Here is a 121,535-nt window from a genome sequence, read left to right as displayed (position 1 = left end):
ATGTTGGAGTCCAAACCCCCAGTACCTATAAATGTGGCTTATTTGAAATTAGGCTCTTAAGGAAGACAATCAATTAAAAATGAGGTCACTGGTGTGCCTTAATCCAATACATTGGTGTCCTTATAAAAAGGGGAAACTCGGGCTCAGAGACAGACACACAGAAGGAAGGGAGCACGAAGTTGCAGAAAGAAATTATCATAAAGAATTTCACACTCACAGGAAAGCAGAAAGAATCTGCTTCCATCATGTGAGGATGCAGGCAAAGATGGAGGCCAAGGGGTACCAAAGAATGCCAGCCCCCCCAAGGCCCAGAACAGTCTCCCTCACAGCCGCCAGGGGAGCCAGACGCCAGCCCTGTGAGGTGGGGGTAGAGACAGAGAAACAGGTGTTAGGTGGATTAGAGACAGACAGACAGATAAGCAGACAGAGGATGGACACGTGAAAGATAGTGATCAATAGGTAAGTAAGTAGATAACAGATAAATAGGTGAAGATTATTAGAAGACAGAAAACATAATCATAGACAATTACAGATAAACAGATTATAAATAGGTAGGTGGACGGTAGATTATAGACAGGTAGGTAGACGATGGATAGACATGACAGCTGGGTAGTTGATAGATGATAAGTGAATTATAAATGGATCATAGATGATTGATAAATGACAGATGATAAGTGGATGATAGATGCTAGATGGATGGACGATGGCCATAGAGATCCTGCATACACGGGAGAGGAAGGGGCAGGCGGTGTCCACTGGCCTCGCTGGCCCGTCCTCTCTTCAGCTCTCTGTCCAGGCCTCGGCCTCCCAGGTACCGTCCACACTTCCTGTTCCTCCCTCCCACACAGAGCTCGGCCTCCTTCCTGCCTGCTCCTCAGGTCAGGTGGTCTGTCCTCGCCTGGTGGCCCCTCCTGCAGACGGTCCTCCACCAGTGAGGGGCCTCCCTTTTCTCCTTCTCACGAGACTGATGTTCCACGAGCCTGGGGCATCTGCCCTGCGTCTGGCTGTCATCAACGTCCCCGTTCCCCCAAGCCCACGGGTACATCCGTGTACCAGAAGGGTCCCTTCTTGTTAAATGTTCAGCCCGAATCCCCCCACCCCACCCTCCATAACAGTGGGGTTTCCGCTGAGCATTGGCACAGACGCGGCCTCTCCCCTCCCCATATGCTCGAGTTGTGCTGCCCCCAAAGATGCTGAAGTCCCAGTACCTCAAAATGCCCTTATTTGGAAATGGGGTCATGGCCATGCAGAAGTATGACAAGGCCATGCTGGAGAAGGGCCTTTAACCCGCCCCCCCACGGTGTCCTGCCAAGCTCTGGAGCGTGAGAACCCATTTCTGTGGCTCCAACCCGCCGTCCGTGGTGGCACTTCGTTAAGGCAGCCCCCAAGCCCGTGAATGGCAAGAAGGGAGGGTGGTGGCACTGGGGAGGTGGGGCCCTGCCTTGAACACAGGGGCGGCCCCTCCCGAGTCACCTTGAAGGCCTGGCATCCCCAGCTCCCGGGCAGCTGGAGAGCTGAATCCCAGGGGGAGGTTCTCCCAAGTTGCCAACGTTGGCGGCTGAACCCAGTTTTTGAAAAACACCCTGTGGGCCCGACTGAGGCTGTTGGTCTGCAGCCTTGGCGCCCGGAGGAAGGGATCAAGGAACAGGGAGAGAGGCAGGGCGGGGGCTGTCGTGTGGCAGTATGTCCACCCCGATGTGCTGGCTTCTCAGGGGGCCAAGCAACCGTGGAAGGAAACCAGGGGCCGAAGCAACCCGTGCCTCCCCTTGGGTTGGTCGCCTCGGGTGTTTTGTCACAGGACAGAACACTGCCGGGTTCGGAGCCGGGCAGGGCTGTGACTGTGTCATGAGTGGGGCCCAGGGACGGGCCTCGGTGCTGGAAGGGCTCAAAGGCCAGACAAGGCAGAAGTGAGGGACGCCTTCCTGGTGGGGCCTGTGCTGGGTGGGGACGGGTGCCCTGGTCACATCTCCATGGTGTGACCAGGCAGGTGGCCTAGACAGGGCCGTAACCTGTGTCACTCAGAAGCACCTCATGTGTCCTTTCACTCCGGTCTCCAACAAGCCTGATCAATTGATCTGGGGACAAAACCAAAAGTTTAAAGCGAGTGAATGTGCCACCCTTCCCTCCCTCTGTCTTTCCCTTCTACGTTTGTAATCTGAGGTTTTTCTTTGTGTTTTGCAGCACGGAGGATTCTAGGCGAGTGCTCCTCCACCGCCGCGCCCCAGCCCTGTTGGGGTTTTGTGGGGTGAGGTACTCCTGCCGCCCTGGCCCCCAGGTCTGGCCTCCTCAGCCCCCACCGGCCATCAGCCTCTCAACCTTCTGTATCCACCCCTCCTCACCCCTGATACGGAGAGGCCCGACTTCCCGCTGGGGACAGCACTGTTTTAGACTCGTTTTTGTGACCTTCACTGCAACTTCTGACCCTGTTGGCCACTTCCTCCCTGGGGGGGGGGGTACTGGGGATTGAACTCAGGGCCACTCCACCACTGAGCCACGTCCCAGCCCTATTTCGTATTTTACTTAGGGACAGAGTCTCACTGAGTTGCTTAGGGCCTCACAGTTGCTGGGGCTGGCTTTGAACCCGGGATCCTCCTGCCTTGGCCTCCAAGGTGCACACCGCCACCCGGCTCTCACTCCCTTTGGAAACCTCCTCTTCCTTTGGCTTCAGGGAGGGAAGCGTGGCTGTGAGCGCCGAGTTCCCTCCACCTCGGAGCCACGATGGCAGAGGCCCCTGGTGCCTCCTCTGGGTAATCACCCTTCCATATAGTTCCCTGCCCTGGCCTGCTCTGGACACTTATTGTCCAGTGCTGTGTTTCCACCGCTGCCCAGTTGGCTTCCACTGAACCATCTTCCATGACGGTGTAAAGCTGTGGCCTGGAATCACCAGGAAACCACCACACGAAGGCAGACGCTGGGTGGGGGTGACTGGGAGGAAAGGGAGGGTCTGAGCGTGTCCCCCTCCTTCACATGAGCGTGAAGGCTGCCCCAGTCTTCACCACCTGGACAGCTTCCGCTTCCCTGGCTTGGAAAGCTAGAGAACAGAGACTAGGGTGACCACACTGCCACAGAGTGGCAGCCGGAAAGTGGGGGCACAAGTTCTAGAAGGTGAGAGCTGGAGAGGAAGAGACTCAGAATGGAGAGCCGGGCACAGTGGCCACCCTGTGATCCCGGCAGCTGGGAGGCTGAGACAGGAGGATCGTGAGTTCAGAGACAGCTTCGGCCGTTTAGCGAGGCCCTAGACAACTCAGCAAGACCCACCCCAAAATAAAAAATCAAAAGGGCAGGGGATGTGGCTTGGTGGTAAGTGCCCCTGAGTTCCATCCCCGGCCCGGGGCGGTGTGGGCACAGCAGGCTCCGAGCAGCCCAGTGAAGGGGGAAAATAAAAAAAAAAAACGAAACCAAAATTTGAGTTGCCTCCACCACAAAGGAGTCAAATCTACAGAATTTCCACCAAGTAAATTGTCTGTTCAAACAGATGAATTAATAGTCTCTGGAGGGTCGTAGCGGAATCCAGAGCCCGGATAATGTATCATTCACGATAACCAGGACAAAACCCAGGTCTCTCAGCATTCAGAGAAACAGGGAAAGTGGCCAAGAGAAAAGAAATCGATGGAAACGGACCCAGGCGAACCCCGATGCTGGAAGGAGCCAGGAGCCCGGCAGACGGGGCCTCCTAAGAGCCCCCTCTCGACACTGTTTCTCTCTGATTTCCCTTCTTTCTTTCCTTCCTTTGTGGGTGCTGGGGACTGAACCCAGGGCGCTCTTTCTGTATTTTGAGAGGGGGCTCACGAAGTTGCCGGGGCTAGCCTCGAACTCGCCGGCCTCCTGCCTCGGCCAAGCGATGGCCATTGAGTTTCAGCACGTGTTTGGAGGGGACAGTCACACTCAGCATCCAGCGGGATGGATTTCACCTCCAGCCTCCCAGCACCTCTGCCCCGCCCTTCTCTCGGCAGCACGCACCAGTGTCCTGAGGCCCATCCTGCCCGCTCCTCTCCTCGCCCGCCACCCTCCTGCCAGTCGGCCCTGAGCGGCTCTCATCTGCGCCTCTTCCGCTCCCCTCACCGTGCTCCCCAGGGACAGGTGTCTCTAGGTCTCTCTAGTCTAGACTTGGTCTCACACAAACTACCCGCTCAGACAGTGCTTCCCAGTGAACCTGGAAGCAGAAGGGTTTGGGGACCAAGGAACCAGCTGGAGTAAAGGGCGTGTAAATGGCTTACGGCCCTGTGACTGCAGCCGCGGGTCAGGTGGCAGCCGCGCCGACGGGGGCTAATCTGAGCCCCTGGGCGGCCCCACAAGTGGGACACTCAGGTCCTCGCGGTGGGTGGGAAGGGGCTCCCTCGTGCCCCTCCCCAGGGACCCTCTTCAGACCTGTCCAGGAATGGCCACAGCCCACACTCCCCAGATGGAAGGTCACACGTCCCGAATAACACAGTCTCAAGAGGCCCGTGGGGAGGCCAGGCGCCGCTGTCCAGTCAGGATCTGTTGGTTTCAAAGGCCCAATGTCCCTGAGCACGGGCTGGGGACAGGCTGTGGGGCAACTAGAAAGAGCCTCTTCCTCATCTTCTCCCTTCCACCCCCAGCTGCCTGGGTCCTGCCCCGTCCCAGGGGTGGGCAGGAGGACAGGGCAGCTGTCCTGGCAGGGGGTGCTGGGGCCACTGTGGCTTAGGCCAGTAGCCAGGGGACAGGCTGGCTGCCATGTCAGCCAGCCGGAGTAACAGAGGGTGGTGGTGAACTCCCGTGTCACCAGAGGGGGCGACAGGAGGTCCCAGAGAAGGCAGCGGGGTCCTTGACGTATGTGACGGAAAGATCCACTTTAGGAAAGCAAGGAGGACACCTGGGAGGGAGAGTGGAGGCCACCTGTCCACTGAGAAGCACTTTGGGGCTCTCGGGCCCTTCTCTAAAGGACCTTAGCAGGACGTGAGGGGTATGTGGGCTGGCACCCCCCTGGTCACAGCTGCTCTGGGGACACTGGAATGGTCAGGTCCTCGGGTCCTACTGACTGGTGGCTGATGCTGGCAGAGTGCGCTGGCCCCGGCCTCGGTGCTCGGCCTGTTCTGCAGACGTGTGGACTGGGGCTGGTGAACGGTGCCGGGGCGTGGACTGGGGCTGGTGAACTTGCCCGGGGGCGTGGACTGGGGCTGGTGAACGTGCCCGGGGCGTGGACTGGGGCTGGTGAACGGTGCCCGGGGGCGTGGACTGGGGCTGGTGAACGGTGCCCGGGGCGTGGACTGGGGCTGGTGAACGGTGCCGGGGCGTGGACTGGGGCTGGTGAACGGTGCCGGGGCGTGGACTGGGGCTGGTGAACGTGCCTGGGGGCGTGGACTGGGGCTGGTGAACGGTGCCGGGGCGTGGACTGGGGCTGGTGAACTTGCCCGGGGGCGTGGACTGGGGCTGGTGAACGGTGCCCGGGGGCGTGGACTGGGGCTGGTGAACGGTGCCGGGGCGTGGACTGGGGCTGGTGAACGGTGCCGGGGGCGTGGACTGGGGCTGGTGAACTTGCCCGGGGGCGTGGACTGGGGCTGGTGAACGGTGCCCGGGGGCGTGGACTGGGGCTGGTGAACGGTGCCCGGGGGCGTGGACTGGGGCTGGTGAACGGTGCCGGGGCGTGGACTGGGGCTGGTGAACGGTGCCGGGGCGTGGACTGGGGCTGGTGAACGGTGCCGGGGCGTGGACTGGGGCTGGTGAACGGTGCCCGGGGGCGTGGACTGGGGCTGGTGAACTTGCCCGGGGGCGTGGACTGGGGCTGGTGAACGGTGCCCGGGGGCGTGGACTGGGGCTGGTGAACGGTGCCCGGGGCGTGGACTGGGGCTGGTGAACGGTGCCGGGGGCGTGGACTGGGGCTGGTGAACGGTGCCCGGGGCCGTGGACTGGGGCTGGTGAACTTGCCCGGGGGCGTGGACTGGGGCTGGTGAACGGTGCCGGGGCGTGGACTGGGGCTGGTGAACGGTGCCCGGGGCGTGGACTGGGGCTGGTGAACGGTGCCCGGGGCGTGGACTGGGGCTGGTGAACGGTGCCGGGGCGTGGACTGGGGCTGGTGAACTTGCCCGGGGGCGTGGACTGGGGCTGGTGAACGGTGCCCGGGGGCGTGGACTGGGGCTGGTGAACGGTGCCGGGGCGTGGACTGGGGCTGGTGAACGGTGCCCGGGGGCGTGGACTGGGGCTGGTGAACGGTGCCGGGGCGTGGACTGGGGCTGGTGAACGGTGCCGGGGCGTGGACTGGGGCTGGTGAACGTGCCCCAGGGCGTGGATTGGGGCTGGTGAACGGTGCCCGGGGTGAGCTTTCCAGCGATTTTCAGGCTGTGAGTGAAGATCCCGAGGCTTCCCCGAAACGTGGAAGTGACCGACCCGGGAGGAAAGCTGCCCGGGGAGGAAGGTGTGAGGGGCCCAGTGGAGGCTCTGGGGGAGGCCAGCCTCCTGCCGGACCTTGGCCTCCTTTCTACCTGGGGCTTAGTTACTCCTTTATCCTGACTCATTCCCATCCCTTGTTCCTCAGCGTCCGCCAGGAAGGGTGAAGGTCTGGCTTCCAGAACGGCTCTGAGCTGGACAGAGACAGCGTCCTCCTGCCTGATGTGAAGGAGACACACAGGACCTGGTGGGCGGGGACAGTTGTGGGGTGGACTGGCATCCTTCGCTGGTTGGCTTGTTTCTGTTTAGGCGCAGACAGTGATTCACTGAGGAAGCAGAGACACACTCTGGGAGATTGTGGGTCACCTCAAGACAATGAGAAGCAGCCCGGGGCCCCCATTGCCCGCCTCTCGGTGTGGAAGGCTGCAGTGAAAGACACGCACTTTCACGAGGGGATTAAGAAGGGAGGGCTTGCGGGGCGCCGTGCACCCCTGGAATCCCAGCGACTCAGGAGGCGGAGACAGGAGGATCCAGGCTCAACCCAGCAAGGCCCTGCCTGAAAATAAAAAATGAATAAACAAGGCCTGGGATGTGGCTCAGTGGTTAAGGGCCCCTGGGTTCCGTCCCCAGTTCCCCAAAATAAGGCAAGGACTGAACAATGGGGAACACCACCGAAGTCCTTGGAGTGGGAACAGCCAGCGGGGGTGGGGGGTGGTGGTGGGGGTGGCACGAGGGTCAGCCCCACCGAGGGTGTGCGCCTGGTTCTGTGGGAGCCATCGGTGGCCAAAGGACTTCCCCACAGCCAGAGGAAAACGCCCACAAGAGGGGCTGGGGCTGGGGCCCAGCGGTGGCGCTGGCCTAGCACGTGCGAGGCCCTGGGTTGGATCCTCAGTGCCACATAAAAATAAATAAAGGTATCGTGTCCAGCTACAAGAGCAAAAAGGCCCAAAGCCCTGGTTTATACTACAGAGGGGAACTTAGCTTAAATAGGTTTTTTTGTTTTTATTTTTTGAACAGGACTTGGACATCCTCTAGTGGCTTACACGACGAGAGTAGTTCTTCTTTTCCTTCTCCTTCTCTCTCTCTCTCTCTCTCTCTCTCTCTCTCTCTCTCTGTGTGAGTGGTCCTGGATCTGCAAACCCCAAGTGGGATCTGTGATGTCCGCCCGTGGAGATCCCCACTGCGGGGCTCTTGGGGGACCTGCACAGGCCCTCCTGCCCAGGAGTCTGAGCCCCTGGTTACCCCGCTGCTGGAAGACCAAGCAGGTCGCCCTGAGTTGGCTGAACCCCAGTTTGTTGCTGGGTTGTTAAGGTCAGTCCAGGCTTCTTGGGGTTACCCTTGGGGACTTTGCGAGAAGCCTCTCGGTCCTTTAATCTTTTAAAGCAGTCAGCTGATGCCACTGTGTATTAGTAACCAAGTGAGTGGGCCACCACCTACCTTAGCTCTTGGTGCGGGGAGGTGCAGGAGGAAGGAAGGTGGTGCGCCAGCAGTCAGAGCCACAGCAAGACCATAAACTGGTGAGAAACGATAGGGCTTCAGTTTGTTTTCGTAGTTGAACTGAATGCCTGTCACGCATACCTAAGCGGTATTACAAGCGGGGCAAACTTGACGTCCTGGAACGCCAAATCCAGACCCGACCTGAACGTACAATGTGGGTCCCATCATCTTTGGTCGACATATCCTATTTCTTGTTTTTATTTTCAAGTTTCTGATGTTGAATAGTCAGAAGATCAGTTCCACTGATTCTTTTTTTTCTTTTTCTTTTTTTTTTTTTTGAGGGGGAGGTACTGGGGATTGAACTCAGGGGCACTCGACCACTGAACCACATTCCAGCCCTATTTTGTATTTTACTTAGAGACAGGGTCTCACTGAGTTGTTTAGAGCCTCACTTTGCTGAGGCTGGCTTTGAACTTATGATCCTCCTGCCTTAGCCTCTGAAGATGCTGGGATTACAGGCGTGCACCACTGAGCCTGGCCATTAGTTCTTTTTAATGAATAGGGATCAATATAGCCTATCTGTCCTGTAGATGATGGCTATCATATTAAAATATTGCTTAGGTTGTTTCATCAGAAGTTATAATTCTGTAAAATGTTAACTTTAAGGAAAATAGATAACAAAGTTGTTGTTGTTATTTATTCATCTATTTTTATGGTACTGGGGATTGAAAACAGGGGCCCTCTATCACTGAGCTACTTCCCTAGCCGTTTTGATTTTTTTTTTTTTTTGAGACAGGATCTTGCTAAGTTGATCAGGCTGGCCTTGAACTTGTGGTCCTCCTGACTCAGCCTCTGGAGCAGCTGAGACCACAGTTGTGTGCCACTGAAAATGGTTTCTCAAAATAAGATTAAGAGCAAAGAAAGTCCAGTGTCTATAATAATTGTGAAAATATTAGATATCACAAATAAATTCCAATTAAAATGTTATTTTTATATCTTATTTTCTTGTCCTAAAAATAAATGAAAAAAATTTTTAAAAAGTAGAATGTGGGGCTGGAGTTGTGGTTCAGAGGTAGAGCACTCGCCTATCACGCGTGAGGCACTGGGTCGGATCCTCAGCACCACATAAAAATAAACAAATAAAGGTATCATGTCCATCTACAACTAAAACAAAACAAAACAAAATTAACAAATAAATAAAGGTATCGTGTTCACCTACAACTAAAAAATAAATGTTTTTAAAAAATAGAGTGTACTTATTTGCGGATGTTTTTCCTAGGTGATCAATGCTCAATCGTTTTGGCGGGGGTTCTGGGAATTGAGGCCAGGAGTGCTTTCCCACTGAGCCACACCCCAGTCCTTTTTTATTTTGAGATACAGTCTGACTTAGTTGCCAGGACTGGCCTTAAACTTGCAATCCTCCTGTCCTAGAGTCACTGAGGTTACAGACATGTGACACTGTGCCCATCCAATGCCCGGTCTTTTAACTGCCAGAGTAGCGTGGTTTGGGCACATCAAAATAGTTTGGGGCACATCAAGTGTTTGGGCACATCTAAACAGTTTTGTTGAAAGACGACAGTCGTAATACAATTAGGAGTACAAAGATTAACGCTTGAGAAAAGCTCTCCTTACTAACAATTTTAGTTTGGAAGACATCGTCTTGGTAGAGTGTTAGTTCCTAAGCTCTGCGTTTCAGAATGCTCATATACCTGGCAAACACAAGTGTAAGGGACTGGCGAAACGCCGGAGGAAGAGACCACCAAGAGACTGCCTCATGCAACAGCCAAGGGTTCATTGGGGTCCAGCATGCTGGGGCTCAGAGCTCACTTGAATAGAGCAGAGAGCCCTGAGAACAGCTTAAGCAGAGCTTATATGCTTTCCTTGGAGAGGGCAGGGAGGGAAGTTCATTGACGAGTCAGGGCGAGTGGGCAGTTTTCCTGCAACCCGGTGAGGGAATACATTCTGCAGTTTTGCAATTGGGGACAGCACATTCTGGGAACAAGATTAGCAAACAGTTCTCAGTTGGGAAGGGCACATCCTAGGAACAAGATTAGCAAACAGTTCTTAAGATTTCAACAGTGTTTTGTTAAGCATATAGAAAAACGGAGTGACAAGTACCTATTTTATTAACCTTTCATTGAGATTAACGCTTGAGAAAAGCTCTCCTTACTAACAATTTTAGTTTGGAAGACATCGTCTTGGTAGAGTGTTAGTTCCTAAGTTCTGCGTTTTAGAATGCTCATATACCTGGCAAACACAAGTGCATTCAGCATACAACATCCTCACACTTACCTAGAAATCCTTTATATATATTAACTTAGCTTTTACTTATGGAGGGAAATTCAGACTCCTCGGCTCCATAAGATCACTATAATTGCAGGTCTACCCAGGTTAACAGCATGGACGAAGAACCACTTTAGACCTCTTCTAAGTTCAGGAAACAGTGTTAATGACCATTCATTAACTCAATTAACAAAGACCCTTCCGGGCTGCTATTCCAGAAATCTCTTGTTACATAACCATCCTCCCCAAATGCCAGACACAGGCTCTTCTGTGGCTGTTTTAAAATCACCCTATCTGGGGGCTGGGGATGTGGCTCAAGCGGTAGCGCGCTCGCCTGGCATGCGTGCGGCCCAGGTTCGATCCTCAGCACCACATACAAACAAAGATGTTGTGTCCGCCGAGAACTAAAAAATAAATATTAAAAAAAATTATCTTCTCTCTCTCTCTCTTTCTCTCTAAAAAAAAGAAAAACTTTTAAAAAAAATTCTCTCTCTCTCTAAAAAAATAAAATCACAAGATATGTGATTCATGTCACAGAGAAAGAATGCATCTCTCTATTACTTAAGAGTTCTAAATAACAATGGGCTGGGGTCAGCTCCCAGCTTGCCCGCATGCTTGAGGGCCTGGGCCCCAGCACCACAAAAGAAAAAAAAAAAAAAAGAAAGAAAGACAGAAAGAATTCTAAGAAATAAGGGAAGAAAGTGAAAAACCATGGAGCAGGAACATGTAAAAATACAAATGACCCTTAAATATGTAAAAATATGACTAAGTTAATTTATAAAAAGAAAACTTCTGATTATAAGAACCCTGAGATATGGTATCCTACTAACTGACACAAATTCAAAAATTGGACCCTCTCCTCATCCATCAAGGCCAAGGTGGGTCTGTCCAGCTCAGGTGGGATACAAAGTGGGACAGTCTGGTGCTGGGGAACATGTGGCACAACGACGATGCTCTGTCTGTGAGCCTTTGGGACTGCATCTCGAGGTCACTGCTGAGCATGTCCTTCCTTGCAGCACTGTTTATAGAGCAAACAATGGGAAAGACCCCCCTTTCCCTCAGTAGAGGGACAGGTAAATATAAAGAAGCAGGAAGAAGCTTTGGGGTCCTTCTTGACAATTATGGGGATGGCTAGAGGACCCTTGCTAAGGTGGAGAACAGTGTGTAAGCTAACCTGCTTTGGAGGCCAGATTAACCTGCATATGCATTTTAAAAACTGAAGAATACTGAGAAATCTCAAACCATTTGCAATGGTTTGAAAGTGTCCCCTCAATTCCAGAGGCTGAGGCGGATATAGGGGTGCACACCTGTAATCCCAGCAATTTGGGAAGCTGAGGCAGGAGGATTGCAAATTAGAAGCCAGCCCCAGCAACTTAGCGAGACCTTATCTACAAGAAAATTTTTAAAAAGGGCTGGGGATTATAGCTCTCTGGTACAGCAACTGTGGGTTCTATCTCCAGTACCGCAAAAAAAAAAAAAAAAAAAAATGCTTGTTAATGACTACATTTTGCGGTATGACCTAAGTGCAAGCCCCTCGTGTACATAATTGAATTTGAATCAGTGAAACCAAATGTCCTCATCTGGGTTATTTACAAAAGTAGACTCTTAAGTGATGGTGTAAGTTTAGATTTACAGAAAAACTGCAACCATAGTGCCCAGTTTCCTCCCTGCCCTTCATCCCATTTCAGCCACGGCAGTCTGGCGCTGCGTGGTACAAGGCTAGAATAAACACTGGTCCTTCACGTCAGCTAGCTCCAGGCTGTATTTGGATTCTCCCAGCCTCTCCACCTACTTTCCTATTCTGTTCCAGGATCCAGTCCAGACCCCCGTGCTTCGAGCACTTCAGGGACCTTGTTATTGCACAGGCGTCCTCAGCTGATGCAGGAGGGCACTCCTGGGGACCCATCTGTCACTGGCAGCTGGGAATGTGAGCTCCTGTTCACCCCTCCCATCCCTCGGTGCCTGAGGACTCTCTTACTGAGGGATGTTAACCAGGGGTAAGAACGAAAGATCACAGGAATGGAAGAGGATGAGGCAGGCAGAGCAGAGACAGAGATGGACAGTGGCTGGGATACGAGGATGGGGTGGAGGTGGGGTGACAGAGACCACAAGACAGAGGGACAGAAAGTGGGGAGCTGATGCCAATCTATTGAAGGGGCCTGTTGGACCAAGGGATTTTGAGGTTGAAGGTGCAGGAGATCCCTCCCCAGAGGTCACACTGAGCCTGGTGCTAATGAGGCATCATCCATGAAGAGGAAGTGGCAGAGGGTCCTCTGGGCAGAAGAGGAAGCAGATCACCCTGCTTCACAGGGGTCATGTCTGCAATGCCTGTCACCCACAATCTATGACCCCTGCATAACTCCTTCAGGATCCTTGTCACAGGAGGTCAAAGCTTTTCTGGGCTAATGACATCCCCATGTGTGCACCCCTCATAGAAATGGTCTCACTGCCTGCCCCCAGCGCCTAGTCTCCTGGACCCCAGCATGCACAGTCCCATCACAACCTGCTGCCACCCCACTCTCAGCCCCTGGCCCCCTGGGGCCCACATTTTCTAGCCACTGACAACTTTCCCTGCACTGTGTGGCTGGGAACCCCCTTACCTTCTGCAGACCGTGGTCTTTTCAGTCTTCAGGTCTGGGCTCCCTATCATCCTAGGGACAAGTCACCACACAGGTCTTTCTCCTGCCCTCTGTGGTTCATCAGTTATGGGCCCCGGGGGGACTGTGAGCCTGGAGACCATATCCCGTCCTCTCCAGGGTTCCAACTAGCCAGCGCAGTGAATGAGCGGGAAGTATTTGCCTTAATTTGTCCTAGACTTCCCACTTTAAAGGTTCAAAGGGAGCATTTTTCTTCCATCATCGTAGGCCCTCCTATAATGAAATCTCCTCACCCCAAACAGGGTCTTCCTGACGTGGGGCTCTTGACCTTTTGCACACTAGATGATATTGGTTAGAAACTTTCCCCACCTGGGGGGCGGGGTCCTTCACGTTCCCACTTTACACATTTAGTCCTCTGTCTGTACAACAAATATTAGGCTGGTTTGCGCCAGGCTCTGTTGAGGACCTCAGGACACGGTGGAACACGTGGACGCAAGCCGGCCTTCGAGGTAGGCATTAAACGGTCATCGCACAGACGAGCGTTGGTGGCGTATTCCTGTAAACCCAGCGACGCTGGACGCAGGAAGATGGTAAGTTCGAGATCAGCCTGGACAACTTAGTGTGACCCTGTCTCAATAAATAAATAAATAAAGCGAGCTCCCGCCCCTGCTCGCTGTGGGTGCCCGCTGGGCAGCTCCGGGTACTGCGCTAGGGCCAGGGTCCCGCCACCCGCGCGCCCAGCAGAGCATGATCCGCTCCCTCCGACGCCGCCCGGGTGCAGCGGGGGACTTTGGAGGCTGTGAGCCACCTCCCAGGGCTCGCAGCTCGGCCTCCAGGGCAGACCACACAGGGCTCCCGGGCTCTGCAGATAAGCCTCAGCCAGGCGCAGGGAGAGCGGAGGGGAGGCGGGGCCGGCACCTGGGGCGGGGCCTGCGCCGGGGCGGGGCCTAGGGGCGGGGCTGTGGGCGGGACCTGAGCTCCCGGCGACAGCTCTCCTCCTTGTGGCCGCGACCTCGCCAGGCTAGAGAGACTGCCGCGCGCCGCGGGAGCGGAGCGATGGGTGAAAACGCTGGGCCAGGGCCCCTTAGACTAGACCCGGGCGGGGGAGGCCACGCGCGAGCACCCAGTGCCCACCCATCTTCTCGGGCCCGTGAGCAGGGACAGTGACCGCCCCCGCACTCCTGAGTGTCGAAGCTTCTTCATCTGCTGTCCCGGGAGCTAGCCGAGCCAGACCAGCTGGAGGGTGGGCGCCCACGCCGCCGCGCGTGGCCGCCCAGGGTCTCGGGAGGAGAGAAGCGCGGGTATCTGGGGGCGCAGAGGTCTCCAGCCCGGCAGGGCGAGCCCGCGGGGGAAAATGTCAGCGCCGGGCCAGACCTGAGCAGGGTAGGCCCGAGGCAGCGCCGTGCTGGGCGGTAGCGCCCGGGTCCAGACCCGCTGTGCATCGCGTTCCCCTGAATGACCTTGGGCATGAAGTAGACCTCCTGCTGTGTGAAGCGATGTTGTGGGGAGTGGGGAGTTCGCTGTGTCAGGTGCCCAGCACCCACGTGGCCCTCAGTGAAGGCTGAACCCCGTCTGTCCACAGTTTTCATTTCCAAGCCTCCAGTTATCCGAGGTCCAAAAATATCCAATAGCAACTCCAGTTTGAAATTGCCCACTATTGTGAGTAACGAGATAAAATCTCCAGCTGCCTGAACAGGACTCACCTTCACCTTTTGTCTCTCCTAAGGTATTTTGAGAGAAAGAGAGAAAGAGAGAGAGATCAGCCTCATAACTTTTGTTTGCTGCCCTGGGATTGAAACTCATTGGCTCTTGCTGGTGATGCTTTACCACCCAGCTGCATCCACCAGTGCCCCCCACCTGTTGTACTGGCGTTATTTATTTTATTTTATTTTCACTAAGTTGCCCAGGCTGTCCTCAAACTTAGGATCGTCGTCCTCCGCCTCCTAAGTAGCTTGGGGTTACGTGTGTGATATCTTACCTGCTCCACATAACTTTTAATACAGTATATTGTTATAACTGTTTTATTTTATTATTAATCTTTTTCTCTCTTTTTTGGGGAGTCCTGGGGATTGAACTCAAGAGTACTCTACCATTGAGCTACATATCTAGCTCTTGTTTTTGTTTTTTGTTATTGGGGATTGAATCCCGGGAGCCACATCCCCAGGCTTATAACTAACTATCTTTCTTTCCCTCCCTCCCTCCCTCCCTTCCTTCCTTCCTTCCTTTTCTTTCTTTCTTTTTCTTTTGTGCTGAGGATTGAACCCAGTGCCCCAGGCATGCCAGGAGAACGCACTACCACTTGAGCCACATCCCCAGCCCCGGCTTTATTTATTTTTATGTGGTGCTGAGGATCGAACCCAATGTCTCACATGTGCAAGACAAATGCTCTACCACTGAGCCACAACCCCAGCCCTCATTGAGTTTCTTAGGGCCTCACTAAATTGCTGATCTGGCTTTGAACTTGCAACCCTCCTGCCTCATCCTCCCGAGCCACTGGGATTACAGGTGTGCTCCACCATGCCTGGTATCCCTAGCTCTTTTTATTTTTAAGGCAGCGAATTGTCAAGGCTGGCCTTGAACTTTTGATCCTCCTGCCTCAGCCTCTGGAGTCCTCAGGATTATAGGCATGTGCCACCATGCCCAGACTTTACTCTATTTTTACAGAAAAGGAAATTGGGATGCAGAGACATTTCAGGAACTTGCCCAGGGTCACACAGCTAATTAGTGGTGGGTCCAGGCCACCCAAACCCCAGCCCACTCTCCAGTTCTGCCCCAGTACAAATGGGTGCGTTCTATCAAGCCTGCCAAGGCTTTCTCTCCCTCCTCTGGGTATCTGCACACCCACGTCTGGCAGGGGTCCAGCAGGGGCCAGGGAAGGGGTCAGTGGTGCTCATGTCCTGGGAACACTGGGCCTAGATGAGGAAGGGCTGGCTTCATGAACAAACTAGTGAACAAATGAATGTCTCGGTCCTTCAGGTCTGCTCTCAGAGCTGAAGCTGACAATGCCCTGGGGCCACATTGCTGCCAAAGCCTGGGGCTCCCTGCGGGGCCCCCCAGTTCTGTGCCTGCATGGCTGGCTGGACAATGCCAACTCCTTCGATAGACTCATCCCTCTCCTCCCACAAGGTAGGGTGGGGGTGAAGGGAAGCTGAGGGGCCACCCGCAGTGAGAGGCGGCTGATGGGGACCTTTCTCCTCCCCTTATCTCTGGCCCAGACTTCTATTACGTTGCCATGGATTTTGGAGGTCATGGGCTCTCATCCCATTACGGCCCAGGTGTCCCGTATTACCACCAAAACTTTGTGAATGAGGTCCGGCGAGTCGTGGCAGGTGAGCAGGAGGCCGGGGTGTGGGGGTGCCCTGGGATGCGCCCTCTGTGCTTGCAGCTGGGTGTGGCTCTGGTCTGGCCCCAGTTCCACCAGCAATTCTTGGGTGGAACTGGGGAGAAAGCTCTTCTCCAGGAAGAGCTCACTTCCTCCAGTGCCCCCCTAAACTGGTCTCCTGGGGGAGAGGGATTTTCCCAAGCCTGGGACAGCAGGAAAGAGGCCCGTGGGGGCGCCATCCAGACCTCCTGCTTTATGTATTTTCAGCCTTGAAATGGAGCCGTTTCTCTCTCATGGGCCACAGTTTCGGTGAGTACCCTTTGGCCAGCGACTGACTGGCCTCTTGCAGGGGCTGTGGGAGCCCAGGAGTTGGCACCTGCTTCCTTTCTCTGCACCTCTGAGAACCGCAGAGACACAGACGTCTTGAACATTGACCTTTGGCCTCTGTGCCCTCTGACCTCAGACATGTGGCTCAAAGGTGGCTCTTCTCTGACCTGATGAGGGAGAGGTGGCCCCATGAGTGGACATGTCTGGAAGGGGCCTGATGAGCCAGGGGAGGGGGCCTGAGTTTGAGAAACAAAGCCCTGGCTGGAGCAAGGGTATGTCTGCTGACCGCTCCTTTGTCCTCCTTTTGTCCCCAGGAGGCATTGTAGGCGGCATGGTGAGTAGATGGCTTTGCTCTGGCCACCTGAAGTGGTGGGAGTGGGGGAAGCAGGAGGAGGAAGTTCCCCGGACAGGAAGGGCCTCCTCAGTTCAGTAGGGGCCTCTCGTCAGCCGGCAGCACATCACGGTAGCAGTCGCCCTGGTGAGGAAGCTGGTGTCAGGAAGTGGAGGCTCCTGGTAGAGTTCAGAGCTTCCACATTCCCGCCCATCAAGGGGACCCTGGAGTCCAGCTGTCACCAGGGTCTGGAGCTGGGTGCGGGTGCACACTTGGGGGGTCCAGGGGAGGAGCCTGAAGGGACAGAGGGTTCTCACTCTGACCTCTTGGGGGCCCCTTGCCCAACCAAAGCCTTTTCAGGAAGCGCAGGGGAGAGCTGCGTCCTCGCTGGGCTCACCCTCCCCTTTCTGTTCATCTAGTTTTCCTGCACCTTCCCCGAGATGGTGGATGAACTTATCTTGTTGGACACGTCGCCGTTTGCCATGGACATTAATGTAAGGAGGGGGCTTCCTGCCGGCTGCCATGGGAAGCCCCAGGCCCGGCTGGTGCCCTCAGCCCTGTCTCCTTTGGTAGATCAGGGAGGCTGGAGGAGGTGGCGGGGTGGACCGGGTCGGGGAGCCTTCACAGAGGGGAGCATTCCATGCTTGTACCCAGGAGTGGTCAGGGGAGGGCCCGTGGAACCCTGTGTGTGTCCTGGGAGCCTCAGAAGGCAGGTGGATCGTGGGGGGCAGGGTGGAAGAGGAGAGGAACTGCGGGTTGAGGAAGTGCGGTGAGCCCACGACACTCACGCTCAGCCAGATCACTTTGTGCCATGCACACTTGCACAACCACACAGAGCACGCTCGAGTGTGGACTGACCGGAAAAGTACTGACCCCTCCAGCTACCACCACCAATAGCAGCCAGTGCTGTCCCCTTTATCTGAGACCTGGCTCTGTCGTTTGTGTTCTGGGTAGCCCAAGGCAAGTCACTTGGCCTTTCTGAGCCTCAGTGTCCTCACTTGTAAAATGAGAAGTTGCACTCAGTGCTCTTGGAGATCCCTGCCCGCTCTGGTGGTCTGCTGTTCTCTTTCGGAAGGCTCAGCTCTTGGTGGTGACACATCTATTTCATCAGTTTCAGTTTTCTTATCTGTAAAATGACCACAGTTCTGCAAGGGCAAGAACGTATCTTTTTATCGCCATGTCCCAGGGTCATGCTTAGTAGTAGGTGCTCAGTAAGAGCCCTTTGCATGAACCCGTCCTATAGTGAGGACCCAACTCGCGGATAGCCAGGACTGACCTGCTTTCTTCCTGTATTTCCCCATTGATGGGACAGACAGCACCCAGGGCCCCCTCCTGGGGCTGGGTGAGCGCTTGGGTCTCCCTGTCCCCTATTCTCAGGTGGGAGTGGGAGGGCCTGGCTCCACACCCCCTCACCAGTCCTCCCACCAGCTGGCGTGGTGGCATTAGTTGAACCAAGTGAAGTCGCCCACCCTTGGTGGTCAGGACTGATCCTCTGATACGTCTTTGCAATGCACCTAACAGAGATGTCCTTCCTTCTCCATCATCCAACCTGGTCCCTGCAATGTCCCTGCAGGCAGGGTTGAACTGGCCATGGCTGTCAGAGGACTCACTGGGTATCACTAGCAGGGGCCCAGTGAGCTGGGCCAGGGAGGGGACCCCTAGTCTCTAGCCTGGAGCCCTGCCTACCCAGCCAATGGCAACCCCTAGGAGATGGAGAACTTGCTGACCTACAAGCGGAGAGCCATAGAGCACGTGCTGCAGGTGGAGGCCTCCCAGAAGCCCTCGCGTGTGGTCAGCCCGGAGGAGATGCTGCAGGGGTGGGTGTTGGGAGCAGGTGGGGAGGGAGGCTGGGGCACTGCAGGGCACCCTGGGAGGAACCCTCTGCGACCCAGGGAAGACTCTTCCCACCCATAGTTCCACACCAGACCTCTGTCTTCCTGTGGTTGCCCTGAGCACCAGCCTCCTGGTGGACGCCCCAGAGGGGCTCTATCTGCCTTTGTTCCACCCTAGGCGTTAAGCCATGCCTGCCACTTCTGCCACCCTGCTCCAGTGGCCCTCCCGTCTACACACACACACACTCTCACTCCCTCCCCCTTCCTTGCTCTCCCTCCCTCCCTCCCTCTCTCTCCCTCCCTTCCTCCCTCTCTCTCCCTCCTCCTCCCTTCCTCTCCCTCCCTCCCCTTCCCTCCTTCTCTCTCCCTCCTCCTCCCTTACTCTCCCTCCCTCCCCCTCCCTCCCTCTCTCTCCTTCCTCCTCCCTTCCTCTCCCTCCCTCCCCTTCCCTCCTTCTCTCTCCCTCCTCCTCCCTTACTCTCCCTCCCTCCCCCTCCCTCCCTCTCTCTCCTTCCTCCTCCCTTACTCTCCCTCCCTCCCCCTCCCTCCCTCTCTCCCTCCTCCTCCCTTCCTTCCTCTCCCTCCTCCTCCTTCCCTCTCCCTCCCTCTCTCCCTCCCCCTCCCCCTCCCCCTCCCTCCCCCTCCCTCCCCCTCCCTCCCCCTCTCTCCCCTTCTGTCCCTCTCTCTCCCTCCCCTCTCTCTCTCCTCTTCCCTCCCTCTCCCTCCCCTCCCTCCCTCTCCCTCCCCTCCCTCCCTCTCTCTCCCTCCTCCTCCCTCCCTCTCTCTCCCTCCTCCTCCCTTCCTCTCCCTCCCTCCCCCTCCCTTCCTCTCCCTACCCTGCCATCACCCTTCCTCATATTGTCTTCCCTCCTGGCCTCCAAGACTGCAGCTCCCCCAGCCTGACCTGTGATCCTCCCCTGCACCTCACTGGCCTCCCCACTCCTGCTTCAGCCTCAGTGGGCTGCTTCCCTCTGGAAGCCGGCCATGACTAACCTTCCTTCCCTGGAGGTGACAGCCCTGTCCTGCTGACTCCCTGTCTCCTCATTGGCCAGGAGCCCCACAACCATGGATGGGGACCGTGGCCATTTGGTAACATCTGTCTCTCCTGCTCCTAGCAGTGTGCCCAGGGGTCAGGGCTCACAGTACTTACCATCTAGAGTGGAAACACACACACTCATATTCATAGGACACTTAGCCATATGCTGGCACAACACACTGGCACGGCCTGCGGCACCCAGGCGCATCCTTCCTGGGTGCCTCCCTTTCACCACCCTGCTCCCCTCTCCATCTGGCCCCTGGGCCGGCCCGGCCGTGGCCTTCAGCATCCCTCTGTCCCCCCCCTCCCCCAGGTTCCTGAAGAACAACAGCCATGTGGGTGAGGAGTGCGGGAAACTCCTCCTGCAGAGAGGAACCACCCGGGGGGCCACAGGTAAAGGTTTCTCCCTCTCCAAGCTTTGTGGACTGTCACTGGCATGGCATCGAGGACTTGCATGGAGCAGGCATGATACTTAGTGCTTTGCAAACACATCCGGGCTGCATTCAGGTCGTGAGCACCATCTGTTGGACTTGTGCAGTTTAAACAAAAACATTGGGGGAGGGGATAGGTCACCTGTATTTAAAATAGTAAGATTTTATGTAGAAATAGAAATTCTGCTTTCTTTTGAAAAGTTGGGAGATCTGGCAACACATTCTGTTCCCTACAGGCAAGGAGTAGCCCCACAGAAGCCCCTCTCCCTGTGAACAGGCACTGTGCCCACTCTGCCAGGCTTCTGCTGGCATCTTGTCGGTGACCTCAGGAGGTCCCAGCAGAGGCCTTTGGGTTTTGGGGATTGGCTAACTTCACTTAGCATTATCTTCTCCAACTTCATCCATTTAGCTGCAAATGCCATAATTTTATTCTCCTTTAGTCCTGTGTAATATTCCATTTTGTATATATATCACATTTTCTTTATCCATTCATCTACTGAAGGGCATCTAGATTGGTCCCACAGTTTAGCTGTTGTGAAATGTGTGTAAACATTGATGTGGCAGTGTCCCTGTAGTATGTTGTTTTTAAGTCCTTTGGGTATAAACCGAGGAGTGAGATAGCTGGGTCAAATGGTGGTTCCATTCCCAATTTTCCAAGGAATCTCCATACTGCTTTCCATATTGGCTGCACCAATTTGCAGTTCCACCAGCAATGTATGAGTGTGCCTTTCCCCCACATCCTCGCCAACACTTATTGTTGTTTGTACTCTTAACAGCTGCCATTCTGACTGGAGTGAGGTGAAATCTTAGTGTAGTTTTGATTTGCATTTTTCTAATTGCTAGAGATGATGAACATTTTTTCATATATTTGTTGATTAATTGTGTATTATCTTCTGAGAAGTGTCTGTTCAGTTCCTTGGCCCATTTATTAATTGGCTTATTTGTCTTTTTGGTGTTTAGCTTTTTGAGTTCTTTATATACCCTAGAATGACTGCTCTATTTGATGTGCAACTGGTAAAAATTTGTTCCCAAGCTGTAGGCTCTCTGTTCACTTCACTGATTGTTTCTTTTGCCGAGAAGCTTTTTAGTTTGAATCCATCCCATTTAATTCTTGATTTTTTTAATATTTATTTTTAGGTGTAGATGGACACAACACAATGCATTTTATTTTTAGGTGGTGCTGAGGATCGAACCTGGGTCCCACCCATGCTAGGGGAGCGCTCTGCGCTGAGCTACGATCCCAGCCCTTAATTCTTGACTTTAATTCTGGCACTGTAGGAGTCTTGTTAAGGAAGTAGGGGCCTAATCTGACATGATGGAGATTTGGGCCTACTTTTTCTATTAGATGCGGGTGTGAGACCCAAATCTTGATCTGCAACTATGAAAGGAAGGAGGCAGAAACCAGGGAAGTGGACCAGCCCCAGGAGGGCTGGAATTGACCAGCGTGGGTCCTCAGGAATCAGGGTCCCTTGGTTTACGTGTGTGGACACCAGGGCCAGAGGGGCTCTGCGGCCTTTGAGGGCATCGTCCATTCGCACATTCAGCACATCTGACATACCAGCCTGAGCCCCCACCCTGAGCAGGCCGCGCTGCCTCATGCAGTGGGTGAGAGGGTGGGCAGAAATAGAGAAGCAGCCCAGCTCCCGCCCTCACAGAGCTCCCAGCTGGCGGGCAGCTGACAGGAAGTAACCACCACCCACCCGCACACTGTTGGCCCAAGCAGCTGGGTCCTGCCTGGTGCTGCTCAGTGATGGGCAGAATGGATCCTTGGAAAGGCTGGAGGACGTGGCGCCGGACCTCAGGCCATAGGAGATGGTGCTACCCTCTGAGATAAGCCCCTTTTTGATGTATTTTCCTATCCTTCGAGCTGCTGGAGCCTCGGCAGGAGGAAAATGGACCTTGGTGGGCTCTGGTCCTGCCAGGCAGTGAGGGCATCATGGTGAAAACCCAGAGAGCCACGGGCCGCTGCCTGGGATTCAAGAGGCTGGGGTGATCTGTGGGTGCAGCAACCAGAACCTCCCAGGCACAGGGTCCTTCTAAGCAGGTGGAGACACAAAGCCCTGGTTAGAACCTCTATCAACAATTAAATATTACATTTATCATCTAAGAGTTCCATAATCTCTAATTAGAGTGGAAAACATAATAATTACAGAAAATATCTCTCCTTCATGTCTCTGTGATTGTTTCTTCCTCAGAGAGCCACATCCATGTTCAAATGTTGGCTTTCCAGCAAGGAGGCCTATCCCCGCCCTACTTCTTGAACATCCCTGGGGGTCATGGCTTTTCCAAAGGGGCTGGGCAGAGGTGTCCATCTAGACATGATTTTAGTTTCATTTTTCAATTTAATATTAACTTTTTTTTTTTTTAGCACATACTAAGTCACAGGAATAGAAAATCTCACGGTCTTGTTGTTCCCATCCATCTTTTTCCTCATCTCACCTGCAAGTTAATCCCCCTTCTGAGCTTTTTCACATTCATCTTGGTCTGCTTTCTGTTGCTCTAACAAAATACCTGAGGCCAGGAAATTTATAAATAATAGAAATGTAGGGGCTAGGGATTGCCAGGTATGGTTCAGTCAGAAGGAGATGAGGAGAAAAGAAGGTGCAAACAGACAGACTTCTTCCACTCTCCAGGTTCTGGAGCCGGGAAATCCAAGAGCATAGTGCAGGCATCTGCCCGGCATCTGGCGCAGGCCTTCTTGCTGCAGAGGGCATCATATGCACGAGCGTCGGAGAGCGCTCCGGTTAATCCTTTCATGAGGGCAGGGGCCTCATAACTCAGTCACCTCCCAAAGGTCCCCTCCAGATACCCCTGACAGGTGAGATTGGGGACAAGACTTCCAAGACAGGAGATTTAGGACGTGCTCAAGCCACAGCGACATCCTTCCAGGCTTTCCTGGGTGGAGCACAGGACTCCCCTCCACCTGCGTGGCTGGTCGGCACCGGAGTCTCCTTGGAGGCCTCCCTGGTAGGAAACTGGAGGCTGGTCCCCATGTTCCCTAATGGTGTCAGGCTAACTTAGCAGTCACCTGAGGAGGGACACTGGCTGAAAGTGGTCTGTGCTGTCCCCTGGCCATGTGGATGTCTGCACAGCCAAGGACGAAGGCAGGCACACAGACCAGAACCCAAACTGAGGCACCTCTTCCCTGGCCAAGGTGAGCGCAGGGGCCTCCAAAACTTTGCCAGTCCTCACAGCTGCGCCTTGGTGTCCTCTCAGCCAACTCTGCTGGCTGAGAGGCCTGTGTCCCTGGATGTCACTTGTTTGGAATTTTGTCCATTTCCTGAGAACTGGTATCTTCCCGTAGTTGAAGTTCTGTCCTCCTTTTTGGGTAGGACCTATGTTCCCTGCTTTTGCCCCTTGCCCTGCTCGACACCCGTATCTCAGTTTGAAGACATTTTCATCTGTGGGGAGACTGGATTGCAATACCTTCCCCTGGGTTTTATTTTATCTTTTGTCTTTACTTAAGGTAGTTTCTTTTTTTTTTTCCTTCTTTCAATGAAGAATATTTTTTATTACAATTGAATCTATGACTTTTTTATGGCCTCTGAATTTTGAGTTGTAGTTAAAAGCTCATGTTTGAGTCTAATATTGTTTTGTGTTTAGTATTTACATTTAAATATTTAATACTGTGTACTTATCTAGTGTGGAGAATGAGGTTTGGATCTGACTTTATCTTTTTCCAGATAGCTCCTCGGTTGCCTAATACTTTTATTCCTTTTTTTCTTTCTTTTCTTTTCTTTTTTTTTTTTTTTGTCATATTGGGGCCAAATCCAATGTTTCTCATATGCCCTCAGCCCTTTATAAATTTTGAGACAAGCTCTCATTAAGTTGCTGAGACTGGCCTCGAACTTGTGATCCTCCTGCATCTGCCTCTTGAATAGCTGGATTACAAGTGTGCACCACTGCACCCAAATTCCATTCTATTCTTTCCTGTTATTTTTCCAAGTGAATGTTAGAATTAGGTTAAAAGTTAAGTTTAAAAAAAAAAAACTTTGTTGATATGTTATTTATATATACATTGAAATATTAACAAGTAATAATGTTAATAGTAATAACATCTACTCATCATCCAACAAACAACAATAGAGTAGCATCCATTCCTTTGAGCCCTCCCAGCCTCTCCCGCCTGCGTATTCCTTCCACAAGCGCTCCCGGCCAGCTCCGTGTCGTGTGGGCCAGACTGTGTTCTCATGGAAGCTGTGGTCTAGCAGGGGAAAGAAGTGGCTTCATCAGTGATAGTGCACTTTAGACAGTGCCCCGGTGGCCAAGGGTGGAGCTCAGGGGTGCAGCAATGGAGAAAATCAATCAGAGGGGCCTAGGGAGGCCGGGCGAGGCGTGTGCAACTTTGAACAGGAGGGCTGCTGGTAGGCGGCATTTGACTAAAACTTGTAGAGAGGGAAGGGTGGCCTCATTTCCACACCCATGTGGACGCCCGCAGCTCGAGTACCCCTCTCCCCTGCTAAGAAGGTCCCCTTCTCCCCCCGGCCAGCCCTGGGCAGCTTCCAAGGTGGCGCTTACCCACTGTGCAGCAGGGGATGCTCCGAACCCCCATTGGGGTGGCCAGACTCCCGTGGGCTCCGCGGGTCTGAGGTCCAAGGGCTGTGGTCAGGCTCTGCTCCAACAGAATCCCAAGACTGGAGTCCAGGGCTGGCCCAGGGCCGCAGCGGTGGCCTCACCGGCCCAGGGGCTAGAAATGTCCGAGCTGAGGAGGCCCCAGGGGAGCGGCGGTGAGCCCCTCCGACTCAGACCACTGAGGTCTCTGCCTTGTGCCTCTCCAGGTCTGGTGCTGAACAGAGACCGGAGGATCACTTGGGTGAGTGCTGCCGTCCTCCAGCTCCTTCCTGGCTTGCCTGCTGCCCGGTGTTGGTTTTAAGTTGTTCTTCAGTTATGCACCTAATATAGACATACACAGAATTCGTCGTTTTGACCGCCTGTAAGGAAGCAGCTGAGTGGAAGTGGTAACCTCTAATTTTGTTTCCGTCTCCTGGGTTTGCCTATTAGGCATCTCTAAGGGGGATTGTGCCACGTTTGTCCTGTGTCTGGCTTCTTTTTTAGTTGTAGATAGACACAATATCTTTGTTTATTTATTTATATGTGGTACTGAGGATCAAATCCAGAGCCTCACACCTGCAAGGCAAGCTACAGGCCAAGCCCCCAAATCTCCTTTTTAAGGCTGAATAGTATTCCATTGTGTATTCCACATTTTCTGTATCACTCATCTGTTGACCCACACCTGGGGTTCCACCCTTGGGCTACTGTCCATAATGCTGCTGTGAACATGGGGGTATAAGTGTCCGTTTGGGTCCCCGCTCTCAGTTCTCTTGGCTATACCAGAGTGGGACTGCTGGGGCACACAGTGACTCTCTGTTTAACCTTTTTTAAAACAATATTTTTATTAGTTGTTGATGAACCTTTATTTTATTATACACATGAGGTGCTGAGAATCGAACCCAGTGCTTCTCACCTGCCAGGCAAGCGCTCTGCCACTGAGCCCCAGCCCAGCCCTCTATTTAACCTTTTGAGAAACCACGGAATCGCTGATCCCTGCAGTTGCAGAGGGTCTTCTGCATGCTCCTCCTCCACCGACACTCATCTTCCCTGTGCTTGAGGGCGGTGTCCTAGTAGCTGTGCAAGCGCCTCCTCACTGCGGTTTTGACTTGCGTTTCTCTGCTGACTAGTGCTGTGAACACCTTGCTCTGTGCTACTGGCCACTTGTGTGTCTTCTTTGGTCCATTTTTTAATTGGATTGTGTGGGGTTTTGTTGTTTAGTTCTGGATCTTAATTCCTTATGAGATATATGACTTGCAAACATTTCCTCCTACTCAACAGCCTATTATTTTTTGGGGGGGGGGGCGGTTCCAGGGTTTGAACCCAGAGGTTTTTAACCACTGAGCCTCGTCCCCAACGCTTTTTTTTTTTTTAAAGAGAGAGTGAGAGAGGAGAGAGAGTGAGAGAGAATTTTTAATATTTATTTTTTAGTTCTCGGCGGACACAACATCTTTGTTTGTCTGTGGTGCTGAGGATTGAACCCGGGCCACACGCATGCCAGGCGAGCGCGCTACCGCTTGAGCCACATCCCCAGCCCCCCAACGCTTTTTTATATTCTGTTTAGAGACAGGGTCTCCCTAAGTTGCTAAAGGACCTGGCTAAATCATTGAGACTGGCTTTGAACTCACAATCCTCCTGCCTCAGCCTCCTGAGCCACTGGGATTACAGGCCACTACACCTGGCCTCTTCACTTTTTTTTTTTTTCCTAATATTTTTAATTGTAAGTGGACACAATACCTTTTTACTTATTTTTACATGGTGTTGAGGATGGAGCCCAGTGCCTCACACGTGTGAGGCAAGTGCTCCACCACTGAGCCACTTTCTTGATGCACAAAAGTTCTAATTAGGGCTGGGGCTAGGGCTGAGAGGTAGAGTGCTTGCCTGTGTGAGGCACTGGCTTCAATTCTCAGCACTGCATATCAATCAATAAAAAATAAAGGTCCATTGACAACAACAAAAATTTTTTTAAAAGTTCTAATTATTTTTTTTTGGGGGGGGTCTTTTTTGTTTGTTTTTGGTGACTGAACCTAGGGGCTCTTAACCACATCCCCAGTACTTTTTGTTTGAGGGTCTTGCTAGTTGCTGAGGCTGACCTCGAACTTGCAATCCTCCTGCCTTAGCCTCCCAAGTCAATGGGATTTCAGGTGTGTGCCACCAAGTCCACTTATTTATTTATTTTTGGTACCCAGGATTGAACCCAGGGGTGCTTAACCACATCCCCATCCCTTTTGTGTATTTTATTTTATTTATTTTATTTTTTTAAAGAGAGAGAGAATTTTTTAATATTTATTTTTTAGTTATTGGCGGACACAACACCTTTGTTTGTCTGTGGTGCTGAGGATCGAACCCGGGCCACACGCATGCCAGGCGAGCGCGCTACTACTTGAGCCACATCCCCAGCCCCTGTGTATTTTATTTAGAGACAGGGTCTTACTAAGTTGCTTCAGCCTTGCTAAGTTGCTGAGGCTGGCTTTGATCTTCCTGCCCCAGTCTCTTAAGCTGCTCATATTAGAGGCACACACAACTGTGCATGGCTCTAATTTTTTTTTGGGGGGGGGGAGTGTACTGGCATTGAACCCAGGGCCTCACACATGCTAGGCAAGGGCTCTACCATCAAGCCACATATCCAGCCCCATCTGATTTGATGAAGTCCAATTTATTTTTGTTATCATCTGTGCTTTTGATATCATGTCCATAGCAGCATTGCCAAATACAGTATCATGAAGGATTTTCTTATTTTCTTCTTCTTTTTTGGGGGAGAGTGTGGGTGCTGGAGATCGAACACAGGGCCTTGTGCATGCAAGGCAAGTACTCTACCAACCGAGCTACATCCCCAGTCCTCAATGTTTCCTTCTAAGTAAGTTCTATAGTTTCAGCTCTTAAGTTTAGATCTTTGATGTATCTGAACCACTTTTCTAAATAGTTTTTCCAAATGTTTCAGAAGATTCTGAAGTGTGACATGTCCATAATTATACTTTTCTTAGTAGGTTCCTTCGCCTACCCTGCCCCTAGCTTTTTTTTTTCTTGCAGTGCCGGGCATTGAACCCAGAGCCTTGCTCATGCTAGGCGAGCAGTGTACCACTGAGTTATACCCCAGCCTTTTTATTTTGAGACAGGTTCTCACTAAGTTGCTGAGGCTGGCAATTTATAATCCTCCTCAGTCTCCTGAGTTGCTGGGACTACAGGCACGTGCTATGCTCCTAGACCTCATTTATTTTCTGTCTCAAATGACACATCACCATCTTCTAGGTTCCCAAGCAAAACGATGGCTGCCTGACGTTAGCCCAGTCACGTACAGACTCCATGTCCTGTGTTGTTTCATTCCTGTTTTAGGGCTTTCTGTTATGTTTACATAAATGGTTGCAGAGTGAAAGGAGCCAGCAACAAAAGGTGACTCTACTTGAAAAATCAACCCACAGGGCTGGAGGCCAGAGTAGTGCTCTCCTTGAAGAAAAGCCCTGGAGCAAGTTGGAGGGCAAGGGCCCATTGTCTTGGCCGAGTCAAGGTTACATGTGTATGTACACAGTGAAAGGCCATCAGGAGCTGACTGTCCAGCCTGGGCTTTGCTATAGGTTATACTTTAATTATTTTTAAAAACTGATCAGGAAATGAAGCTAACAAAATCTAAAAAGAGGTGTGGAGGAAGAGAGAGGGAAGAGACAGAAAGGGAAACGATACACCCAGCAGCCCCCTGGCCGCAGATGCTCTCTTGGAGAAAGGGCCTGTTGCTGGTTGGGAAACTGCTGCAGAAACGTAAGCCTGTGTTGCTCCCACCTCCAGAGACAGGAGTGGAGAGAATGTCCCTCCATCCCTCCCTGGGAGATCAAGTTAAATTCAGGGAGGGCCTCACTGTGCCCTGGAGCTAGACAGCCCCAATCTTGGCAAGAACAGGAGAGGCCCAGCCCCCGCCTGAGCTTGAGTGCTGAGCTTGAGTCCTGGCGCCATCTCCTGTTAGCTGTCAGCTGTGACCAAGTTCCTGGCCTCTGGGATCTAGCCTGCCTTCTGGAAAGCGCTGGCTTTAATGTTTGCCTCAGCAAAACCCCCCCCCCCCCCAGTGCCTGGTCACAGCCGCTGGGACTCAAGTCCACAAGAGTGTGGGCCTTGTGTAAGATGTGGAAACCTGCTTTGGGAAAAGCACCAGAGGTCGTTTTAGTCATGAAAAGCAGGAAATGGCTGGAAGAGCCTCAGGACAGAGTTTTTTGTGGCCATGACCAAATCCTCAGGATTTTTTTCCCCTTTTATGTGGTGCTGGGGCTGGAACGCAGGGCCTTGTACATGCTGGGCAAGGGCTCCACCACTGAGCGACACCCACAGTCCCCAGAGGGATTTTACATTCATTGCGGTGGTGAAGAACCTTAAGGAAGGCTTACTGCAGTCAGTCCTCAAGGGAGCTTTCTTACGCACCTGTACTTCTCTGTCACCACATGCTGAGAGGTACAAACATGGACAAAATTTGAGAGCTCCTGTCTCTGAGAGTTCTCAGACTAGAGTGCTAGGCCAGTGGTGAGCCTCATGCAATAAAATTTTCTAGAAGCCCTAAGAGTAAAAAGAAAGCAGGGCTGGGGTTGTGACTCAAGCGGAAGCGCGCTTGCCTGGCATGCGCGTGGCTCTGGGTTCAATCCTCAGCACCACATAAAAATGAAATAAAGATGTTGTGTCCACTGAAAACTAAAAAATAAATATTAAAAAATTCTCTCTCTAAAAACAAAGAAAGCAGGCAAATTAATTGTGGTTCTGGGGACCAAGCAGAGGGCTAGCACTTACTAGGCAAGCTCTATTCCACAGAGCTACCTGCTCCAGACCAACTGTAATATTTTTATTTAACTCATCCAAGATGCTGTCATTTCAAGACATGATTGACATCAAAGTTGACTGTTATTTTTCCAGTTGAGTCCCAAACCCAGCAGCATTTCACAATGACAGGGCACCTCAATAGCCCTAGGACTATTGAGTCACAGCACTGGACAGCGCAGCCTAGACACACTCAGTGGTCATGACAGGATGGTCAGGGCTGTGGTGGAAGCCACTCTGCACTGTGATCCAAGCAAGTTCCTTTCTCGTGGAGAGGTCTCATGAAGGTCCGGGGCTCTGTCTGGTGTCCAGGAGACAAGGTACAGGGCAGCCTGTGTAGTAAGAAGGGGGCTGTGAGGACCACACCTCAGTTCTAAGGTCTAGGTCCAGAAGTACCCTGTCAAATGGCCACACAGCTGAAAAGGGCTCAGGCAACAGTCTGGCCGGCAGCCATGAGCCAGGGAGGAGACAAGAACAGATGTGGGAAAGCGGGAGGCCTGGCAGAGGTGCCATGGTGGGGCTGGGCTTGGTCTGGAGCAGGTGCTGAGGTGACCTCACCAGGACCAGGACTGCAGGGCTCCTTGCCACAAGGATTCACCCTGGCTTTGTCCCCACAGCCGCAGTACAGCTTTGACTTCGTCAGCAGGGAGCTGTTCACACACTCCATCCAGCAGCTGCAGGCCCGCGTCCTGCTTGTCAAGTAAGTCGGACCCACCACCCTTCAGTGGTTGGCACCAGCCACCCCCATCATAAGTCAGCTTCCCCAGACACCTGTGGGAAGGTGTGCGGTCTTCCTGGGGAAACCTGAAGTGCAGAGGTTCTTTGGAGGCTTTGACTTTCCGTTGGTGCACAAGTAGAAACAGCACTTGGACTCTGTACTTTTCCTGACACGCGACCTCATTCTCCTGACACTGGGCAGTGGCAGCACCCAGTAGGCCCGAGATCACAGGGAAACTGGCAGCACCTACAGTGCTTGGGTGTTTGGCAGGCTTGGCGTAATCTGAGGCATTTTCCACCTGCCATGGAGCCATAGGGACATAACCCCACCATGCACTGAGGAGAATCTGTACTAAAGCCATTAAGTGATACATTTTCAATAGGATGACTGTATGGTGGGTATGTTGTAGCTCAACAAATCTTAAAAAATAAAGCAAAGCCTGACCTTAGGTGGACACAGTGGCATACTCCTGTAATCCTAGTGACCAGGAGGCTAAGGCAGGAGGATCACAACTTTCAGGCCAGCTGCAGCAACTTGGCAAGACCCTGTCTAAAAATAAAAAGGGGTGCAGATGTAGCCCAGTAGTAAAGCACTTAAGCTCAATATCCAGCCCCAGCATTCGGTGGCTGTGACCCTGGGCAGTCCTGTAACCTTGACCCCCCCCCCCAAGTCAGTCTGGCCTGTGGCTCATACTGAATGACTGTGCTCAATAAATCTAAGCTTAAAGGGAACCAGCTGTGGGAAAGTCAGAGGTAGCAGTTTGCCCAGACCTGGTGTTTTCTAAGGCATTGCTGGGAGGCAGGGTCCAAGGGGGAACCCATTTCTTCTTGCTTCCAGGGCAGCACAAGGATATAGTGATGTGAGACGGGAGAATGATGCCAACACGGAGACCTTGATGTTTATGCTGGACACGATGAGATCCATCCTAAAAGAGGTAACAGCTGGGCACTGTGGTGCATACCACCAATCCCCGCAGCTTGTGAGGCTGAAGCAAATCACAAGTTCAAAGCTAGCCTGAGCAACTTAGCGAGACTGTCTCAAAAAAGGACTGAGGATGTAGCTCTGAAGCCTGGAGACAGGAGGGCAGAGAGCACTATGGGAAGCAGTGCATCCCTGGTTCAAATGCTACTACCTTAAAAAAAAAAAAAAAAAAAAGGCAACGTGCAGGCTCGGCGAGCTGGTGTCCAGGCCATGCTCACCTGCCTAGGCCCACGTGTCCTGAGGATCTAGTGGTCTCAATCCCCACTGTGGTCAGTCCAAGTTCAGGCAAGAGGCCTTTCATTAGCACAATCTTCTAGTTTTATTGTTCTCACATGTGTCCCCTGGGTCAGGCACAACTCGGCCCATCTGCCACAGCCCCACTCGCCTCCCACTAGACCTGGTAGTGGGTGTGCTAGCTGGGGGTGGGGACCCCTGGGAGCACCAGCACTTTGTGATCATTATCCACACAAATACCTGAGTCTGGGGCACCTGTACCCCCTCACAAAAGGGCAGCCCTCCCATGGGTGGCAGGTGAGAGCTGTGGCCAGGCCTCCCTGGTCGGCTTTCCCTCAGGGACTTGCCGGTGCTATGACCTCACTCCTCCAGGGGACCTGTCTGTCAGGATCACCGGCAACCCTGACAGAGGCCTCCCCCACTCAGTGCTACAGCTTCACAACTCAGATGGTCCTCAACCCAGGTGGCCTGAGTCCCTAGGGTCTGAGGAGCCCCAGCATGCTGGGAACACTGGAATCCCAGGGAGTGCCTGGCCCACTGGGAAGCAGCAGGCCAAGGGAGGGCACAATTGAGTTCCTGGGCTCAATGGCCACAGGTGGGCACTGCCGCTTCCTTTGGCCACACCTCATGACCCTCCCTTCCTCCAGCGGTTCCAGTTTGTACAAATCCCCGGCAACCATTATGTCCACATGAATGCTCCCCACCTCGTGGCCAATGTCGTCAGCCCCTTTTTACAGAGCAAACGCAGGATCCCGGCCCAGCTGTAGCCTGGGCCTGGGCTACGGACATCTCACGCTCACGCCAGTCAGCCTCCACGTGGCTGGCATGGTGGCAACAGGCCTTACTGAAAACCAAGATGAACAGGAGAGAATCCTGTGAAGGAGGTGGGGGAAGGGGCAAGATTCTGACATTAACATCTGAGACTTCAGGGGGACAGCATTTAGACTTAGGGTGTCCGTTTTGTAGTTAATGACCTGTAGTGAGCTGCTACAGGCAGAAGGAAGCTTGCCTGTCATTTGGTGGCTTCTGAAGCCTTCTCCACTGCCAGCCTGGATACAAAATAAAATGTTCTCGCCTTTCTCCCTGCCTTCGAGGCTGTTCCATGGCCAGCAGGGGGTTCCGTTGAGAAGGGGAGACACAAGCAGTTACTTGTTTTCCTGACAGGCAGGAACCACTTCTGAGGGCCACATCTTCCTGCTGTGCTCCAACATGCTTCAGCACAGGGACCCGGGGTGAGCCTGTCCTTTGCTTCCAGCCCATGCAGACCTGATGGGGCCAGGCCGCAGGACACAGTGGCCCTTTGGCCTACTGTCTTGCTTTACAGAGCACAACCTCAGGCCAGCAGGCCCCGTGTCCTCACTGGCCAGGCCCTGCACTCCGGGTCACAGCCTGGCAGGCTCAGTAGGGTCGGAATTTGCGCTGGGCCCGCATCAGCTCAATCCTCTGCTTGTCCTCTTCGAACTTCTTGCGCAGCTGTGCAAGGTCTGTGGTGCGAGAGGTCATAGAACAGGGTCAGGCAGCATCCTGTGGGAGACACCCGCTGCCCCCACTGAGAATGCTGGCACACCCCTCACTTCCCAGGGTCGGGGGGTTCCACCAGGCCTCCCCACCCTGCCCGCTTTGGGTCATGGTCTGGATTCTGCAAGGAATCAGAACACAGTACTTGACTACAGACCAGGTCAGAGGCAAGGCTGAGGCAGGAGGTGACATGCCAGAGTTTTGAGGTTAGAAATGCACCAATGAGAAGCCCAAAGAAAACAAAAAGATCCACATGCCTACTCCACCCCCAGGTGAAGGAGTCCAGGTGCCTCCCTCTCCAGCCCCAGTGCCACCAAATTCAGATGGTGACTAGTCAATGAATGATCTAGGTCAAAGGGTAGGTGGGGATCTGGAGTCTAAAGGAGAGAAGGCTGATGGAGGCCATGAGGTAAAGTTCAGGATCTGGAGAGAAGAAAAGGACCAGTACAGGAGAAGGGTCAGTGCAGCAGTGAGTCTCAGAGTGCGCCAGCAACAGGGCTGGGGGTCAAGACAGCTGCAGAGCCCACCCTCCAGGCTCAGGCCAGGACCCTTTCCTCGAACCACAGACAGCTGTCCTACAGGACAGCTGAGACAGCAAGAGACCAAGACAGTGGAGGAGGGAGCTTAGCAGCAGCACCAAAAGCAAACCACAGGTGAAGAGATGGTGAACCGCAGAGAGCCCCAGGGCCCGCCCCCCCCCCCCCCCCCCCCGGCCTTCTCTACAGCTCAGAGACTCGAGATCACCTCCACAGACTTCTTGCTGGCTGGAGGCTAACAGGTTCCAGCAGTAAGGGCTCAGGGGCTTGGAGGTGGGTCCCCATCCCAGATGCCTCTGTGGGTATGAATAACCCCACCCACCACTCCTGGGCAAATGCAGCTGCCCCTGGGAAGCAGGAGAGTGCTGCCAGGCTGGAACTCTAAGCCCAGAGCGCATGTCCAAGGATGCACTCCCATCCCAACCCCCAAGGCCATCCCCTGCCTTGGAGGAGGCCCTTACGCTCCATCTTGGTCTCCCGATGCTGCCAGGCATAGAAGTTGAGCAGCTCCTTGCGCGCACGCTTCCGTTTCTCCTTCTCCAGCACCCGCAGGCTGGCTGCCTCAGTTCGTGGAAGCACAGGCCGCCGACCCCGGCGGGTCACCTTCACCCAGCCCTCCTCATCAGGGACTCCCTCCTCCTCCTTGGCCTTCTCCTCCTCCTGCAAGGAATGGCACCCTGCTGACCCATGGCAGGACTCCTCTGCAGGACAGTGCTCCTGACCCCTCCAAAGCCTCAAGGGACAGAACCTCCCATCCTCCTCCAGCAGTCAGACCCGCCCTGGCAGGTCCTGCTAGCACTCAGCCCCATGGTGCAGGGCACAGGCTGAGTATGGGGATAGGGCACCCAGGTGCCAATGCTGCTCCTCCCCCACCCCCCTACAGACCATCTATATTCAACGTCATCCAGCCAAGTAACCAAAGATTCAGTAGAGAAAGCCTGGACTCATATGGTTGTCCCCCGTGGGAGTCACATCACATACTTGCAGCCCCACCCTCCCACAGGGAGGCAGTGTCCCTTTACCGCAGCAATCTTCTGATCGTAGGCCTCCATGAATGTGTCCACCTCAACTCTCAAGGCCTCAGGGTCAGTCACTGAATCTGCATAGTCACTGATCCACTCTGGGGGATGGGGAGACAAGGAGAGCAGCTGCCTCAGGCCTGCCGGGTGTCAGGACTTTCTGACACAGGCTGCAAGGCCTCGAGACCTGTGGCCCAGTGGGCAAGTGCTGAGATTCTAGTGGCAACAGGCTGGGTCTCCACCTTTGTCCACCTGGTGCTGAAGTTCCAGGCTAGCATCTCCTGACGCACCCCAATTAGCCCTGTCTGCCTGCGTCTCCCTCGCACTGCCCCCAGGGAGCTGGCTATGGCTCGTGGCACCCAGAGGCTGCTCCCAGAAAGCTTCCCTCACCAACCCTGGGCCCAGAAAGGAGGTGCTATAGCACTGACTATGAATGCCACTCTTCACAGGGTGACTCTCCGTAGAGACCAGCAAAGGGCCCTTCAGGGTCAAGGCGGCCGACACTCCACTTGGCTTCTGGAACACCACGTAGGCTACCTGGAATCCCTGGGGGAAGAGAGAGGTCCGAGTAGGGGAGCCCTACCCACACCTGCCCTCACCTAACCTGCTGTTGGGCCAGGGAAGAGTTTAGGTGGGGGACAGTCACACTCAGTTACCCAACTGCTGCTGGAAGGGAGACTCATTCCCAGCTCTTCCCCCAAGGACAGGGGATACACGGGACATTTCTTCCAGTTTCAGGAAGGAGTCAGTGAAAAGTGGGTTCAACCTTAGGGCAGGCTCGTGGAAACCAGGCCCAGAGAGGAGAGGACAGGGCACTCAACCGGTCAGACTCTCCTGTGCTGGGAGAAGGCATCAGGTCCAGGCACTTGGGAAAACATGGAAGGCATAGTGCTCCTGGAGACCAAACCCTGGCCTGAGGAGGACTCTACCTCAGGGAGAAGCAAGCAGGGAGCCCAGGGGGCCTGCAGGAGAGTGCAGAGATGGTCCCAAAGCTCTAACATGGAGAATGGAAACCACCAGGCAGGAAGTCCAAAGATGTTGCACAGCTGGCTCCTAGACCAACTGGAACTATGGAGGTTGGGAATGTCTACTGTAGGACTACAGGACATGCTCTCAGAGTCCCACTGCCAACCTCTGCACCTACATACACACCACCATCCCCTACACAAGGGACACTAATTGCCCCCACCCCGCCTTGTGCTGCCATTCCAGTGGAACCTGGAACTTGAAGGCCTACCGGAATGGGCGTAGGGTGAAAAAACTTCGACTTGGGTTCCTTTGCACTCTCAGCAAGGTCCGGCTTCTCCTGCAACTCCACAGACTGGACAGTGCCACAGGGGGACAGCAGACGAGTCAGGCATTCCTGCCACGGCCAGAGGGAAGCATAGGGTGAACATTCACAGGGCTTTCCCCAGAGCCTCCCCTACACCTGGGTGGACAGTCACATCCTTTAAAAAGGGATCCCAAAGGACCAAGAGCCCAAGTCTACCCAACCGAGAAAGCCAGGGTGCCATGTCCAGTTCCCACATTCCCAACCTCCATAATAAGAAAGGTGGGAACACTCCTGATATTCTTCTTCTAAGACAATTAAGTTAAATAAGAGTCAAATTTAGGGGCTATGAATACAGCTCAGTTGGTAGAGGGCTTGCCTAGCATGCACAAGGCTCTGGGTTCAATCCCTAAGAACCACCAAAGAAAAGGAGGAGTCAAATCTACACTTTCAGAATCAAGATGGTGATGATCCGAAGCAGAAAGGGCATGAGGGAACATCTGGGGTGTGGTGATGTTTATCAATTCACACACTGATTATGTACGTGGCCATGTTCAATTTGTGGAATGCATCAAGCTACACACCTATAGCCTGTGCCCTTTTTCAACATTTGCTACACTTTAGTAAAGGTTTTCTCTCATTAAGTTGCTGAGGCTGGCCTTGAACTTGTGATCTCCTGCTTCAGCCTCCCAAGTTGCTAGGATTATAGGAATATGCCACCAAGCTTAGCTAGGTTAACTTTCAGTTTTCTTAATGCTTCTTTCTCCCTTGACCTTAAGAGGAATCTTTTAGAAATCAGTATTTATTTTCTTGGGCTGGGGATACAGCTCGGTTAGTAGAGTGCTTGCCTCACATGCAGCACAAGGCCCTGGGTTCAATCCCCAGCAAAACAGACAGAAAGACACACACACACACACACACCAAAAAAAAAAAAAATTAATTTTTTTCTTCTGAAAAAAAATTCATTCAAAATCCAGCAACTCCCTGTTTTACTTCTATAAATGTAATACTAAATTTAATACTTTCTATGGAAAAAATTAAGGTGTTTCTAGACAGAATTAGAGGTAATTTTTATTTTCTTACATTTTTCTTCACCTCCCATGGATAGGTGAAGCACTCAGCCCCCCCTTTTTTTTTTTTTTTAAGAGAGAGTGAGAGAGAGAGAGAAAGAGAGAGAGAGAATTTTTAATCTTTATTTTTTAGTTCTCGGCGGACACAACATCTTTGTTGGTATGTGGTGCTGAGGATCGAACCCGGGCCGCACGCATGCCAGGCGAGCGCGCTACCGCTTGAGCCACATCCCCAGCCCCCCTTTTTTTTTAAAATATTTTTTTAGTTATAGTTGAGCACACCTTTATTTTATTTGTTTATTTTTGTGTGGTGCTGAGGATCAAACCCAGTGCCTTGCATGTGCTAGGCAAGTGCTTTACCGCTGAGCTATAACCCCAGTCCAGATAGGTATCATTTTTACATTCAAGAAAGAACAATGTGGACTGGGGTTGTAGCTCAGTGGAAGAGTGCTTGCCTAGCATATGTGAGGCATGGGTTCGATTCCCAGCACCACATATAAATAAATAAAGATCCACCAACGATTAAAAAATATTTTAAAAATAAGAAAGAACAATGTCATTCAAACAATTCTGGGTAATATATCCCTCAAATAATTTTTTAAATTTTATTTTTTAGTTGTACACAATACCTTTGTTTTATTTCTTTTTATGTGGTGCTGAAGATCAAACCCAGGGCCTCACACATGCTAGGCAAGCTGTCTACTGCTGAGCCACAACTCCAGCCCTCAAATTATATTTTTAAAATATAATTAAAGCTGAGCATGGTGGCATACACCTTTAATCCCAGCTACTTGGGAGGTTGAGGCAGGAGAATCATAAATTTAAGGCCAGCCTCAGCAATTTATTGAGATCCTGTCTCAAAAAAAAAAGGGAAAAGAAAATTAAAACTTAAAAGGGCTGGAGGTGTAGCTCAGGGATAGAGTGATTAGGGAGCATGTGTAAGGTCCCAGGTTCATTTCCAGTACCACCAAAAACAAAACAAACAAATACTTTAAAAAGCCAATTTTCTTGGCTGGGGTTATAGCTCAGCGGTAGAGCTCTCACCTAGAGCGTGTGAGGACCTGGGTTTGATCCTCAGCACCACATAAAAATAAATAATATAAAGGTATTGTGAACAACTAAAAAATAATAATAATTTTTAAAAAGCCAATTTCCCGAAGCCAGGCGAGGTGGCACACGCCTGGAATCCCAGCGTCTCCACATACTGAGATGGAAAAATTGAAAGTTCAAAGCCAGCCTCAGCAAAAGTAAGGCACTAAGCAACTCAGTGAGACCCTGTCTCTAAATAAAAAACAAAACAGGGCTGGGGATGTGGCTCTGTGGTTGAGTGCCCCTGAGTTCAATCCCCAGTATCCCCCACCAAAAAAAAAAAAACTCGCCAAAATCCAATTTCCTGGTTGGGCTCAGTGGTGCATGCTGTAATCCCAGCAACTGGGGAGGCAAAGACAGGATGATTGAATCCCTTTCTCTAAATTAAAAAAATACAAAAAGAGCTGGGAATGTGACTCAGGGGTTGAGTGTCCCTGGGTTCAATCCTCAGTACTAAAAAAAAGAAAGAAAAAGAAAAAGCCAATTTCTTTCCACAAGAGGTAAAGGCAACCTTCTCAACATTTGACACCCCTCCACTTTCTGAACATTTTGACCCTGGGGCTCCCATTCCAGAGCTCACAGGTCCCCTGCCAGTTCACCTCGTTGCAGTATGGCGGCACATTGAGGACAAAAAGGGTGCGCTTCTGAGGCCATGCAGACTGGGTGCCTTCTCGAACTCTGTGTTCTCTCACATAAAGGTAATGAGAAGCTCGCTGCTTTGCTGAGAACTTGATCGGAATGGCTGGAAGGGAAACGGTGGCATGGGAGTCAGGGTCAGGCTACCGTGAGTGCAGGTGAGCACCTAAGCCACCCAATTCCCTTTCTCCACGACCCTTCCTAGGCCCTTAGGTGCATCGCGCATTCTTCCTTCAGTGAGCCCAACCTCTCGGCCGAGCCTCACCACCTCTGAGCGTGAGCACACACATCCGCAGAAGGGGGACTCCCAAGGGGATGGAGGAGAGAACTCATCTGGCAGTTACACGGGGGCGCAAGAGAGGGGGGCTCCAACTCTGCTGCTGTTGGGGTCAACACCCAAATCCTTCTGGAAGCTGTGTGACCGGCCTCCACGGTGTCTCTTTTCACCCTCCCCTCCGCCACGCCGACTCTCGGTTCCCCAACAAGCCGGGCTCACACCTGATCTCTCTGCCTGCGCACCAAACCTCGTCCCTGCACCCACTCTTCAGGTTCTGGCTCAAACTTCCCTTTCTCAAGGGAGCCGCACCCTCGCCCGGCCTCCGACCGGCTGAGGTCCACCTGCTGTGGATCTAGTCCGAGGGCCTTTATCGGCGCGACTCCCTAAGGGCCACCTTCACGAAGCTAGGGGGCCGCTCACTTTAGGGACGCACGCGGCCCCCGGGCAGGAGGCTGGGGAGCAAGAAAGCAGACAGCAATCTTGTATCGGCTAAGAAGGAAGCACTCCGGGCGAAGGGAGGCAGGCAGTTTCCTCGCACAGGCCTTCAGAGACGGCTCTGTGAGGAAGGCTCTCGCCAAGTGGGCTGACCCGGGAGAAGGGCGCCGCGTGGGTCCCGCGGAGCCAGGGGCTTCTCGACTTGCCGGGGCCCAACCAAGCGGCCGCTCCCGGGGCTCCCGGGACACCTCCCAGCAAAGCCTTTCCGTCTCCCAACCTCGCGTCCCCGAGCCGCTCACCGTAGTAGCCGGGTGGGCTCGGAACGCCCGCCTCAAGGTCCCCAGCCACACGCTTTCTCCTACGCGCCACCATCTTGCCAACCGGAAACGCAGGGCTTGCTGGGAACTGTGGTTCCGCGCGCGAGCGCGTTTCCATGACGACGGCGCCGCGAGGGCCCCGCCTTCTCGGTCCCAGCCCTGCCTTCCTGGCCCCTCCCGCCCCGCCCCAGGCGCAACCCTAATAAGCTCAAGTAAGGGAGAACCTGGACCAGGGCTGTTCAGGGTTGCGAACCGGGAAGAGCTTTCCTTCCTTCCCCCTTTCCTCCCTCCTACCCTGTCTGCCTTTCTCTCTTCCTCCCTCCCTCCCTCCTTCCTACCCCAAAGTACCAAGCGTTAGAAATACAAAGGCGAAGCCGGGCGGGGTGGCGCGCGCCCCAAATCCCAGTGTCTCTGGAGGCTGAGGCAGGAGGATCACTAGTTCAAAGCAACCTTAGCAAAGGTGAGGCCCTCAGCAACTCAGTAATACTCACTCTAAATAAAATACAAAATAGGGCTGGGGATGTGGCTCAGTGGTTGAGTGCCCCTGAGTTAAATCCCTGGTACCAAAAGAAAGAAAGAAGGAAAGAAATACAAAGGTGAAGCAATATCCAGCCCTCCTGGAGTTTATATTCTAACAAGAGAAAGAAACAATAAACACATAAGCAAACCACAAACATCTGCTGTGAGATGTCCTTCCTTGCCACAGAGCCAGAGGCAACAGGGCCTACCAACCATGCACTGAAAACTCCAAGTCAGGGGCGGTGGTGCACATCTGTAATTCCAGCAACTTGGGAGGCTAAGGTTCATAAGTTCAAGGCCAGCCTTAGCAACTTAGTGAGGCCCTAAGCAACTCGGGGAGACCTTAAGACCTGTCTTAAAATAAAAAAAGAGCTGGGATGTGGCTCAGTGGAAAAGAGCTACTAGGTTCAATGCCTGGTACATTTTATTTGGTACCAGGGATTGAACTCAGGGGCACTCAACCATTGAGTGCATCTTCAGGCCTATTTTGCATTTTATTTAGAGACAGGGTCTCACAGAGTTACTCAGTGTCTCCCTTTTGCTGAGGCTAGCTTTGAGCATGCGATCCTCCTGCCTCAGCCTCCCAAGCCACTGGGATTGCAGTTGTGCACCACTGCGCCCATCTTAGATTCAGTTTTGTATCTAAAGATAGTTTTTATATTCATGTGCACATATCTATGAAAATAGTTATTTGCTTTATGAAGAATTTCTAGGTGTTTTGTAAGATGAGGGTTTTCCACATTACCCAGTTCTCCTTATTGCAGGAAGCAAAAGTCCTATATTTTAGCTTTAAATGGCTGCTGTGGCAGGCATTTTCCTGGGACAACCTCCACAGTTCCTCCCACTCATGGGGGTGCATGCTACCTTCCAGTCTAGAGGTGAACCCTGCAATCTCTCTTGAACCTGGCTGTCCATGATTTGCTTTGTGTTCAGAATGTAACAGAAGTGAAATACAGCAGTTTCAAGCCCAGGATTAACAAGTTTATAGCTTCTGCTCTCTTGGGATCCAGTGATGTCAAATAGGTTGACCTAAACTTCTGAGTGACAAGAAAGGGAGGCTGCCAGCTAAGTGGCAGTTACATGAGATAGATGATATGTGAAGTTTCAGCCCCAGCTGAACTGGTGGAACATACCTACACCGGTGACCCCCAGCTCCGATCCCAGGAGAAGTCTTAGAGGGCTTAACAGAGATGGCTAAGCCCAAATTGCCCAAATTACAGTCTGTTGAAAAACTAACTTACTCTTGATTAAACCACTAAGTATTTTTTATTTGCTGAAAAATGGACAATTTATCTTTCAATTACTACTTGGTCACATCACAATCTTTGGGGATACTAAGCTAGAAACCATGTAAAAATCATATACATCTGCTTGCTGAATTGGAAAATTAAATGAATTTCACCTGTGAATGAGACATTTGAATAAAAGAAGATTATAAAGCAAACCACTAAGTATTTTTAAAATAACTTTTAAACATATAATTCACATGCAATAAAATCTGCCCTCTTAGTATATACAATTGAGTGAGTCTTAGTATATTCACAAGGTTGTGTATTTATTATTTGTGGATATAATTGTCCCATGGCTGAGTGGTAGAGCCCTTGCCTGGCATGCTCTGGGTTTGGTTCTCAGCACCACAAACAAGCCAACAAAAACAGTTGTCCCTGTACCATTTGTTGAAAAGACTATTCTTTCCCCAACTGAATTGTCTTGGCATATTTGCTGAAAATTGAGCAGAGATGAGGCTTTATTTCTGGAGTTTCCATTCTGTTCCACTGATCTATATTTTTAGCCTTATGCCAGTGCCACATGGTCTTGATTTCTGTAGTTTAGTAATCATTGTAGTAAATTTTGAACTCAGTGTCATTCCAGTGTCTTCTTTTTCAAGTTTGTTTTGACTACAGTATCTCTTTAATTTCTTCTGATGTTGAGTTGTTTTCAGAATGTAAATTTTGCACTTATTTTGTTAAATTTATTCATAAAGTGGGTGTGTTAGCGCACGCCTGTAATCCCAGCAGCTCAGTAGGCTGAGGCAGGAAGATCATAAATTCAAAGCCAGACTCATCAATTTAGGACCTAAGCAACTTAGTGAAATTCTTGTCTCAAAAAAAAAAAAAAAGAGCTGGATGCCAGGTGTGGTGATGCACACATGTATCCCAGCAGCTCGAGAGGCTGAGGCAGGATTGTGAGTTCAAAGCCAGCCTCAGAAAAAGCGAGAAACTAAGCAACTCAGTGAGACTCTGTCTCTAAATGAAATACAAAATGTGGCTCAGTGGTGAAGTGACCTGGGGTTCAATTGCTGGTACCAAAAAAAAAAAATTATTTTTTATATTTTTTGATCTATAATTATTTTATTGATTTTGATGCTAAGAATTGTTTTCTTGTTTTTTGCAGCATTCAGGATTAAACCCAGGGGCATTCTACTCAAGGGCTACCTCCCCAGCACACCTGCCTTTTTTTTTTTTAAAGAAATTCTTTTATTTTAAATATTTTTTAGTTGTATATGGACATAATACCTTTATTTTATTTATTTTTATGTGGTGCTGAGGATCGAACCCATGGCCTTGCATATGCTAGGACAAGCACTTCACCATGGAGCTACAACCTCAGCCCTCCTTTTTTTTTTTTTTTTTTTTGATACCGGGGATTGAACCCAGGGGTGTTCAGCCACTGAGCCACATCCCCAGCACCCCCTACTTTTAAAAAATATTTTTATTAGTTATTGATGGACATTTATTTACTTATATATGGTGCTGAGAATTGAACCCAGTGCCTCACACATGCTAGACAAGTGCTCTACCACTGAGCCACAACCTCAGCCCCCAACCCTTTATATATATATATTTTTCTTTTTTTTATTGGTTGCTCAAAACATTACATAGTTCTTGATATATCATATTTCACACTTTGATTCAAGTGGGTTATGAACTCCCATTTTTACCCGGTATACAGATTGCAGAATCACATCAGTTACACTTCCATTGATTTACATATTGACATACTCTGTTGTATTCTGCTGCCTTTCCTATCCTCTACTATCCCCCCTCCCCTCCCCTCCCCTCTTCTCTCTCTACCCCCTCTACTGTAATTCATTTCTCCCCCTTGTATTATTTTTCCCTTTCCCCTCACTTCCTCTTGTAATTTTGTATAACCCTGAGGGTCCCCTTCCATTTCCATGCAATTTCCCTTCTCTCTCCCTTTCCCTCCCACCTCTCATCCCTGTTTAATGTTAGTCTTCTTCTCATGCTCTTCGTCCCTACTCTGTTCTTAGTTACTCTCCTTATATCAAAGAAGACATTCGGCATTTGTTTTTTAGGAATTGGCTAGCTTTACTTAGCATAATCTGCTCTAATGCCATCCATTTCCCTGCAAATTCTATGATTTTGTCATTTTTTAATGCAGAGTAATACTCCATTGTGTATAAATGCCACATTTTTTTTAATCCATTCATCAATTGAAGGGCATCTAGGTTGCTTCCACAGTCTTGCTATTGTGAATTGTGCTGCTATGAACATCGATGTAGCAGTGTCCCTGTAGCTCTTTTTAGGTCTTTAGGGAATAGACCGAGAAGGGGAATAGCTGGGTCAAATGGTGGTTCCATTCCCAGCTTTCCAAGAAATCTCCATACTGCTTTCCAAATTGGCTGCACCAATTTGCAGTCCCACCAACAATGTACAAGTGTACCCTTTCCCCACATCCTCACCAGCACTTGTTGTTGTTTGACTTCATAATGGCTGCCAATCTTACTGGAGTGAGATGATATCTTAGGGTGGTTTTGATTTGCATTTCTCTGACTGCTAGAGATGGTGAGCATTTTGTTTTGTTTTTTGTTTTTTGAGAGAGAGAGAGAGAGAGAGAGAGAGAGAGAGAGAGAGAGAATTTTTTAATTCTCAGCAGACACAACATCTTTGTTTGTATGTGGTGCTGAGGATCGAACCCGGGCTGCACGCATGCCAGGCGAGCGCGCTACCACTTGAGCCATATCCCCAGTCCCTCTCATGTACTTGTTGACTGATTGTATGTCCTCCTCTGAGAAGTGTCTGTTCAGGTCCTTGGCCCATTTGTTGATTGGGTTATTTGTTATCTTATTGTCTAATTTTTTGAGTTCTTTATATACTCTGGATATTAGGGCTCTATCTGAAGTGTGAGCAGTAAAGATTTGTTCCCATGATGTAGGCTCCCTATTTACCTCTCTAATTGTTTCTTTTGCTGAGAAAAAACTTTTTAGTTTGAGTAAGTCCCATTTGTTGATTCTAGATATTAACTCTTGTGCTATGGGTGTCCTATTGAGGAATTTGGAGCCCAACCCCACAGCATGTAGGTCGTAGCCAACTTTTTCTTCTATCAGATGCTGTGTCTCTGATTTGATATCAAGCTCCTTGATTCATTTTGAGTTAACTTTTGTGCATGGCGAGAGAAAGGGATTCAGTTTCATTTTGTTGCATATGGATTTCCAGTTTTCCCAGCACCATTTGTTGAAGATGCTATCCTTCCTCCATTGCATGCTTTTAGCCCCCTTATCAAATATATATAAAATTTTTTATTTTATTTATTTATTTATTTTGAGACAGGTCTTGCTAAGTTGCTCAGGGTGGCCTCCACTTTGTGATGGTCTTGCCTCAACCTCCCAAGCTGCTGGGATTATAGTCATGCGGCATTGCAAGGAATTGTTTTCTGATTTTGATTCTTTCCCCAACTGAATTGTCTTGGCAGATTTGCTGAAAATTGAGCAGAGGGCTGGGGTTATGTGGGGCCTAGTGCCTCACATGTGCAAGGCAAGCGCTCTTATCAGTGAGCTGCAACCCAGCCCCTTATTTTCATGTTGTAAATTGTTCATTGCAAGTATATATTGATCTTGCAATTTTATTAGTTCTAATGTTTTAGTGAATTCCTTAGGATTTTCTATATGCAAGACCATGTCATCTGCAAATAGTTTTCTTCTTTCTTTACAATTTGATGTTTTTTTTGTTGTTGTTCTTGTTTTGTTTTGTGCCTAATTTCCTGGCTAGTACCTCCAGTGTAATGTTGAATAGGAGTTGTAAGAGCAGGCACTCTTGGTTTAGCTCTGATTTAAGGAGAGAATCACCCAGGCATTGACTCCATTGTGATCAAAGAATACATTGTGCGGTTTCCATTATTTTTGCAAGTTATTTGTTTTTTTACAGTGTTGGGGATTGAATCCAGGGCATACACAAGCTCAGCAAGCACTTTGCCACTGAGCCACATACACTCCCAGCCCTGGTTCTTTTGTTATGTTTTGCTTTTCTTGTGTTTAAGATGGGGTCTTGCTGTGTGGCCCAAGTTCCAACTTGCCATCCTGCCTCAGCCTCCCAAGTATCTGGGATCATAGGCTCTTGCTACTGTACTCAATTTATTTGTTTAAATTATTTTTTTTTTAGTTATAGATGGACAGAATGCCTTTATTTTATGTTTATTTTCATGTAGTGCTGAGGATCAAACCCAGTGCCTCACAAGTGCTAGGTAAGCGCTCTGCTACTGAGCTACAACCCCAGCCTCACAACTTATTATTTTGGCCAGGATATAGTCTGTGTAGGTGTATGTACCATGAGGACTTGTAAAGAATACTGTTGTGCTGATGGTGTTCTATGCTGGTTTGACATTGGTGGATGGTATTAAGATTACATATCTGCAGATGGTTCTACCAGTATGTTAAGAGTGTTAGGTGTCTTTTAAAAATTTTTTTTGCAGTTGTAGATGAACAGCATGACTTTATTTTGCTTGGTTATTTTTAAGGATCAAACCTAGTGCCTCACACAAGCTAGGCAAGCGCTCTCCTACTGAGCTACAGCCCCAGCCCTCCCACTGTCTCTTTTAATGGGCAAATTAAACCACTTACATTTAATGTACTTAGTGATATTTTAGGACTTAAGTCTCTCATTTTATTTTTGTTTTGTTTTCTGCCACTCCATGGGTTTCTTGAACATTTTTGAGAATTCCGTTTTAATTTACTTAATAGTATTTTTTTTTAAAGAGAGAGTGAGAGAGAGTAAATTTTTTTAATATTTATTTTTTAGTTTTTGGCGGACACAACATCTTTGTTTGTATGTGGTGCTGAGGATGTGGTGCTGAGGATCGAACCCGGGCCACACACATGCCAGGCGAGCGCACTACCGATTGAGCCACATCCCCAGCACTACTTAATAGTATTTTGAGCATATTCTTATCTTTTTTAGTGACTGCTTTAAGAGCTACATCATAATAAGTTATCACAGTATACTGTTATTAATTTAAAATCATAATTCATACATATGTAGTTCTTGTGAATTTAGAAACCCTCTCTACATCCTTTACTCACCCACTTATAAAATTTCCTCTACACACATTTAAGAACCACATCATATTTTTTCTTCAACCATCATCTGTAATTTAGAAAACTCAAGATTGCCTAGTGTGCACAAAGCGCTGGGTTCAAGTCCTAGCACCACACACACAAAAAAACCCCTCAAGAATTTGTATTTTTTCAGTTTTATTCTTTCCCTTATTCTTCCTTCCCAGTGTTGCAAGTTTTCCTCCTTTAGTTTTTCCTTTGTTTAGAGAAGCTTTTTTTTTTTTTTTTGGTACTCAGGATTGAACCCAGGGGCACTGAACCGCTGAGTGACACCCAGCCCGTTTTTAAAATATTATATTTAGAAACAGGTCTCACTGAGTTGCTTAGGGCCTCTCTAACTGGCTTCGAACTTGTGATCCTCCTGCCTCAGCCTCGCCTTTTTGTTTAGAGAAAATTTAATAAAAGAGCCATTCTCTTAGGTTAGAATTTGTGATAATGAATTCTACTAGTTTCTCTTCACCTGAAAATGTCTAAAATTTCCCCCTTGATTCCTGAAGGATATTTTTGCTAGATATAGAATTTTTGATTGGCAGCCCCTTTTACTACTTGAAAAATGTGCCACTTTCTTATACTTAGGAGAAATCTGTTGTTAAAATTGTTTTTTCCACATAGGAAGATTTTTTTTGCGTTTGGAGATGCTTTTGTATTTAGATCTCATAGGCTTGACTGCAATGTATCTTGGTGCAGACTTCTTAGTTTTTTTTTTTTTTTGGCTGGGCTTCACTGAGCTTCTTGAATCTGTAGATTTGTGTCTTTTGTCATCTCTGGGGAGTTTACAGCCTGGAACACTAGTGGCACAGAAATTTTAGATTTTTTGTTGTAGTATAATAGGTCCCTGAGGTTCTTTCTTTCTTTCTTTTTTTGGTTCTAGAGATTGGACACAAGGGCACTTAACTACTGAGCCATATCCCCAGCCCTTTATTTTTTTGAGACAGGGTCTTGTGAAGTTGCTTTGGCTCTCACCCAGTAGCTGAGGCTGAACCTCAAACTTGCAGCCTTCCTGCCTCAGCCCCTGGGATCACAGGCATTTATCAGCACAACTGGCCTGAGGTTCATTTAAGAAAAAAAAAAAATTATTTTCTCTCTTGTTCAAATTGGGGAGCTTCTATTTTATCTTGAAGTTCACCGATTCTTTCCTATCTCATATATATTTTTTAATCTTTAAATGATTCTCTATTTCTTTACTTTGTTCTCAAATACGATTCAAGTGTATTCATAGTGGCTTCCTGAAGCAATTGTATAGTTGCTTTAAAATCCTTTAGGCGATTTCTTATGTCTTGTCCCCATGGTGTTGATGTCCATTGATCATCTTCTGATTCAAGGTGGGATTTCCCTGGTTCTGGTATGAATGATTTTCAATTGAAACATGGAAATTTTAGATACTACTGACTCTGGGTCTTATTTTCTTATTTACAACTTCTGTTAAAGCACACCTCCTCTGACATCGCTCTTTCAGGTTGGAAAAGCATCACTGTTACTGCCAGGTATGGGAAATTCAGGTTCCTCTCTTGTATCTGCCAGTGCCCAAGATGGGAGGGTCTCCTTGCTACTGCTAGGTGGGGGCCAGCTCATCATCCCTCTATTCTCTGTGGCTGACTCCTGGAGAAACCTCATTTCTCCACCCCATATGAACTCCAGTGACCACCACCAATCTCAGGCTCCCCACTCAGCCTTCTGTGACAGCACCCCAGCAGGGGTCTCAGGATGCACCCAATGCAGTCTGGTAAAGAACCTCTATGACCCAACCTGACCTTTGCTGGGAGAGAAGCAGCTTCGATTCCTTCTATGCCCTTGGCTGGAGTTTTCAGACTTGGCCAGACGGGACACTTTTCTCAGGCCTTATTATTTTTTGTGGGATGGGGGAGGTCCTGTACCTGTTGGCATTTCCAGGTTAGCAGAAAGAAAACCCAGGAACTCAGTACTAGTCTTTCCTTGCGTCCTGAAGTTCCAGACTATGTGCCTCCTCTTCATCTTTCTCAAGTTTCATGTGCACAAGAAATGAAAAATATGAGCCACCTTATTGTTTTATATAATATCCAAGGTTGCATTTAGTGGGGAGGATAATTACTTCTGATCCATTGTAAAAAAATTTATTTTTTAATATTTTTTAGTTATCAATGGACTTTTATTTATATGCAGTGCTGAGAACTGAACCCAGTGCTGCCGAAGTCTGGCTTGGCACAAATCAGGAGCCACTTGTCAAAAAGAAACTAACTTTATTTTTAGAACTACAAACGCCAAACAAAACAGCTCCAGGGAAAAACCCTCAGAGCCCAACTGCCACCACCGGCTTCCACAAGCCTCTCTCCCCCACACCAGCCTCTCAACCTCCCACAATCCTCCTGCTCCTGAGGCCGATTGGCTGGGTTGCGTGGGCAGAGCCAAAGAAGTCACCCAATGAGCAGCTCCTTGGCATCAGCTGGCAGTCTGAAGGGCAGGGAAACAGCCCAATGAACATCACCACAGAGGAGCCAATCAGCTAGATGTTGCTGGGGCCACTGTGAGCCAATCATCAGCCGGCAACTGGAAGTTTGCTGGCAGCTGGATCATCAGCCGGCAGCTGGAAGTTTGCTGGGGCCCCTTTGGCTGTGGCTCTCAACACAGTGCCTCACACATGCTAGGCAAGCACTCTGCCACAAAGCCACAACCCCAGCCCTTCTTACCCACTTTTAATTGCATAATAAAACCATAAATAATTTCTTCTTTTCTAATGCCACAGTTTATGTAAGAGATAAATTATACCCACGAGTGTAACTTGTTCAATCCAAGGCAAACGCCCTTTGTCTGGCTGCCTTGTTCCCTAACAGTTCTGCTGGAGCAGCTGCTGCTCACAGCCAGGGTTTCATAGATGTCATTACACACATTCTCAGCTGTGGATAATGAGATTCAGTGAGTACTTTGAGTAATGCCCAAGAAAGAGATCAGTAAAGCAGAGAGGTCTAAGGGCCACTTAGCACAATCTTATAAGAAATTACAACTTAAAGGTAGGAATAACAAACATTTATTCAGAAATGGATAAGTAATACAGAATCACCTCCATCCCTCAATGCCTCTTCCTCGACTTCTGAACAAGAGACACTTGATGAACAATGTAAGGGAGCGGGAGTAGAGGACACAAGGGTTGGCCCGCCACCTTCTCTTCCTTGTTCCCAAGATGACATCCTGAAGAACAGGGGAGGTAAACAGGTCCCTTCCTGTTCTCAACGTACCATATGGCCAAAGACTGCGGCTGGACTCAGTGAAATCTGTGAACACCAGAGCATGCCTGGCTTGGGAATGGGAGGTAAAGCCACCGTAGGAAGGCAGGGTGTTGACCATCCCTACTCTCAGCACAGTCCAAGCTGTTCCCAGTATCAGGTCCTAGTGCCTTCTGGGTGTAGACACCAGTGTAGAAGGAATGTCTTCCAGCTGCTGTAAGAGACATAAGTTTGTACCCATTTGAAGGTGGTAAGAGAAGAAAAGCAGCATTCTTCAAAAACACAGGAAAGTGGAGCACCGCCTTTCCCGGAATCTCTGGCTTGGGCAACCTCAGCGCTGGAGGACTGAATCTGGATCCAACCTTTGGATCCTTCTTGCTTGAAGGACCTAACTGTGGAAAGGTGCATTTCTAGGTGCTCTTCACTGGGCGTCTAAGAGGCTCCTGGTGTCTCAGGCCCCTTTGCCTCCCGGGCTTGTCCTTTTCTTAGCATGTGCTCCTGATTTTGTACAGCACCCAGAATTCTAGCCCTCAACCCACTCCAGCTCTGCCAGCCTGGATTCCCTTCACAGCCCCAACAAACCAAAGAGCTTGCTCCAGGACAGCCACTCTGGCATTCACACAGTGCTTCTATAATGTATGGGAGCATGCTGGAAAACAGCCGCCAGCTTGCCTGGCAGGACCGCCTTTCTCTCCTGACTAACTTCTCTTCCCCACTGCCAAGGCAGGAAAATACCCCTCCGGTCATGGCTGGGCACATCCCCACGGCAGTGGGGACAATGCCCCTTGTGGCAGCTGGATATATACACCTGGCATCCATGATGTTGTCCTATAGACAAGTGAGGACAGAAAGGAAGAGCCACGAGCAAGCCAACATCTCCCATTCAAATAACCCCCCAACCCTCAGTACTACAGAACAGGAAGCAGAGCCTTTGAAAGGCCCACTAGCTAACAGCTGGCACTTGCACCCAAACAAGGATGGGACAAACACCAAGCCAGGTGAGAAATGGGAGGGCTAACAATGCAAGCCCCTCCCAGAAGGCTCTGAACTGGGGTGGGGCATCTGGACCCCCTCACAGAAAAAGGAAACATGGATTCTGGAAATTTAGGTTGCCTGAGACAGTGCAGGTCCTCAAAACCGAGAGCTGGGTGGCACTGTTCCTAGCAGAGCAACAGCCTCAGCCTGCCCTTGCCACAGAGCCCTCTGTCGACAAGCCGTCAGGCCTAAAGACAAAGAGGCCCTGGACCCGATTCCCCTAGAACATCTCCACTGGTCTGTGGGTAAGCAGCACTGCTCTCAAGTTGACCTGGCTTCCATTGGCAAAGGAAGAGTTCCCATTCCCTACTTTATTTGAAAAGTTTGAAAAAACAGAAAGGGAAGGCAATCCCTCAGCCCCTGGAAAAAGCAGTGTCTTTCAAACAGCCCTGTCCTGTATCCCAAGGGGCCTTAAGAAAGCCCACCGGGGAAACTTAGTGCACCATTCCAGGTAAGGAATCAGCGTGGGGCCGAGGGTGGAGGGAGGTACACTCAGATACACAGGCCTACCATGGTGATGAGGTGGAGGGCAGAGGAACACACTACGGGAAATGTTAACATACAGAAGAGCACAGGGGAGACACAACACAGAAAGGTGGGTCCCGTCCAGTGAGGAAGCTCCACCCCTGGCGACCCTTCCGACGCTCAGGGGGCTTCAGTCCGACGGCCCATTGGTCACAAGTGTTGCCTTGGGAAAACAGAGCCACCCTCCTCTGCCCCACTTCTGGCTGCCTCACTTTCCTGCTCAAAGTTTGATTTTGAATTCTGTGGGCTGTGTGGTCACAGAGGCCCCTGATGACTTGAAGAGCGCCTTCAGGATGGTGTCAGGGTCCACCTCGGCAGGAGGGTTGGAAGAAGAGGCGGAATTCACCCTTCGTGGCAGCTCGCTCTCCTTTTTCACTGAGGGACTGTCACTCAGCCGCCTATAAAGAACAGAGCAGATTGAAAATCCTGGAAGGTTTTCTAAGAAAACCTGCTTCTGAGGTGAACTAGGCACTGTGGGCGGGGCTCTCCTCAACCCTTTGTACCACTTCATCTTGCAGCAAACCCATCATGGCTCTTATTTGCTGCCCAGAAAACTGAGATGTAGCTGCTGTGTTAAGTTTTAAGCTTAGGAAACACTGCTCCTCCCTCATGGATGGTAACAATAAAGTCTTAAGTACACACAATTCATTAACTATCCATCCCAAACTGAGCAGGTCACCAAACCCTAAAAAACATATTTGGAACATACTACATTTCTGGAACCAGTTTTAGAGACTCGTCAAAAACACACCATTCATTACCCAGGTTCAAATCCCAGTATTTCTAAATCTCAGTCTGCTTCAGGCCTGCCCTGCACCAACTATCCACCCACCTTGGCAAGTCTAATCTCCTCCCTGGGTATCTGCTTCCGTTTTTTTTTTTTTTTGTGTGTGTGTGTGTGTGTGGTGTGAGGCAGGCCTCTGTTTTCCTCACAGCTGTCTCTAATTTCTAAGGCAGGGCAGAGGTCATAATGCCAGCCCCTCCAGGGTCATGGTGAGACAAAAGATGGGAAATGAGGAGACAACCACTTCATCCCACTTTCAGCACTTGACTAACCATTAGCATCAGAAGGAGAACAAAGGAAAGCTGTGACATGGCAACTGCCCCTCAGAATAAAAGAGGCGGCCCTGCAGGGTGAACAAGCAGAGAAGCCCTGCCCGCCCCCACCTCCCTGCCTTTGGGACTCACAGCAGGATGGGCTGGTCTGAGGTGATCACGTTCCCATTCATGTGAAGGTTGCACTTCATCGGCTGCCCTGAAAAAAAAAAACAGAGAAAAAGCTCTGCCATGAGACCTCAGCTCCTCACACCAGAAGGACGGGGCCAGAAGGGTAAGGCTGTCACCTCCACATCAGGTAAAGCCTCACCATGGGCAGCTCTGGCTCCACATTGGGAGTGGCCAGGTCTCAGACAAGCCTTTGCTATAGTCTGTGGACATGTTCTGTCCCCAAAGGTTCCTGTGCTGGAAGTAGGATCCCCAGTGGGGCTCTGTTGAGAAGCAGTGGCACCTTTAAGAGGTGGAGCCTCAGGGAGCTAGCTGGCCATCAGGAAATGGCTAGATTATCACAGTTCCCAAAGGACCCCAGCCCTCTCCACCATGATGAAACAGGAAAAACCTGAACAAACCTTCTAGCTTCATTTTCTTTTTTTTCCCCTGCCTCAGCCTCCCCGTAGCAGGGACACCAGGCATGCGCTACTGGTCCTGACCTGCTTCACTTGCTTTTAGCATTTGCTTTCCTAGCCAGTTTTAGAGGTCGCAGAGCTAAGCGATAAAACCCCACCATCAGTTGGCTATAGATGACACTTCTGATGTCTGTCCACAGTGGTGATGGCTGCCTAAGTTGTTCAATGAAAACACCAATCCTCTGCTTGGGCTCCACAAGTGCCTGAATAGTGACAATACAGGTCCAAAAGGAACCCTCAGATCCTAGTAATGTCACCATTTTCTGAATATATACCTTAAGAAGAACCATGTTGGATTATGCACACACAGACCACGATGGCTCTTCCTTCCCAGCACACGAACCTTTGGGGGACAGAACATGTCCACACCTTTTCCCACGCCTGTTTTCCTACTCTGAGGATACCCTAAACACTATCCTCAGAGAGGTGCTAGGAGCCTTGCCCTCCAGTCTCCACACCTGGCTCACTAGTGAATAAATCATTTTTCTTTTTCACAATTCATCATTTCACTGAGGTACATACTGTGCAATGGGCAAAATATGCCTGGTTCAGTAACAATGAAGTACCAGAGCCAAACCAACGCCAGGAGAATGCCCCTGAGCCTCCAGAACTGTGACCTAAACAAACCTCTTTTCTTTATAAAATACCCAGCCTCAAGTATTTTGCTATATAACAGAAAATTGACTAATACACACAGACACTAAGAAAATACCAAGGTGCAAGGAAAACTCGGCAATGAGAATACCAAGAAAACTGACAAGCCTTGCTTCATACAGGAAGAGGTGAGCATGAAAATGAGAAATTCTTCAGGGAGAAGCCATCCAATCTTATCTGTGAAGCACATAATAAGGAAAAATGTTTATGCTATGTAATTAAATGAAAACAGGACTCAAAAGTATATGTTCAGACTCTCCCATCCACAAAGGATTAAGTGCCATGAAGCTGTGCTCCCACTACCTATAAGATGTGACGTGTCACAGAAATGGCCCAAAAGAAAGGAAGAATGAACTATATAGGAATAACATTTCACTAATTAGAACTAAGTCAGCATTAATCTGAAAGGTTCAGATAACTCACAATGTACACTGTGAATCCCTAAACAACTAGGAAGAAAATGATTCAAAACACACACTAAAAAGCTCATTAAAGGAATTTAAAAAACTGAACATATAAAAACCCACAAATAAAACCCCTGAATAACTATAAAAATGACTGAAAATACATGCTGAAAAACTCATTTAAGAAATTAAAAGATTAGGGGTTGTGGCTCAAGCCGTAGCGCGCTCGCCTGGCATGTGTGCGGCCCAGGTTCGATCCTCAGCACCACATACAAACAAAGATGTTGTGTCTGCGAAAACTAAAAATAGATAAATATTTTAAAAAAAAGAAATTAAAAGAAATGTCTCTAAAATGCATATTAAAAATAAAATGTATTAGATATATATAAAAAATATATATATGAGGTAGTGCATGCCTATAATTTTAGCTACTCAGGAGGCTGAGGCAGGAGGATCCTAAGTTTGAGGCCAGGCTCAGCCATTTTAACAATACCTTGTCTTAAAAATAAAAAAATAAAAAGGGCTGGAGATTTTTGCCCAGTTATTGCGAGCCATCCATGGGCTGTGTGTATGAGCTACGCGCATTGGAGCTATATGAGGGGACAGGTATGGCAAGGCATGCTGACTGGGCTATGCAACAAAAGTGCGCCTCTCCTCTCACTCTGTGATCCCACACGGCACCTGAGATGGGTGTGACTTGTCAAGGTGTCAATCAATCTGCTGACCACAAGACATCACGAAGCAAGACTCTCTAACCTTATCCCCTGCTTTATTTAGTGAAGAACATTCCATCAAAACTCCTTTGTGTGTCCCCCCTATAAAAATAAAGAGATTCCAGGTGCATGCTTTCTTGTCTTTCAGCATGGAAGAGAGGACTGAGGTCGCAGAGCAGTCCCGCCCTCAATCTGAGAAACTCATGTTCATGTGTTGCATGATTTCTTCACCATTTTCTTAGTTAAATGTTGCAGTCTACTCCTTTGAATCCAGCTCATCTCATCAGTACAGATTGCTGGAGAGACCCAGTGGTGGAACACCCCTGAGTTCAAACCCAGTATTGGGGGGAGGGGTTGGGAAGCTGGGTGCAATGGCATATACCTTATAATCCCAATGGCTTGGGAAGCTAAAGGAGGAGGATCCCGAGTTCTAAGCCAGCCTCAGCAAAAGTGAGCCACTAAGCAACTCAGTGAGACCCAAATGAAATACAAAAACAGGGCTGGGGATATTGCTCAGTGGTCAAATGCCCCCGAGTTAATCCCCAATACTCCTCCAAAAAAAGAAATAAAAAGAAAAATTCATGTAACATAAAAGAAAGTCACAGAATTTAAAAATAATAAAATAAAATGGTAGATAGAAACCCAATTATCAATAACATCAAGTGTGGCTGGAGTAAAATTATCTGATTAGGTTATAAACATGCCAAACTATGGGTGAAGCTCATTTTGTTGTACTTAATTTTATTACACTCTGTAGATATCTTAAAAAAAAAAAATTGTAAGTTCACAGCAGCTCTACTTTGAGGTTGGTTTGATTGTTTGTTTTTTAAGGCTGGTGGGTACCAGGGATTGAATCCACAGGCACTGAATCATTGGGTCACATTTCTAGCCCTTTTTATTTTTTGAGACAGGTTCTCACACTAAGTTGCTTAAAGGCTGCGCTAAGTTACTGGCTTTGGGCTTATGATCCTCCTGCTTCAAGCTGCCAGGTTACTGGGATTATGGGTGTGTGCTACTGGACCAGGCTATTTTGAGCTATTTTATCATTGACACTTTTCCAATAGTATGTGCTCACATTTTGGTAATTCTTGCAATATTTCAAGCCTTTTCATCATTGTTATATTTGTTTTGATGATCAGTGCTCAGTAATTTTTTATGTCATTATTGTAATTGTTTTGGGATGCCATGAGCTGCACTCATTTAAGACAGTGAACTTAATAAAATTGATGGGTTCTGAATACTCCACCAACCAGCTGTTCCCCTATCTCTCTCCCTTTCCTCTGTCTTCCCTATTCTCCTAAAAAAAAAAAAAAAAATACTGAAATAAAGTCAATTTATAATCCTATAATGACTTCTAAGTGTTCAAGTAAAAGAAGTCACATGTCTTTAACTTTAAATCAAAAGTTAAAAATGGCCGGGCTTTGGGCTGGGGATATAGCTCAGTTGGTAGAGTGCTTGCATTGCATGCACAAGGCCCTGGATTCAACCTCCAGCACCATACATACATACACACACACACACACACACACACAGGCCAGGTGTGGTGGTGCATGCCTGTAATCCCAGCTGCTCAGGAAGCTGAGAAAGGAGGACCTCAAGTTCAAAGTCAGCCTCAACAACTGTGAGGTGCTAATAAACAACTCAGCGAGACCCTGTCTCTAAATAAAATAGAAATTAGGGCTGGGGATGTGGTTCAGTGGTCAAGTACCCCTGAGTTCAATCCCTGGTACCAAAAAAAAAAGAAAAAGAAAAAAAAAAAGTTCAAAATAATTAAAATATAGGTTTCTTGCACCAAACAGCTATCCAAGCTGTGAATGAAAAGTCCTTGAAGGAAATTAAAAGTACTACTCCAGTGAACACACAAAGACAAAGAAAGCAAAACTGCCTTACTGCTGATATGGAGCCAGCTTCAAGTGGTCTGAACAGAGATTTAAAAAGCCAAAACGTTCTTTGAAGCCACAGTTTAACCCAGAGCAAGGCCCTAATTCTCTTCAATCCTATAAGGACTGAGAAACATGAGAAAAAGAAAAGCAGCATGTAGCTAGCAGAGGTTGACTGTGAGATTTAGGCAGAGAAGCCATCTCTGCAACATAACAAGGTAAAGCAGCAGGTGCTGATGGAGAAGCTGTGGCAAGTTATCCAGAAGATGAAGTCACAATCTTTGGTAAAGGTGGCTCTGAGGAGATTTACAATGTAGCTGAAATAGCATATGATTGGAATATGATACCCACAACTTCCATAACCAGAGGGACGTCAATGCCTGGCTTCAGAGCTTCAAAGGACAGGCGGACTCTCCTGTTATGGGTTAATGCAGCTGGTGAAGGTAATACCAATGTTCATCTACCATTCTGAAAATCCTGTGACCTCAAGAAGAATCCTTAATCTACTCTACCCGTGCTCCTTGAGTGCATGGGACAGCAGAGCCTGGAGGGCAGCCCACCTGATTCCAACATAGTTTATGGCATGTTTTAGGCTCACCATTATAATCTACTGCTCAGGTAAAAAAAGATTCCCTAGATTCCCTTCAGAATATTACTGCTCATTAACAAAGTGCTTGATTACCCAAGAGCTCTGCTGAAGAGGTATAATAAGATTAATTCATGCCTCCTAATGTAATATTTACTCTGCAGCTCATGGATCAAGAAGTAATTTTTACTTAAAATCTTATTTGTTAAGCAGCTCAGTGAGGTGCTGTCTCTAAATAAAATACAAAATACGGCTGAGGATGTGGCTCAGTGGTCAAGTACCCCTGAGTTCAATCCCCAGTAACCCCCCCCCCAAAAAAGGAAAGAAAGAATACATTTTATTAGGGTATTATTGCCTTAGAATAGTGATTGCTCTGGTGGATCTGGGCAGAGTGAACTAAAAATCTGGAAAGGATTCACTATTCTGGATGCCATTAAGAACATTCACTGCTGGGTGTGGTGATGCATGCCTGTAATGCCAACAGCTTGGGAAGCTGAGGCAGGAGGATCATGAGTTCAAAGCCAGCCTCAGTAATAGTGAAGTACTAAGCAACTCAGCAAGACCCTGTGTCCAAACTAAAAAAAAAAAAAAAAAAAAAAAAAAGGGTTGGGAATGTGGCTCAGTGGTTGAATACCCTGGGTTCAATGTTCAATAACAAAAACAAAAAGTTATGAGCTGGGCTGGGGTTGTGGCTCAGTGCTAGAGTGCTCACCTAGCATGTGCGAGGTCCTGGGTTCGATCCTCAGCACCACATAAAAATAAAATAAAGATATTGTGTCCATCTACAACTAAAAAATAAAAAAAATAAAAAATAAATTTTAAAAAGTTATGAGCGATAAAGAGGACACTGGTTAACTGATGAGGAAGAAAACAACTGTAATGTAAATGCAACTAACAGCATAAAGATAGAAGTGAGGAGAAATGCATATAAACAATAAGCTGAAAATTTCAATACTTCACTTTCAGGAATGGACAGAACAAACCAAGCAGACCAACGATGCAAGGGAAGATCTAACCAACATCATAGGCCAACTGGACATAATAGTCATCTCTATAAAATACTCCACCCAACAATAGGGAAACACATATTCTCTTCACTCACGGAATAGAAAAAAATTCAGAAAATTCATGCAGATATGGAAATTAAATAAAACTTATAAATTGTAGCAAAAATAATGCTTAGAGGAATATATAGCTTTAAATGCTTATATTTAGAAGGAGGCGTGGGAAAAACCCTACAGATTGCAAGAAATTACTAGTGAATCATTTACATGTAAAAGGACTTATATCAAGAATATATAAAGGGGGCTGGGGATATGGCTCAAGTGGTAGCGCGCTCGCCTGGCATGCGTGCGGCCCAGGTTCGATCCTCAGCACCACATACAAACAAAGACATTGTGTCCACCGAAAACTAAAAAATAAATATTAAAATTCTCTCTCTCTCTCTCTCTCTCTCAAAAAAAAAATTAAAAAAAAAAAAAGAATATATAAAGAACTCAATTCAATAATAAAAGTGAACCCAACTGAGCCAGGTGTGGTGGTGCATCCCTGTAATCCCAGCAAATTAGGCAGGAGGATTGAGGCAGGAGGATCACAAGTTAAAAGCTAGCCTCAGCAATTTAGCAAGGCCTTAGGCAAGTTAGCAAAATCCTGTCTCAAAAATGGCTAGCATTGTGGCTCACTGGTTGAGTACCTCTGGGTTTAATCTCAAGTACCAACAAAACAAAACAAACACCACACAAACCCCAACTAGGCCAGGTGCAGTAGTGCATGCCTAAAATTCCAATAACTCATTTGGCTGAAGCAAACTAATGAGACCCTATCTCCAAATACAAAAGAAAAAGGGCAGGGGATGTAGTTCAGTGGTAAAATGCCCCTAGGTTCAATCCCCAGTCCCTCCCCACTCCCACCTCACCCCCCAAAAACACAATTAAAGAGTGAACACAAATTCTGAAGAGACATTTCTCCAAAGATGCATAAATGGAGAATAAGCACATGAAAAGATGCTAACATAATTAGCCACGAGAAATATGCACATAAAAATCTCACTGGCTATGTTTTTAGTAGTCTCTGCTTCCCTACTTCTAGCACAGGGCCCTGGCCAGAGTAGGTCCTCAATTCATACAGAAAAAACAATCTTGTGGAACAGGACCAGGTCAGAGCTCCTCTCTACAGGCCATGCCGAGATGAGGAAAACAAGCAGTTACTCATTAGGACCTCACCCACGTGACAACATATGGACACTGCTCCAAGCCTTTGAGGAACCTGTATCCTAGCAGTAAGTAGTCCCACATTGGGAAAGGAAGGCTGTGGCTCTCGGCTTTTCTGGTAAGGCCCCTTACAAGAGGCATCTATAGAGAAATGGTGTCACTTTCTTGCAGGGCTTCAGTCTGAACTCAAACCCACCAAGAATCCACATCCCTGCCTGTCCTGGCGCATGCAGGCTCCATTTCAACTGTCCCAAAATATCTTCTACCCATCTCAGAGGAAGGCTAATCCCAGAAGGCCTGACAACAAGAGAGGGAGGACTAGAAGGCAAGGTGACCATTTTCTCCCCAACTTACCGTCCAGACACCGGTTGTTGTACTTCTTATAAGCAGTGATGGCGTCATCCTTCTTCACAAAGACCACCTCTGCTACCCCAGGATGCACCAGCCGAGCCCGCTTGAGGGCTCCACACACACAGAAAAGCTCCTGCAAAGAAGAAAAGGGGTTGGGGAAGAATTTCTGATTGCCTGCCATGCACGTGCACTGAGGGCTCTGGGGTGACTGTGTTACAGCTGAATATGCCCAAGACTTCAGGAGGGCTCTATTTTAGGTGGTATTCTCGAGACAATCACAAGCCCCCAAGTCAAGAACAGATGAGGGACAAGCTGTAAGGCAGTGAGAAGGGGGTCTAGGTTCTTAAGCCTTGCAGTACCTGTGATGTCTTTCCAAGTCACTACTAAGGTTCCCACTTCCCCAATTGAGATAGCAGCCATAAAATCTGAGAGCTGTCATAAAATTGGATATGCAGGCTCACCAAAGGGACAGTCTCTAATATCTTACCCTTGAACCTGTTAAACCACCACTTCTATATTCTACCAGCGTGACCACAATTCCTAGGCTGAATGGATTGAGGCATTTCTCAGGACAAGGGACTATGAGTGTTAAAACCAGGAGAAGAATCCCTAGCAAAACTGGGGCAGTTGATTACTCTGAGTCACACAAATAGGATTTGATTCCTGGGACTCTGCCTTCCTTCTATCAGCTGTGTGACTGCCTGCAAGTTTCTTTTCTTTTCTTTTTTTTTTATAGAGAGAATTTTTTTTTAATATTTATTTTTTAGTTCTCGGCGGACACAACATCTCTGTTGGTATGTGGTGCTGAGGATCGAACCTGGGCCGCACGCATGCCAGGCGAGCGTGCTACCGCTTGACCACATCCCCAGCCCGTGCAAGTTTCTTAACTTGCCTGAAACTACTACCTCTTCTGAAAACAAGAAAAGAACTGTCCACCTCCCAGGGTTGCTGGAAAACTCATTTTTTTCTTTTTCTTTTTGGTACTAGGGATTGAATCTAGGAGCACTTAACCACTGAGCCACATCCCCAGACCTTTTTATTTATTTTGAGACAGGGTCTTACTAAGTTGCTTAGAGCCTACCAAGTTGCTGGGGCTAGCTTTGAACTTGTGATTCTCCGGCTTCAACCTCCTGAGTTTCTGGGATTATAGGTGTGTACCACTATGCCCAGCTTCAACTGAGTTAGTTTTTAAGATCATGCTTTGTACCTGTGTTCATCATTAACTATAAATTCCTCATTTTACTGATAAGGAGTCTAAGGCCAGACTAAGATCACCACAGGGAGATGTAGACAGAGGCCAATTAGCATTCAAAGCATTTCTTCATATGTAATTGCCATTTACAAGGTTGTTTCGAGAAAAAGATGGCTTATGAAAAGATCCTTGAAATGATCTGGTTTTTAATGACAAAGGGGAAAATGTTAAATATCAAACCACATTATGGGGCTGGGGTTGCGGCTCAGTGGTGGAGCACTCACCTAGCACATGTGAAGCAGTGGGTTGGATCCTCAGCACCACATATAAGTAAATAAAATAAAGGTATTGTGTCCAGCTACTACAACAACAACAACAACAAAACACACTATGGAATAGAATAATAGGTATCCTCCCAATGATATTATTGTTCTTTTAATGTTACCTATTGGGGTAGAAAAGAAGTTGAGGGTAATTATTATTGGCAATTTTCTGAGGCGTAATCTTTACAAATATATATTTTTTAAGTTGTAGATGAACAGAATGCCTTTATTTTATTTGTTTATTTTTATGTTGTGCTAGGCTGTTAGGCAAGTGCTCTGCCACTGAGCCCCAGCCCCTACAAGTAATTCACTTTTCATTAGCATATTTTCACAGAGCTCTCCTATAATGTGCCAGTGCTCAATAAATGGTGGCTATCTCTCCTTTTTTAAAAAAATATTTTTATTAGTTGTTGATGGACATTTATTTGTTCATTTATTTATATGTGGTGCTAAGAATTAAACCCAGTGCCTCACACATGTGAGGCAAGCACTCTACCACTGAACCACAACCCCAGGCCTATTTCTCCTTTTTTGCTTTTACTTTGAGATGCAGACTAGCTAAGTTGTTCAGGCTGGCCTTGAGCTTATGATCCTTTGTCAGTCTCCCGAGTAGCTGGGACTACAGGCATATGCCACTCTACACAGATACTTTAATAATTAAGAAAATTTTAAAAAAATTAATAATATTTATTGTTCAGTTGTAGTTAGACACACCACCTTTGTTTTATTATTTTTTTTTATGTGGTACCGAGGATGGAACCCAGGGCCTCACACATGCAAGGTGAGCACTCTACTGCTGAGCCCCAACCTCAGCCCAATTCAGAAAACATTTTACTTCTTTGTAACATGTCCAGTATGACCCAGAATAGGCCACATTTCTACTCATGTGCACACCTCTGGCTGCACTGTGCCTGCTAAGGAAGGGGAGCACACTTAGTTCTAAAGCCATTCATGTGTTTCACAGTTCAGCCCCTTAAAAATCATGATGGCCAATGTGAGCTGTTACAGAACCTGAGACTTAGCTACAGGGTGCAGCTGGAGTCTCAATCTGCATTCACTGAAATTCCTAACAGTTCAAAGGATGTCTGGATTTCTAAAATGTTTTTTTTGACTGACTAAACTAAAACAGGCCCCACTAACCTGGCACCTGATTTAGGTTTTGCCCATGTCTGCCATGGGAAGGCAGAATGGACCAAGAAGGCAATCCTGAGGAATCAAACACCAGTCACTACTAATACATCTCACTATATTAATATGACAGAATAATCACATAAAACCCCCAAAGTAGACAAGAAGTTCCAAAGACTCATGGGAAAATACCCACCACTAGGTGTTGCATAGCAATGCTAAAGGATCCCATTTTGGAACCATTATGGCACAGATATCCCATGATTCTGAGATTCAGGCCAGGCCAGCGGCACTGGTTTAGAAGCTTGCAGTACAGTGAACAGTTGGCCTGGCTGCTGTACTGAAAGGTCTGGTTCCAGGTGGGCCACTGGTTGGCATCTGGGAACCTGAATTCCAGGAGGACTCTACCACCTTAAATGATCAGGTAGCCCACTGTGCCTAAACTGTGAAACAATATGGTTCATGCTGAACACTTGCTTGCCCCCTGTAGAGTGTGGAGCTCTGGTACTTGCTAGGCAGAGAATGATTAAATGACTAGTCCCCAATGAAACCTTTGGGCACTGAGTCTTTATGAGATCCAGGGTTTCATCAGTCATTACAATGTGGAGAAATAAAATACATCCGGTGTGACTCCACTGGGAAGGCTCTGGAGTGCCGATTTCCCCCAAACTACACCCTGTCTTTCCTTGGTGACTTTGCTTTGTGTCCTTGGGCTGTGCTAATTTTTAACTCTAGGCCTGATTATATGCAAAGTCTTGAGAGTTCCAGCCAATCAGCAGACTGAGACTTGTCTTAGGGACCCATATCAGAGTGGTTTGAGATTTAAAATTCTCACATGCTATAATACTTACAACGATGTCCTCCTCTGTGACTCGAGGATGCAGATTATTCACAGTCATCTTGGTGCCTTCCAAGGGGCTGAGAACAGGCTGCCACACAGACAAGAATATTACCAGGAGCTGAAGGGCAGACATGCCCCCACAAGGCCCAGAGGAAACAACCCTGCAGAGTCTACCAATACTGGGCTCCTCAGATCCTGACGTCGATCACATTTCCCCCCCCCTGCCCCCTTCCACTCCATGCTAAAGGAGCCAATGCTCTTCAGGTCCCTGAACATTTGCTTGAAATGCTACTCATCATTCTAGACCTGGCAGCTCAAATGCCATGTTCTTGGAGTCTCCCCAGATCCCTAAGAGGAACAAAATGCTCCTTCCTCACAGCTTCAGCAGCTTTCTTTTGGGAAACCCTCCACAGTGTCACTACACACAGTGATCTCTCTGCTGGTCTGGTGTCCCCTTTGGCCCAGGAGCTTTGAGGATAAGGGTTCCTGGTTCTTGGATTGCTCATTTGTAAAATGGGGACAGCAACACCTACTTCACAAGGGTGTTGTAAGGACCCACTGGGATCCATACAGCACACTGCCCACCCAGCATAGGCCAACTCTCGACTAGGGTGGTCACCTTCACCTTACCTCGGCAGGTGGCAGCTCTTTGGGGGGTTCTTCCTTGTTCACCAGTGTCCGGGACATGTTGGCCAAGGCTTTTGTTCGAATAGTGGAGGGTAAAGCAGGAGCAGTGTAGGCATCATTTTGAACCACTTTGGTGAGAGGGAGGGCCTTGGACAAGGAGAGCTTGGAACTGCTCAGCCCGGCCTATAGAGAGGCAGAAAGGAATCTGAAAAGCCAGAAACCCAGACTCTTCTGAAAATGCCCTGAAGAGCCAACAACTAGATGAATGCATAAAGCTTTGATGTTGCTCAGCTCCAAATCCATTACAAGTTTGAAACAAAGAAAGACTGCCAATAATATCTGCTAGGGAAGGGGCAGAAGGGGAGAAAAGCACATGGCCCAAGCCTGTGACTGTAGAAGACAATTCCCACAGTGCTAGAAGCTCTGCTTGATCTAGAAACTCCCAGGAGCCACAGGCTCACCCATTCTTTACTTCAGATTTTCCAAAACCTCTATAATTTGGGGCTGGTCAGAAAACCAAAAGCTTGAAGTCAAGTTCATTCCTAGATAAGCTTCTATCACAGTGGAATGATCACCAGCTCCAGGCTGGCTGGGAACAGGAACTTACTCTGGTCACTGATCTGGACACACAGAAGCACCAGAGCCATGGCATCCTCAGCAACCAGACTGTCAGGGACTTGCTGGCACAATCAGAACACACAGACCACCAAAAATGATTCCTATTCCAACTGGGGATGTGGTCCCATGGAAACATAAAACTCCCCTGTATTAATGTGTCTGAGAAAAAAGATGCTTGATACAGAAGCAGCAGGTGGTATTGCTGATCTAGGACACCAGGGTCTATAAGGCACAGACCCAGGGATAAAGCAGCAATGCAGTAGCCAGAGGGGTAATCAGAATACAAGGCAGGCCCCATTCATCAGGCCTCTCCAATGGAGTGAAGTATCCTCTCCATGCTGGATTCCAGATCTCTCCAGCTGCTCTGTGTCTCAGTGTAGTGGTTACACATGGGCCCCAGGAACCACACTACTATGGCAACAACTAGATCTACTACTTACAAGCTGGGTGATGTTGAGGAGGTTAACCTTCTATATCTGTTTTCTTATCCATAAAATGGGAGTAAAAATACACACTTCACAGGGTGGGAGGACAGAGGGCCTTTTGTTTTTTAACGAGGGACTGAATCCAGGTCGCTTAGCCACAGCCACATCCCCACTGCCCTCCCACTTCAAAAATTTTTAATTTTTTTAGTCGTAGATGGACACAATACTTTTTATATTTTTTATGTAGTGCTGAGGATTGAACCCAGTGACTCACACTTGCTAGGCAAGTGCTCTACCACTGAGCTACAACCTCAGTTCCCCAGCCCTTTTTAAATATTTTATTTAGAGACAGGGTTTCAATAAGTTACTTAGGCCCTCCCTAAATTTCTGAGGCTGGCTTTGAACTTCAATCCTCCTGCTTCAGCCTCCCTGGGATTACAGGTAAGTGCCTCCATGCCTGGTTTAGAGAAGGTCTTAAATGAGTTAATGTAAATACTGTTTTTAAAATTAGGGTAAACCACTAACTGAGCCAGTTGATAAGCTGTTCTGGCATCAAACACAAATGGTCTATTTAATAGAAAGGATCAGTCCCTTTGTAAAGAAATAAACTGCCAACATTCAGCTTCACATACCACTCTAAGAGCTTAATTATAACCAGGAGATTGGTCCATACACTCAGGTGGTGACTAAAATTGAATCTTCGAGCCTCAAGGTAATACAAAGGCGGTATCTGCCCCAAGGAACTGGCTGGGCAGCCCATCCACCTCCCTGCTGTGGCTCAGTGGTACCCACTAAGCTGAGTGCTAGAAACACTCTGATACTGTTTGCTTCTCTGCAGGACGTCTGACCAGCACCACAGCAGGCAAGCCTTTCTTGCACAGAGGCTGTACCTACTGGAGCCCACCAATCAAATGAGGTTTATTCCTTACTGATGAAGCCAGATTTAAAGTTAGGTAGTCAGTGTAGTTAGGTAAATCGGGTCTAATATCAAGTGAAATCTAAAATGGAGGCCATGCTGGGAATGACTCAGGGAAAACACAGGACAATTCATGGAATGTTAATGAAGTCCCGAAAAGGCTCTAGGCCAAAGTCCACCTCAAAGAAGTATTAATGAACAGCCCCCAACAGATTTGGAGATAGCCCATCCCAGAGAAGTGATAAGCCCATCCCAAAAGTCCTTCCTGCCCTTTTGGCCCACCCGTGTCCCACCCCTCGGGCCCTCCAACCTACATTCCATCACCAAAACTATAAAAAGGGGAGACAACCGCACTTCCACAGATTCCACCTCTTGGGTCCCCTTCTACCTCCGGGAGAAGTCTTTTCTGCTGTCCTTTAATAAACTTCTAATTTCTACTCTGACCTTGCCTCGGTGTGCTTCTTTGGTGTTATTCTTCAACATCGGGGAAGCAGCGGTTAACAGCGGTTAACAGCGGTAACACTGACACCAACCCAGGGAATCCAGAATCTAAGATCAAGGTCAAGGAGTACCAAGGAAAGAAAAGGGATTTCCTCCTGTGGGATTGATACTATGATTCGAATGTCCTCTCCAAAACTGATGTTGAATTTTCATAACAGCATTAATAGGTGGGACCTTAAGAATTGTTTTGGCTACCAGGAAACCGTTCTCATGATTAGATTAAGGCCAACCTCATAGGAGTGGATTTTGCTATCTCAGGGATGATGCTCCTGGTTAAAGAATAAATGCGGCCTGATCTCTGTCTAGGGCATGCTTGCTTATTCTCTGATGACTCAGCAAGAAGGCCCTTGCCCTGTACAGCCCCTCAGTTTTAGACTTCCTGGCCTCCATAACTGTGAGCAGAGTAAATATCCATTATTTAAAATTCACCCAGTCTGTAGTATTCTGCTACAGTAGCAGGTAACAGACTTTCCCTTGAGTGTCTCAAACACAGTGCCTGGAACTGCAGCTCTGCACTCCACCTGCGGTGGGACCTTGAGCAAATCCCTGGACACAGCCTGTATCCAATTTTTTTTTTTTTTTTTTAAAGAGAGAGGGAGAGAGAGAGAGAGAGAGAGAGAGAGAATTTTTTTTTTTTTTTTAAAGAGAGAATGAGGGGCGGGGGACAGAGAGAGAGAGAGAGAATTTTAACATTTATTTATTTTTTCTTAGTTCTCGGCGGACACAACATCTTTGTTGGTATGTGGTGCTGCTGAGGATCGAACCCGGGCCACACGCATGCTAGGCGAGCGCGCTACCGCTTGAGCCACATCCCCAGCCCCCTGTATCCAATTTTTTAAAAAGCAAATGGCTGGACCAATTCTAGCTCTGAGAATCTTACAACCCAAATCATTGAAAGACCCTGTTATCCTCAATCTCTGCTGTCCACCAGATCAGACACATACAGTGACAGAAAAAGAAACAATGCCATACCATGTGGTGGTGAAAGCTGCTGGAGGGTGAAAACTTCATCTGCTTAGTAGGAACGGGTGCTATGACATCATCATCTTCATCCAGGTCATATAAATTCTGAGAATAAAGAAATATAAGCTAATGTAACATGCAGGTCCATAAAAGACATCCAGCCCCAGCATTAAATGAAAGATCAAGGGAAAAGGTGGGCATGGCGGTAGTGGTGCCTGGAGAGACTGGCCTTGGAGTCTAGGGTTCAAGTCCTGACAGGGTGACTTCTACTAATGAGGCCCAATTAAAAATGCTCCATGTACATCAGAAATACATTTTCATAAGTTCATAATACCCCTCAAGAATCCCTAAATTAGCCAGGCATGTGGGTACCTATCAGTAATTCCAGAAACTTAGGGGGCTGAAATAGGAGATTTCAAGTTTGAGGTCAGCCCCAGCAACTAAATAAGGCTCTCAGCAACTAAATGAGACCCAGTACAGGAGGGAGGGAAAAAAAATCTCTAAAATGTTTGTTTACACTCATGTATCTCAATGACAGGGATATGCTCTGAGTAATGAATTATTAGGTGATTTTGTTGTTGTGTGAACATCACAGAGCATACTTCCACAACCATCCAACTACACACCTATGCACCCCAATACTGACCCAAATGTCACTAAGCATCACATGACAGTATATCCTTTGCTTTGGAAAGTCCATTCTGGATAATTTGGCCAACAGTAGAAAACTCAAACCCTATCCCAACAATGCCTACTGTTGGGATTTTTAACAGGGAAAATGGTCTGAATAAAATGTCCAAACAAATAAACGTCAACTCAATGAATTGAGCAGTTATGAAAAATGTTTACACTTAATGTGAAAACAGAAAATGCTTGAGTTAAAATAAAAAAGGGCACAAACTTAAGAATAAAATTGCAACTACAACTAGTGTTAAATGTAAAACAACACAAACACACACAAAAAAGCAGGAATCTTAAAAACAAACAAACAAAAACCCCAAAAATCTATGACCAAATTTCAACAGTGGCTGACTCTGGAGAATAGGAACATGAAAAACATTATTTTGTGTGTGCAAATTATCCCCCTCACTAAAAAATTTTTTGTTAAAATTCTCAAATTACAAAAAGTCAAATGTCTCTGGGCCTGGCCCCAGCCAATCCACCCATTAGCGTCATCAAGATATGTGTGCGTGCGTGTACACATACACATACACACACACACACACACACACACACACACACTCTTTCTCTCTCTCTACCTGTTTGGCCTGGTGGTTATTGACAACATTGATCCTCATTCCAGCTGGATGGGCATGAAGTGGCACCATGGCCTTCTGCTGTGGAACCTAGAAACACTCAGTGATCACAATCTATCCCATAGGGTTCATGAACATCCTGTGAGTATGAGGTCACTGAATTTAAATACAGTAGGCATGCAGTTTGGGTCTCTGGTAGGACTAGAGTGCCTTGCTCCCAAGTAATAAGGCATCCCCATGCAGTAATGCAAGTGCAGGGCTTTAAATTAAACTTGGCTCCATCAATGTCTGCTGTCATTATGCCTATTACCAAAGCCAAGACATTAAATGACATTGTTTCCTTTGGGGGGGTGACCCTTGATTGGCAGCCAGATCTGACTGGGCTTCTACTCTGGTCCTTCCACTACTGGCTGTGTAATGTTGGACATGGTATTTCATCTCTGAGATTCAGATTCACTTTAATAAAACTGGGGAAATAGTCCTAAAGTTGGAGTGAGGAATATATAAGATCAAATATACTAGGTGCCTGTGCATAGCACATGGTCAAAATGTTTCATCCTTTCCCTGCTCTTCCCTCTACTATTTTTCACTTAAGAAAGTCACTTCATGCCTTTCTCATGTTTGCTTGGCTATAATGTACACAGAAAACCTTTGTAAACAGCCAAGGGCTGTACCAACACTTTTGCCCAATCCCCTCTCCCTGCACAATCTTCCTGCCTAAATCTGCCTGTCTTCCGAGTTCATGACAGCAGTCATAACCTACCTGGATGGTTTTGGTGAGCTTCAGAGCAGGCGTCACTGTCCCAATGGGTGGGCTTGTGAAGGCATCAGGGGAACTCCTCCTCAAGCTAATCTTCTCCCGGGCATCAGCCACTTGGCGAGGCTTTTGTGGCACCGTGCTCTGCTGCTTGCGAGAGTTCAGCATCTCTCTGGCATCCTGCACTTTCCCTTTGATCCGAAACCGTGCATCTTTCTGCAAAAGTTTCTCCCGAGCATCTTTGACTCCCAGCTTGAGCCTGGCATCTGAGAGGCCTATCTTCTGCCGGGCATCAAATCTCTGCTGGAAGGTGGCTGTGCGTGCTGGCTGGCTGAGAAGGTTCTGCTGGATTCCAACTCGAGATCGGACACCTCCAACTCCTGGTCTGGCACTGAGCCTGCAAATACAAACTGTAATAGTAAGTGGATCTGAATATCACCAGTGGCCCATGGAGGAAAGCCTGGGAATCTGGGAATAGAGCAGATCCTACAGAAACCAGAAAGCTGCTTCTTGCCTGCATTTGAGTCAATAATTAATCCAACAGAAAGTAATGACTTCCTTCCTACTTCTTGCCTTTTAACTTTGTATCATAAACAAAATAAAGAAAGAGGGTTTGGATTTTCACCATTAGTTAAGTCTGCTTTACTCCCAAAATCAGTGGGGTTTGTTTGTTTTTTTGTAGTGCTGAGGATTGAACCCAGGGCCTTGTGCATGCAAAGCAAGCACTCTACCAACTGAGCCATATCCCCAGCCCCCAAAATCAGGTGTTTTGAGAGATCTTTTTGGACAATAACCTCAGACAACACCAGTCAAATAAGAAACTATCTCCAGGGGCTGGGGATGTGGCTCAAGCGGTAGAGCGCTCGCCTGGCATGTGTAAGGCCCAGGTTCGATCCTCAGCACCACATACCAACAAAGATGTTGTGTCCGCTGAAAACTGAAAAATAAATATTAAAAAATTCTCTCTTAAAAAAAAAAACAAAAAAAAACTATCTCCAAAATATCAAAACCCCACTCAACTGAAGAGCAACTTGTTTCCAAAGCTCTTCCACATCACCATTCTTCTTCTTCTTTTTTTTTGCATTAGGGATTGAACCAAGGGCACTTTACCACTGAGTCACATGTATTTTTTTAGTTCTTGACAGACCTTTTTTTTTTTTCCCCACTTTTATGTAGTGCTGAGAAATCAAACCCAGTGCCTCATACATGCTAGGCAAGTCCTCTACTATTGAGCTACAACCCCATTCCTCATCCTTAGCCTTTAAAAAATAAATTATTTAGAGACAGGGTCGAAGTTGCTTAGGTCCTCACTAAGTTTCTGAGGCTGGCCTTGAACTTGCAATCCTCTTGCCTCAGCTTCCTAAACCACTGGGATTACAGGCATGTGCCACTGCTCCTGGCCACATCCCACTCTTTTTTTTTTTAAATATTCATTTTTTAGTTTTTCAGAGGACACAACATCTTTGTTTGTATGTGGTACTGAGGATCGAACCTGGGCTGCACGCATGTCAGGCGAGTGCACTACCGCTTGAGCCACATCCCCACTCTTAATCAACCCTCTCAGCACCTAGAGCGGCACCTATTACGCCTGCTTTATAGTGGGAGAAGCAGACCTGGCAAGGCTGTATGATTAACAAAGGATGCCTCTAATGCAGGTGCCTCTAATGCCTCTTTGGGCTGGACCTAAGGAAGTCAATATGTAGGTCTCAGAGCTAGACAACTCAAATAATAAAGATATAAAGACCTAGAAAAGAAAAATAAATGCTTTCTGAAATAACAAATATTCAGAAACTGTGAAAGACAGAAATTGATTAAACTTCATTAAACAAGTTCTATTCTTTCTCTTTCAGCAGCTTAAGAAAAAAAAACAATGCCTCCTGAGTATAACACTAAGGTCCTTCCTGGGATCTATGGGTTTTTCCTGACTCACCCATCCATGACCCACTCCCAAGACTTCTCTATTCCACCACTGTGCCCAATGTCCCACCTGGAGACTCCAAGGTCAATGTCTCCTTTTCGGGAAATCCTTCCTGATTCATCCTCCTTTGTGTTTATTAATATACCTGCTAAGTTTTCTGCCTGTCTTAATCTATTTAGGCTGCTATAACAAATAGCATAAACTGGGTGGCCTATAAACAAAGGAAATTTATTTCCCCTGGTGCTAGAAGCTGGGAAGCCCAAGATCAAGGTACTGGCAGGTTCCATGTCTGGTGAGGGCCTGCTTCCTGGTTCTACAGCATCTTTTCACTGTGTCCACATAGAGGGAAGGAAAAAGGGGACTCACTCCTTTTACAGGACCAAGTACCTTATGAGTGGTGCTGAGCTCTGGCTGAGCCTTGAAATTCCTATGGAGCTTCTAGACCCTATCCCAGAGCTACTAAAGCCTCAAACTGGGGGAAACCTGGGTGACTGCATTTTGAACTCCACAGGTGACTGAAGAGCTATATTGAGAATCCCTAATCTGGTGCTAGGAGGTCAAACTGTGCTGAATAACAAGTTTATCTACTGTTTCCCACTTCACTGCCTGGGCCTCCCAGGAGGCTTCCTCATACTGCCCAAGTCACTGGGATCCTCCTACTGCTTACTCACCTGTTCACCTGCTCTTCGAATAAACAAAAGTGTACCCAAAGGTGAATCTACTTAGTACCAATAAAAGCAAATCTGGCCAGGCATAGTGGTACATTGTTTGTAATCCCAGCTACTCAGGAGGCTGAGAGAGGAGGATTCCAAGTTCAAGACCAGTCTAGACAACTTAGTTTAAAATTTTTAATATTTATTTTTTAGTTTTCGGCGGACACACATCTTTGTTTGTATGTGGTGCTAAGGATCGAACACGGGCCGCATGCATGACAGGCAAGCGCAGTACCGCTTGAGCCACATCCCAGCCCCCAGTCTAGTCAACTTAGCAAGATCCTGTCTCAAAATAAAAAGGGCTGGGGATGTAGCTCTGTGGTAGAATTCAATACCCAATACCCAGCCCCACCCCACAGAAAAATCTAGACCTTTATCCTCTGAATAATGCAAACACACCTGCTGTCTCCAATATGCCAGGACTTAAAGCAGTAACATATTGAGTGTTTATGTCTCCCAAATTCCTTTGATGAAACCTAACTCTCAAGGTGATAGCATTAGAGGCAGAGTTCGTAGGTTATGAGGGTAGAGTCTTCGAAATGGGATCAGTATTCATATAAAAGAGGTCTTCAGAAAGTTCCCTGGCCCCTTCCTGTGAAGTCACAGTGAAAAGATGGTCTAGAACAAGGAAGCAAACCCTCACCAGACATGGAACCTGCCAGTGCCTTGATCTTGGGATTTCCCAGCCTCTAGCACAAGGAGAAAGAAACTTCTCTTGTTTATAGACCACCCAGTTTATGCTACTCTGTTATATAGCAGCCCAAGTAGATTACTACAGTGATGCACAGTACCCTTTTTCTCTTTGAGAAATGGCAACTTACTTTAGGATTTGTTTTCCAGTGAGCTTGACTGGGTAGGGAAGAGGATGGAGGGATCATTAACAAAATCACTTAGACTAAGTTTAAGGTTGAGGGGGCTGCTATGCCTCGTAGTGCGTGCCTGTAATTGCAGTAAGATTTGGGAGGCCGAAGATTCTAAATTTGAGACCAGTACCAGAAACTTAGCTAGACCATAAGTTGTAATTCAGTGGTGGTAGAGTATCCCTAGATTCAATACCTCCAGTTTAAAAAAAAAAAAAAAAAAAAAAAATGTGGTGATGGCTGCATGTTCAGCCTACTCTATTTCCTCATGTAAAGACTCTGGAAAAGCTGGGTGTGGTGGTGCATACCTGTTTCCAGCAGCTCAGAAGGCTGAGGCAGAAGGATTGCAAGTTCACAGCTAGCCTGAGCAACTCAGCACCCTAAGAAACTCAGTGAGACCCTGTCTCAAAATTAAAAATAAAAAGGGGTTGGGGATGTGGCTCAAGCAGTAGTGCGCTCGCCTGGTATGCGTGCAACCCGGGTTCGATCCTCAGCACCACATACCAACAAAGATGTTGTGTCCGCCGAGAACTGAAAAATAAATATTAAAAATTCTCTCTGTCTCTCTTCTCTCTCTCTCCTCTCTCACTCTCTCTTTAAAAAAAAAAAATTAAAAATAAAAAGGGGCCAGGGTGTGGTTCAGTGGTGCGTGTGCTCACACACACACACACACACACACACACACACACACACACAGGACCCTGGAAGATGAAGGCATAAGAGAAAGCAGAGCCAAAAGGAATGGGGTGTGGAGGGAGGCCGCATACACAATTAGGGAGAAGGAAACACTATGTGGTGGACAGCATCCACCTCCCCTGGCCTAGGCTACCCTAGGCTTCATGGTCCATGGACTGTAAAGCCATGGACAATAGTGGGGTTATATCCAGAACCTGTAGCTACTCTGAAGGGCTCTTGGTGAGAATAAAGATCCTACCTTCTTGCAGGGTGCCCCCCACTGACCTTTTTTTTTTTTATTAACAGGGATCGAACGCAAGGTTGTTTAACCACTGAGTTATATCCCTAGCCCTTTATATTTTTTATTTTCAGACAGGATCTCACTAGGTTGCTTAGGATCTCACAAAGTTGCTGAGGGTGGCTTTGAACTTGCCATCCTCCTGTCTCAGCCTCCCCAGCCTTTGGGATTACAGCCATGTGCCACTACGCCCAGCCCCACAACTGCTGGCTTAAAAAAAAAAAAAAAAAAAAAAAAAAGAGTTTTAAGTTCTCTCACATCTGTTAGCAATGCCCTTTGGAAAAAAATACAGGATATGGGTTCAGACCAGGAGCTGCTACTGAAATCTACTCATAAAATGGGAAAAAAGGTTTTGGTCAACAATTGCCATTGAGATCCATATAAAATCAGGGCCAGTAGAAAGTATCCCAAATGAGAATGTTCACTTACTGAATACCCATCAAGGCCACAAGTCTTGGGTCAGGCAATCAAATTATCAAAAGTAACATGGTAAAGTACAAGTCTCCAGGTCCTCCAAACTGAAGTGAGGCATACAGATCCTCAAATAATCACCACACTTCTACTCCAAGAGAGGGAGATACAAAGTGTGAGAGGATACCATAAGCAACGGAACACCCAGAGGGCCATGGGAAGGCTAAGATACTGGCCTAGGGTGTCTGAGAAGAGCAGCTTGTCAAAGGGCATTCTACATGGGCCAGATGCAGAAAAGCCTATTCCAGCCTGCAGCTTCTTTGCTCTTATGGCTCAAGCAGGTATGTGCATTCCTTTACTTTTCGCATATCACAAAGCCTCTGCTATCCAGGTCTCTAGATGAAGGCCTCCTCCTCGGAGAATTCATTCAACAAAGTTTCCAGTAAGGCATTTACCATGCTGTATCACACAATGATCTGTTTACAAGCCTGCATCTCCCACGGAACTGCTAGCTTCTCAGGGGGCACACCCTGTACCCACTCAACTTTGTCAAACCTGCATCAGGGAAATGCTTGGGCTCAAAGGGCTTTCTTATGTCAAGGAGGCTAGGAAGCTCCTAGTATATCTTCATCCTCCTTCTGGGCCCAAAAATCTCTGAGGCTAGCTGCCGTCATCTCCACCTGATTACTAGAAAAACTGAATCACAGAGCTAGTGGTCATAAACAGAACAGAACTCCAGGGCGACCCCACACCATAGGCTACCCTCATTGTAACAGGCTCCAAGTTTCCCCCCTTCCTACTCCAAGCTCCAGGGAAGTAAGATGGAGAAATAATGGTTGCCCTGAAGGCTTCTCCTATAGAAGCCAGCCCTTACTGACGACCCACTACTCTTGGCTGGGATCCTGACCTCCAACCAGCCCTGCCAGCAGAGAGGGAGGCACCCATGTAGCCAGGGCACAGGAGCTTCAGAAAAGGTCCCCTGGAAAAGAAAGATGATGGTGTCGCACTGTGACAGAACATCATAAATGGATAAACAAAAGTGGAGGACTTCGTCAGTAATGGTGTCTGCCCTACAGTGGAGTCAAACACATTCCAACCAAACGTGACCCTTCCCAAAGACTTCCTAACTTCCATCTTCTCCAAAATCTACCTCCTCCCATCACCAGGGCACCTCTCACAAAGGGCTCCTGATATTTATAATTAAAGGAGACGAGACGTCTTATCTTATAAAATTTCATGTTACGATACCATAAAACTGGGTAAATCTAGAGCTCCAGCGCATCAATTGTGCTTTCAAAAGTTAACTTACCCAGTATGACCAATCACAAAAGCAATAAAACACCACTACCAAGACCAGGAAGAGTATGTGGGGGGATGAATAACTGAATGCCTCATTTTAAATTAAGGTTAACAATGAGATTCTTTTTTGGACCCAGGATTAAACCCAGGGCATTTAACCACTGAGCCACATCCCAGTCCTTTTTATTTTTTATTTTGAGATAGGGTTTCACAAAGTTGGTGAGGCTGGCTTTGAAGTTACAATCTTCCTGCCTCAGCTTCCTGAGTTGCTGGGATTACAGGCATGTGCCACCACACCCAGCAACTATGAGATTCTTAAAAAACAAATTTCATATCCCTGAGTGGAGAATGGATAAAAGGGCAGATTCACATTTTCTGGCTCACTCTAATACTGCATTTAACCTTCACATGAGGAGGGGTAGGGGAGGGAGGTTAGGTTTTTCCTATCTTAACTTATTCGTATTTCTCAATAGTTTCTATTCTCCACAGAAGCATAGGGTAGATAAGCAATGCCTGCTATGGCCACAGAAGAGGCAACTAATAGGGTTACGAAAGATAAAGATTTGAGGGGCTGGGTGTGTAGCTCAGTGATACAGCACTTGCCTAAGAATGTCTGGGCCCTGCATTTACTACAGGCTGACAGATTTCTAACACACACCTCCTTTAAGGCTCACAATAACCCTGTGAATAGGGTAACTATTCACATTTTATAAATAAGGAGGCAACCTCAAAATCACAGGCACTAATGTTGAAGAACAGATTTGAACTTCATTATATCTAGTTGAAACACCAATAACGCATGTGTCAAAAGTAAAGACTAGATCTTGAATCAAAACTAAATAATCTTCAGTATTATTAATGTCTATTTTTTCATTCTGTTATGAAACTCTTCAAAATTAAAATAAAACAATACAAAAGTTAAGGGTGAATACTGTTTCCAGATGGAGGAAAACCTTGGAACTCCAGTCACACCCAGGAACACACATACCATCATGCTTTTTTGGCAGGAAAGACCATTGAGACGTTTGTCTTGGCCTTTGTGTGTGTGTGTTGTGCATTGTTCTGGGGCAATCCCAGGAGTACTCTAGCACTGAGCTAGATCCCCAGCCCTTTTAAATTTTTTGATTAAGAGACAAGCTCTCACTAAGTTGCTGAGGCCGATCTCAAATTGCCTCAGTCTCCCAAGTACAGGGAGTACAAACATGGGCCACCTTGTCTGGCTTGTGCTGATATTTTAATACACAGTCATGCCTCACTTAATGGCAGGGACATAATCTGAGAAGTCCATGTACTTACAGAAACTAAGATGGCCTGGCATCACCAGGTTGATATAACTCTAGGGGACCACCCTCCATGTATGTAGTCTGACATCACTGCACACAGCACTCGACTGTGTCCGAGCAGCAGAAAAGGTGCATGTGCAGGAGAGAGGTGCGGGCAGGGGATGTAGTAGCTACCCACAGTGGGAGTGAGCAAGCAATTCCTCAATCTGATGCATTCAGTTCCCTGGTTATGCCAGTCCTTTCAACTCCTTTCACAAATAGCTTTAGGGGGCTCCAGTGTTCAGGCTTTTTATAATCATGCTCCCTCTTCCTGCATGAAAAGACAGCTATTCATCCCAGCAGGCAGCAGTACTGGTTTTAAGGCAGGCATTAGTCATCAGGAATAACACCCCTGCTAGGGGTAGGTCTCTAAAACATAGAGTCAATTATGTTACTCTCCTGCCTAAGAACTGCTGAGGGCTTCCCAACAAAGCCCAACCCCTGGGGGGAGCCTCCAATCTAACCCCAGCTTCTGCCTGCAGCCTCACCTCCCACTGTAGGGACTACTTGTGTTCCCAAAACACATTCTGCACTTTTGTTCTCAGTAAATGTTTAGGAAGGGTGAGGGAGGGAGGTTTTGAGCAAGTCTTTTAATTGCTCTACTTCAGCCAACAATGTCAACAGTGCAACTGTCCTCCGTGGGGTCCTGGGGAGAGTACTGCAGGACAGTGAGAGGGCAATGCCCCATTGAGCCCTCCCTGCCCCCATTCCAGAGACTGGAACCTGGCACACTTTTGAGAATCAGGGAGGGTCTGTAGGGGTTAGCAATGCCTCACCCTCCTGGCTCTGTGGAAGGCAGAACTGCAGGAGCTCTGGAGAGATGTCTAATCCGAAAGACTCAGGCCCATGAAAGGGGGGCCTGAATGATATATAGTAGACTATAATCCATGGGGATTTCTGGATTATAGTAGGTATATGTTGAGTTTCTTTCTTTCTTTTTTTTTGAGAGAGGAGAGAGAGAGAGAGAGAGAATTTTTTAATATTTATTTTTTAGTTTTCGGCGGACACAACATCTTTGGGCCACACGCATGCCAGGCGAGCGCGCTACCGCTTGAGCCACATCCCCAGCCCCTCTTTTTCTTTTTCTAAAGTACTGGGGATTGAACACGGGGGCTCTTTACCGCTGGAATACATCCCCAGTCCTTTTTAAAAATTTGAGACAGAGTCGCTGAATTGTTGAGGCTAGGTATCAACTTGCAATCCTCCTACTTTGGCCTCGGAGTCACTGGGTTTGCAGGCATATGACACCATGACCAGCTTTGAGGTCTTTTTTTTTTTTAAAGTATATATTTTTTAGTTGTATGTGAACACAATACCTTTATTTTATTTTTATATGGTGCTGACAATTGAACTCGGTGCCTCACATGTGCTCTACCACTGAGCCACAACCCCAGCCCCTTTGAAGTCATTTTTATAAGAAAGACACTAAGACACTATCCCTTTACCCAAGAGTCTTAAGCAAATGTTTCATTTTAAAATCTAATCCTTCCCCTCCAAATTATGTAACAACTCACTTGTGTTTAGGTCTATATTTCCCTTATCTTATCTCAACAAGGAAACAGGCAATGAGTACAAGTCTGGGGCCTTGGCCTGAACAGGAAAGTTCACTTGCCCCCAACCCCCACAGCTCCAAGGACTCCCCAAATGGGGCACCTTGCCCTGAGCTGCTCAACTCCAATACTTTCAAGGCTACTTGAACTAGTTGGAGGCAGCACAGCTATCCTCTGAGAGCTAGACTAAACAATCCAAAGAAGAGCTGCTTCAACTAACTCAGTGACACTATCACATCTGAAGGCAGAAGTCAACACACCACTCAGGTCTACAATGTAGGTGGTGTCCAGTACTGTCCTGGAGAGACTCATCTATCCATTCCTCCTGCTTGAAGTCACTAGAGTTGGATGACAGGAGAAGATGGAGTCCTAGGGTTTGGGTGAAGTGTCACTCAAAGCACCTCCTCCAGTTCTAGAATTTCCCATTAAGCAAGAAATCTTAAGATGATTAATTGGAGGACCAGGTAACAATAATGACTCTTTTTTTTTTTTTTAAAGAGAGAGTGAGAGAGGAGAGAAAGAGAGAGAGAATTTTTTTTAATATTTATTTTTTTTAGTTCTCGGCGGACACAACATCTTTGTTGGTATGTGGTGCTGAGGATCGAACCCGGGCCGCATGCATGCCAGGCAAGCGCGCTACCGCTTGAGCCACATCCCCAGCCCCACAATAATGACTCTTTTCTTGCCTTACAAGTCTTGAGGAACACAGCAGCAGGAGAATAAGCACATTCCATAAATGCTATCTTTAGGGTCACAGGAAACAAGTGGCTAGACAGATAGGGAAATAGGCTATTTACACTTTCACAGACTCCATCTTTTGTTTATTTCCACTAAAAGGAAAAATGCTAAAATAGTCACAGGTCCTACCTAAAAATTAATGAGCAAATTTTTTTTCCTGAGATTTCCATACAACTTTAAGACCAAAGTTCCCAGAATGGTGATTTCTTCTAAGAAATACATAAAATAGAATATATTAACTACAGGAGATGACATTGGTTCACTGAAATTTGTTCAGACACCTCATATCTTTTTTTCCCCCCCAGTATTGGGGGTCAAATGCAAGGGCACTTTCCTACAGAGTTACATTTCTAGCCCTTTTTATTTTAAAGTAGGATCTCATTAAGTTGCTGAGGCTGGTACTGGATTTGGCCTCCACAGTAGCTGGGATTACACCCATGGCCTATCATGCTCAGCTACCTCCCGTGTCTCTGATAGAGAGCCCTGGATAAAGTTTTTTCTCTTTGTAGTTTCCAGAAGAGATTTAATCCAAACACAACATGTTCTCCAGTTTCTTTTACCCTAGTCTTCTGCCCTGCACACCTGCCCTAACATTCTTCACCTAACAGCAGTACTCTTGCACTGAAAATTGGATCATGTTATTTCTTCACTGAAAAAGACTTCAACAATGACAATGACAAAATAACACCTACTGAGCGCTTAGTACTGCCAGGCTCTTTTTGGAGCACTTTAGGTATATTGATTTACTCAGTCCTAATGAAGTAGGTATTATCCACTTCTATATGCAAGGAAAGGGAGACAAGGAACAGTTAAGCAATTTGCATAAGATCATATGGAAGAGAGAAGGAGGAGGGAACTGAACTTTGGCAATCTTACTCTAGAGCCCCCATCTTTACCTAGTCTGTCCCCAGGGGTCACATGTTTCTATTCCTTTAAGGAGATGTCCATGACAACTGTCATCATTTGCTAAACACTTACTACAAGGTACGGGCTTAAAACATTTACTCTTGTATTTAATTCTATCACCAGGAACACTATTATAATATGATCTAGGACACTGGCCAGCTCAGAAGTTACCTGGCTAGGCGCAGAACCTAACAACAGTGGAGCCTGCTGGGTGGCTGGCTGCACAGCCCTGCTCTTTCTGAGGATCCACACATCTCCCTTTCCTGCAGCCCTACCCACCTCAACACAAGACTGCACACATCAAGGTCAGAAAAGTACAGATTGGCGGGGCTGGGGATATAGCTCAGTTGGTATAGTCAGTGCTTGCCTTGGATGCACAAGGCCCTGGGTTCAATACCCAGCACCATCGAAACAAGAAGAAAGAAGGAAAGAAAGAAAGAGAAGTACAGACTGAATAGATACTACAGAATTGAGAGGAGCAACTTCAGAGAGCTCAGGACCGCCCTGGGAAGGGGCTCACTCAGGAATTACTGAGGGAACTTCTAGATTCAGAAGCACCAGAGGATCCAGCACCAACTCCACATCAGTTACGTGAGGGGAAGACCTCGTTGACAAACATACTGCTTAGGTGTTAAGAACCAGAATCCAAGTGAAAGTGCCAGCTGGTGAATCACAGGGTGGTGGCAGTAGCAGTTGTAGTGAATATGCGCGTGGAGGGTGTACATTTCAGGCAAGAATGAATTTAGGATGAATTTAGAGAATGAATTTAGAATGAATCGGGCATAACTTTCCTAAGTTCATATATGAATACACAACCAGTGTAACTCCACCTCATGTTCAACCACAAGAATGGGATCCTAATTAGAGAAGTTATACTCCATGAATGTATAATATGTCAAAACACATTCCACTATCATGCATATCTAAAAAGAACAAATAAAGAGAGAGAGAATGAAATTCTGGCCAAAGACACAAGGAGTCATTAATAATAAACATCTGCCCAGGGAATGTATGTTTGAGAAAACAGTGATGTTTCTCAGCCTGACGATTTTACAGAGACGTTTAAACTTATTTAGTGTGTACTGGAAAACTACTGGCCAAGGTCCCATTTCTTCATACAGGCAACCTTAGCTCACGCCAAGCTGGAAATGCCATAATATTTAAGAGTCCTAGAGAAAAGTGCGGTGCACAAGCTTGCAATTCATTTCCAAGACTCCTCCCCCAGCAGCTCCAGGACATCCGGAAGCCCGTCCCACCTGTTTTCTGCCCTTGCCTGAGGCCAACTGGGCAGCGGTGACAGGTGACAACGCTCTCAGAGGCTCCGTAGCCTCGGGCCAGTCACCCCACCACTCCCAGCCTCGAGTTGCCAGTCGGTAAAATGGGGATGCCATTAACAGTTAGCAACCAGGGGCGCAGGCGCGCCCCTGAACCCCCACCACTCGGAGCACCGTCTGAGCCCAGGAGTTTTAAGGCCAGCCTGGGCGACACAGCGAGACGCCCGTTTCAAAAAAAAAAAAAAAAAAAAAACGAAAAGGGTGGTCAGGGAGCAGGCGAGGCACTCCGTCTGTGGAAGCGCTTAGGAAACCTAAAATGCTGTGCAAGGGGGCGGCTGCTAACAGGCGGCTGGGAGGGGACTCGGAGCTCGGGCTGGAGCCCCAGCTCCGTATTCCGAGTCACTTCCCCGCTAAACTTCGGCTGTCCTGACTCGAGGGGGGTGGAGACGCGGGTGGAGACAGCGCCGGGACCCCGCAGGACAGGGCCCCTTGCCGAGGAGGGGCGCGGCGCGGGGCCCCGGGAACGCGGCCCTGCGGGGCTACCGCTCCCCACGCGCCGGGCTCCGACCTCGCAGCCGTCCCACCCGCCGCCCGGGGTCCGCCCGCCCCACGGCGCCGCCAGCCAGTGGGCGACGGGGCGGCCGGGCCGGCGGCGGCGGCGGCGGCGCGGCCAATGAGGAGCGCGGTTGAAGCAAGGGGCGGGCGCAGCCGGCCCTCGCGTTGCGCCGGGACCGCTCCCTCCTCCGCCCTGAGCTCTGCTAGGCCGCAGACCCCGTGCTCCGAAGAGAGAAAAGGCCACTCACCGTCCCTTCGTCGCCGCTCCGCGCTTCCGTATCAGCTCGTCCAGGGAGATGTCCGCCATCTTGTGCCACCGAGCAAGCCAAGAGCAGCTTAGACGCCCTCAGCCCGCGAGCCCGCCCCTTCGGCCGCTACGGTGAGACGATCTGCTTCCGGCGTCCGTCCAACCAACTCTCGCGACAGTTCACACGAGGCAAGGACCGGAAGGGGCGTGGATATTCCCATCAGCCTTCGCGATGCGTACTCCTTATCTGCATAAAGAGGGTCTGAGCCCAGGGGGTCCTCTCTTTTTCCTGAACAAATGAAATTTAAAAGGTCATAAGAAATTAATAACAAGTAAAACAAACCTCAAAAGAATGAGGCTGTAAGTTTAAAGAGCAACTCTGTACTCACCATAGGTTTAATAAGAATAGAATCTGCTACCCAGGAAGTGTAGAGCTCCCTTTCTTTATGCCTTAAACTTATGAGTAAGGAAAATAACGATTCGGGGTGACGCCCGAATCCTCACTGCAAATGTGAGACGAATTTTTGAGCGGGTAAAGGTTGCCCCTAAGGTGACCCGCCTACTTTGCGGGATGCCTGGGAGTCGCGATCTGCCCGTCCCCTATAAATTAAAAAAAAAAAAGTACACGTTTTTGAAACGCTTTTATTTCTCAGTGGCTAGTGACGCTATCTTTCAGCGTGGGAAACTTTTCATACATAGTGAGCCACAGTGGTGGTTAGTAGGGACAAGTACTGTCCTCGGAAATTCCTCAGGTCCCGCTTGCTTTGAGGTTTTCATCGTGTGATGTTGGTTTGGGTGAAAGCTGCAATTCCATTGGTCGCAGGATTTTCCCAAGCAAATCGCTCACGATTCTGCGCCTCTCCGGTAAAATGGGACAAACGACGCTTGCCATTGGGCAGTTAACTAGTCCGGTTCGTTACTGTTCCATATGTGCCATGGCTCTTCATCTTGCACCCTCAAAACCTAGCTGTTAAGACGCTGGGTGGGATCCTCTCTTGCCCTAACCTAGATAAGTTAAAAGATTAAAATGGTACTTTTTCCCGGAGCCAGTACAATGAATCATTAACTGTATCATTTAATTCTGGGATGGTGTCTCTCCCCTGGGCTTTGGGACCTTCTTGGGGTCTTTCATTGTCCAAAGACAAGGATCACCTGCAGTTAGGGGTGGGGACTGAGGTGGGGCAGCCCAGGGGCACTTCGGGGTCCTCCCAAGATCCCCTGCTTTCCTGGAGGGGAGAGTCCCTTTACACACCTCTGAGCCAGGCCTTGGGTCTGTCTGGGGACGCACAGGACTTTGGTGTGAACAAGCTGGAACCTCCAGCAATGCAGCTGGGCAGCAGCCAGAATTCCACTCCAAAGTGTTTGGAAATTGACCCTGTTGTCCCAGGAGTGCACTGCACACGTGGGGCTGGGAGAGTCCGCAGGGACCTTGCATCTGTGCCAACTGCTGTCCCTGTGGGGTTCTGCCTCCTGGGGCACTTGGGCTCAGTGCTTGCTTAATGATATATGCACAGTTTGGTGTAAATGATTCTTTATTGCTCTTTCATAAGGTAGTTGCAGCTTTGTGTGGATCTACTGAATTCCTTGCATAGGGAGGTGGTACTGCCTGTGAGCTCTTTCCAGGAACATAAAAGGGGCAGCTGGAAACGTTATTCAAGTGACCTCGGCCTGGGAGGAAGGGGACTCAGCTCCGTGAGTGAACTGACCTGGTTCACTAATTGGTTCTGTTTTTGAGGTGCTGGGGATTGAACTTGGGGTCTATCACCCAACCACAGCCCAGCCCCCTCAGCCTTTTGTGGATGGGGACACTGAGGCCAGAACTGGTCCAATTCCTCTTGTGGACTCGAGCAAGACCAGTTTCAAATCCTGATATTCTGGCCCTGTTTTCTCATCCTCAGACGGGACAGGAATGAGACCTGGTGTGTGTCAAGTGCTCCAAATAGTCCCTGCACACAGTATGGGGAAGGGCCATGGGGGCCTGCAATTCCTAGGCAGTCATGGCCTTGCTCCTGTATGTGGCCCAGGACCAGGGGCAGTATGGAAGAGGGGCCATAACTCTCAACCCCTGAAGACGGGGCCAGCCTCCCTGGCCCTCACCACTTCCTCTGCCCAGGACCTTTGCACCTGCTGTTACCACTCTGTGGAACACCTGCCCCAGTGGAATCGGCTCCTTCCCTTCTTGGAGCTCATGTGCATCTCCTGGGAGGTTTCTGCAGCCCAGCTTTAAGAACATTCCTCCCCTGGGCCTTGACCTATCTGCTGCCTTGAAGTCACCATCCTGCAAATGGTACGTCCTGTTGGTGTGCAGTGTCCTTCCCAGTGAATGCCAGGACCAGGGGGCAGTAACAGGAAGGGGACCCAGTCGAGCCCCACACGTGGGCCCAGGTGTGAAGGAGTGTGGGTGTGTGGCCGCCCTGGCCCTGGGAGCCAGTACAGGGCTTTGTGCTTCTGACCAGTCTCCAGCCAGGAGCCGTTCAGGCCAGAGCCGGCCTCGCCAGGGGACAGGGGGGTAGCGACCCGCCCCCTTCCTCAGGCTGTCGCCAGAAGGTGAACGCCCCACTGGAGGCCTGGGGGCCTTTCCACCAGCCAGGAAGGGACAAGGCTGAGCCCCCGGGGCCACACCCTGGCTGGACCTTCTTCCCAGAGCCGGAGCAGGAGAGCTCAGTGGTGGGTGCTGGTGAGGAGGGAGGGGGGCCGCCATCACTTCCAGACCGTCAGCTGGAGGCAAATGCGCCATGATCACCTGGGCTTCCGTCAAGGGCCCGATGGGGGGAAGCCGCTGGCGGACAGGGGCCCAGTCAGCCGTGGCCTCTGGCGGCCGCGGCTCTTTCCTAACTACCCACAGTTAACTCTGTCCGCGGCAGAAACAGACCCGGCTGCGGCCACAGTCGTCGGCATCAGCAGTTTACTTCAGCTCTCAGCTGGGACAGCGGACAGCCACTGTCACGGCAGCTGGGACAGGAGGCACCGCTCAGGTCTCAGCGAGGCAAGGCAGGCAGGCGGAGGCCAGGACAGAGGGACAGAGAAATGCCAGGTTCCCTGCAGGGTCACTGTTACCGGCCGAGCCCTCCCCACCGGGCCTGGGGGCCACCTCCCGGGGCCGGGGGACTGCTGGGGCCCGGGTGGGACGCAGCTTCTCATCCCTGCCACACCCTCCCATGGCCTTTGGGTGTGACCCGACTCTGCTGCATGGGGGCCATGTCCCAGGGCCCTGGCTGGGACATTCTGGGTCACCTGCAGCTCTGGGCTGCCAGGAGGGCTGGGTGGGGTGCGGGCAGGCAGACTCGGCCTGTGCCTTGCTGTGGGGGGACCAGGGTGGGGGGACCGGGGTAGACCAGGGGTGGCATCTCCAGTAAGACCCAGCTAGTGCCAGATGGGAAGCTGTCCCCAAGGTGGCCAGCAGTGGCCCACCTGAAACAGAACCTTGCTCCCAAAGGGCCCCTCAGGGGCCAGCTCAGCTGGTGACCACCAGGGCACGGGCAGGCCAGGCTGAACCCGGGGCCCCAGTGTGCGTGGGGGTGACGTGGGGGAACCGATGGGAAAGAGTGGCAGTGGGGGGCGAGCATGGACGTGGAGAGTTCCTGGCGACGCGCGTGGGCCAGCGCCGGCCATCAGAAGGCGAAGCAGAGCTCCTTGGCGTGACCCACGCGCTCCAGGTTGGGCAGGCAGGCGTACTGGATCATGGGCGGGGGGCCACACATCAGCACCAGCGTCTCCTCCCCGGGGGCCGGCAGGTGGTCCCGGATCATCTCCTCGTTCACGAAGCCCTGGCTGTAGTCCCAGGCTGTGGGCGAGAGACCAGGTGACTGCGGCTCGCTGACTGCCCGCTGCCCCCCACCCCCTTCCTTTCCAGCAAACACAGGCTGCAGAGGGTGACCAGCGGGCCCCACCCCAGCCCTGACACCTGTGGCTTTAGGCCCCGCCACTCGAGGGGCCAGGAGCCCTTCAGCGCTCCTTGCGCTGCACTTCAGTTTGCAAAGCCTCCTGCCTCCATCTGGCCTCTCGTGGCCCCCACAACCACCCGTGGGCTGACAGGGCAGGGCGTGCTGGCTCCGTCTTATAGATGTGGCTCAAGGTCATGCCAGGAGGCAGGGACAGTGGAGACACAAGCTGCAGGTCCACGGTCCCCGAGCCAGTGCCGGGCCCTGGGCAGGTCAGGGTGTGGTCCTCGTCCTCCCACAGGCTCTGGCCTGACTCCGCCCCCACAGGACATGGGCCCCTAGGAGAGGGCCTCGTCCACCGGGTGTCCTGGGCCTGGCACACAGTGGGTGCTCAGTGACCGAGCACGGTGGAACTTGTCCCCTGAAGTAGGGCCGCGGGCCTGCAGCAGCTCAGCCCCAGCTGTCCATCACAGTCCATCTCTGTCCCGCAGACCCCCAGGCACACCGTGTCCCCGGGCCCCCTGGGTCTGGAGCGCCTTTTCATTCCTCCAGGTAACTGGCAACATGGGGGAGGGGGCGGGTGCTCGTCGACCCCCAGGGAAGAAGTGGGCACCAACTGCCCCCACAGTGGCCAGCAGGGGTGTGGCCCTGGGCTGGCAGGGCTGTGAGGGAGGTGGGGCCAGGTGGGGGCAGCAGGGAGGAATAGGAGGCAGGCGTCCACCCGGGCTGCAGCCTGCCAGGCACCCCCCATGTGTGGACTCTCAGTCCCTCCCGCCTGTCCCACAGAGGTCCAGGGGAGAGGGGTTCCCTGCTGCTCCCCAGCAAGGAGGGCGCCCCGGGCCTGGAGCGCGGGGCAGGTGCTGGTCACCAAGCTGCGCCCCAGCCCAGGCCCCGACTGGAATGCACCATTTTTTGAGATTTTTTCCAGTGGGACAAACACCAGTTGGGACCTAAGGGCATCTGCGGCTGTGGCCTTCCCACATGACCATGCCAAGCAGCTCGGCCCCAGGAGGTGCAGGGGCAGGCCAGCTGACGCCCACCACCCGCCTCGTGCTTCCCACCTGACGAGCCGCGGTGGAGCCTGACCCCCGCCAGCCCCCAGTTCAGCTGGAGGGGTGACACTCGGGCAGCTCCTCCCGCGTGGCTTGGGAGGGGGACAGGGATGGCCAGAGAGCGCGGCAGCAGGGAGCAGGGCTGCACGCCCGCGGGGTGGCATAAGGAAATGGCAGAACAGACAGAGGGACGCTGGGTCACCAGCACCTGCCTTTGGTGCTCCTACTGGCTGGGACAGTGGCTTCCTGCCCCACGTCCCCCAGCCCTGAGCACCCAGGTTTGTTCTTTGCCCCCGGAAAGAACCTTCTCAAAGGCCAGGGCAACGCGGTGCTGCAGATGCCCAGGGTGAGGGGCGCGGGCTGACGGGAGGCACCTGCCCAGAGGGACCGCGCCCCCCGCGGCACCCAAGCCCGCTCACCGGGGCTCCTGGGGCAGGAGGGACCGAGATGCTGACCTGGGCCGGGAAGTCTACTGCCCTGGGCAGGGGTCTTCCTCTCCTGGACCCCGCGAGCCTCCCCTTGGCTGCCGGGAGACGGAGCGAGGCGCAGGCCGTGCGCTCGTGGGCACCTCGGCGCGTTGGTCCACCTCATTCCCGGCTCCGCTTCATGGCCCTGCCCTGGCTCCTCTTCCACCCCCTCGCACCTGCACCCCGTGACCCCCCGTGTGACCCCCGAGCTTCCTGTCCCCCTCCTAGAACCGGGGCACAGGGAACGTCTTCACAGCTGGGCAGCAGACTCGGAAGGACTTTGTAAAAGGCCACCTGGGAGAAGCCATGCGCCAGACGTGAAATGTGTGGCTGAAGACACGCGTCCCCTGCAGGAGGGGGACTTGGTGGGGCTTCCTGGGGAAACCGCAGGGGGCCGCCCGGTCCTGTTGGACTGTGGGTCAGGCGGGAACAGATCTCCCCATGACCCTAACTGCCCAGGAGGTGGCCCACATTGTCACATGCCACCAGCAGGGGTCAGCACTGGCCCTGCCTGGCTGGGGACTTCCCTTTGGGGGCTAAAGTTGGACCTACCCTTGGGGCACCATTAGTCACTGAAGCCAGAGGGGCCACCAGAGGCCCCCCACGGCCCACCACCGCCCCCTGCCCCCTACAGATAAGTAAGATAATGTTCCTTTTGTTACTGGAAAATGCAGCTCCAGCTCCCAGGCCAGGGGCCTGCGGGCTCCCCAACAACAGGTGGAGGGTGTGGCAGGGAGGGGACTGGCTGGGAAGGGCTGTCACCAGTCCAGCCAGAGGCCTGAGGACACAGCTGTCAAGTCCCGGAATCCACCAGGCCCAGGCCTGGCTCAGTCTGGAAGGCCTAGAACCCAATTTGGTCATCTCAGAGGGCGCCAGTCCCCAGAGCCTCCCGCAGCGGGCGCCGTGTGCCCCGTGCTGTGGGGGAGTCTGGGGGAACGGCCGCACTGCTCAGAGCAGGAGCAGAGCCAGCGCAGGAGGGGGACGCAGACCAGGAGGGTGCTCAAAGAGGCGAGCAGAGGAAGGGCCTGGAAAGGCCTGGCCACACCGGGCCCAGGCCGACCCCACAGGCCACCCCTGCAGGGGCCGGACACTCAGTTTCCACCGTGCCCTCGGGTCTGGCTACCCTGGAGCCAGCACCACTGGCTCTGCCCCCCAGGAAGCTGCGGCTGCTGCTCTCCTTCTGGCCACGGAGCGAGCTGCTTCTTGTACCCTCATGTTTACCTACAGCAGGAAAGTGGAGCTAGCCTGGCTCCCAGAGGGCAAGTTTTGGGGTGGCCCTCATTCACTGCCTCCTACACGGTCAACGGCCTGCCCACCTGGACGGGCAGAACGCAGGTGGTCACACCAGCCAGGCCCGCTCCCAGGCTGTGGTGGGAGGACAGTGGAGTCCGGCCGCGGCCACCCCGCCTCCCAGCACCACCCCAGAGAGCAGCCTCCTCCGTCCAGAGGGGCAGCGTCCTGGCTGCAGGCCTGGAGCCGAGACCTGGAACAGGTCCAGCCCGGCTCTGGCGTTTCCCAGCTGAGCGACGTGGGGCACTCACGTCCCCTCTCTGCGCCCTCGTTCCTCATCTCAAGAGGGGCCCACACCACTGCCCTCTCACAGGGTCACGGGGACACCAAATGGGACGCACCAAGGGCCAGGGCAGCCACCCCCCGGGGCCTCTCGCTCTCACCTTCAGGGGCCTTGTCCACCGTGTACCAGAGCTTGAAGCGGGCGGAATGTTCATTCCTCAGCTCCTCCAGCTCGGGCCGCAGCAGGATATCCTTCTCTGTCTGCACGGACAGGGCCACATGGTGGGTAAGGGGACAGGGACCACCCTTGGAGACGCTCGCCAGGGACAGCCACCGCTCCCACACTGGGCAGACTTCCAGCAGGGCAGAGGGCACAGCCCACCAGAGCCCGAGGGACGCCTCGCCTGCCCCCACACCCACCTAGGGAGCCCTGAGCTGCCACCAAGAGGGTCGTGGTGCCCACACGGGGCTGGGCAGCTTTTCAATGCCGCACACTACAAAGACAAGTGGCAACACAGAAGCCAAAACCACAGGGGACACTCAACAGGACTCAGAACAGCACAGGGACGGCCACCCCAGGGGCTACGAGACCACGCAGGAACCGTCCCCTTCAGATGGAGGCTTCGCTGCCCTTGGCCCTCCAGGCCAGCTTCGCAGCTCAGGGATCAGGGCCTGCGCCCCAATCAGGATCGCGGACACCACCCGCCCTCAACCTGGCCCAGCCCCTCTGCAGCAGCCCCACCAAGCAGCTCCCAGGCTGCAGGTTTCGGCCCAGCATCACCCCCTCCAAGAAGCCCTCCAGGACTCCCCCGGGGGATCAGGGACTCCCCTTCGAGATCCTCTACCGGAGCCCCTGACCACAGGCCGAGGCCCAGTGTCAGCAGGTCATTCAGAGACAGGGCTCCTCAGGTCAGTGGGCAGTGTCCCTGACTTCATGGGACTCTGAGAAACAAGGCCCAACAGCACTGCCAGCCAGAGAGGGGCAAATAGTGCTGGGTGAAGGGCAGGGTGGACACTCCCCAGCCAGGCAACCCAGGGAGGGTGACTTTGACCTTCAGGTGCATGATCCACGGGGCCTGAAGGCACTGAGGGACACAGGGCAGTGGGCAGAAAGAGGACCAGCATGTACCTAGTACTGCAGTGGGGTGACCACCTGGCTGACAGGGAACAGCCCACACGTGGCCTGGCCCCTGTGGGACCCCACGGCTCCGGCTTCCAGGGCCTCAGGTGGGAGGCACAGGCCCCTGCTGGCCCGGGAGTGGGCGTCGACTGTGTTCCCAGGCTGTAGGGGGCAGCTCCCTCCAGCGGGCCCAGGAGGTGGGGTGCACCTCCGCCTGTCTGCTACACAGAGCCTTCAGAGACCCCTCCCGTGCCAGGCACCCCCCATCCAGAGCCATGTGGGACCCTGGGCAGCCTGTCCAGCCCCATCTCCTGGCGGTGGAAGCCAAGCTTACACATCTGGGTGACGTCCACTGACCTGGTTGGCAAAGAGCAGGTGGCACACAGTGTGGTCATCCGGGTCCTTCATGATGGCGCGGATCACCTGCAGCATCGGGGTGATGCCTGCAAAACAGCACCTGCTTGTACCTGTGCCTCCTCCCACACCTGGACCTCGGCCCATGGCCACTCAGTGGGGGTCCCCGTACCTGTCCCTCCTGCGATCATGCCCACAGACTTCACCGTCTTGATGACAGGGTTGGATTTCTTGTCCGGGCGGATGGCAAACTTCCCTGGGGGAGGAAGGGGGGTGAGCCGGCTCAGTGGGCCAGGGAGGACTGGGCTGCAAGGGTCCAGGGAGGGGGCAGCGCCACACAACCCAGGACAATTAGGTGAGAGAGGAAGGTGGAGACCCAGGGCCCCACCAAAATGCCAGAGGGGATTCCAAGAGGAGTCTGCAGGAGGAGAGTGCAGAGGCTGGTGCAGGGGAGGCTGCCAGGGTCTTGTGCTGGCTTGCTTGGGGGCACTGAGTCACCCAGACAGGAGGTCTGCAGGATGGATCTGGCCCCAAGGGCAGCTGGCCAGCCACCCCAGTGCTGGCCACCTATCCCCTAAACAGCCAGGGAGGCTCAGGACGGCTTGCCCACCAGTCTGCAGCAGAGACTCGGGTCCCCCCAGCACACGCCTCTCTGGGTCCACGCAGCCCGGGGACCAACGCGCATCACCTTTGCCCTGGTAGACCAGCAGCCCGTTGGGGCCCCGGAACTCGATGGTGTCTCCGATCTGCATGTTTTCCAAGTACTGCGACATCTTCCCTCCGTCGGGGAACTTGGGGTGGGTGTCCTTGAAGTAAACCTGCGGGACAGCTCGTGCAACTTGGTCCCTGCCTCAGGGACTCGGGGGTGCACCTCCTCGGGGTTCTCATGAGGCCCGTGTGGCCTTCTCCCGGAGGGACCCTCCCCCACCAAAGCTCACCACCCGTGTTCTGTGCCCCAGGAATCCGCCCTCCACCCCATGTCCCTGGGAGAGCAGGGTCCCAACTCCCACTGGGACTCCGCTGGCCTGCACAGCAAAGGCCCCGGGACCCAGTCCTCCTGGCCCAGGTCTCTCCTTCTGTCCAGTCATAAAACCATTGGCCTTGGAGCGGCCCCTCCCCAGCCCTCGGGACCACGGCCCTGGGAACCGGGGATAACTGGGAGACGGGACAGCGGCACTCTGCCAGGGCTGGGCGGGCGTCCAGGGGCACCGTGCTGGGCATGGCTCACGGGTAGAGTACCTGCCTGGCAGATGCGAAGCCCTGGGGTCCACCTCCAGCACCAGGAAGAAAGGGGGGCCCAGTGACAGGGCTCAGGGGTCCCTGGAGGCGCTGGGCAGGGAGGCCAGGGACGTCTGCATCTTGACCAGGGAGTCTCGAGTACCCGCGGCCGACAGCCTGGGGGCTCTCACCTGCTGGATGTGCTCCGAGACGGGGTCGCCCCCTGAGCTGTGTTTCTAATCTTATAACGTGGGACATGCTGCTGGTGGCAGTTTTCTCTTTCCACTCATGTGCATTTTTTTGTTTTGGGGGGTACCAGGGACTGAACCCAGGGCACTTAGCCACTGAGCCACACCCCAGCCCTTTTCTGTATTTCCTTAGAGACAGGCTCTTGCTAAGTTGCTTAGGGCCTCACTAAGTCGCAGACGCTGGCCTTGAACGTGCCATCCTCCTGCGTCGGCCTCCCAGGCCTCATGACCGTGCCCGGCGGCAGGTGTTATTGAAGATCCCTGCCAGGTGCTCGGCTCTGGTCTGCTGCTCTGACAGCTACAAACTGTCCACGGTGGGCATCCACTTCCCTCCCAGTAACAGACCCCAGGAAACCCCTGGGCCCAGCTCCCTGAAGGATATTCAGTTTCCTCACAGGCTCCCTAGTGGACCTGTGGGCCACAAAGGCCCTCTCATAAGCACACTCGTCACCCGGCCGTCACTCCTCGGGAGTGTGTGTCCACTCCAGCCGGTCAGCCTTCCTGGCTCCTTTCTGCAGATCGCCTGTCCTTGTTTCCAGACGCCCATCCTGGCCCCTGGCCCCACCCTCTGCCGAGACCCCTCATTTGCTGTTGCTGGTAAACTATAATTTGCTGTTAACTCAGAAACAGGGGCAAGGAAGCACCGGGCCTTCAGGGACTGTGGGGACTCGGGTGTGGCTATGCCACACTGCCCCCTGAAGCCGCGCCTCGGGACCTCACCTTGATGACCAGGTCCACGAAGCCCTTGTCGTCATCACTGGACACAGGTGTGTAAGGACGAATGACCAGGTTCCCGTTGATGCGAGTGGAGAGGTAAATGTGCTGACCTGCAAGACAGGAGGGGTCACTCTGGGCAGGGCGATCATGGCAGACCACCAGGGCCGTGCACCTGCCTGCATTCAAACCCCGGCCTGCTCTTGGTTCCCACAGCGCCACCACCACCCCAGGGGGCCCCCAGCATTCCCAGCTTCCTACCTCTGTCCCTGCTGGCGCCACCACCCAGAACCCCAGGGACCTTCCACTCACATCCTAACAGACTCATCCCCCAAGGCCTGGGACGCCGTCACCTCCCTCTCGAAGCCCTTCTGCTCTCCCCGGAATTGCCAGGCGCCCACCTCGCTGACCTAGCGCCCAGGTCTGCAGCTCCCTGCGGCCCTCGGGTGGGACTCACCGATAGGGAGGCCCAGGATGTGCTGGGGCGACGGCAGGGCAAAGCGGAAGCGCCGGGTGTCATGGCTGATGACCTGCAGAGAGGCCCAAAGCCGCCGATGGCACCCGGGGCAGGGGCACTGCCGCACCCCAGGGCCCCCCTCCCCAGGGTCCCCGTGCGTCCTTCTGAGAAGTGACGCTGACACGGGAGACGCGCACACACCAGGGCCCTCTGCTCCTGCAGGTCCCTCCCTGCCACAGCCCCAACAACAAGGGGGTCAGGGCAAGGATGGACCCAGGGCTCCAAAAGTGCCCCAGGGGAAGGAGGACCCAGCCCCTGCTGAGCCGGGGCCTGGGAAGAGCTGACACAGGCCACACGTGGCCCAGCTGCCCAGGTCCCGCTGCAAGGCGGGCTCTGGTAGCCACTGCGGTGGCCCTCGAGAGATGGCACAGCCAGGGCCAAAGGGGGCCGTGTAGGGCGGTGGCCCGGCAGCCCCCACTCCCAGGACCCGGGGCCTGCCACACCAAGAGCCCACAGCCAGGCCTCCGCTCTGCACCCTGGGCCCGGGACAGCTGGGCTCCCTCGAGGTGGCTAAGAGCCAGGCCGGCTGAGGAAGGAGCTGAGGCCAAGCCCAAGTCCTCCCCAGTTAAGTGGAGGGTCCATCAAGGCCAGGGGCAACATGGTGAACCGGTCAGAGCTGGGACCAGACCCAGTGTCCTCTCTTGCACCAGGTGTCCGTATGTGGCAAGGTCCCCAGTGGACAGAGAACCATCACTTGGGGGAAGGACAACGGACTTTGCTAAAGGGACAGGTCATCACAGAAGCCTATCCTGGCGGTCTGAGAGCTCCTGACCCTTCGGAGGACAATGACCTCTGTGGTTCATGAGCAGAGACAAATGTCAGGGAGGACAGGGCCCAGGTGCCAGCTGGCATGGGCTTGCGCGTGGCCTCTCTGCCCCAGCCCAGACATCAAAGCTGCCTCCCCAGACTCGGCCCTCAGGGCAAATGGAGCCTCAAGCCTCCCAGGAGTGGAGTCCAGGATTACTGAGTGGTCAAGGTCAGACATTTTTTGTTGGGATTACAGAAATGAGAGAAGCCACTGGGAACTATGGGGCTGGACAACCTCCAGGCTCCAAAGAAGCAACAGCAGGCCACCAGCCACCGGCCAAGCCAGAGGGCAGCGTGGGAGGGCAGAGACTGACTGCAGGACATCTGCACCTGCTCCATCAAAGGGACCGGTCCTTTGTGTAACATCCCTGTGACAAACACTGGACTGTCATTCAGAAACGAAGCGGCTTTGGATTAATCATGAACACATATCCATGCCCCAGGGCCGCGCCAAAAAGAAAACCAGGTTAGCCACAAAGAACCCCGCGTGCCCCTATCTGTCCTGCGCACGTCACATGCGTGTGAGTGTCATGCCCAGAAGACGGCCCACGTTACAGGCCGACTCGGGGCCAGCGCCCCCCCACTGGGCCTGGGACGCAGCGACAGGATGGGGCTGGGGCCAAGGGACCATGCAACCTCACAGTTTTCACAGTGAGCGCATCGGGACCTTTTGTACTTCTAGAATCCAAAAACGCCAACAATCTTAAAAACTGGTTTCAAAATATTATGATTTCGGGCTGCGGCTGGGGCTCAGGGGCAGAGCGCTTGCCTAGCATGTGTGAGGCCCTGGGTTTGATCCCCCAGCACCACATACAAAGAAACAAACAACTAAAAAAATATTAAAAAAAAAAAAAAAAAAAAAAAAAAAACTACCATTTCATTTTGGTTAAAAAAAAAAAAAAAAAAAAGAGCGTGTGTCCACGTGCAGATAAAATATACGGAAAGGGTGAGAGGAGCGATTTATTTTTTATTTTGCAATTTTTTGCTTCTGTCTGGTTTTTAATTTTTCTAAGAACTTGGGATCCCCTTGGTCCCAGAAGCTGCAGGCTCTAGCCGCAGGGATCCAGCGGGGCTCAGGTCAACCCTGCTGGACACCAGGGTGGGTGGAGGCCGGGCCTGGAGCAGAGCCTTTTCTGCCCCGTGACTCAGGCCTCCCTGCCATGCCTTCCTAAGGCACCGAACAAGGCCAGGACACAGCCCTGACCAGGCGGCCAGGCGACGGATGGAGCAGCCTTCGGTCCTGCTCAGAGGACCAGGAGAGGAGATCAGAGGGGGCAGGAAGCCGGGGCCAGAGCAGAGACCCCGCAGGGAATCCATGCAGACGCAGAAAATGGACAGATCTTCCGGGTCTGCATCCCAAGGGACTGGGAGCCCTGTTCCCTCATCTTCTAAACGGGGTGCACACCCCAAGTCATGAGGAGCTGAGGCCAAGCCCAAGTCCTCCCTAGTTAGGTGGAGGGTCCATCAAGGCCAGGGAGCAACATGGTGAACCGGTCAGAGCTGGGACCAGACCCAGTGTCCCGACTGTCCCCCAGGCTCTCTTGCACCAGGTGTCCGTATGTGGCAAGGTCCCCAGTGGACAGAGAACCATCACTTGGGGATAGGACAACGGACTTTGCTAAAGGGACAGGACATCACAGAAGCCCATCTTGACCTTCCAGGGGCTGAGTGGGGTCAAAGACCTCGTTTCAATCCCCCTGCCACTTCCTGGTGGCCTCGGCAAGAGACGTCACCTTGCTCTCTGCACCTATAAAATGGGCAGAGAACTGACAGGGACCAGAGTAGGTGCCTGGGACACCAGGGGACGCCCGGCACCCACCTCCTTGTCGATGAGCCGCAGCGGGTACTTGATGTCGGGGCTCTCGAGGGTGATGGCAGGCGAGGACCGCTGGAACAGCTTCATGAGCAGGCTGTAGAGGAACCAGACCGGGGACAGCACCGCGTGGCCCAGCTGCAAGGACAGGGGTGGACCCACCAGGTCAGCGCAGGGCAGGAAGGAGCCCGGCAGACACCAGTCGGTTCCCACCCCAGACCCCTGCCCACCCCACCGCCCACCTGCAGGCGCTCCACCATCCACCCGGCTGCCTGCTGGGGGAAGCTACAAAACCGGACAAATGACACCCGTCCCCACACTCCTCAGTCTTCTGAGCTCAGCACCCGGAGAAAAAGTCCCTGGAAAAGCTCCACGTCCCCTGGAACAGGGACTCAGACAGTGACACATCTGAACAGATATTCCTTTCTCACTCTGGCTGCTGGGAAGCTCAGCATGAAATTAGCCCCGAGCACTGTGTCTTCGGGGCACTCGCTGGGAGCCGGGCCCTCTGAGGGCCTCCGCGGCACACAAGGCAGAAGGCCAGGGTCCAGAGAGCTGTGGCCCTCGCTGCGAGAAGTGACTCAGCCGACCCAAGCCCCACTGGCTTGCTGTGGTGGGCTCTGCAGGAGACAGGAGCCACCTGGTGGCCCTAAGAAACTGGGTTCAAAGGGGCAGTGGAGCCCCGCAGGCCTCTTAGGTGTGGACAGTGGGTGGGTCCTTCGGTGGATCCGAGTGGGTGATCACTGATTCGTCTACACCTACTTAGCTGCGCTTTGTACACTGAGTAAGGGAGGAAGCTCCAGGTGGGGCTCAGCCCAAAAAAGCAACAGCCTGCCACCGGCCACCGGCCACCAGCCAAGCCAGAGGGCAGCGTGGAAGGGCAGAGACTAACCCCAGGACATCTGCCACCTGCTCAATCAAAGGGGCAGGTCCTTTGCGTAACATCCCTGTGACAAACACTGGACTGTCATTCAGAATGAAGTGGCTTTGGGTTAATCATGAACAGACATCCATGCCCCAGGGCCGCGCCAAAAAGAAAACCAGGTTAGCCAAAAGGCCCACAGCTGTCATCCCAGCAGCTCTGGAGGCTGAGACAGGAGGATCGGGAGTTCAAAGCCAGCCTCAGCAATGGCGAGGCACTAAGCAGCTCAGTGAGATGAGACTCTGTCTCTAAATAAAATATAAAATAGGGCTGGGGGTATGGCTCAGTGATCCAGTGCCCCCGAGTTCAGTCCCCAGTACCCCCCACCAAAAAAAAAAAAAAATCTAAGGCCAAAGAAGTGGACGAGCTACGTAGGCTCCAAGGGGTTGAACGGCACCCCCCCCCCAAACAATGTGCAAACCTGAGGCTGCGCCTGACTTGGAAATGGGGTCCCTGCAGACGTACGTAGGACCCATCAAGTGGCCCTAGACCCCGAATCCACCCAACAAGGACACGTGAAGCCACAGGTGCCGGCAGGAGTGACGGCCACAGCCAGGCAGCAGGCAAGGCCACCACCCCTTGACTGCAGATTTGTGGCCTCCAAGATGGTGGGAGCAAACGTCTACAGCCTTGAACTGTTTGTGGTGACTCAGGGTTGCGCTGGGGACGGCCGAGGCCAGGAGACAGAATGATTAAATGCACTGGTGGTTTCAGAGGAGCTCCTGGGCCAGGAAAGAAAGATTTACAAAGAACAGGGCAGAGCCTACTGTGAGACTGGAATGAGGACCGCGATCACACAGCGCTCAGAGCTGCCTCCGGTCTGGGCTTCAGTCTGCGGCTAAGCAGAGGGTTCACGAGCTCTTAGGAGAGGTGCACTGAAGGATTCGGGGTCAGAGGAACAAGTTCCGGTCAAATACCTTACACACACAGGTGGGCGGCCACACACACACACACACACACACGTCTTATCCTAGGTAACGCGGGAGGAAATGAAGCAAACCCGACATTCCTGCAGCTACACTGTAACTGTGAGATCATTTCAAAGCTAAAAAGTGTCACCAGGTGCAGTGGCACATGCCTGTGATCCGAGTGGCTTGGTAGACTGACACAAGAGGATCGTGAGTACAAAGCCATCAAAAGTGAGGTGCCAAGCAACTCAGTGAGACCCTGTCCCTAAAAAAAAAAAAACAAAAACAAAAAAAACCAAAATAGGGCTGGGGATGTGACTCAGTGGCCAAGCGCCCCTGAGCTCAATCCCCAGTGCCAGAGGGGGAAAAAAGCCAGGGGCTGCTGGCTCAGTGGCACCCGCCTGTAACCCCAGCACCGGGGAGGCTGAGGCAGGAGGGTCACAAGACCAAGACCAGCCTGGGCAACTTACTGAGACCCTGTTCTGCCCCCCACAAAAAGGCTGGGGGTATAGCTCAGTGATATGATAGAGACCCCTGGATTGAGTCGGAGGAGGAGGAGGAGGAGGAGGAGGATGGGCGGGAGGAGAAGAGAGGCAGGTGCATACTTGTGGTTCAAACAGATTGAGAACCAATGTTTACGTAAACTGATCTCAAGAAAGCTAGCCCACCACTGGTCCATGTATCCTCCCTAGTACATCTTCCCAACTTTCATTCTCTCAGCAAATGACCCTGTGTGTTCTCTTCTTGTCATAACCCTACAGTTCTCCTTTTCACCTTGGATGCCAGGAAGCTCAGACCCAAGTTCCCGGCTTGCATGCAGGCCTCTCTGCTCCCTTGGGATCTGCACAGGCCTCTCCCGGCAGCACATTCTCACTGCCCCTCTCCTGGAGGCCCCGCGGGGACCCCCTGCCCTCTAACAACTCAGGCTGGGCCTATGTGTCCTGTCTAGAAACAGGGTGAGGCCCACAGTCGGGCTGTCCTGCCACGGGACCTGTGAGGTGAGACCAGGCGGGGCCCAGGTCACAGAGGGGTCTGTACCCTGGTAAGTGTGGGGTGGGCGCTCGGGGGGGGGGGGGCAGAGGTGCTCTGAGCTGCCCGTCTGCAGTCACAGACCCTTTGTTGGGCTCAGAACAAAACGCCTCCCCCAGCTGAGGCCTCGCCCTGGGGCTTCCCTGGCATGTGACCAATGGGTCTAAAAGGAAGGGCCGAGGGTGCCCATAACCCACCCGGGCCACGGCCACGGAGCACGTCTCGCCACCACCCACTTCACAGGCGCCCGCTGTGTGCCAGCCACCCCGCGGCGGCTCGCCCATTCTGGGGCTCTTGGCTCTGGTGGGCAGCATGGGCTCTTAGGTCAGAAAGACCTGGGTTCAAGTCCCAGCTCAGGACCTTGGGAACGTCTTCCCAGGTCCCGCACTGGACTATGACAGCCCCGGCCCCTCTCTGGAATCCAAGGGGACAAGGACACTCTGATGATTCCCCTGTGATGGACGGGGGCCATGCCAAGCAAGAAGCCATATCCCCGGGGGGAATCGGTGCAGGGTCAGGTGAGTGAGGACAGGTTCGCAGAAGTCACCCCTGTTGGGAGCCCTGGCCATGAACTTGGATGACACAAGCCAGTGGGGCTGTGTGGTGCACCCGCGAGTTTTAATTTCCCCCAGCACTGCCGTTCAAGTGCACGGTCAAGTGTCACGCACAGCCCCCTGCCCTGGGGACACATCCTGCAGCTCCACCCCAGCCTCCACCTCAGTGGCAGGAGGCAGGGACAAATAAGGGCCCTGGGGGGGCCTGGGCCTTGGTTCCCAACGTTCTGTGGCTCACCCCACCTCGCTCTTGCCTGAGCCCACAAGCGCTGGCCTGTGTCAGGGCCCTGGACTCTGGCCAGTGCTCACACCCACCCGGGCTCAGCTGCTGAGCCAGCTCCCGTGTGTTCCCAGGTACCCCTGGAGTGTCTTGTCCCCACTGCCCTGGTCCTCAGTGCAGGAAGCACTCAACAAATATTTGTGGAATTAATTACTGAAGAGACAACAGCACACCCCCCCTCCCTTTTTGTCTGGAAGTTTCCAGAACCAGGACAAGAGCCCAGCCCATCCTGTTTGTCTCATGCCCTCCGCCAGGCGGCCTGGGGTCTGGGCTGCTCCTTCGCCTGCCTCCGCCCTGAGGGTGCACAGGGTGCAGAGGAGCAGCTCACAGGGGCGCCCCTGTCAGCACACAGCCAACCAGCGCTCTGCCCCACGGCCTCACACCACCCCAGGCTGCCGTCCACCAGGGAGTTGCTACCACTGCTCCCTCCCATTTCAGGTGAGGACAATGACCTAAGCCCAGGGACACTTATGGCCACTGAAAGCAAAGCAGTGGACTTTTTGTGGGGGCACCAGGGATTGAACTCAGGGGCACTTAACCACTGAGCCACTCCCCAGCCCTTTTTTAGATTTTATCTAGAGACAGGGTCTCACGAAGTTGCTGAGGCTGGCTTTGAACTCACAATCTTCCTGCCTCGGCCTCCCAAGTCTCTGGGATTACAGGCGTGCGCCACTGCACCTGGCAGAGGTGAACTTCTGATGTGTAAAAATTCCTATCTGGCAGCTGTGGGCAGACCCCCCCACCCCAGGAGCACGAGCCAAAGGGGCAGAGGTCACCGTGGCCAGGAGACTGGAGGGTGAGGCCTTGGTCTCTGCTCCCGCCCATGGGAGTAGAACAGGCTTGGCCCCATCCAGGTCCCAGCAAACCAGCAACAAACCGGAGAGATGCTACGGCCCTCCCCAGGTCCTCCTAAGCTGTGCAGGGGGCACGCACACCCCACCCCACCCATCCAGCCCCCTGGAGGACCTCAGGGCAGCTGCCTCCCAGCTCTGCCCCACCAGGAAACCCACCGCCTGCCTCTCCTTGCACCCAGGACATCCCCAGGGAGCCCCGAGACAGTCCCTAGCTCCCTCACCATGGTCAACAGGCTGCTCCCAGGCAGGTGCCCTGCCCAGCTGCCCACCCCTGCAATTCCTCACTGGGACCCTGGGACCCACTCTGCCCAGGCCAGGGATGGGAGGGGAGAGAACCAGCTCACTCACCAGTGCCAGCTCCCTGGCCTGGGGCTCGGACAAGCCAAATAGCAACTTGTTTACCTGTCCGCCACCAGACCGCCTGCTGTCCCACCAGGATCTGAGGGCCCACCTCCCTCACGGCCCTATTCTAAGCAGAAGGAAGTGGGAGGGAGGAGAGGAAGTCCTGTAAGGGGGGCTCTGGGCTGGGCTAGGAGTGTGAGTGAAGGAATCAGGAGGCGGCAGGTGGATGGCTCAGCCGCTTTCCACGGGGGAACAGGGCCATGCTTCCCTGGGCTGGGGGTGCTGGGCCACAAGGCACAGAGCTTCCAGGGGCAGTGGGAACACCCTGTACCCCCTACCTGTGGTGGGCCTGTGGGGGCCTGCTGAGTGCTCAGGCTGGCTGGAAGCTAGAGAGTCCAGGACAGCAGGCCAAACCGCCAACGTTCTCCCCAGATGGCTGGCCGACTCTAGTGCCAACCCCTGGACCAGGTCCCCCAAAGTGTGGAGGAGGCCTCCCGCAGGGCCTGCACCACCCAGATAAGACCTGATGCACTCAGCCCAGCGGCCTCTGCCAGGGCATGCAGGATGCCTTGGATGGGCAGGTCCGGAGGCCTGGCTCAGGGCGTGCTGTGGGTGCCAGGGCCCAAGCTGGGGTCCCAGCAGAACCTACAGTGCAGGGGCAACCCCAGACACCCTTTGGACAGATGAGGCCAGGGGTTGGTGGAGATGTCCCGCTCCTAGACATGGCTCTACCTCTCACAGGGTCTGCTCACCGCACAAGATCAGAGCAGCAGGGAATCCAGCAACTGGGCCAGAAGGCGAGAAGCCCCTGGAAAGCAGAGCAGGGAAGGGGCGGGCGGGTGGCCTCAGACCTCTGAGGCTGCCCTTGGTCCGAGTGTCCCCCAGGTCCTGGGCAGGCTCACTTTGATAAGCAAATGCCCAGCACAAGAGGCTTCTGCCTAGATCCCCAAGCAGGAGCCTCAAAGCCCAGAGTGGGGAGGAAGGTGCCCTGTACGAGGTGGTGCCTGGGGTGGAGGTGGCCTCTGCTCCCAGTGCCGCCTTCCCACACTCAGTGAGCCACCCCTGGGGCCAGGGGGTGTGCCTAGGGGCGGTGTCCGCCCTCTGTAGTCACAGCTCTGTCCACACGGGCACAGCCTCCACTCCCCCCACAGTTGTTTTTAAGAAACTGGAGAGAGGGAACTGGCCCAGGGGTGCACACCTGTCGCCCCAGCTACTTAGGCAGAGGTGGGAGGGGCACTAGAACTTAAGATCCGTCTGGGAAAATCAGGGAAAGAAATCAGAGAGGACAGGGCCTAGGGGGAGGGGAGAGGGGCAGGGCGGGCCTGGGGGGAGGGGAGAGGGGCAGGGCGGGCCTGGGCCAAGCAGAGTGACAGCATGAGTGGACAATGCTGCCCCACAGGTCCAGGATCCCGCGGTGCTGCGGGCCGCGGGCCAAGTCTGGGTGGCATTTCTTCATCTGCGAAATGGAGCTAACGGCGCCGCCTCAAAGTAGGGTGGCCGCGCAGCCTTGGTGGGGCAGGGGCAGCCGAGCCTCGGGAGCGCCGCGGCCCGCCAATCAGACCAGCCACGCGGTCCCACCCAGCGACGCGGCGCCGCACGCGCCCCCCGCCCCGCACGCCACGCGCCCACCCTCCCGCACCCCGCCCCGCGCCCTCCGCGCGCGCCCGCCCCGCGCCCACCCTCCCGCGCCCACGCGCCCGCGCCCGCCCCCGCCGGCCGCACACACCCATCTGCGCACTTCAGCGCCGCACGCGCCCGTCGCAGCCTCGCCCCGGCCTCGGCGCTGCGCGCGTCACACTCCCGCTCTCACGGCCGCGGGGCAGGAGCCGCGGTGGCCCCCGCCCGGCGTCCGCCGGCCGCGCGCCCCGCCGCCTACCGTGCTCAGCTGGGCCCCCATGGTGCCGCCGCGCTGCGCTGCTCCGCCGCCGCCCCGACCGCCGGCCGCCGCCCCAGCCCGGCCCGGCCCGCCCCGCCCCGGCCGCGTCACCTGGGGGCGGGGCCGCCCGCCGGGGCCAGTCGCGGAGGGCGCCGCCCGCTTCCGCCCGCGAGGGCCGCGCCCCGGCCGCCCGGTGGCCCGCGGCGCTGGGGACAAGATGGCGCCAAGCGGGACGGAGCTGCGCGAGCTGGCTCCGCCCGGGTCCCCGCTGCGCCGCCGGGCCACTGCCCACTGCGGCCCAGGTGCCTCGGGCCAGCCCTTGAGCCTTGTTCAGGGGTCAGGTCGTCAGGTCGTCTGGCCCCTGCTCCACCAGGGCTGCCCTGACCCTTAGTGTCGCAGCACCTCTCCACAACCATCTCTGTACCACTGGGCATTTATGTGAAGTCACCCTGCGTGTTCTCTCCGGAGGGTCTGGCCCACGCGCACCACCCCCTAGTGAACTCTAGGCTCCTTAGGGCTGGGGCCTGGAGTAGCACAGAGCTGCTTGGTCTTAGCATGTGGCTTTAGCACCTTGCTAGGGTGCTTTCTAGGCCACAGAGTCTTGTCTGAAGGCAGCAGAGGGTCATCCTGAGGCTCCTCATGTCCCAGGATCATCAGGTCTTCATTTCCTTATTACACCTGGATTAATAATGTGAACAGGGGGCTGGGGATTTGGCTCAAGCGGTAGCGCGCTCGCCTGGAATGCGTGCGGCCCGGGTTCGATCCTCAGCACCACATACCAACAAAGATGTTGTGTCCGCCAAGAACTAAAAAATAAATATTAAAAAGTTCTCTCTCTCTCTCTCTCTCTCTCTCTCTCTCTCTCTCTCCTCTCTCTCTAAAAAAAAAAATAATGTGAACAGGTGTTATGTTGGAGTTTCTTGTGACATTTGGAGGGGACTGACTTGACTTTCTCTCCATCATTTTTACAAGCAGTGACAAATTCCTACCACACTCTTCCCTGAAAGACTCAGCACCCCGAGGCACCCAATAAACAAGACTTAACTGCGGTCAGGTTAAGGTACACGTGCCAGGCCAGCAAACGACGTACAAAATGAGGGCCAGGGTGGAATCCATCCATTTGTCTGCCTTGTATGGTCATTTACATTGTTATATGTATTTGTAGACTAAAGTTGTCACTCTGTCCCCATTCCCAAACCAAGCCTGTTCTGCCTGCCACACAGTATGCCAATCAATGAAATGATTATCTTTAGGAAAGAGAGAGGCTTATTCACAAAGTGGCTGAGTACGTGGAGAAGGGAGACCAAGGCTCAAATTTGCCTCCTCAAGGATCAAGTTTGAGGATATTTATGGGGTGAAGAAGCAGGGAGGGCTGGGGTGCGGCTCAGGGGTACAGTGCATACCTAATATGTGTGATGCCCTGGATTTGATATGGTGCACTGTGAAGAAGAAGAAGAAGAAATCAGTGTTCTACATTTGCATAATCAATCTCTTAGCTCTTCATAGGACACATGTTCAGAAAATAGAGGTGATAGCTCCATTAGAGGGTGGAACATCGAACCCTCTGAGGTCAAAAAGTCACCCACTGGACAACTGTACAGGCCCAGGTAAAAGATTGGGGGTTTCAATAATAGCAGGTATCAACTCCCTAAAGAGTAACCTAGGCAACCATTGTCATGACCCATATTTCAGAGGTGTCATCTACACAGCAAAGCTAGTGCAAGCCTGATAGTACATCGTTAGCTGGCACTGCCTCCAAAATAAGTGACTCTTAAAGTGAAGCTAGTGGTTTTATTTAGATTTTCCCTTGGTTTCATTACTGACTGTCCTAAGATCATATTAATTCATGGTGCATGCCTGTAATCCCAGCGGCTCAGGAGGCTAAGGCAGGAGGATCACAAGTTTAAAGCCAGCCTCAGCAACTTAGGGAGGCCTTGAGCAACTCAGCAAGAGCCTGTCTCTAAATAAAATATAAAAAGGGCTGGGGATGTGGCTCCATGGTTAAGTGCCCTTGGGTTCAATCCCTGGTACTAGAAAAAAAAATCATATTAACTGCCCATCATTTTTCTCATTTATGCTGTTGAGCCTCTTCAGAATTGTTTCTGTATATAAAGTGAACGCCATGGAAGCGTTTTCTGTGCTATAGCAAGTTCTGTCTCTGGCATCATTGCAATAGGCAAAGGGCAAAAGGAGATTTCACTCCTAGATACATCTGAGCCTCTCATAGAAAGTGACCGCCATTCTGTGCCTGTCCCCACGCCGACGTTGGCTGTCGACAAGCTGTTTGTGCTCCAGGATGAACTCAGGGAGGCAGAACAGGTGCTCACAAGTGGACGATGGTGGACACTGAGGCTGAAACAGGAGGTGGATTTTGTCTGCGTGGGGTGCCCTGTGGTCAGGACAGTTGCTGTGACCTCTGTGCCATGAAGACCATGAGTCACCAGAGGCCCCTCCCTCCAGCTGGCTTGGTCCCTAGACCCGGCAATTCTGTCTTCTGGCTGCCTCCAGCCCTGACAAGGGATGGGCCCAAGAGTGTGTGTCATGTCTGATCATAATCCGAGCCTCGCTCCCAAGAGTTGTCCCCTGGGTTTGAGTCGGTGTACAGTGGCTGAGTGAGGCTCCAGGACTTTTGCTCTCCAGGGGACGTTGTTACAATCCCTGTCCCTGTTCCTCTTCCCTCCTGTCTGATCCTGCCTGCACCTGGGTAGGTGGAGCTATCTCCAGAAGTGATGGTCGAGCAGGTGGAGGGAAGTTGGGGCCCAGTACCTGTGGAGAGGGTGAGCTGGATCTCTCAGCCAGACCCCCCAAAAGCACTGTGTTGAAGACTTGGCCGAGACGCAGGGGTGGGGACGCAGGGGTGGGGCTTTTGTGAACGATTGGATCATGAGGTCTGTAACTTCATCCGCAGATTAACTCATCTGATGGGTAAATGTTTTGAATGTGTGTGTGGGGGGAGTGGGAACTGCAGGCAGGCGGTGGCATGGGGGGGGCGTAGGTCACAGGGGGTGTGTCCTTGGGACTGTATCTTGTTCCTGGCCCTTTCCTTCCTCTTCTCTCTCTTTCTCTCTCCCCACTTCTCTCCGTCCTGGCTGCCGTGAGCTCGGGGGCCTTGTATCTCCGTGTGCGTCACCGTGATCTCCTGCCTCACCTGAGGCTCTGAGCGCTGGGGTCAGCCCACCATGGACTGAGGCTCTGAAACCCTGAACCAAAGCGAAGTCGTTCTTGTCAGGTATTTTGGTCACATCACAGCAGGCACGGAGCTGCCCGTGGGCAGCCTGAGGGACTAGGGAAAGGAAATGGTGACACTGATTCCGTGTCCCCCTCCGCTTTCCCTATCTCCCTATTTGCTCTTCGGAAACCATGAAAGAGTCGCTGGAAAAATATTCGATTCCATCCACGTAGCCTCAGACCAATGTGTAACTGTCAAATTCGGGACACTTTTGTGCGGATGCGACCCCATTGTCTCCTCTGCAGAACCTGTTGATGGTGGCAGTGGCCCCAGGATGCTCTTTCTAGCTCTTCTTTGCCGATCTGGGGGGGGGGGACCTGCAGTCACTTGGCAGGTGTCTTTAATCTGAGGCAGATCAGGGCAGGAGGTGGATGTCAGCTGCCTCAGTGTTGGTGGCGCCTGCCAGCTCTCCCACGGTGAGGTGACCCTTGACTTCTGTGGTCACGCAGGGGTCAGTCACTGCTGCCAGTGGAATCAAGGAAACCAGAGGCAGAGTGACGGGAAGAAAGAGCCCCGTTGGCAGCAAGCCGCCTTGTGGGCAGCCGGGTGGCTCTGGCCTTCAGAGACCCTCTCACCTGAGGAAGGATCTTGTATGTGATTTCTCAGGGGGAGATATGAGGGTCCCCAATCTCCAGTTCCAAAAAGTCTCCTCTCTGGAGCCTGGCCGCGGGCGTCAAACTCCTTCACAGGTTGGCGAGGGCTCCCTAGCGGCTCGTGTCTGCGTTTGTGGAGGTCAGTGTTTGTGGCAGGCACCTCCTGGGGTGGCCTGAATCCGTCATCAGTTCGTGGTTTATAAACTGCTCTGGAGGAAGGGGAGAGGAGACCCTGACCCGAGTCCCTCAAGGTCAGCCATTCCCTACAAACTCTTCTCTCCTCGGCCTGTGGGCCTGGATCCCAACTCAGGCACTTAGGCCTCAGGAGGGGCTGGGGCGGCAGGCAGAGAAATCCCAGAGAGCAGAGAGTTGGGGCAGTGGTGACGCGATTCCCCCAGGAGTCTCTGGGCTCAGCCTCTCCGGGTACACTGGGGGGACACTGGGGTTGGGGAAAGAGGCTGGCAGGCAGAGTTCCAGGGCAGACTGTGGTGCCTGAGTTGGAACTTCCCTACCCCAGGCAGTCCCCCAGGTGCTGGTTAGAGGTACAGGAATCATGTTGCTATGCTTAGTATAAAAAAATACGGGGTGCCGGGTGCAGTGGTGCTTGTCTGTAATCCCTGCAGCTCGGGAGGCTGAGGCAGGAGGATGGTGAGTTCAAAGCCAGCCTCAGCAATGGCAAGGCACTAAGCAGCTCAGTGAGACCCTGTCTCTAAATAAAATACAAAATAGGGCTGGGGATGCGGCTCAGTGATCAAGTGCCCCTGAGTTCAATCCTTGGTGCCCCCTAATAATAATAATAATAATAATAAATAAATAAATAAAAGTAAAATACAGGACATATTGTCAATTAAATAAAGAATAGGGCTTTAGTATAAATATGTCCCAAATATGTCTTGGGGGGGCTGGGGTTGTGGCTCAGCGGTAGAGCACTCGCCTAGCACGTTCGAGGCGCTGGGTTTGATCCTTAGCACCACATAAAAATAAATAAATAAAATAACAAGTTAAAAAATATATATGTCTTGGGACATACCGATGCAGCAAGATTCCACTCAAACTTCAAATGTCTGGGTGGTGGGCTGTGAAGGATCTCCTGGAGGGGCTGTGTTTCCGGTTCCTGCCCCCAATCACCACTCCCCAATGTCATTTCTGCTGCAAGAAAAGCCCGTGAGACCCTAGGGTCCCCAACCCCTTGCGGGGGAAGCAAGGAGAAGCTCACCATCCTGCCCCATGCACACCCCAGCAGGGCCCTGGTGAGGTGGAGATGGGAGGAAGGACGGAAAGGGAGGTGCACCTGGGGAGGGCTCGCTAATGCCAGACCAAGGCGTCAAGGGCAGGACTGTGGCACCTGCTGACTGGGAAGGGAGGGGGCGCTGGGTCAGCGAAGCTGCCTCCAGGGTCACCCAGGCTGTCACCAGGTTCTTTTGAAGCCCCACAGTGTATCCTGGTGCAATGTCTGAGCAAGCAGAGCTGGTCTTGTTGAGATGGGAACGGGCGCCCGCGGGTGAGCTGCTTGGGAATCCTATCAGCGCCTCCCGGCCTGGAGGAGCCAGACCCACGGGGCAGGAGGAATCGGGCCGGGACCCACGGGCCGGGAACAAGCGCTGGGCCGGCCGAGCGGCAGAGCAAGCACCCCATCCCATCCAGGGCATCCCTGGCTCTAAGGCAAGGCCAAGGTCCGAGAAGGGGAAGCCTGGCCAAGGGCGCGCAGCTGGACAGGAATCTACTCATTTCTGCACCCTGGCCGCCGGCTCCTGGAATTCTGCATCTGGGCTTCCACTTGCTGTTAGCCGCCAGACGGTGGATGGCGGGGGCGTGCTCTGGGTCACCCCCATAATGGTCTCCTTCCCAGGCCAAACTCCAAGTCCTGGCTCACACGGTTGACCTTGGGCCAATCACTCCTCTCTCTGGGCCTTTGTTCTCTTGGCCAATGGAGGTGATCATCACCTAGAACCTAGATCAGAGCTCAGAGGGAGCAAAGGTTGCAAAACCCAGGCCGGAGGGCAGGGACCCGCCCTGAAGGAACCTATCCTGCTGGCGCCCCGTTTGAAATGGTCTTGCTCTCGCTTGACTCTGGCTTCTTGTGACCAGTCCCAGCTTGTTGAGCCGGCTCCCAGCTGTGGCCCGCAGGCCCTGGTGGTGAGGGTCCCTGGTTTCTCAGCGTCTCTGGAGGCTCCCGGGATGGTCGCTTATTCTCCTGTGCCTCCTTCCTGAGAAGATTCCACAAGCTCTGGCCTGGGCCAGCCACCTTCTTCTCTGGGCCACGTCTGTTAACTGGGGCAATGGCGTCACATTCATCTCAGAGGGACGAGGGGAGGATGAACTGAGGAGCCAGGTCAAAGCTGGCTCTGTGGACAGGTGGAAATTAGACAAGAGTCACCATCACCTGAGGGTCCGTGTGCCCTGGGAGCTCTGAGATGAACGAGGCACAGTGGCAGAGACACACACCCCAAGTCGAGGAGCAGAGGAGGAGTGGCAGACCCAGGCCCTTCACTGGGGGGCGAGATCCGTAGGAGGCCTCTCAAGGGCCCCCCCGTTTTCCCCAGGACTTGAGCTACCACCAACGGATTTACTCATTCCACGTTTCTTTACTGACCTCCGACTAGGTGTTAGGTGCTAGGGGTACAACTGTGACCAAAACGGAGCCAGGCGTGGTGGCGCACACCTGTGATCCCGGAGGCTCGGGAGGCTGAGGCAGGAGGATCACAGGTTCAAAGCCAGCCTCAGCAAAAGCAAGACGCTAAGCTTTCAGTGAGACCCTGTCTCTAAATAAAATACAAAATAGGGCTGGGGGTGTGGCTCAGTGGTCAAGTGTCCCCGAGTTCAATCCCCATGCCAAAAAAAACCATAAAAAACCAAAACCTGACACACATACACACACACACTGCCCTTGAATGGCTGTAGCTGACATTTTAGTGTGGGAGAACAGAGTGAACAAGAAAAGTGAGAAAGAAACATGTAATGTCAAGTGGAAGGAAAGGCGGAGCAGGGCAAGGGGCGGTGGAGTGGGGACAAGTATTTTATAGGAGCTGGTGTGGGGGGGGTGGGGGGCTTCCTGAGGTGGTGACATGGAAGCAGGGACCTGAAGGAGGTGAGGACAGAAAGTGCAAAGTCCCCGAGGCAGAAGAAGCTTGGCTTCTTGAGCAGCAGCTGCCACGTGGGTTTGCCCTGGTGCTGTGATGCCAGCTTCGCCACGCCCCCACGGCTGAGCCACTCTGCCAGTGTCTTCCTCTGAAGGGCCCTTCCAAATGAGGGGTGATCCCTTGAGACTGTATACGTGTTGATTTAATCCCCACAGCAACTTATGGCAGCTTAAAATCCTGTCTGGGAATCTTTGACATGTTAGCCAAGGGGAGGACACACACCCGTGATCCCAGTTCCGGGAGGCTGAGGCAGGAGGATCACAAGTCCAAGGACAGCGTGGGAAACTCAGCAAGTCCCTGTCTCAAAAAATGTAAAATAAAAAGTACAGGGTGGAGCTCGGTGGTGGAGTGTTCCGGAGGGTCAACCCCCAGGACTGAAGGGGGGACTTTGTCATCCTATCTATCAAAAGAACTGGGGGCCTGCTAGGGCTGGCATGTAGATCGGTTGGTAGAGGGCTGGCCTCACAGGCACACGGCCCTGGGTTCAATCCTCAGCAACACACACACACACACACACACACACACACACAAAGAATCGGGGTCTGCCCTCCCCTCTTCTTGAATCTGAGCGCTGTGCTTGGCTAAGGGAGTGTGTCACAAGTGTCTGTGCCTTTTTCTGGCTGGGAGGAATTGGTGGCTTGCTCTTTGTGACTCTTGGGACATCCACTCTTGAAATCCAGCCACGATGCCGTGAAGAAGCCCACGCATCCTGGAGAGAACCCCATGAGGACAGGGGGACAGGGACTCAACCCTGCGCTCCTGGCTCCCAGCCAATGCCAGCCCCAACCCACTAGCCACGTGAGCAGATCCTGGCGCCCCACGGAGCTACCTGCCTGGCACCCTGGAGCAGAGAGAGCGCCCGCCCTTCCCACCCCCATTAATCCCCGTCCAAATTTCAGACACATGGGTAAAGAGTTGTTTTGTGCCACTATGTTTTAGAGTGTCTTTTGGCTCCTTTTGGCACGGGGAATTGATTAACCACTGAGCCACATCCCAGCACTTTTCTATTTGATTTAGAGACAGGGTCTCGCTGAGTTACTTAGTGCCTCACTAAGTTGCTGAGGCTGGCTTTGAATTTGTGATCCTCCTGCCTCAGCCTCCTGAGCCGCTGGGATTACAGGTGGGAGCCACCATGCCTGGGTAGAGGGTCTTTTTTTTTTAAACACAATAATAGTTAAAAGGAACGAACCTTGGGTCTCAGGTCTCCCCATTCCACAGATGAGAATGGAGGCACAGAGCATCAAAGTCCACCGGAGTCTCACGGTTGGGGGGAGAGCTGGGATTTCACAGTTGTTTGTTTGTCTTGTTGTTTCCTGTTCTGGGATCAAACCCAGGGCCTTGCTGAGCTGGGCAGGCACAGCACTCTACCCACTGGCGACATCAGGCCCTGAAGCTGGCTTCTTAGTTTTAGTAAAGCCCAATTTGTTATTCTTTTATGCTCTGTGTGTTTGGTGCACCATTGTGAAACATGGCATTTTTCTCATGGGACTTTTTGCAGAGCCTTTTTGCAGGTTCCGACTCCTCTGGCCTCCGCCTCCTGGTTGCGGGGACCACAGGCGGGCGCCACTAAACGGGGCTGGGAACAAGGTTTGGAAGCTCCTTGGCCACCCGGCCAACCTGCCCAGGCCCCTCTGTGAGCCTGCTGAGTGACCCGGACCTGCCTAACCAGTGTCCACGGCCGGCCAGCTTCCACAGACAGAAACCGACGATGTCACCGCTCAGGTGGCGCGAAGCCCTGGACCAAGGCGCTTCCCCCTGGAGTCTCCGAGGGAAGGTTTCTGCGTCCTCTCCTCTTCCTCACTCCCTCGTCATCCAGTGCTGCCCGTCCCTGGAGTCAGGGCCTACTCTGAGCGCACGACGATCCCGCCCTGACATCTTGATGTCTGCCAAGACCTGGTTTCCAGGAAGGCTCACCTGCCGAGGTCCTGCCATACTGGGCAGGGGCCGTGGTCCAGAAGGCACAGGACCCAGAGTGCCCTGGCTGAAGAGTGGAGACTGTGGGTTTCCTGGGTGTGAGGTGTGGCAAGAGCTCTCGGCTGACAGTGGGGTCACAGCTGGGGAAACAGAGGCAGCGAGCTGTTCATCACTTGCCAGGTCACACCCTACTGAGTGCTGGAGGACGCCAGGAGCCAGCCAGGACACGAGCCCGTGGAGTGTTACTACCTGGGACGGAAGCCTAAGGAACCAGAGGCAGGAGGCGTTTCTGAGGGTCCCTGGCTAGCCCCTGGGGGGGAAGGAGGGGCCTTGGGAGGGGGATGACCCGAGCCAGGGTCCTGCGGCTGTGGGGCCCTCCCCACCTCTCTGGCCCTCTGCCGGGGAACCTTCTCCCCTGCCAGCCTGGGCTTCTTTGCACCTGGACAAACCCTTGGGCCCAGCTGGGTTGGTTTCAGGTGGAGAGATCCTCAGGAAGGGCCTGGATTGGTCTGTTTTGTCACATGCCCAACCTCAGCCCTGCATGCTGCAAGGGGTTGGCTCTCTAATTGGTCCAGATTGGGGGGGGGGCTGTCCAATCCCTCCAGGGGGGAGGGCGGGCTCAAGTGAGGAGCTGGTAACTCCCCCGGGACCCCACGGGGGCAGCAGTGGTCCCCAGAAGAAGGAGCCCGCACAGGCCGGCTGGGTGGACAGAGCTGGCCACCACCCCAGGGCTTTGAGCAGGAGGCTCCGCCCGGAAGCACTGTGGCCTGGGGCAGTGGGGGGAGTGTGGCTGGACCTCAGGACGCTGTGCTCTTGTGCTCACCAAGGAAGAGGAGGGAGAGGGAGGGTCCCAGAGGTCACCTGGCTCTGCTCTCTTTCTCTCCACTCCCGGGCATCTCCCCCTCCCTTCCTGGCGCTTGCTGCCCCAGGAAAAGCGCGATGGCAGAAGGCTGAGGCCCGCCCACGTGAGTGGGCAGAGATTCCCCTCTGGGCAGAGCTCCTGGGACCCATGGAGGAGGGGGCCACGCACCTGACCTCAGAGGCAGGCCCAGGGCAGGTGCCGGAGGGGAGAGGCCCAGGGAGCCCAGGGCCAGCACTGCCCCTGGCCTGTAGGATGGCTTCCCCAGGCCACGCCGGGCAGGGGCTTGGCAGGTGGCCAGGCTGGGTGTCAGGCTCCTCTTTCCACCTCGGTGCTCTCCTGCCCTGCTCCCTGGTGGCCCTGGTAAATGGCGGCCGGGGCTCCCGGGTAAATGGGGGCTACCAGGCCCCAGAGGGGTGAGGATCATCAGGCGTTGCCCCTCTGGATTGTGAAGATGGACGTCCCTGAAGACCTGACCCAGGACCAGCCCACCTGGCGCCTCACCCCGAAATCCTGACTCAAGAGCTGGAGTCGTGCTTCCCGCCAGCCTGGCAGAGTGGGGCTTAGCGACTGAAGTACCCGGCAGAAAACAGAAACCACTCCTTACACAACTATGTGCATGGAGCGGGATTCATGTCCAGCACGCTCACGTGACCTCCTGTTACTCCCACGTTCACCCGGAGGTTGGAAACCCTGTTCCTGTCTCACAGATGAGAAAGGTGAGACAGACTCAGAGGGGGCGAGGAACCTGCCCTGAATCACACAGCCTCAGTCCTGGAGCCAGCTGGCACCCCGTCTCTAACTCCTCTCTCTCCTGCTTGGCCCTCTCCTCTCTGCTCTTCCCTACTTTCACTCATTCCACAATTTTTTCAAGCACCATTTATAGCCCTCACACCCTGCTAGATCCTAGGGCGTATGAGGGGCGGGGGAACTGGCCAGATGGATCAGGATAGATCTGCCACGGAAGAGCAGAAAGTGCCCTGCTTCCTAGCGGCGTTGCCCCCAGCAATTGATCTAGTGCTTGGCCTCTCTGTGGCTCGGTCTCCTCACCTGTAAAACGGGATGATAATGGTGCACACCCAGTGGAGAGTTCTTGATGGGACCCAGCCAGCCGTACTCCTGGAAGGAAGTGGCCTGCGTGGCCACCTTGAGGCCGAGCCTGCACTCTCACGGGAGACTCATCTCTTCTCTCCCATTCACTTACTTATCCAGCAGAATGGATTCATGGTGTACAGCCTTGTAATCCAACACCGCACCTATTTGTGGCTCAGATTGTTCCATCTTTGGCTACTGGAGGTTCCTTCACGTGTTTTTTGCCTTTTAATTGTGTGTGTCTCTGTGTGTGTGTGTGTGAGTGTGTGTGAGTGTGTGTGTGTGTGAGTGTGTGTGTGTCTCTGTGTGTGTGTGTCTGTGTGTGTCTGTGTGTGTGTGAGTGTGTGTGTGAGTGTGTGTGTGAGTGTGTGAGTGTGTGTGAGTGTGTGTCTGTGTGTGTGTGTCTGTGTGTGTGTGTGAGTGTGTGTGTGTCTGTGTGTGTATGTGAGTGTGTGTGTGTCTGTGTGTGTGTATGTGAGTGTGTGTGTGTGATTAGAGCTACCTTAGTTTCTGGACCCACGAGACATTCCAAGCTCATTCTGGGTCTTTCTTGCCAAACTCCCAGAATCAGCCATTCTCCCATCAATCTCGGCTCCTTTAATAGCAGAATTGGAGAATGATGTTAGGAGCCGAGACTCCGTGGGTATAGACTGTTCTACGTGTTCATGGGCTCATGGATATTTGGCTGTTTCCACTTTGGGGCTACGAATGCATGGATTCCGCTTGATGTGACTGCAGCCGTCTTGAGTGGCAACCACCGTGAATGATGCCCAGAGTCACCCCAGTCGGGTTTCCTGCACAGATTCCCAGCAAACGATGAAGGGACCAAACCGTCACAGGATACGCCTGGTTCTCCGACACTGTTTAAGGTGAAGCAGTTCTGTTCCAGTCAGGATGAAGTCACCATTGTCCTAACTCTACTTTACGTCCCTCTTTCTGACCCAGATTGCAGGATCCAACTGGTTTTGCTGCCTCCCGGGACCACCCTTCCGTAAGTCCCCAGTAAGTAGCACTCTGCTATCCTGGATCTGTCGGCTTCTCTTTCTTTCACCTTGGGGCTGGGTTGTTGCTGAGCAGCTGCTATGGACAGTGCTTCTGTGAACAAGGGTGTTGACATGTGTCATCATTTCTCTTGGACACATACCTAGCATACCTAGGAATGCTCAAATGCTCTGTGGCCACCTTTCCCAGGAACCACCAAACTGTTTTCCAAACTGGCCGGGTGAAAAAGCTGGGCACGGTGGCTTGGAGGCTGAGACAGGAGGATTCCAACTTCAAAGCCAGCCTCAGCAACTTAGGGAGACCCTGTCTCAAAATGAAAAAATAAAGAAAGAATGACCGGGGATGAAGCTCAGTGTCAAAGTGGCTCTGGGTTCAATTCCCAATACTGATAAAAAAGAAAGAAAGAAAAGAAGAAAGAAAGAAAGAAAAAGAAAGAAAGAAAAAAGAAAGAAAGAAAGAAAGAGCCGGGTGTAGTGGCGCATGCCTATAATCCCAGCAGCTCAGAAGGCTCATATCGTTCCAAGCCAGCCTCAGCAAAAGGGAGGCACTAAGCAACTTAGCGAGGCCCTGTCTCTAAATAAAATACAAAACAGGGCTGGGGACGTGGCTCAGTGATCGAGTGCCCCTGCGTCCAATGCCTGGTACCTCCCACAAAAAAAGAAGCAGCCACGCCACTCCACAGTCCCTCAGCAGCAGACAGATTCTGACCCCACACGGCCTCCTATTGCTGCCTATCACTTGAACCCAGGGCCTCCTACGTGCTGGGCAGGGGATCTACCACTGACCAACTCCTCCGTCCCCTTTAAAATTTTTATTTAAAAAAATCCCTGCCGTCTTTAATTGGATTAGGATCACGGCTCTTGGTGTCCCTTCAGTTTTGTCCCCGAGGCCCCTCTCCCTTCACCCCAGTCCCAACTCTGAGCTGCAGGGGAAGAGCAGGGCCCCCGCCTCAGGGCAGCTCATCGGTTCCCAAAGGCTTTCAGGCCCAGGTGTGGCACGAAGATTTGGCCGTAAGGACGGAGGGCCCTGGATCTGGGAGGGTGGACATCCTGGAGGAAGGAGGGAGGGGACCAGGGGGTGCACTGTCCACCCAGTCTGCTGGGAACTGGCCTGGCGGGGACAGCTGCTCTGCCCGGGAACAAGAGGGGATTTCCAGGGTTCCTGCAGGGGACAGAGGCAGGCTCTGCTCTGCTGCTTGGTACCACCCTCTGTGCCCACAGGGAGCTGGGCTCCTGCTTGTCCCTTTCCAGGCCACCCCTCCCACCTATGCTTGCTGATATCCAGGGTGTGTTTGTCCCCAAACCGGTTTGCACCTGTCCGGTCTCTCCATTGTGCCCCTGACTATAATGAACAGTTACATAAGCTGCTGAAACTCGAGAACCAATAGGAAAAGTGCGGTGGTTTCTGTGAAAATAAACTTGAATCCCATGGAAAAGCTCAGCATAGGCCAGAGGCTTCAAAGGTGGCTGCAGAGTTGATGTCGTGAGTGAGCTGACCCTGAACCCACGCCCCAGAGGGCTCAGTGCCCGGAGGTCTTCTAGCTCCGCTTTGGAGAGTCAAGCCCAGAAGGCGACGGCACTGTCCCGTGGGGTGGGGTAGGCAAGAGGTGTCGTGCAGCCTTAGGTCGCTGCCAGGCTCCAAGGAGAGGTCTGAGGTCCCCACCAATAGAATCATGAGAATCTGTCACCTTCGTGAGTTAAAGCCAACGGTTCAAGGCATCACGGACCACTCAGCGCCGCGGCTCTCATTCAACCTAACGCCTTCTGAACTGGCACCTGCTGGTCCCCCCCACCCCCGCAGTGAGACCAAAGAACTCTGCTTCATGACAGCCTCCAGCGTGGGGGACAGAGGGAGTAGACCCAGGGTCAGAAGGAGGAGGGACACTGAGGGAGGCTCCAGACTCCAGGCCGATGGCTTTCTGCCCCCCTGGACCCAGGCACCAGCCCTGCGCGTGAGGCAGGGCTGGGGTAACAGCCCCCCTCCCCAGATGTTGCAAGTGAGGCTCTCTGAGGCCCCGATGGGCAGCGGAGATCTGCAAATGACACCCGAGTCTCTGGGGGCTCGGCTCCTTTGCCACGGAGGGGGCTGTGCAGGCCTGTGTTAAGAAATGCCACCAGTGGAAAATTCCCGTCATTTGCCAGAAATAAAACATAACCATAGGTAAGCCCCACGAGGCCAATAATGCAATTAAATCCCAGGCTGACACTGTCCCACTGTCACTAGGCGGCTGGACTCAGCCTACACCTCTTCTCCCCTGGACATAAGGGTACACAGCCCATGTCACAGAGGCGGTCACCCTCTAGGGCTCCCCATGAGGTGCTGGGGCACCCAACGGAGGTTTCCTCCCTGCCTAACCACAAGAGTGGAGAGAGACTCTGTCCCTCCATGGAAGTCTGCACTAGTTACTGCCAGGTCCACATAGCACCAAATGGACACCCGGGGGACATGGCCACTCCAGCGACTAGGAAGGGCTTGCTTGGTGAACCTGCATCCAAGCAGATACAGCAGGCCTGCCAGCTCCCCTGGGCAGGGGACCCCCAGGCGTGCCCATCTGCCGATCCTGGGGACTTGCGCTCCGTGCCCCTGCTCAGTTTCCTGAGTCTGGTTAGTAGAAAGGCAAGTCCCAGGGTCCAGCCATGCTGGGGAGGCTGGGAGGAGAGACCCAACCATAGGCCCCAGCGCCAGGTCCTGCCCCTCCTCTGTCCTCTCCGGACGCCCCCCTCCCAGGGGACCCTGCGCTATTCCCTCCACGCGCTGCATGGAGGCCTCCTGGGGCCCACCCTGGACGGTCAATCAAGGAGAGCCGAAGAGCCCAGGGAATCAGGCCCAGATGAGGTGACTTCAGAGAGGGGTGAGAGGAGGCTGGGGCACCAGGGAGGAGGGGTGGACTGTCCGCCCCGTGAGGCCATGATCAGGTTCAGAGCAGAGAGAACACAAGTGGAGTTCTGGAAGGCTTGAAGGGAATATGGCTGGGAGGTGGCTGGCAGGGGGCCAGCATGGCTGGTGCAGGCTGCTCAGCCCCGTTCTGGCCTGCGAGGCGTGAGCCTCCATCTCCCAGGCCTTGCCCTCCTTCCACCCTCCTCCACTCAGGGCTGGCAGCTGGGTGGGGGTGAGGGGAGCCAAAGAGGGCGTCTGCCCAGGTTCCTGCATGGATGTGGAGGAGGAGTGAGCCTGGGGGATGGCGTGAGTTTGTCTCCGGGCAGCAGGAGGGGTCCTGGGCCCTGCAGGAAGACGTCCAGTCTGCCTGGGTGGGAGTTCTTAGCTCCTGCCGCAGCTTCAGAGCCAGCTCCAGCCCTGATCCCTCTGCAGCCCAAGGCCAACAGCGCCCCCAGGTGGATGATTTGAGAATGACCGAGCATCTCAAGGGGCAGCCTCCATCAACCTGTCTGAATCCTCCTCCATCTCCCACCTGATCTGGGGCCCCAGAAAGCTCACTGGACTTGTTGGTTTTGTTATGTGAAAACTGGGATTCTATCCTTCAGATATCTGGGCTTCCTCCCCACACCATTTATTTTCACCGGTATGGCCAATAGGTGACAGGAGGACATAGCCACACGGTGACCTCAGAGGTCTCAGAAATCCAGAAGATTCAAATTCTAATCATAGTCAAGGGCAGGGGACCCTAGCTCCTAATGACATCACTATCCCCATCCCTTGCCAGGCCACCTGCAGGGCCGACTTCACTTGGCTGCTCCAGGCCCCGCTCTGATCCCTGCACTTGAAACACTTTCAAACAGGTCACAGGCGGTTTGTTTGTTTGCTTGTTTTCTTTTTCTTTTTTTCATTTGTTTTGGGGTTGGGGAGTGACATATTTGCAGGGCGAAGGAATCCCAGAACTCTGAGGGCTATGCACTTAGAGTTAGGGTCCTGCCACCTCAACATGGCCAGGGTGGTGTATTGATGGAACTGCTCTGAGCCACTGTAACTTCAGAAAGAGCCCCTGGCCCATCATTTCCTACCTGCAGAGGGCACAGGATTCTCTCTGGAGCTATGTCCCTCATATACCACGACTGGAGAAGAGCCCTGGCGCCCAGAGCCCAGGGACTGGGAGGCACTGACCCTGCACAAAGAGGCTCTCCTGGAGCAGACCGGGGTGGTGGCTCCGTGGTAGAGCACCTGCCTGGCACGTGTGAGGCACTGGGCTCGATTCTCAGCACCACATATAAATAAATAAATAAATAAGTTTCCTTAACGCTAAAAAATATTTTTTTTAAAAAAAGAGGCTCTTGAGCAACCCTTTACCTCCCACAAGCCGTCACCCGCCCCCACCTGCTCCTACACATCTTAGTGCCACCCCTAAAATTTACTACTCAAGTCCAGGTATCCATCTGCCCTCTCATTCCTTCATGATTTGATTAGTTTTTGTCCAAAAATGTAAAAAGTATCATGTTTTCATCATTTCTCTGGGTTTCACTCTCATGTGAAGATCTCCATGTGCATGTAGAATTGATAAAACTTCAATGCTACCAGCCTCACGCCTGTGATCCCAGTGGCTGAGGAGGCTGAGGCCGGAGCATCACAAGTTCAAAGCCAGCCTCAGCATCTTAGCAAGGCCCCAAGCAATTTAGCGAGATCCTGTCTCTAAATAAAACATAAAAAGAGAGCTGGATGTGGCTCCATGCTTCTGGGTTACATCCCCAGTACCACACACACACACACACACACTCACTCACACACACACACTCACACACTCACACTTGGATGCTTTTGTGAATTGGCGCCAACATCCGTCCGCTAGGTTCCTAGATCCAGCTGGAGACCCCACAGAAGGACCAAGGGGCGGCCAGGGGATCTCTCCCAGCCTTCTGCATCCCGTTGTCCCTCCCTGTCCCTCTGGAACCATTCAGTCCCAAGGCATGAGGTAGGGCTGGGAGGCAAGCAGATGTCCCCCTGAGTGTGTGGGGGTCCAGGGCTCTGGTGACAAGAGAAGTGCAGAAGGCAGCTGCTGGAGCAGTTGGGTGAGTATCGCGGGCTTTGGGGGCCACGGGGTTTCTGCTGAGGCTCCTTGAATGAACTGGACGGTGCCCCAGAGGAATTTCAATTGCAGGCCACAGGTGGGTCCGTGGCGCCAAGGACAAGTTCTCCACACGATTCGTCCAAAGATCTAAAAGGCCTTTATGAGCGACTTGTAAGTGCGGGTAGCTTCTCCTGTTGCAAAACAGACCCGGCGCTGAGCAGGGAGGGGGCTCTGTGGGAGGACGGGCTGAAGCTAGCAGGGAGAAGGAATCAAAGGGTGGACTGGCCATTTCCAAGTTCCTTTCCTCGTAGAGTGAAAACAGAAGGGACTTCCGGCCACCAGCTCAGGTGATCTGGGCCCTTCTGTTCGGTTGCTGTGAATCTTCTGGTTTCTGGAAAACCGACTCCTTCAAGGCTCAGTTTATTAGGAGGCCCTTGGCCTGCGAGACCCCACTCTGGACTGGTCTGGTCTGTTGAGTCGCCAGGAGGAACTCAGTCCTGATAGAAATTGCCCACAGGCCAGGGAGTCAAGGTTAACTGCTGATGGCGCCTGTGAGATCAACACTCTGGGGGGTTTGGGGTGACCATCAGGCTGCCGCTGAACCCCGGCAGCCCCCGGTGGGCTGAGATCTCCGCATTGTGGAGCAGAGCAAGACTCCCAGCTGTCCTGGTGCACACCTGTTGGGCCCAGCCTGTGATCAATGATCCAGAAGCTCACTGAACTCTGTCCGTTGGGTTTTATGGAGGTGCTGTGCAACCTGCCGGATATGGGTGTGTCGAAGGCAGAGCTGGGCCGACCTGACCCATCCGGCTGCTCCAATGCGGGGGGCATGTGACCTCCTGGCCTGCCCAGTGCCCCCCACTGGCTCTGGGCTTGTCTCCTGTGGCTTTAAGCTGCTCCTAGGTCTTTGGGCAAGGGCTGAAGAGGGCTTGAAGGGGACCAAGGGTTTGGGGATGTCCCAGGAGCTACTAGGGGACAGGAAGAACATAGGCTCAGCCAGGTGCAGCGGTGCATGCCTGTGACTCCAGAGCTCGGAGACCAAGCCGGAGATCACAGGTTTAAGGCCAGTCTCAGCAGAGGAAGGCCCTGTTCAAAACAAAATTTAAAAATAGGCTGCGCAGGTCGCTCAGTGGTAGAGCCCTTGTCTAGTACCCGAGAGGCCCTGAGTCTGATCCTCAGGACCTAAAGAAAGGAGGAAGAAGAAAAGAAAAAGGGCATGAAGTCAAAGGTGCCGAACTTTGCCACCTGTCTACTGTGTGACTTTGGGCAAGTCATTTGACCTCTTTGGTCCTTGTTTTCTAAATTGGAAAAATTAATAATTTGACCAAATGTGTTGATTATGGAAGAAACAGCAAGTGATTATCTTGATGGATGCTAAGGAAGAATTTAATAAAACTTAACAACCTGTAATCCCAGCAGCTCTAGAGGCTGAGGCAGGAGGATCAGGAGTTCAAAGCCAGCCTCAGCAAAAGCAAGGCACTAAGCAACACAGGGTGACCCTGTCTCTAAATAAAATACAAAACAGGGCTGGGGATGTGGCTCAGTGGTAGAGTGCCCCTGAGTTCAAACCCTGGTTCCCAAACAAAACAAAACTTAACAACCATTCTTAATTTTGAAGAAGACTCCATTAAACTAAGAATCAATTTGGGATTGGGGATGTATCTTAACTATAGAGTGCTTACCTAGCATGCAGAAGATCCTGGGACCATCCCCAGCACTGGGGAAAAAAGGTAGCTAAAATAGAAATACATTTTATGTTTTAATGTGATGATAAAAACATAAACATGAGCCAGGCCTGGTGGCACACACCCATAATCCCAGTGACTCAGGAAGAGTCACAAGATTGAGCCCAGCCTTGGCAACTTAGTGAGAGCCTATCTCAAAACCAAAATAAAAAGAACTAGGGGGCTGGGGCTGGGGCTCAGTGGCAGGCGCTTGCTTAGCATGTGTGAAGCACTGGGTTTTTCTCAGCACCATGTATAAATAATTAAAGTCCACTGATAACTTAAGAAAAAAAAAGGACTGGGGAGGTAGCACCCCTGGGTTCAATCCCCAGGACCTCAATATAGATACAGAATCAGAAAAAGATACAGATGGAGAGATACACATGTGTCACCAGAACCCAGCATCATACATGTGTCTCCAGAACCCAGTGTCACACACCACGGGGAAACCTAGAGGTATTCGCACCAACTGCAGGACCAAGGCAGGACTCTCCTGCCACGGCTGCTGCTGATCGCTAGGCTGGGGACAGCCCGTGCCATTAGGCAAGACAGCTGAATATGGGGGACAAATGTTGGACATGCATCTGCAAAATTCTACCTTTGGATTATTACCTGTAAAAGCAAAGAGAGATCATTAGAAAAACTTAGGAGGCTAGAAAAATGATATTTGAAAATCAACGGCCGATATGAAGGCACAGATACACAGCAACTGATTAGACTAAGTCTGTGAAGAAGAGGTCTCCTTCATAGTAGCATTAT

The 121,535-nt window shown here is 51.7% G+C and overlaps 4 protein-coding genes, 1 long non-coding RNA gene and 1 other non-coding gene across 9 annotated transcripts in view; 2 read left to right on the top strand and 4 right to left on the bottom strand.

Annotated features, from left to right (window-relative positions):
• Nucleotides 1-13,624: 13,624 nt before the first annotated feature.
• Nucleotides 13,625-32,293, top strand: Serhl2 (serine hydrolase like 2). 3 transcript variants are annotated; one of them, XM_078052623.1, is made up of 12 exons: nucleotides 13,625-13,722; nucleotides 15,639-15,788; nucleotides 15,878-15,991; nucleotides 16,252-16,293; nucleotides 16,626-16,645; nucleotides 17,062-17,136; nucleotides 18,350-18,459; nucleotides 19,824-19,903; nucleotides 24,720-24,754; nucleotides 29,898-29,980; nucleotides 30,836-30,932; nucleotides 31,861-32,293. In XM_078052623.1, exons 1-12 carry the CDS (start codon nucleotides 13,719-13,721, stop codon nucleotides 31,978-31,980), a joined length of 930 nt encoding a protein of 309 aa, XP_077908749.1. In that variant the 5' UTR covers nucleotides 13,625-13,718; the 3' UTR covers nucleotides 31,981-32,293. The 3 variants fall into 3 exon arrangements, with proteins under 3 accessions (XP_077908749.1, XP_077908751.1, XP_077908750.1); XM_078052625.1 differs by lacking the exon at nucleotides 13,625-13,722 and adding an exon at nucleotides 14,027-14,045; XM_078052624.1 differs by lacking the exon at nucleotides 13,625-13,722 and adding an exon at nucleotides 14,160-14,388.
• Rrp7a (ribosomal RNA processing 7 homolog A) lies at nucleotides 31,275-39,500 on the bottom strand. Its single transcript, XM_005338576.5, has 7 exons — nucleotides 39,363-39,500; nucleotides 38,315-38,457; nucleotides 35,524-35,649; nucleotides 34,715-34,832; nucleotides 34,290-34,387; nucleotides 33,729-33,927; nucleotides 31,275-32,697 (listed from the first exon to the last, which is right to left on the bottom strand). The coding sequence occupies exons 1-7, from the start codon at nucleotides 39,496-39,498 to the stop codon at nucleotides 32,612-32,614; spliced, it is 906 nt and encodes a 301-aa protein (XP_005338633.4). The 5' UTR covers nucleotides 39,499-39,500; the 3' UTR covers nucleotides 31,275-32,611.
• A 9,733-nt stretch (nucleotides 39,501-49,233) lies between these two features.
• Nucleotides 49,234-81,979, bottom strand: Poldip3 (DNA polymerase delta interacting protein 3). 2 transcript variants are annotated; one of them, XM_078052620.1, is made up of 9 exons: nucleotides 81,800-81,978; nucleotides 69,039-69,429; nucleotides 68,279-68,365; nucleotides 67,029-67,124; nucleotides 63,600-63,779; nucleotides 62,980-63,057; nucleotides 59,489-59,618; nucleotides 52,194-52,260; nucleotides 49,234-51,403 (listed from the first exon to the last, which is right to left on the bottom strand). In XM_078052620.1, the coding sequence occupies exons 1-9, from the start codon at nucleotides 81,856-81,858 to the stop codon at nucleotides 51,226-51,228; spliced, it is 1,266 nt and encodes a 421-aa protein (XP_077908746.1). In that variant the 5' UTR covers nucleotides 81,859-81,978; the 3' UTR covers nucleotides 49,234-51,225. The 2 variants fall into 2 exon arrangements, with proteins under 2 accessions (XP_077908746.1, XP_077908747.1); XM_078052621.1 differs by lacking the exon at nucleotides 68,279-68,365 and having other exon boundaries at nucleotides 81,800-81,979.
• A 265-nt stretch (nucleotides 81,980-82,244) lies between these two features.
• Nucleotides 82,245-82,394, top strand: LOC120888814 (U12 minor spliceosomal RNA). The gene has a single exon (XR_005732491.2). It is a non-coding gene; the product is annotated as a U12 minor spliceosomal RNA (small nuclear RNA).
• A 2,295-nt stretch (nucleotides 82,395-84,689) lies between these two features.
• Nucleotides 84,690-102,391, bottom strand: Cyb5r3 (cytochrome b5 reductase 3). The gene is made up of 9 exons (XM_078052622.1): nucleotides 102,267-102,391; nucleotides 95,508-95,639; nucleotides 92,822-92,894; nucleotides 92,371-92,477; nucleotides 90,873-91,002; nucleotides 90,357-90,440; nucleotides 90,188-90,273; nucleotides 88,872-88,971; nucleotides 84,690-85,582 (listed from the first exon to the last, which is right to left on the bottom strand). Exons 1-9 carry the CDS (start codon nucleotides 102,285-102,287, stop codon nucleotides 85,410-85,412), a joined length of 906 nt encoding a protein of 301 aa, XP_077908748.1. The 5' UTR covers nucleotides 102,288-102,391; the 3' UTR covers nucleotides 84,690-85,409.
• A 16,799-nt stretch (nucleotides 102,392-119,190) lies between these two features.
• The window catches only part of LOC144378481 (uncharacterized), a 6,591-nt gene continuing 4,246 nt past the window's right edge, over nucleotides 119,191-121,535 (bottom strand). The window contains exons 2-3 of the long non-coding RNA XR_013440188.1: nucleotides 120,735-120,786; nucleotides 119,191-120,234 (exon numbers count right to left, since the gene is read on the bottom strand). This is a non-coding gene — a long non-coding RNA (uncharacterized LOC144378481). The remainder of the gene's footprint in view (nucleotides 120,235-120,734; nucleotides 120,787-121,535) is intronic.

Source organism: Ictidomys tridecemlineatus, chromosome 6, assembly GCF_052094955.1.
Source record: "Ictidomys tridecemlineatus isolate mIctTri1 chromosome 6, mIctTri1.hap1, whole genome shotgun sequence".
Lineage (NCBI taxonomy): Eukaryota > Metazoa > Chordata > Mammalia > Rodentia > Sciuridae > Ictidomys > Ictidomys tridecemlineatus.
This window is presented reverse-complemented; position numbering and strand designations above follow the sequence as displayed.

Excerpts from the sequence above, each read along its gene's own strand:
- Serhl2 (XM_078052623.1), top strand. Across the intron at positions 17,137-18,349 it reads CGTTTGCCATGGACATTAAT|GAGATGGAGAACTTGCTGAC; the intron begins GTAAGGAGGGGG and ends GGCAACCCCTAG. Across the intron at positions 19,904-24,719 it reads AACCACCCGGGGGGCCACAG|GTCTGGTGCTGAACAGAGAC; the intron begins GTAAAGGTTTCT and ends GTGCCTCTCCAG.
- Rrp7a (XM_005338576.5), bottom strand. The coding sequence starts at position 39,498 with ATGGAAACGCGCTCGCGCGCGGAACCACAGTTCCCAGCAAGCCCTGCG. Across the intron at positions 38,458-39,362 it reads GAGCCCACCCGGCTACTACG|CCATTCCGATCAAGTTCTCA; the intron begins GTGAGCGGCTCG and ends TTTCCCTTCCAG. Across the intron at positions 34,388-34,714 it reads TGTGAAGAGTGGCATTCATA|AGTGGATCAGTGACTATGCA; the intron begins GTCAGTGCTATA and ends CCCATCCCCCAG.
- Poldip3 (XM_078052620.1), bottom strand. The coding sequence starts at position 81,858 with ATGGCGGACATCTCCCTGGACGAGCTGATACGGAAGCGCGGAGCGGCG. Across the intron at positions 68,366-69,038 it reads AGCTCACCAAAACCATCCAG|GTTCCACAGCAGAAGGCCAT; the intron begins GTAGGTTATGAC and ends GAGTGTTTCTAG. Across the intron at positions 51,404-52,193 it reads TCAGACCAGCCCATCCTGCT|GCGGCTGAGTGACAGTCCCT; the intron begins GTGAGTCCCAAA and ends TGTTCTTTATAG.
- Cyb5r3 (XM_078052622.1), bottom strand. The coding sequence starts at position 102,287 with ATGGGGGCCCAGCTGAGCACG. Across the intron at positions 90,441-90,872 it reads GCTGGTCTACCAGGGCAAAG|GGAAGTTTGCCATCCGCCCG; the intron begins GTGATGCGCGTT and ends TTCCTCCCCCAG. Across the intron at positions 85,583-88,871 it reads GGTGGACAAGGCCCCTGAAG|CCTGGGACTACAGCCAGGGC; the intron begins GTGAGAGCGAGA and ends TCTCGCCCACAG.